General features: G+C 45.8%; 2 protein-coding genes and 1 long non-coding RNA gene across 3 annotated transcripts; 1 reads left to right on the forward strand and 2 right to left on the reverse strand.

Annotated features, from left to right (window-relative positions):
- Nucleotides 1–6,726: 6,726 nt before the first annotated feature.
- On the reverse strand, nt 6,727–10,420 carry NKX3-2 (NK3 homeobox 2). Its single transcript, XM_019962174.2, has 2 exons — nt 9,809–10,420; nt 6,727–8,300 (listed from the first exon to the last, which is right to left on the reverse strand). The coding sequence occupies exons 1-2, from the start codon at nt 10,272–10,274 to the stop codon at nt 7,774–7,776; spliced, it is 993 nt and encodes a 330-aa protein (XP_019817733.2). The 5' UTR covers nt 10,275–10,420; the 3' UTR covers nt 6,727–7,773.
- Nucleotides 10,421–30,993: 20,573 nt separating this feature from the next.
- Nucleotides 30,994–84,280, reverse strand: BOD1L1 (biorientation of chromosomes in cell division 1 like 1). The gene is made up of 26 exons (XM_070791813.1): nt 84,044–84,280; nt 80,202–80,326; nt 75,234–75,424; nt 74,133–74,747; nt 73,410–73,559; nt 71,358–71,524; nt 70,134–70,245; nt 69,341–69,479; nt 68,233–68,305; nt 60,231–66,174; nt 58,108–58,172; nt 56,972–57,056; nt 54,767–54,810; nt 53,077–53,134; nt 52,032–52,102; nt 47,138–47,210; nt 45,854–45,933; nt 44,032–44,116; nt 43,602–43,672; nt 42,517–42,592; nt 42,398–42,432; nt 41,099–41,144; nt 38,551–38,600; nt 38,368–38,452; nt 37,813–37,966; nt 30,994–32,349 (listed from the first exon to the last, which is right to left on the reverse strand). The coding sequence occupies exons 1-26, from the start codon at nt 84,278–84,280 to the stop codon at nt 32,232–32,234; spliced, it is 8,949 nt and encodes a 2,982-aa protein (XP_070647914.1). The 3' UTR covers nt 30,994–32,231.
- Nucleotides 84,281–84,398: 118 nt separating this feature from the next.
- Nucleotides 84,399–87,050, forward strand: LOC139183679 (uncharacterized). Its single transcript, XR_011567274.1, has 2 exons — nt 84,399–84,491; nt 84,803–87,050. It is a non-coding gene; the product is annotated as an uncharacterized lncRNA (long non-coding RNA).
- Nucleotides 87,051–143,876: the final 56,826 nt, after the last annotated feature.

The raw sequence follows: 143,876 nt of genomic DNA on the forward strand, positions 1-143,876 counted from the left end.
GCGCTTCGTGGAGTTTGCTGTCGGCCACGCGGGCTGCCCAAGCGCCGGGAAGAACCTTGAGCCTGAGGCGAAATAACCTGACCCCCGAGGCACGCCCGGATCTCACACTCAGCCCTTCCTCAGGGCCTGCGCCGGACCAGCCGGGAGAAAAGAATTTGCCGAAGCTCGGGAAAGCTCCGCTGACCCTATTGATCTGTGCGCGCGTGCTCCTGTGACCACGCACTCAAAGTCCGAGGTGCGAGTAGGGTGTGGGCGGGACAGGCAAGGAGAAACCCAGGATCTCGGTCCTCACTCATCGGTCCTGCCAGTTCGTACGTCCTGAACGACGAGGAGCGAGACTCCGCCCTGGGCGTTTAGTGCCACTGCGGGCCCTTCCTCCTTGGGGTCACGACACCAAGGGCCCAGTATCACTTATCCTCTCGTCCAGGGATACGGACCGGGACAGGGGGACAGATTTGGGATTTTTTTTTAATCGAAACGCGGCGGGGAGCGTTGCTAGGGAAAGGCCTGAGATCGCCTGAGACCTGGAAGGAGAGCGCTTCAGCGCCGGGGGAGGTCTTCCGTGAGCCCACCTTATCGCTCACCTGCCCTGTGTCCGCGTATCTCTTCTCCACTCTTTCTCACCACCTGTCTCTGCGTCTATAGTTTCGTTTCCCACGGTCCGCAGGGGCCAAAGACACGTCGCTCAGCTTCTCCCGGAGAGAGGAGGGACAGTGTCCCGGGCCTCCTTAAGGAGGAGGGATTCCCGGAAGTCAGTCACCCTGGTGACACCCGCACACCGAGTCCAGGATGCGCCGGCCCCCGCCAGCGGGAATACCAGCGATACCCGAGCAGGGAGGAACGCCAATCCCATCAGCACCCTTTGCAAAAACACAGCAGAAACGTGAGAAAGCAGGACCAACCCTCAGATCTGCCGGTCCTTCGAAGCTGTGGGCACAATTCAGGGTCAGAGCTAGGGTCACTCGAGCTCCCTTGCGCCCTCTGACCCTAGGCAACCCCTGTACCCTCCGATAGGCGCGGTCTTGCTAAGGGCGCGCAGCAAGGCGTGGACCAGTCGGGGACGCCCAAGTCCGGAGTTGGCACTGTGGGCCCCATCCGGCCAGCACTCCCCCCGCCCCCACCCAATCAGACCCCAGGTACCCAGAGCGGCAGCACCGGTGCGTGCTGCTATGCTTGTCCGTGCGTAAAAATCCCGACCGCCCAGCTCCGCCACGCCGCCGAGGGAGGCCTCGGAACACACAAGGGAAACCATTCAAAAATGTTAATAAGCTTATTAAAATAAGCGGCTTTACTGGCTCTTGTTTTACAGCGTGCCGCCCACCCTTGCTTTCTGGTGGACCACGGCAGAGAAAACACTTGCGCCATTAATTTTTTTTTTTTTTTCCTTAACACGTTGCGTTTTCCACCCAAGGATATGGGACTCGCTGGAGCTCAGCGCGGCCACAGAAGCGGAATGGCCGCAGATCTCCTCTCTCCCAAGCTTGGTGGGTGGGGAGAAATCTTCGCAGCAGAAAAGGCTGGACTTTTCAAAAGAGCTGACCACCCAGGCCGGGACAGCAGATAAAGGAGGCCCAAAGATAATGACCTTGGGGAGGCCCAGATTCTTCAAACTCCCTCCCCGAGGGGAAGAAACCCTGCTCCCAAAGGGGATGGCAGTTATTTACGGTAAAATATAAAAAGGCTTTGTCCTTCCTTCTACTTCTAGCTGTGGGTGAGTGTAGACCCTAAAGGCTATCCAGAAGCCTGAAGGAGCATCTCACAACTTTCTTTTCTCTATTTAATTTTTGAAATAGAGATTCAGAGAAAAGAAATTAATTTCATATGACTCAAGGGAGTGGCAGAGCTGCTTCTCACCTGTGGACTCCAGGTCGGAAGGAGAATCACTTTAAGCATCTATGAGGCGCAGGGTGGAGAGAGAAGCCCTCACCTTGTGCATCCCACACCTCCAGGACCCTGGTTGCCCTAGGTGCCGGGGCGCGGGTCCAAGTCCTAGGGAGGGTGGCTCAGCCCGAGGCCTGAAAATGTGGCTGCGGGAGGCACCCGGCCTGGATTCACCAACAAGCCCCGAGGCCTGGAGCAGCCCTTAAGCTGGATCCTCACGCCAGAATCTAAAGCTGCAATTGCAGAAACAGCAGGGAAGGCTGCAGGCGCTCGCTGGAGACGTGAGGCCTGTGCAGAGACCACGAGCTCTTGGCTCCGAGGGCGCATTAACGGCTGGGCTGCGGGCCGCACCCGGGACTGCGGGCGGGGCGCGGAACGAGAGAACCCCAGCGCCTGTAGTGGGGCGCGTGGGGCAGATCGCGGGCCTCGCCCGGGGGGAGTGTGTCACGCTCACTCACTCAGACTTGGAGGGAACGTGGAACCCAGCACCGAGCTTACCTCTCCAGAGGCTCCGGGGCGACGCCCCTATTCCCGCAGCTACCGAATGTTCCCTTTGAACTTAACATTCCAGCAGGAACAGAGAGGTGCTGTTCGCCAGTGCCGAGGTGCCGGGTCAGCTCCGGGCCGGTCCGAAGCCACGCTCCGGCCTTTCCCTGCCCGACTCCAAGCCAGAAAACTGCAACGGGAGCTGCCGCTTCGGGAGGGGTGCGGGGCCGCGGAATCAGCTGCCCAGTTCCTACGAATTGCCCTAAAAATGGGCTTTTTGATGCTTCCTTCCTTCCTAGGAAGTACAACTTCAGATACATCTAACAGGTTTGAAATAAGTTCATCGTTCTCCTTAACCTGGACTCCACACCAGACCACCTGGATTGTAATTTTAAAAACACAAATAAATACTCTAATAATTTGAACAACCCAATTTGTGTTGAATAACTTATATGTGTGACTACAGGGGGAAAAAACCCTAATTTATTACATGATGTAACCATTTACAATATAACACTTTTCTTTTTTGCAATCCTGTTTTGGCGTTTCTTCATTGCAAAAACATATTTATCAGGAGACTCCAAAACTGGAGGAGGTCCAGGGTCTCTACCCGTCTGTGGGCCCCTTCCCTGAGCACCACAGAGCACTCGGAACCCTGCGGAGGGTGCAGGAGTTCAAGTAAGATTGTTGCAGATCAGCCAACTCAGCATTGCCCAGAAGTTCATAAAAATATAATAATGGCAACAATAATAGCAGGTCCACACCAGCTGCACGGTGCTTAATGGATTTCAAAGCACACCCAGCCTCTTGTGAACCAACCACACCGGAGGCCAAACCTGGGGGATGCTGGCTCTGACTGCTGAAGGACAATTCACCCTGCTACCTTGAATCCTAAAATACACTTCTGAGCTTTGAATGACGCTGACTTGGCCTCTTGACGATCTGTGACTTTGGGAGGGTCAGTTTCCCCCTCTTTGAGCCTCAGTTTCCCCATCTGCAAAATGGGGAGGTGATGTCCACCCAGCTAAAAGGCGGCCTCGGGGAACTACTAGTGGAGGACGGGATGCAGGAAGCACTTATTCAATAATGATGCCCTGGACAAAAGGACTAGAATTAGAGGAATTGTTATGATTGTTGCTTCTGGTGTTGTGACTGTTTGGCTGCTCCTCCCAGCCGATACTCTTGCTTCCTTAGTGGCTCTGGGTGTGGCCTGACTTCTTCAGCAGCCTTGCAACACCCACAAGCGCCTGAATTTGCCCTGCCCACCCTCAGCGCTTTAAAGCTTTTGCTGTGCCCAGGCAGCTCAGTGTGGTTCCTAATGAAGCCTGTTAGCAGCGGGGAGCTGGTGGCCCGAAAGCCTGAAGCCCTGCAGTGCCTGCAGAGGCCTGAGCCCCAGCTCAGGTCTGTCTCCCTCCCTTCCTCATCCTCTGAGCCCAAGGGCTTCTCAGCCACTGCCCTGGTTGCCAGGAATGTGTGATTCTTCCAGCTTTCCCCAAGGCAAGAGACTTTCTATAAGGCAAGGTGAACTCCATGGAAAGCCAGATTCCAGCTTTCTTCTGGTGATGAAAGGCAAGTGGAGGCCATTGGAGTCCTCGCCGCGTGGACATCTGCAGGCCTGGGACGAGGTCCTGCCCCTGTGGGATGCTGGTGTGACTCTACCACGCTCGGCCAGTTTCCTGCTCCCCCAAACGCCACTCCTCCTCCGGCCCAGCCTCTTGGGGTTCAGGCATGACTACCATGACTCTCATTGATATAGACATTCGGTCGTAGCGTTTGAACTCTCCTCATCTTCTCCAGTGAAGTCAGATTCCCCGTCCTTTGCTAAAGTGGAGAAGTGGGGATTCGCCAAGGCCTGGGAACCCTTTATTTTCTGAAAAGCAATCCATCCCCAAACTCTCTCTACTGTTTGGAGATACTCTTGGGGGTCTGGGAACCCCGCGAATCAATCATTCGTCTGAGTGAGATGTTGCTTGGGACTGCCATAGTCAACAGGTCCTGGAGTTCAGGTTAAACACACATGTACACACTCACCAGTGACATCTAGTAGCCTACCATCCCAAATTTGCAGCCCTGAGCAAGATTTGTAGACCCAGCCTGATCCCTTGGGACTGATTTCAGCACAGGTCACAGAATGTTCTGCCTGCTTACCCAGCCACAGCTCCCATCTAAGTGTGTGGGTCAAACCCAGTGGTCATTTTGCCAGCTCTGAAATTCACTAAAGGCTGAAAAGGACTGAGAAAGGTGAAGTCAAAAGGCTCCCGAACTCCAGCGACAGCTCTTGACGACCAGGCCCTGGCGAGGCCCAGAGGGTTCGGCAGGGCCCAGGGTCACAGGGAGTGGATGAGGGAAGATGCACTTGGACAGGAAGTAGGGCAGGCAGAAAGCAAGACTGACTTTCTCGCCTTTAAAGAAAGGGCCAGGGTGGGAGTCGAGAAGGAAAGGAAATAAAGTAATTCCGAAAATCTCCAACAGAAAAGCCGCGTCTGCGGCCTGGGGCCCAGGTAAAGACATCCATCTTGGGTCGTGAAATGTGGTGGGAAATTGTCGGAGGGCGGGCTGGACCCGGAGGCCGCCTCCGGCTCCTGGAATCAGATCTTACGGCCTCGCGCCAACACCAGCGGCGGGGCAGCTCAGAGTGAAACTGCAACAATTCGGGTCAAACTGAATTCGTTTGAGTCAGGTTTCCCAGGCGACTCGAGCCAGCCCAGTAGAACCGGCCCAGGCCAGGAGCCCCAAGGGGCTCAAGGAAGGGAAGGGGGCGACCCCGCCTGCCTAAGAGATCCCCAGTCCTCTGGACTCCAAATTCGCCAGGATGGAGAACAAAGTACAATCTCAGGACGTGGCCACAAACTACTGAGGTTTTCAGAAGGAGGGGGAAAAAAAACCTCCCCTCCTCTCCCAAGATCTCTGGAGAGCAGAGAGGAGATTCTAGCATTATCGGAAATGTTCTAATTTTATGTAAGGAAAAGGCATTCGGGATTAATGACGCGATTAAAATGGAATTTTAAAAGGTATCAAAAAGAAACCAAATGACCGACGGAACCCTTTGGAAGGGAGCCGGACTTGGGGGCCAGGGCGTGCATATGCTGAGGCCGTTTGCTTTTTCCTTGGCGTCTCCCCATTTCCAGAAGCAGGAATTGTTTTTGTAAAACCTTCCTTGGGAATCGCTGGCACCGCCGGGAGAGGGGTGGCAGAAGCCGAGGCTTGTGGGTGCCTAGGTCAGAGGGTCAGAGGCTGGGAAAGACCGCGGGCAGGGGAGGACAGCGCGCTGGCCTACCCGCTCCGGGTGAAATTGAAAGCTAGCCTGGCCTGGGTTTCAGTGTTTTCCCAGCTGGGCCGCGGACTGAAGGCCTCGGCGCCTGCAGTGTGGCATTAACTCTTCCTGACTCGCCCCGAACCCGACGTGAGGGGCGCGTAGTGGTGAGCGGTTGGCACCGGTGAGTCCTTGGCATCTGGAGAGTTATTCTGGGGAACGCTGGCTGGGCGCAGTTCATCTCTAAAATGGGGCAATTAAATAAGCAAAGTCGCCCTGCCCATCCTCTGCTCCCACGGTGGGCTTCTTTGCACAGCAAATGAAGACGTGTCCTTGGGGGAGTGAGTGGGAACGCTTTGGGATAAGGTGCAGAGTCATTTGCACCCGGCAGGGGTCAAAGTGCAGGAGACACCTTTTTAGCTCTTCCTTCACCCCTAATCGGTTCAGAATTCCAGCGAGAGTTTTTGCTAGCCTAGTCTGGAAACGAAATAATAATAGGATCACTTGGAGCAAACTCTCAGAAAATTGAAAGCAGAGAGGATACTGGCAGGTGGACAAGTGAACAGGTGGGATTGGGGGTGGGGGCATGGAAATTGGCAGCGGGTTCAGCTCTGGAGAAGGGAATGGCAATGGCAGCCCACTCCAGTATTCTTTCCTGGAGACTTCCATGGACAGAGGAGCCTGGCGGGCTACAGTCCCTGGGGTCGCCAAGAGTTGGACAGAACTGAGCGGCTTTCATTCAACTCGGGACGCTTCCTAGACTCTGACACACTAGTGCCCATGGAGGGGGGGGGGGGGGCGGGGGAAGGGGAATCTTAGGCATTTGCTCCGGATTCACTGGGATTCCTCTGTGACTCCTGCTAAGTCCCAGAAATAGCGATTCCCTGAGCCGTGCGGGTTTAAACCCTTCCTGGAGGTGAGGAGCCAGGTGGCTTCTGTGGTGGGGGAGAGGACTCCTGGAGAGGACTGAATGGGAGACTGAGCCCACGATACCGGTTCCCCCAAAGCCAGACAGAGAGAGGCTCAGAGAACACATGGCGTCCAGGAGGGCATGTTAAACTAAAAGTTTATAAATTAAAAGGGGAAAAAAATACAACGAATAGAGCTTCCAAATTTCACAAATCTTTTTAAAGTTAATACTCTAGTTGAGTGCACAATGCCCTTAAGGAGGCGACAAGCGGCGAGGCTGACAGGGTCACCTGTCTTAGGGACAGGGATGGGAGAACCCGGGTCCGGAGGCAGGAGTCGCAGAGGGTGGAGAGGATATTCACATTGAATACAAAAATAACGGTCATTTGAATACAAACAACTGCAAAGTGCTACAAGTTTTAACCTCCTTAAAAAGAGAGAGAGAGAAAGAAAAAGAAAGGAAAGTTCTGTGAAGGACTCCTGGTTTGCTCTCTCTCCTGGTTCAGGGGCTTCCAGGAGCTGCCTGGGTTGGTCGCAGCCCCGGGACTCCGAGACGGAAGACACCGGGCCATGCCCTGCTCAGTGCCCAGAGGCTCCCTTCCATACATTCAGCACCCAATCAGGCGCCCCCACCCAAGCTGCGACAGCGGGGAGGGATGGGGCAGAGGGCGGGCAAACCAAGCACTTCACGGTTCAATGAACCCCTAGCCTGGGGCTCCTTGGGGACTGCCCGTGTTCCGTACCCCTTTGTAACAAATGCGATTTCCAAAAATAATAGATATGTAGATATACATAGATCGGTAGCATGGATACCATGAACTAGTGTGGCCTAGCGCACGAAGCTCCCGCAGGCCTGACATGCTGGGATTCAGGCTTCCGTGGTCTCCAGGAGCTCTCTCCGCTCTGGGAAACGCCATCCCCAGGCAGACACAACCCAAATCCAACAGTGCGGTGGTAATAAATAGTGTCCGAGGGCTTCCCAGCAGGTGGGGACGAGGGGACGCCGGGTCCCTAGGCCATAGGATGCCTCTGTTCCAACTAGAAAAAAAGGCGCCCCCCTCTGGGTAGACCCCATCCCTGCGGCCAGGGCGCACGTCCTAGCGAGAGCAGCCGAGCTGGATTTCATCCTCCACCTGCCGCCCCCTCGGCGGGGCGCCCCTGTACCGGGCACAACCCTGCAGGGCCATCGGCGCCCGTCCGGAGCTGGGGCACTGGGATCCTTCGCGGCCTCACCGCAGGCCGGCTCACTGGGTGCCCGCGGCGGCCGCGCACGTGGAGAGCGCCCAGCCAGGGAGGCAGTAATAAGGGTAATAGTAGGAGGGCTGCAGGGGCAACAGCGAGGGTGGTCGCAGCACCTCTCCGGGCAGGTACTGTCTCTGATCGTCGCGGACCAGCACCTTCACCGCCACCTTCTTGGCGGCGGGCGCCGAGGCCAGCAGGTCGGCAGCCATCTGCCGGCGCTTGGTCTTGTAGCGACGGTTCTGGAACCAGATCTTCACCTGCGTCTCAGTGAGCTTCAGCGACGCGGCCAGGTCTGCGCGCTCCGGCCCGGACAGGTAGCGCTGGTGGTTGAAGCGGCGCTCCAGCTCGAAGACCTGCGCGTGCGAGAAGGCGGCGCGCGAACGCTTCTTGCGGGGCTTGGGCGCAGCGGGCCCCTCCTCCTCCTCCGCGCCGCCCGCCGGCCTGCCGCCGCCACCGCCGCTGCACAGCGTGGGCACGCGTGCGCCTCCCGGGCCAACCCCGTCGTCCTCGGCCCTCGGGCTGCGGTCGCCTGCGGACCCGGTGGGAACAGAAACAAGACAGTGTCAGCGCCGCCGAGGAGTGAGGTCCGGCCTCAACCGCTGGCGTGGGGGTTGGGGGTTGGGTTGGGAGGCGGATATACACTTTGATCCCGCCGGAGTGGTGGGGTGGGCCTGGAAGCCACGGTCCGGGAGGCGAGTCTTAAAACTCTGCCCCATTCGCTTCCTGCTTCTCTCTAGGCTTGTGAGCCGGCAAGGAACTCAGCCGCTGTATCAACGCTGTGCGGCCAAGATCCAGCTCCCTGCCTTCTCTGAGCTCCTCCGGGCTCTTCTCAGCAAATGGGGACATCGGGTCTGAGCGTCCCCCAAAACCTTCTCCGCTCTCAGTCCTAGAACCCCGGGACACTCTCCCTGGGTTCACCCGCCACCTCGCGCGCGCACACGCATCACACGCGGGCTGCGGCAACAGGCTACTGTCAAGGACGTGGGTAGGTTTCTCCCTCGCCCTTCGAAAGGATATAAAAGGAAGGCTGGGGATTGAGGGGTGTCCCCGCTTCGAATCCTTAGACCCTAATCCGATGCCTGCTCCTGGGTCCCTTCCTTGCTCCCCCCGGCTGCACCCTAGCAGAGGTCCAGCACTCTGGCCTGCAGCAGATACTGTTCGATTGGAGCCAACGCTGAGGCCTACACCGTCCAACCGAAAGGGAACGCACGGGGGTCTTTCTGACCAAAGCGCGTCCCGGCTCGTGGCTGAGGAGGGCCCTCTCCCTTTTGGGTCTGGGATGACCTAAATCGAGCCCGGCTGCCTTCTGCTGGCTGCGGGGTTACTCCAGCTCTTGGGTCTTCAGCCCAGCGCAGCTCTCTCTAGCCTGGGGTCTAAGAAAGCTACATAAACCCTCTTCCCAAAGCTCTGGCTTGGTTGGGTTCCGGCCCACTTGAATGTTATCCCTTGCTACCTATCTTTGAGCTGCCCGGTCCAGGCTCTGGGACCTCAGGCTGGGAGCATCTCTGATCTCTGGGCCTTGGAGAAGGAAATGGCAACCCACTCCAGTATTCTTGCCTGGAGGATCCCATGGACAGAGGAGCCTGGCGGGCTACAGTCCGTGGGGTCATAAAGAGTCCAACAGGACTTCAAAGAATAAACAATAACTGCTCTGTGGGCCAGGCCCAGGGTACTGGCTCCCCAAGGTCTCTGGTTCGCTGCCTCTTCCCTTTCCTTGATTTTGGGGATTTGGAGACAGACTCAACCCAAGGCACTGGCGATGGACTCAAGGCTAGGATGCAGTGGTTCCCTCCCACCCGGTTCTAAAGCACACTGCCCGAGATCGTCGTCTGAAACTTCACCCCATCCGCCCTCTCTGGGGTTCAGTGGCTGGAGGGTTAGAGCAGCCCTCGCCAGCGCGCGGAGCTAAGGGTCTTGGCCAACGCGGGGGGCCCAGGGCGCGGGGTGCTCACAGCGCGCCCACCTCACTCTGCGCGGTTGCCCTCCTTGCCCAGCCCCTCAGCCCGGCCCCCTTTCCCAGCGAAGCCTTGGCCGAACCTGAGACGCTGGCCGACATCTCACTGTCGCTCCGGCCTGCGGCTTCCTCCTCCAGGTCCTTGGCGGCGGGCAGCTCGCAGACCGGCTGGCCGAGGCCCAGGGTCGCCCCTGCACGGCAGGCGCCGCTGGCCCCCGGCGGCTCCGCGCAGCGCCGGCCGCCCTCGTTCTCCTCGCTCAGCGCCGAGTCCGAGTCCCAGCCGCCCGGGCTCTCCGCGGTCCGCCCCGCAGCCGTTCTGGTCCCCGCAGGCGACGCCAGCAGAGAGTCCTCGGCGCCCCCCAGCGCGCCCGCGTCTGTCTCCCCAAAAAGTCGCCAGCAACAGACAGCGGGCGCCGAAGCCACTGCCACCGCTGTGCCCCCGGGTACCGAGCGCCCCTCGGTCGCGGGCAGCCCGCCGCGCTCCTCTTTCTTGTTGAGGATCGCCTGGATGGAGAAGGGCGTCAAGGTGTTGGCGCCGCGCACAGCCATCAGCGCCGCGGGCCGGAGCGGCCGGGCGGGCGGGCGGCTGGGGCGCGCGGGCAGCTCCGAGCTGGATGGAGCGCGCGGGGGCCTCTGCAGCGCGAGTGAGCCCGGCGCGCGCGCGCGAGGCCCCTGCAGCCCACTCCTGCGCTGCCTAGCAGCCTCCGCCCCCCACGGGCCCCGGATCAGCGCCGACCCTCACCCCCACTTCCGAGGCCCACCCCACCCGGAGACCCCCCCTCCCCCCCAATCCAGCGCCAGAAGTTCTCCTTTTCGCAGCTCGGCTGGATTAATCTCCCTTAGGGGTGGGCCGGGGTCTGGCCCTCGGAGGACTTGGAGTGGGGAGGGGAGGATCGGCGAGGCCCCCCTCCGCGGCTGCAGTCCCCTCTCCAGCGCCTCCGGGGCGCACGGCCCGAGTCACTTTTTCTTTGCGCCTCTGGTCTCTTCCTTCCCCGCCTGCAGGATTTCGCTCCTCGGATCGTCGTCTCCGAGCCCTGCTGGGCCGGCTCTTCCGGAGCCCACCCCCGGCGGCGAAGGCGGCGGCGGCGACGGCTTCAGGATTCCGAGAGGCGCGGGGCACCTTGTTACCCCCGTCCCGGTTTTATCTGTTTCTTCTCTCTTTCCTTCCCCAGCGTTCCACCGTCCACCCCCCCTCCCGCCCGGGTGTCATTCCTCACTGCTGAGTGACAGCATCAGGCCACGCCCCTTCGGGGGGCGGTCCCGGGCCTTCCCGACCGCCCATTGGTTGGGTCCTCCTGGGCGACGTTGACTTGAACCGACAAAACTGGGCACGTTGCTCAGAGAAAGTCAGGGTCTGACTTAACCCCTTTTCTCCCAAGTCTGGTCCTCGAAGCATCATACTCTAGCCGCAGGGACGCTCAGCCACCTAGACCACGGCTTCTTACCTATTCTGGCACTTTTATGGAACGCGCGATATTTAGTTGAGTCCGATCTGGGAGGGAAACCCAAGTTAACGCAGTTCCTTAAGTCGTGCGCTTATTTTCTGTTCTCTAGGGAGGTTTATAGATTCGAAGAATAAATTGCTGCTTCTTTTCCCCTTCCAGTTTCGCGGCTTCCTCACGGCTCATTCTTTTCTCTGAAATAATGAATGAACCAAAAGTCACTCTAGAAATAGTTTTCTTTCCTCACCGGATTGTATTTGATTCAGTTTCTGGAGAGGCATGAAAAAAGAAAAGATGGGACAGATAGAGCTAAAGTCAGACAAGAAATTGGAGGGCATCTTTGGGAGTTTCTGGAAATTCAGCGATCATTTCCCTGGGCGGTCAATACTGAATGTACTTGAAGTTTGTACAATTTTACACGAGGAATAAAATTGAAGCTTTCTGTTTGTTCTTGAAATATTCTGCTACTTGTGAGTTGAAAAACATTTTTATTTAAAAGAATATCTGGGAATTACCAAAGTAGAGATCCTGAACAGATGACTTTAATGCTGTTTTTAAAAATGAGTAGTGAATTGTTTTATGTAGTAGAAGCCAGGCTAAGAAACACAAATATTGTGGGTATGTCAAAACATTTGTTACTCTATTTTCATTATTAATTTTTAAATAAATACTTTACTCAAGGAACACACTTCATTGTTTTCTATAAATTTTTGCGGGAGGTTTAAAACCAAATACACAATTTGAACCATTAAATAAGCTTAAAGAGCTGTGATTTTAATTCAGTGATTTTAATTTAATTGAAATTGCTGGGATTGGTATTTTTGGTACTACTAAAACAAATAACATCCGCCCTTGTTAGCTTTCTTTTTTTGTGGTTCTTGTTCTGCACCGCAGGATGAAATCCACACACTGGTAGTTTGCAGGGCCAGTGGAGGGCTTCGAAGCATCTATACTTTCCAGCATTTCAGCCACGTGACGCTCTCTCGCATCCCAAACACACTCCAGTGCAGATCCTGTGGTGTTTGGGGAGGGAAGGGAGAAGAAAACCTTACCCTTGGAGAGGTCATTGCCCTTTAGTAGTACTATACGACTACTTCAGTTTTCTGGGAAAGGTGTTTCAATTTGGTGTCCGTTGGCGGCAAGTGTAAGGAACAGGACTCTCTTCAGGCCCCGAGGAAAACAGAACAGAAGGCACACGATGTTTCAAAAGAAAACCATTCTTTCCTTCCTCTCGCTGACCTTGATTTACCCTTTAAGTTACGCCCCCCCTCCCACCACCTTAGACAATTTGTTGTTCCTCTCTGGGGGCGAGTTGAGGAGGAGATGGACAACAGTGGCCCAGAAGCAGAGAAGCGAGCAGGTGTGAACTCTGTGTCGCAGACAACCATCCCTTTATGGGGTTAGGACTTGATGGAGACAAACACGCAGAGATGCTGGGGGGTTGAATGACCGAGTGTTAGAGTGAGTTTGGGAGCTATACAAAGACTTACTTGAATATATAACCACCTCTTGGTTCCCCCGCTCCCAATGTTTTTTTAAAGAGCCCCAAATCAAAGTAGCATATACCCCGTGCCACAGGCTTGGGTAGAGATTTTTCAAAGCTTAGAAAGTTGTAGTTCGGTGACTTTGAGCTGCCTGTTTTGTTTGTTTGTTTTTTGGTGTGTGCCCGGGGTATAAGAGTCTTCAGGAAGCGCGCAGCGAGGGACCGAGTCATCTCGGGCCACTGCGGCGGCCAGTTAACCTTTAGGTCTAGGGAATGCCTGCAGGCAGGGCCGGGAGTGTTGGCGGAGAGGAAGCTCGCGGGTCTGGAACTACAAATAGAAGCTGATGGTGGGGTTTGGTGGGAACCAGGAGGCTTTGGGGGCCGGTGAGCTGAGCTGGACGGATGCATAGAGGTTTCCCGGGTACATGCCCTGCAGAATCAAGGCCGGCGAGTGATGAGGGGTGTATGGCGAGGGCGCAGCAAGTCAGCGCTTGTCGCTGCGCTGGAGACTGGGGGACCAGTCTCACAGGGGCCCCGCTCGCAGCCCAGAGAGGGCAACTTTCTGAGCACTTGACCGTGAGCTCCGGGGAATCCACGGCTGCCCGACAGCGCCCGAGGTTCGATCAGTTCCGAGCTCCGGCCCGGGCCGACCCTGGGAATCTGTGGAGCCCAGGAGCCCCCGGCGGTCGGCCGGGCTTCGGGGAGGCGCTTGGCTCGCTCTGCGCCCTCCCGGGCCCCTCGCCCAGCTCTGTCTTCGTCTTCTCTCTCTCCTTTCCATCCTCATCCACCACCCTTCCTCCTTTGCAGTTTGGTTCCTGCACGCCGCTTGCGTGCCGTACCCTCCAACCCCGAGCCGCCGAAGCGCCGTCGGAGGGTGAGGCTTCCGCGGGACCGGGCGCCGCGCGCAATGAGGGTGGGAGAGCCGCAGGGTCGGCGATGGGGGAGAAACCCCAGCTCCCGGACAGGCGCGCGTCGCAAGCTGCCGCTCACGCCCCCGCGCTGCCCCGGGCCCGCGTCCGCCGGGATGCTCCCGCTGTGCCCCCGCGCGCCGCGCCCCTGCCGCTTTCCACCTGCGCCCGGGGCAGGATGCGGGGAGACGCGGCAGGCGCGATGGCCGGCGCGGGAGGCTGCTTCGCAGTGGGAGGCCACGCGGGTCTCTCAGACGCCAGTGGCCGTGGCTGGATTCACCTGCTGTCTCTGGTCCAGGGTTTCCAGTCCTTTAACCCGAGGGTTTGTACCCGGTTCTCTTCGAGGCCGATGCTAAGTTGCGCGGGCTGACGCGCAGGGAAAGGGCGCCGCGCAGGACTGCCTCGTTGGAGCCAGATCCAGGCAGCCTGAACCTGGGAATTACCCCCCTGTCCCCGTCCACAGGCTCTGGAGGTCACTCCACGCGACGGAGGCACCCTGGGCATCAAGCGACGGGCCACTTGCCAGCCAGCAGCCCCTGGCTCCTGGGTTCCTAAGTCATCCTCATTCAGGCCCCACAAGGATTTTTCACCCACGTGGTCCAGGTGTATCATCAGACCATTATTATAGGCCGAGGAAGTTTCATATTTAAGCAATTGCTGCCCTCCAACAATGTGCCAGGATCGCAGCTTATTGTTTAATCTACATTTCCCTGAGGGTGGAAAACATTATTATCCCTGTTTTACAGATAAGGAAACTGAGACTCATGGAGTGAGTTTAAATGACTTCACCATCACTAAGAAGTTAAGTCAAGATTCAGATCTGACTTTGTAATGCCAACCCAGTTGGGTTTTCTATTCTAACAGCTCTCCCCTCCCCGTAAACCTTCACGTTTATTCTCATTAAAGATTTTCCATCATCTTTCTTATTTATTTCTGTGCTACATTCATCAGGAAAGGAACTTCAAACTTAAGGAAATCAAAGAATTTAGGCAGTCAAATCTAACCTTTTTTTTTCTGTTTGGTACTTTTGAAAATAAAGAATGCTAAGGTCTGTGGTGAAGTGAAGTGTTAGTCGCTGGCCCAGGTGCTCAGTCATGTGCTCAGTTCTGTCCGATGCTTTGCGACTCCATGGACTGGAGCCCGCCAGGCTCCTCTGTCCATGGAATTTCCCAGGTGAAAAGGAGGGAGTGGGTTGCCATTTCCTTCTCCAGGGGATCTTCCCGACCCAGGGATTGAACCTGGGTCTCTTTCATTGCAGGCAGATCTTTACCATCTGAGCCACCAGGGAAGCCCAAGGCCTGTGGATCTGAACCTAAACCTTGTTATGAAGAAAGAAAGAAACACGCCATTATTATTCTAATCAACAGACTAAATCATGTGTTGAGGGGAGACAGCCAGGTGATGAAAGTTCACTAAGTTCAAAAATATGGGGACCTGAGTTTTGCTCGAGGCTTTGAGATGATGCGATACGGCCTCATGAAAGGCGTGTTTCCTTTGGAGCTAGTCTTCTTAACTGTAAAAAGCTAGAGTTAGAAATCACCCCTCAATTTTACAAAGAAATGTACGCACTCCCGACCCGGCCTGGGTACAGTGGAGGACGAGCGCCATCTAGCGGACACCTCTGATGGATGTGCGGGTACCAATGTAGAGAAACGTGGTCGGTGCTGCTGCTGCTGCTAAGTCGCTTCAGTCGTGTCCGACTATGTGCGACCCCATAGACTGCAGCCTACCAGGCTTCTCCGTCCCTGGAATTCTCCAGGCAAGAACACTGGAGTGGGTTACCATTGCTTTCTCCTAGAGAACTGTGGTTAAGTAGAGCCAAGAGAATGTTGGTTTCATTAACACGGAAAGTTTTTATGTTTACGCAGTCTCATGTTATCAGAGCTATAATAGCCGAGGTGCTGCAGTTTAAAACTCACCCAGACACCATCTGGCACCCCACTGAAGACTCACACCTTCACGGGCAGGGGGAAAAGATGGGGGTGGGTCGGTTGCAGTAGGAACCGGAGACCTCTTGGCGTAACATCTGGATTCTTCTCTGCTGCCTCTCTTGCGAACTGGACCCGAGCACCCGCTGTATGGCGATTTAAGGTACACACAATCTATGTGATATACCGGAGTCATAGGCAGGTTTTTCTTTTTTTCCAGAACTTAACTTCTTCATGAGACTAATGGGGGTGTTTCACCCCAAACACCAGCAAGTTCAGGCATTGCAAATAAGCCCATCTTGTCTCTCGGATTATTTTTTGCATTTGGGTTATCAGACAGTGGATGGGTGATGGTGCTGTTTGGGCGAGGGTTAAGAAGGAGAAGCAGGTGATTGAATAAGCGGGATACTGCTTTGTGCTGATAATTGTGAAATACCAGGAAAGCCTTCTGAATCTGTAGTATTTCTGTCTCTAAGTAACTATTCTGGGGGCCTTCATGGTATTGTGTCGGGTTCCCCTTACAAAATTTTCCAACCCATTTCCCTTCCTGAAGTTTCTATCATTTAGTTAAGGTTAAACGAGTGTTTCCTGATTGCTTACTGTGTCTCAGCACTGTTCCAGGTGCTGGGGCTCACCACCCTGTAAGGTGCTACTCTTAATAGGCTAACATTTGAGTGGAGAAATACCATCAAGAAAACAGTGCCTGCATAAAGCAGTGCCTGCATAAAGATATGACAGAGGGTGATTTGGGCTATTCATTAAAATCTTTCTTTTCTCCTTTTTTTCTTTCTTTTTTAAACTCATGCCTTTTCATAAGTAGAGTCGTCGGTTTCAGGTGCATAACACAGTGATTTGGTATTTGTATATACTTTATTTAAAGTGATTACGAAATATTCATTCTATTTCCTGTGCTGTACATTACATTCTTCAGTTCAGTTCCGTCGCTCAGTTGTGTCCAACTCTTTGCAACCCCATGAACCGCAGCACACCAGGCCTCCCTGTCCATCACCAACTCCTGGAGTCCACCCAAACCCATGTCCATTGAGTCGGTGATGCCATCCAACCGTCTCATCCTCTGTTGTCCCCTTCTCCTCCTGTCGCCAATCCCTCCCAGCATCAGGGTCTTTTCAAATGAATCAGCTCTTCGCATCAAGTGGCCAAAGTATTGGAATTTCAGCTTCAACATCAGTCCTACCAATGAACACCCAGGACTGATCTCCTTTAGGATGGACTGGTTGGATCTCCTTGCAGTCCAAGGGACTCTCAAGAGTCTTCTCCAACACCACAGTTCAAAACCATCAATTCTTTGGAGCTCAGCTTTCTTCACAGTCCAACTCTCACATCCATACATGACCACTGGAAAAACCATAGCCTTGACTAGATGGACCTTTGTTGACAAAGTAATGTCTCTGCTTTTTAATATGCTGTCTAGGTTGGTCATAACTTTTCTTCCAAGGAGTAAGCGTCTTTTAATTTCATGGCTGCAGTCACCATCTGCAGTGATTTTGGAGCCCAGAAAAATAAAGTCAGCCACTGTTTCCACTGTTTCCTCATCTATTTCCCATGAAGTGATGGGACCAGATGCCATGATCTTACTTTTCTGAATGTTGAGCTTGAAGCCAACTTTTCACTCTCCTCTTTCACTTTCATCAAGAGGCTCTTTAGTTTTTCTTCACTTTCTGCCATAAGGGTGGTGTCATCTGCATATCTGAGGTTATTGATATTTCTCCCAGCAATCTTGATTCCAGCTTGTGCTTCCTCCAGCCCAGCGTTTCTCATGATGTACTCTTCATAGAAGTTAAATAAGCAGGGTGACAATATACAGCCTTTTCCTATCTGGAACCAGTCTGTTGTTCCATGTCCAGTTCTAACTGTTGCTTCCTGACCTGCATACAGGTTTCTCAAGAGGCAGGTCAGGTGGTCTGGTATTCCCATCTCTTTCAGAATTTTCCACAGTTTATTGTGATCCACAGAGTCAAAGGCTTTGACATAGTCAGTAAAGCAGAATAGATGTTTTTCTGGAACTCTCTGGCTTTTTTGATGATCCGGCGATGTTGGCAATTTGATCTCTTGTTCCTCTGCCTTCTCTAAATCCAGCTTGAACATCACATTCTTCTGTCTTATTCATTCTCCACCTCGTAGTTTGTACCTCTTGATGCCCTTCCCCGTCTTGTCCTCCCCCGTCCCTCCCCCACTGGTAACCACTTCATTGTTCTCCGTATCTGTGAGTCTGTTCCTGTTCTGCTATGCTCATGCGTTTATTTTCTAGATTCCACATATAAGTGAAAACTTATAGTATTTGTCTTTCTCTATCTGACTTACTTCACTGACCATAATACTCTCCAGGTTCATCTGTGTTGTTGCAAACGGCAAAACTTCATTCTTTTTTATGACGGAGTGATATTCGTGTGTTTGTGTGCAAGTGTGTATCACGTCTTCCTTATCCATTCATCTGTTGATGGACACAGGTTGGTTACTTAGCTATTGTAAAAATGCTGCTTTGAAGATGTATCTTTTCAAATTAGGCTTTTTATGTTCTTCATTTGTATAGCCAGGAGTGGAATTACTGGATCATATGGTAACTATTTTTATTGTACTGGCCAAAAAGTTCAAGTTTTTCTATAAGATCTTATGGAAAAGATAGTTATTTGGGGATGTTTCCTGGTGGCCTAGCGGTTAAGATTCTGGGCTTTCACTTGCCATGGCCCAGGTTCAATTCCTGGTTGGATATCTGAGATCCTGCAAGCCAAAAAAAAAAAAAATCAATATATTTGAAGTTATTTGAGGAACCTCAACATAACTAATTATTTGTGCTTAGTTGCTCAGTCATGTCCAACTCTTTGTGACCCTCATGGACTGTAGCAGGTGGAGACCAGTATCTTGTTAAAATAGCACTGTCAGAATCAGTCAGTTCAGTCACTCAGTCATGTCCGACTCTTTGCGACCCCATGCACTGCAGCACGCCAGGCCTCCCTGTCCATCACCAATTCCTGGAGCTTACTCAAACTCATGTCCATCGAGTCTGTGATGCCATCCAACCGTCTCGTCCTCTGTCATCCCCCTCTCATCCCACCTTCAATCTTTCCCGGCATCAGGGTCTTTTCAAATGAGTCAGTTCTTCACATCAGGTGGCCAAAGTATTGGGAGTTTCAGAATGTCAAAATGGCCAGCACCAAAAAGACAGCAAATGACAAGTGTTGGCAGGTATGTGCAGAAAAGGAAACCCTCATACACTATTGGTGGGAATGTAAACTGGTGTAGCCACTGTGGAAAACAGTATGGAGGGTTCTCAAAAAAGCAAAAAATAGAGCTGCCATATGATCCAGCAGTCCCACTTTGGGATGTACACTCAGGCAAAACTATAATTTGAAAAGATACATGCACCCCGGTGTTCATTGCAACACTATTTATAATAGCCAGGATGTGAAGGCAACTTTGGTGTCCGCTGACAGATGAATGGATAAAGAAGATGTAGTACATATACAATAGAATATTACTCAGCCATTAAAAAGAATGAAATAATGCCATTTGCCACAACATGGATGTAGCTAGAGATGATCATACTAACTGAAGTAAGTTAGAAAAAGACAAGTGCCATATGATAGCACTTATATGTGGACTCTAAAATATAGCACAGGTGAACAAATCTACAAAACCAAACAGACTTACAGACGTGGTTGCCAAGGGGAAGGTAGGTGGGTGAGGGAAGGATTGGGAGTTTGGGATTAGTGGATGCAAACTATTATATATAAGATGGTATAGCACAGAGAACTATATTTCACGTCTTGTGATAAACCATAATGGAAAAGAATATAAAAAAAGAAGAATGTATACATGTGTATAACTGAATCACTTTTTTGTAAGCAGAAATTAACACAACATTGGAAATCGGCTAGACTTCAATAAAAAAAAATTTTTTTAATGCTTCTTTGTTTAATTCATTCAACAAAGATGAGGCAAGCTGATCACAGAGTGGGGCCAGGACGATTCAGGAGACAGAGGGAAGGTGTGAAAAGCCATTGCGACAATGGGCGGGGAAGAAATCAGGGTAGCGATGTGGAGCAGCTGAGGAGGAGCGAGGGTGTATTTGAGGTTCACGTCTGTGACCTTAAAGTGAGACTGGTCAGCGCAGGTGTGTGCATTTCTCCAGCGATGTCCCCCTGCTCAGGGAAACACAGACACACACACACAGCCCCAGCATAGGGTGGGCAGACACTTGAGCTACTCGGTGTCCAACATTATGGGACCATTAACAAGAACAGCCAGGGAGTTAAGGCTGTTGGCAGGAGAGGGTTTAGCATCATGGAATCTAAGCTGGATCAGAGCAAAAATAATGACTCAAGGAAAGTGACTGATCAATTCAGGATCAATGGGGTTAGAAGGTAGAAAGCGTACAGCACTTGCTGAATCTGTTGGGGACGTGAGTTGGAAGGAGGAGTGGTCAGCGATTTGGGCCAAGTTCCAAGAGGCCCACAGGTGAGTCTGAGGTCAAGGATGATGGCAGAGGCAGTGACTTTTGGAGGTGTCGAGTGACTCCCTGCTGTTCCTCTGAAACTTCTCAGAACCTTTGCTCCTGTTCCTCTTGCCTGCACGCTGTCCTATTCCTCATTGTCAAGACCCTACAGACCCACCAGGTCTGGCAAGGAAAATTGAAACAAGAAAATGTGCTATTTTTAACATAACACTGTTCTCCACCTGCCTGGCTCAGCTCGGACATTCCTTTTGTCCTAAGTCCTTCTGGGAGTTTCCCATTCCCTACCTGTTTTGACCTGTTCCTTCTCAAAATGAGGAAATCCACTATTTTTGTTTTGTTTTGTTTTAATTTTATATGGCCAAGAATCTGCCTGCAATGCAGGAGACCCAGGTTCGACCCCTGGGTTGGGAAGACCCCTGGAGAAGGGAATGGCAACCCACTCCAGTATTCTTGTCTGGGGAATCCCACAGACAGAGGAGCCTGGAGGGCTACAGTCCAAGGGGTCTCAAAGAGTCAGACATGACTGAGCGACTCACACACACAGATAGTTGATTAACAATGTGTTAGTTTCAGGTGTACAGAAGTGATTCAGTTATACATATATCTAATCTTTTTCAAATTCTTTTCCCATTTAGATTGTTACATAATATTGAGCAGAGAAAGAGTGGAAACCCATTATTTTAGAATGATATGTCTGTGTCCCCAACTCGAGCACTTGTCTTTAATTAAACTGACTCATCTGGGCAAGTTGCCACTCAGTGATGATAAAAAAAGGGTGTAATTCAAAAGAGTGACTTTTTTAGAGTAGCATTTCTTAAATTACAACCCTTTGCAACCTCTTTTCACGTTTTTGCCCTCTGCATGTATCCATCTATAAGCTGTATTTCTTTAGTGTGTATGCATATAAAGTTTTCTTCAGTTGTGTCCAACTCTTTGCAACCCTATGGACTGCAGCCCACCAGGCTCCTCTGTCCATGGGATTCTCCAGGCAAGAATACTGGAGTGGGTTGCCATGCCCTCCTCCAGGGGATCTTTCCAATCCAGGGACTGAACCCAAGTCTCTTACTTCTTCTGCATTGGGAGGTGGGTTCTTTACCACTATCGCCACTTGGGAAGACTTTATTTATTTAATATCTTTATTTAAATGACTACTTAAAAAAATGACTACTTTCTTTTTTAAATCATCTACAGTTGATTTACAATGTGTTAATTTCTGCTGTACAGAAAAATGATTAGTTATACATACATATGCATTTTTATATTATTTCCATTACAGCTGCTGCTGCTAAGTCACTTCAGTCATGTCTGACTCTGTGTGACCCCATAGACGGCAGCCCACCAGGCTCCCCTGTGCCTGGGATTCTCCAGGCAAGAACACTGGAGTGGGTTGCCATTTCCTTCTCCAATGCATGAAAGTGAAAAGTGAAAGTGAAGTCGTTCAGTCATGTCTGACTCTCAGCAACCCCATGGACTGCAGCCTACCAGGCTCCTCCGTCCATGGGATTTTCCAGGCAAGAGTACTGGAGTGGGGTGCCATTGCCTTCTCTGTCCATTACAGCTAATCATAGGATATTGAGTATAGATTTCAGTGCTGTATAGTAGGATCTCATTGTTTATCCATTCCATATATACTAGTTTGCACCTGCTAACACCAAACTTCCACTCCATCCTTCCCCTATCTCCCCTCCCCCTTGGCAACCACAGGTCTGTTCTGCGAGTCTGATTTTGTAGATAGGTTCATTTGGGTCCAAATGATGACTTTTTAAACTTTAAAACAACTCACAAAAAAAAAGTTTGTATAAGTAACAAATAAATATGTTTTTATATAAATAATATATACATACATGGGGAGAAGGCAATGGCACCCCACTCCAGTACTCTTGCCTGGAAAGTCCCATGGACGGAGGAGCCTGGTAGGCTGCAGTCCATGGGGTCACTAAGAGTCGGACACGACTGAGCAACTTCACTTTCACTTTTCACTTTCATGCATTGGAGAAGGAAATGGCAACCCACTCCAGTGTTCTTACCTGGAGAATCCCAGGGATGTCGGGGCCTGGTGGGCTGCCATCTATGGGGTTGCACAGAGTCGGACACAACTGAAGCGACTTAGCAGCAGCAGCAGCATACATACATACATGGTGCATTGACAATCTCTTACCAAATATCATCTTTCAAAAATATACGTATGTAATGCCAATAAAATGATGTTGGTAAACTGGCTCGAAATAATAGGATGCTGAAGGCTCTGGGCCTGGGCTCGGCAATCTGTCATAATGACGGATGGATGAGAGCTAGAGAGACATTACAGCACGCCAGCATCAGCCTGAGACTTTCTCTCTGGCACAGTTAGGAAGACGCAAAGGAAACTGACCCAACAGAAATGTGTAGGAAATTTCCCCAAAAGATGTGTGCTAAAATGCTTGTAGCCTCATTTTCTGGTTTCCAAAAACCCAGCAACTCTCCAGTGTTCATCAAGAGGCAGATAAGGCAGGTGTGGTACATTCACAGCATAGGATACGACTCAATCACGAGGATGAGCCACTCTGAGGCAGCTGTCGGGATGAACCTCTTGAACACTCACCCAAGCATTCCCAGTGCCTGGAATGGGCCTGGGATTGTGGGCTCTTCGTTGTTCAGTTGCTAAGTAGTGTCCGACTCTTTGCAACCCCATGGAATGCAGCATGCCAGGCTCCTCTGTCCTTCACTGTCTCCCAGAGTTTGTTCATTTTCACGTCCATTGTGTTTGTGATGATATCTCACCATCTTATCCCCTGCCACCCTCTTCTCCTCTTGACTTCAGTCTTTCCCAGCATCAGGGTCTTTTCCAAGGAGTCGGCTCTTCCCATTAGGTGGCCGAAGTATTGGCGCTTCAGCTTCAGCATCAGTTGTTCCAATGAATATTCAGGGTTACTTTCCTTTAGGATGGACTGCTTTGATCTTGCAGTCCAAGGAACTCTCAAGAGTCTTCTTCAGCACCACAATTTGAAAGCATTTCTTCGGCACTCAGCCTTCTTTATGGTCCAACTCTTAGCAGATATTTATTGAATGAGCAGTCTCCTTTTATCCTCACACAACCTGAGATCAGAGAGATAGGTATGAGAATTCCCATTTACAGATGAAGGCTCTGAGACACAGAGAGGCCGAGTGATTTACTCAAGGAAGTGGGCCCTGTGCTGGGATCCCTGCTAAGTCAGCCTGCTTGCCATCCTCCTCTCTTCCATAGCTGGTCCCTTAGCCTTTTAACACAAATAACATATTTCAGTTGCTTTTGTTGTTGTTAAATCATCTTCTGAGGCCTAACTTGGAGATGTTTATTTCCATCGTGGGATGTTTTGGACTGGGTTTTGAAGGGGAAAGGCCCAGAAGACTGTGCTTTCAGAGAAAGGGGGTTAGACTGGGGTGGGGGGAGATTTATGTCGAGGCATTACAGCAAGTTCTGTCATTCTGCCTAAGGGAGTGTGGCAAGAGACAGGAAGAGACGAACAGGATCCGGGGGCAGCCCTTGCGCTTAATGGAATGTCGAGTGAACAGATGGGCCCGAGCTGTCCTGGCGACTGTCAAAGGAAGAAGCAGTCCCTGAGCACATGCAGGAGAACCGGGGCTGGGGACACATGGGGACATTCAGAAAAGGGCTCCGAGTCCAGTTTCAAAAGCCCTCTCTCTAGAATCCATCCATGTTCAGCTTGGGAGGAAGTAGGAGTCCCGGAGGTGGAGGGTAGACAGATTTATTGGACTTGAATTTCACTTAAAGGCTAGATTTTCTTTTTAATTTTATATGAATGTATTTACAGAACTCACAGGAAGAGACTCACAGATTTATGAAAACAAATTGATGGTTACCAAAGGGGAAAGGTGGGGAGGGGAGAAAGGATAAATTAGGAGGTTGGATTAACATATACACACTACTATTATATATATACATATACATATAATTTATATATATACATGTATATAATTTATATTATATATACATATATAAAATTTATATTAATATATATAATTTTTTGGCCATGCTGCATGGCATGTGGAATCTTCTTTCCCTGACCAGGGATCAAATCTGTACCACCTAGAGTGGAAGAGTGGAGTTCCAACCATCGGATTACCAGGGAAGTCCCTACACTCTACTATATATAAAAGAGGTCATCAAGGACCTACTTGTAGCACAGGAAACTCTACTTAATATTCTGTAATAACATATATGGGAAAAGAATCTGAGAAAGAACAGATACATGCATGCTGCTGCTGCTGCTGATTAGTTACTAAGTCATGTCCAACTCTTTGCGACCCCATGGACTGTAGCCCTTCAGGCTCCTCTGTCCATGGGGTTTTTGTAGGCAAGACTACTGGAGTGGGTTGCCATTCCTTTATCCAAGGGATCTTCCTGACCCAGGAATGTGTATATGTCTAACTAAATCACTTTGCTATCCACTTGAAACTAACACAAAATTATAAATCAACTATACTCCAATATAAAATAAAAGTTAAAAAAAAAAGAATCTGAAATGACCACTTATATGTCCTTTTAAATTCCAAGAATGTTTACTGGGGAAAGAATCTCTTTGAAGGACCAGAGGACCCCAAAATAACAGGGATGAAATGAATAACAGTGTTTGAGGGGAAACAGGGACACATGAGCCCAAAATAGGGAAAGGCAAATTCCTGATGAATACTTACTTTGGGATGAAACAAAAATGTTATTTGACTCTTTCAAGTAAGACTTGTTGAAGACTGACAAATTGGTTTCAGCAAATAAACACAACTTTGAGCCTTGATGATACACTTATTTTGAAAAGATGACATTTGAAAAAAAAAAAAAAAAAGCAAGGCACAAATTCTGCCAGTGGTCACAGAGAGCACATTTATTAAAAGCTAATGGAGAGGCTGATCCTTCAGGAGATAAAAACTGAGTGGATGAGAACACAGATGGTTTCTGCAGAGAATCTGAAAAGTTAATATAGAGTTTCCACTTTAGAAAGTATGGCATATGAGGTATTTGTCAAGGCTCCACTGCAGCAAAGCATACCGATGTTAGATTAATTACGAACTTGAACTGCATCCTTAAACTGCAGTGCTGAGCTTGCTAGTGAATAAAGAAAATCCACAAGCCAGTTGTTCTTATATTGAAGCTGAAGTATGTGTAGAAGAGTGCTGGTTATTAAGCTATTGTCTCTTAATTCCAAATCTACCTTCTGTATTTCCCACTGTGGTGGTTGAACTGGGACTCTTGCAAACCCCACTTCTCCTTAGCCAGCTGGCCCTCTGGCTTCTTCTGGCCAACTGTGGGTACTAAGCACAGACTAGGAGGCTGAAGTAGGTGAAGGAACTTGCTTCCCCTTGTCTGGTCACTCTTGTTAGCCTCCCCCCAGCAGTGTTTCTGCACTCCAGCAGTAGCAGTCGATGGCAGCCACAGTGACTTCAGTTTCCCATTTTGTCTCCTGCTCTAGAAAGAGCCGTGATGTCCCATCTCGGGGGGCCCGGCCCCACCCTGACCACACTCCTCAGGGGTCTGCTCATCACCACTGCTTGGCTTCTCTTCAGTTTCCTACCAAACTCTACCTTTCTGTTCCCCAAGCCGAGCGGGGATAATGGTTGCTTTCTGAAGTTACTCTGCATCATATCAGTATTACCCTTTTGTTTTAGAGTTCTCTAACTAATTAAAATCAGCTGCCAGTATTAATACTAATAAATAAGTGATATGGTTTCCAATAGCTGGACCATGACTTTAACAGGTCTGAAATTCTCTCTTGTCACATCGTAGGAAGAATATGGTTTACATCAGGCCTTCAAATCCAGCACTGAGGGGCTGCTTCAGAGAAAGACAGGTGATCTGAGGTTAAAAATTCTTATAAATTTGCTAGTGATTGGACTCCAGGCAAACAGTGAATGGTGTTTCCTAGTGGGAGAGCTGGTACTTAGGAAATGCTTTCAGCAGGATGTATCTGGTCTTTGCAGGGTTGCTTATAGCCACAGCACAACCCACACACACACAACCCTCTGAAATCCATTGATTTATGGGGCTTGGCTCCTGGGAAAACATCACACAGGCTGTGTAACCATCTAGGTAGAGATGCTCCATAACCAACATGGCTTTTTGCTGTGTAAGTACTGTAGGTGCAGGTATATTTTTAGAGGCTCCATGTGTTGATCTGTGCACATCAGTGTCCCAACGAGAAAGGGAAGTACACTGGGCTGTCCTCAATCCCTATGCTTCACTGGTGCTGAACAACTACTTATGTCCTTGAAACTGCTAGTAAAGATTGGTGCTGGCTAAGATCTCTGATGGGTCTGACTTGACAGTTGGTCCTTTATGTTAATAGAAAGGCCATTTCTCAGAAGATACTGTGGCTTCATCAAAATACAGCAGCAAACAAGCAAGAGGAAGATGTGGATACAGATCTAGGAGGATCCCAAAGATGAGAGTGCAGAAGGGCATCCCTGGGTCAGTGGTGAGGAGACCCAGGGCGAGACAGCAGCCAGCCCAGGACGGAGGAGCGACTCAGACAACTGATAGGCTGAGAGCTGTTTTCAGCCAGATCCTTCCGGCCTCGGAGTATCTTTTACAATCTAGCAGTGACTGCGAGAGTTTGGCCTGAATTCTTTTGTAGACTTGGCTTGCCTGGGTCATGGGCTGATACAGCTCTTGCTTTCTTCTCTGTAATCTAAACGTGGGAGGCAAAAACATCAAAACTTTTAGGAGGATAGCTAATTGCTGTTGAATCTTAAGACATCTGTTCAGTTCAGTTCAGTTCAGTCGCTCAGTTGTGTCCGACTCTGCAACCCCATGAACCGCAGCACGCCAGGCCTCCTGTCCATCACCAACTCCCAGAGTCCACCCAAACCCATCCATTGAGTTGGTGATGCCATCCAACCGTACCATCCTCTGTCGTCCCCTTCTCCTCCTGCCCTCAATCTTCCCAGCATCAGGGTCTTTTCAAACGAGTCAGCTCTTCATATCAGGTGGCCAAAGTATTGGAGTTTCAGCTTCAATATCAGTCCTACCAATGAACACCCAGGACTGATCTCCTTTAGGATAGACTGGTTGGATCTCCTTGCAGTCCAAGGGACTCTCAAGAGTCTTCTCCAATGGCATTGAAATACGTATAATATCATATATGAAATGAGTCGCCAGTCCAGGTTCGATGCACGATACTGGATGCTTGGGGCCGGTGCACTGGGATGACCCAGAGGGATGGTATGGGGAGGGAGGAGGGAGGAGGGTTCAGGATGGGGAACACATGTATACCTGTGGCGGATTCATTTCGATATTTGACAAAACCAATACAATATTGTAAAGTTTAAAAATAAAATAAAATTTAAAAAAAGAGTCTTCTCCAACACCACAGTTCAAAAGCATCAATTCTTCGGCACTGAGCTTTCTTTATAGTCCAACTCTCACATCCACACATGACCACTGGAAAAACCATAGCCTTGACTAGATGGATCTTTGTTGACAAAGTAATGTCTCTGCTTTTTAATATGCTGTCTAGGTTGGTCATAACTTTCCTCCAAGGAGTAAGCATCTTTTAATTTCATGGCTGCAGTCACCATCTACAGTGATTTTGGAGCCCCCAAAATAAAGTCAGCCACTGTTTCCACTGTTTCCTCATCTATTTGCCATGAGGTGATGGGACCGGATGCCATGATCTTAGTAGACATAACAAGATCTAATTACAAAATGAAATTTATATTCAATTACATTAAAATTAACCAAAAAGTATCATAAAGAAAGTGGCAAGATAAACCCTTGGGGTGTGTGTGTGTGTGTGTGTGTGTGTGTGTGTGTGTGTGTATGTGTATTTGGCAGAGTGGTATTTGCAACAGGTTTACATGAAGGTTTATTGTGCAATACATAAAGACATGGGCTTCCTTGGTAACTCAGTGGTAAAGAATCCGCCTGCCAAGGTAGGAGACGTGGGTTCAATCCCTGGGTCAGGAAGATCCCCTGGAGAGCCTGGTGGGCTACAGTCCACGGGGTTGCAGAGTCAGACACAACTTAGCGACTAAACAGTAGCAACAACAATATAAAGATATATTCAATATATTTATTATTTATTTTTTATTTTTTTCTAATTTTATTTTATTTTTAAACTTTACATAATTGTATTAGTTTTGCCAAACATCAAAATGAATCCGCCACAGGTATACATGTGTTCCCCATTATAACTTTATATAAAATAGTGCATAAATATATATCTTTATATTAAATATATAAAGGGCTCCTACAAATCGGTAAGAAAAACACAAAGAACCAATTGGGAAAATGACATGAACAGGCCTATCACGAAAGAGGAAATAAGGATAGAAAAGAAACACATGAAAAGATGTTCATCCAGTGCAACTGGTTGTAAGCAATGCAAATAAAGACCACAAAGAGATATTTTATATCCACTCCATAGGCGAAAATCAGGAAGTCCGATCTCACCAAACATCAAGGGAAGGAAACACACTGCTGGTAGGAGTCCAACATAGTAAAAGCATTTGGGAAACAAACTGGCATTATCTTCTAGGAATCGGCTGTCAGACACTGAAGCAGAAAGCTGGGTGTGTCTCAGTGTGGAAAATGGGGACATATATTAACCCTTTAGCCTTTGAAGTGGCTGAGTGGCCTCTGGTTCACAGGCTAATGGTCGCCTCATGCAGCCGCCAGCCTGCTTTCTGCTTTCCTTGATGTGACAGTAAGTCATTTTCTATGTGTACAATGATTAGTTTGGGAGGTTCTGCCCACAAAATATCATAGAATATTCACAGAAGCAACCCAAAGGCCAGTGCTTAGTATATTGTGATGTAGTCTTTCAAGGAATACTATACAGCCTTGAAGATATACTAACTGGAGCTATGCACATTACTATGGATGAATTTCAAAGCACAGCAAAGAAGAAAAAAGCAACTCAAATGACCCTTAAAATAGGATTCTATTTACATAGTTTAAAAATGTATTCAAAACTTAAAATATTGCTTACAGATGTGTGTGTGTGTGTATAGATAGATAGATAGATAGATAGTAATGTGACAAGCTTGTATTTAGAATGGTGGTAACCTTGGAGGCATGCAGGAAACTGCCAAGGTGGTAGTTAATAGTAGTATTGGCCTATGTTTTCAATGTGTTAGGGGCTGTAGCTGCTGTATTAAACTGCAGATATACAGATTACAACCTGCTGAAAGAGGTGGCGTAAATTATCCCCATGGGGTTAGCAGTAGCTCCCCCGCATTGGAGCTCCCACCCTGGGGAAGTGAAAACCCTTGGGTCCCCTTGATTGAACATGTCCTGCGGGGCGGGACAGCAGCCCAGTGCCCCACAGTTGTGTGCTGCACGTCTGGCCACCCTTGGAGTTCTGGCTCACACTTGTGGCCCCAGTGCTGGGCGAGGAGCAGCACAGAGCTGGGCGAGGAGCAGCACAGAAGCGCATCTTCCCGCCCAGGGGGCCCAGTGGGAAGACGCTGCCTACACAACCATCTCCTTCCCCTGAGAAAAATGCCTCTGTTAGGGTATGGTCAAAAGTTCTTGATTTGGCTGCACACAAATAGCTCGGCAGCAGTTTTAGGAAATATAAGATGCTCTTGCATGTGGGATGAACAGGGCATAAAAAACAAATGAAAATCAAACGATTGAGGGGAACTCCCTGGTGATCCAGTGGTTGATTTTGTGCTTCCAATGCAGGGGGCATGGGTTGGTTCAATCCCTGGTTGGGGAACTAAAAACCCACATGGTGTGTGGTGCATGAAAAGAAAAAGAAAGTAAAACACACACACACAAAAAACATTACTGGGCTGGAATCAGCTCCCACCCCATCTTAGATCAGGTAGGTTTTATCAGCGTGTTGTCTGGGAAACCTCCACTGTCTCATGGTCTGACCGTCTGTCAGTGAGCTGCTGTGGAGGTAGGAAGACCTGTCTTCCCTCCCGTGGGGCTTGGCAGAAAAGAACCCAGACCTGGGGTTAGAAGACAGGAGGGCTGTCCCAGCTTGGCTGTCACCGCGAGATCACCAGATGGCGGTTTCTAATGGGTGGCCTTGGCACGCCAGAGCTGGTAGTGTCTAGTCTCGAAGGGGTCCATGTGATGGCGGTCTAGCAGAATCACCCCAAGGAAGGAGGCCTGAAGCAGGGTGGCAAGGCCCAGCTTCCGCTGCAGGGGAATTGGCCACGTCACTTTCACTCTGGGACACACTGCCCCTTTGGGACGCCTCGCCGGATGGGCCCAGCCTCATGTCAGCTCCTCAGATGGGCCACTGTTCACGTTCTTTATGGAGGAGCAGGGAGGCATGGTGGTCGTCACTAAGCTGAGACCAGGGAAACGTGAGTTTGCAGTGGTGTGCTGTGCTTCTCAGGGGGCGCTCAGGGGGCAGCCCCTGGCATCTCGGGCTGTGGGGTCGGGGGCTGTCCTGTGTCTTGCAGGACACTCGGCACTTCAGACCTCCTCCTTTCTACAAATGTGGACCAGTGCTGCCAAACATCACGATGCCAAGAACCACTTGCGTGTATCTCTAGTGCCTCTCAGGGTGACCGCTCCCCTACACGGGCTGCGGAACTGCTGGGGCTGAAGCGGCCCAGCTGAGTTCTCCAGCAGACAAGTCCTTATGCAGCGCTGATGTTTGCTTTCAGCTTTGGTAAAACAGCTGCACCCCCTTACACCCCAGCTATGCCGTCTGGTAAGGCTGTGCCCAGGGCGGGCGGTCCTAAACTGAGTAACATGTGGAGAACACCTTGGATAAGCAATTCTGGTGAACCAACCTAGGACCATCGAGTGCCAAGATGGTTCACCTAGGAGTATGGAGTCTTGCAACCTGGTCTGGCTTCTTACCCTTAACTAACTTTAAGACAGATCACTTTAGAATTTTGAGCTTTGGTTAAATTCAAACATATCATGTTCCTTGTCTCTGAAGCCCCTTCCAGATATAACATTAACTCTACTGAGAGAGGCCATCGCCAACTCAAGTCTGAATGTGAAAATGGAATAAATAAGACCAATTATTTAAAGAGATGAAACAGCTTTCACAGGGAGACATTTTAAAATCGGGAAAAAAAAAATCTTAACACTCAAGTTTTGGGAAACATTTTATAATTTATATATAAAATCTCAGTAAGAAACAATGTAAAATGACAGAAATATCCACCTTACATTAAGAGTCAAAAAAAAATTCACACACATTGAATGTAAATTTTAATTATAAAACAAGAATATGAACAAAACACTTTAAAATAATCTCAATTATTTGGCAACTCATCACATCATTGCTAGAGACAAATTTGATCTTAAGAAAAGTTTAATTTTATGAAAAACTTAAGTTGGACAGTTTGCTCATATGGGAGTTAAAACATGTTTAAAAAAGAATCTGGCAATAAAGCCAGGTTCTATCTTGAAATAACTGTGTATAAAACAACATATAATCCTGAAGCTCAACAGACAGGGGTGACCTAATCTTCAATGCGTTTCTCTTCACTGAAAAAGACACTGTGGGAAGAATGTGCAGTAACACAGAGAGACATGGGTACCGACAGGGGGGTTTCTGCTGCGGTGACGGACCCAGAACCCCCGACGCCGGAGGGGCTGGTAGTAAAGTCACAGATTCGAGCATCACCTACAAACGAGTTACATTCTTAAAAAACAGTCACAACTGTGAAAGGAAAAGCAATGGAGACCCTTTCTTGAGCTAACCTACTTTACTCGGATACATGCGAGAAGCGTCTGTATTTCCTGCCAGATGAGATTCAGATATTTACGGGGGAGGCAGAGTCCTAAAACATCTCTACTGATGACTGCATAGCATTTAAAACCCCCTTTTTTTTTTATTAAAAAAACAATAATAATAAAATAAAATAAACAGATATATAGTAAAGTTCACAGATAAGTTTCTCTGTAAAATAAATAAAGTGTTCATTGATTAGCATCATACATAGAGTAAAATACAACCTATTTTTACATGTTTATATACTGTACACAGATTACCAGTGGGCAGCCTGGTGTCTGATGGGCTGGAAGGGTTTACATGAGTGACGTGTCACATCCGGAAATCCCAATTTCGAATGTTAAAATATACAACTACTTTGTTTTGAGTTCAGATACAAAGTAAACTTATTTTCCTTTATCTGAAATTAATGTACATAATACCTCTATGAACAACAGTTTATAAAGCTGCTTAGAACGTAACACCTAGGTACTTGGCACACATGCACGGCCTTCCCCCGGTTAAATGCTGCGGCCCGTGGCCCCGAGGCGCGCCCCTCTCCTCGGCCCCGTGGCCCCTGGGGACCGGCCGGGGTGGCCGCGGCCCCGTTACCGCTTTGCCTTCTTCACCAGGATCTCCTCCACCCTCTGCTGGCCTCTGGTGCGTGCCCCGGGGGGGCTGGCTTCTCTTTTGCGCTTGGCAGAAGGGGAGAGCTGTGCCTTTGATCTGCAGGAAACAGAGGTCAAGGCTGTGATTAAGACTCGACGAAAAGGACCTGCTTCAAATTATTTGGGAGATCTTCAAACACTGGAAGGTTTTTGAACTTGAGAGCCAAGAAGAGGAAAGCTGGATAAGGGCTACACGGGAAAAGGGGACCCTGGAAGAGCCTGTGCTGACTGCTGTCTACCGACAGCCTCACTCCTAACAGGCCATGAGGAGGAGTCAGGAAGCCCCAGCTGAGGTTCTGGGTGGGTGCTGACCCAGGTCAAGTCCACTTTCTTCTCGAGCACCTAGTTCTGGTATCTATACAGAAGAGACATCAACAGCCAGTCCCACGTGAAACAATTATGAACACAGCAGGATGGCATGATCTGAGCACACGAACACCGGTGCTCGCAGGATGCTCCCAGAGGAGAGCTGGCAGTCTTAGAGAGGGTGTGGGAACTCAAGAAGAGCTCTCCATCCCGTCTCCCGGCTAGCAGCCCAGCCCAGGCTGTTCTCTGTCCTGCCTGCAGAATGACTTGTCGGAAATGTCAAGTTAATCACGTCCACGTCACGATCTCGTTTATCTCCATCCTCAGGCTCTCTGATGCCTTCAGCACAGAACCATCCGGAGCCCAACAGAGTCCCTTACCACCTGCCCGGGATGCCCTCCTGGACTGCAGCCCTGACAAAGCAGCCTTGTTTCCTAACGCACAGTGTTCTTTCACATTGTCTGCTTGGGCAGGTAATTTTTTTTGGCTTCCCCATGACTCAGTAGTAAAGAATCCACCCGCAGGGCAGGAGACACAGTAGACACAGGTTCGATCCCTGGGTCGGGAAGATCCCCTGAAGAAGGGCATGGCAATCCACTCCAGTATTCCTGCCTGGAGAATCCCCACGGACAGAGGAGCCTGGCGGGCTACAGTCCATGGGGTCACAAAGAGTCGGACACGACTGAAGCAACTGAGCACACACGCAATTTTTAAAAATACCCCACACCTCCTATCTAGCAAACTTCATTCTGGAGCCTCAGTTCAAGAACAATTCCTTCTGGGAACTCTTTCTCATCACAGAGCAACCTGCCCTTTGGGAACCCGCAGACAGCACTTTCTGTCTCCACCAGTACACTTCTGGTTGTTCGTTTGTCCACTAGGGTTTTTCAAATTACAGGTTACAGCCTTTATTTTAAAACAAAGTATTAATAGAACACAATAGAAAATACCATTGATGTCATGTCTATTCAGTTTGGGCATGAAAATTTTGTTTCAGTGACGGAGGCAGTATTGCAAAAGACAATCTTCCTGTGAGCCGCCTGCTGTAAAGAGAGTTTGAAAACCAGCTACACACACGTCCTCCCAGTTAAGACAGGATGTTTCTCCAGGGCAGCTGCGGAGGTTATTCATTTTCCTCTCTCCAAGGCCTAGTACAAAGCCCGATCTGTGTACACGAGCAATAAATGTTATACCAAAGAATGAAGATGCTTGGATAACTAAAATGACAGGAGATGGAGAAATGGGACTTCACTGATGTGAAGACCTGTCTGCTCACTGTTCCTTTGACAGCAGAGGTAAATACGCTCAAACTGACTCAGATAAAGTTGAGTCAGGTACTGTTGTATACCATGCAGTTCAAGCAGTTGCTTGTCAATATCCCATTTCAAGCCGTGTCTGGGGAGAGCCACCAGCCAGAGTGACCAGCTGTTTACCCAGGAGTGGGTGTGTTGCCAGCACAGTGCTGACGCCATGCAGTGGAGAACAGAAGCTTGGCGCAGCGGCTTCTGCCCAGGGGCGTGAGGTCAGCCAGGCAGGCCCTCTCTTCCCGCCCAGAGGGTGGCCTGTGCCCAGAAGCCCTGGCAGCACCTGGGAGCTCATCAGCAATGCAGACTCTCAGGCCTTGCCCCAACACTACAGAAGTGGAGCCTGCGTCTCAGCAAGAGCCTCTGTGACTGGCCTGCACACTTGAGTTTGAGAAATAATGAACCAGACCTTTGTGAGATTCTTCTCCTCAAATACACAATAAAGATAAATACTATGTTTTATTTACTGAGGAATAATGGGAGAGAATCCACGTGAAAGGTGCCTGGCACTCCAGTTTGCTTCTCTTTCTATCATGGGGGAATAATAGTGTGCGTGCACACACACACACACGCGTATGCTGTGAAGACCTAATGTGATTCAACGTACCTAAACAGCCATTGTATATTGGGAAGTCTTATTTTTTGATGCTATCATGTACGGAAGGTAAGTCAAGTCCCTGACCTCAAGGAAGAAGCTTACAGACCAGGGAGGAAGACAAAATGAACACCCCCAAAGCAATGGCACATGCCACTGCACACCACACACACTGGGCCGGAAGGGCAGAGGACGGGGATGTGGCCGGGCGGAAGCAGGCAGGGCGTGTGTGTGCAGGACGGAAGGATCTGGTGATGGGGGGGCTGGTGGCGAGGGTGCTCCTCAAGGAAAAACTGGCACAAACTGCAGGATGCGGGAAGGTGACTCGGGCGGCATGAAGGTGCCCGCTGGCCCACGGCTGTACCTCAGGCGGGTGTCCTTCTGCTACCTCATCGCCTCTCCAGTGGTCTGTGCAAAAGAGAGCTGGCTCTGGGCTGTAACCCACTCAACCACGCTGCACTGCTTTAATCCAGCACCCGGCGCTGTGCCCAGCTGGGGAGAAACAAGGCGTGCCTTTGGTCCTGGGGGGCAGGAGCTGATGGCAAGGAGCACAGGATAAAGCCAGTGCAGGAGTGCTGTGAGGCAGGGAGGACTGAGGCTCCCTCTGGGAGTCCTTCCCGCTCTGTCTAGAGTAGGTTTCCACTTGGCAAGCCGAGGACCCCCAAAGATAGCTGTGCGGCAAGACTCTTAAACTTAGGGAGAAAGTATCAGTGCACCACAAAAAGCTTCAGGGGGCTAGAGATGACTTCAAGTGTCAGCAGGGACTTTCCTTCCTAATGGGGGGAAATTTACTAACTTCTTCACTGGCAGATAATTTTTCTTTTGCTAAGTTTTGGTGATATCTAGTAGAAACTACTCCTGGGCTCCCAAGTTTGGATGCTGCGTGTATAGACAGCTCTCCATGCTTCTTTCTGAAACAGCTGACAGAAACCCTGGGCGATGGCAGCACTGAACGCCCCAGCCCCTGAGACTAGAAAGGGTGAGGCTCCTCGTGGGCAGGGCAGAGGTGGGGACAAAAAGTAGGAAAATGCCTGGTTCTCTGGGTCTTGGCTGATGAGCAGAACTTCATGTCACCAAGACTAACTCTGCTTCCCTGACTCCAGCTCTGCTTTTACCATGTGGATACTTGACCATGACTGAGAGAAAGATGAACCTGTGATCAACAGAAAACATACTGGCTGATAAAGTGAGATCCCAAAGTGCTCACCAGGGCAGAAGGTGGACCAGATGGATGAAAGCACAGTGTGAAGGCCCGGTGACCGGGTCTAAGCAGTGGGGCCCGCACAGGCAGCAGGTGAAAGAAGGGGTGCCTCAAAGGACAAGGGATGCGCTGAGCTGCTGTGCAGCCCAGGCTGGGGGAGCCCAGCAAGCTGGATGCAGGCTGAGCTTGGTCTCTAGGAAACAAGGCGGACAGTCCTCTTCTGGATCCGTCAGCACACACCTGGAGTCTACATTTGCTTCTTAAAGAGAATAATCAATAGATAAACTGATGAGAACAAACAGGAGGACGAGGGGGCCCAGTGCAAGAGGAGACCGGGAAGCTGCCCTCCGGTGTTTAAGCGAAAGCTGTACAGGAGGCTCTGAGAGCAGAAGCTATGGGGAGGCCAGTGCCCACTGCACACGGAAGAAAATCTTTCCCACCCAAGGTAACACGCAGAAGCAGAAAGACTCTTCCAGAGCAGCTGGGGCACCGTGATCGAGACCCTGATGGGCCCATAGAGACCCCAGGCGACCCTGAGAACCTGGGAGATGACACAGGCGCCATAGCCCTAGAGCCAAAGCACTGGCGCCGAGGCATCTGAGGTGAGAAGAGCCCACGTGGAGACCACAGGCTGCTGCAGTGCACGGAGGAGAAGCATCGATAATCCGGGTGATCACAGAACCATAACATAATTTACTTTTGAAGAATGGATTTGAAAAGGCACACGTCTCAGCTACTGCAGATGCTCACTGGAAGGTGCCTTGGCGGCCCGCATCGGGCCCGACTCCACTGGGTGATCTCCCCGTGATGCTCAGGAGGGCACGGTGGTGCTGGGGGTCGGCATCTAGACGTGCCCCCACCCTCTCGGTGCATGGTGAGCTGCACTTCTCAGTCAGCAGGTTATCTTGGTTTTCTGATTTCTAGTCATCCAAGCTGCCCTACCTGGAAAACCTTACCTTTAGCCCTGTGAGCTCCTAACGTCTTTTGGCTCTAAAAATCTGACCAGGGCACAGATAGCTAATGATGTCCAATTTTAGAGAAATTAGAAATTGGCTGATTTTAAATCTTTACATAAACACGTAAGTGTCAATGTATGGCAAAAACCACTACAATACAGTAATTAGCCTCCAATTAAATTTAAAAAAAGGCAGGCAAATAAATAAACACATCAGAACTACTATACTGCAGTGACAGATGTTAATAAGTGATACTCTTGAAATTAATATTCCTCAACTTTCTAATCTTGGATAATGAAATTATAGAAGATGATACTAAGATTAACAGCTTGTGAATCACATTAAAGATGGAAAATATTCATGCTTCAGAAGTTACAAAACTATAAAGTGATAACACATTTCTCAAACTGTGCTGTAGGAAAGGTACCCTGATTGATGCTACCAGGTATAATGACACAGGGAGGGGGCTGGCAAAGTAAAACTGACAAAGTTGGACAGGCTTCCTTCCTCAGGACCACGACTAGTGCGTTACAGTGGACACTGGCTCAGAAGGAGAGGGAACTCACGGGCACTCCCCAGACTCACGTGAGCCCGGCCTTCTTTTCTCCAGAGGCTTCCGGCTACGTGAGGGCTTGGGAGCATGCCCCGTGGGAAGCGTAGGACATCCCCAGCCATGTGCGTGGAGAATGGGGCACTCGGATGGTCTCCTGTGACGGACCCATGACATGGTGCTGGGAGGGGCACCGACGATGGGGACGGGTCCGAGCCTTCTCCCTCACCGCAGCTAAGCACGCTGCGCACGCGGATCATGCTGTATGCGTCCGTTTCCACCGACCGTGCTCAGCAGGCCTCTGAGATCTAACTGTACTTGATAAGTATTCATAAAGGAACCGAATAGGTTCCACAAAACAGGCATCGAAGCCTGGCAATGATTCTAAAGGGCTCCTGGAAAATGGTTTAAGATGGAGAACGGGTTTCCCCGGGGGGGAACTGAGATGTCAGAGGGCTGGGAACACGTGCTCTCTCTCTGCTGGGGCTTGCGTTTTGTGCAAGGAGAGGGCTCACTCTGTGGCACGAGTGAGGCAAAGAGATGGAGCCCTCGCTGTGGTCTGATGGAGAGCTGGGGGAAGGTTCTGGAAGCTCCTCGTGGCCCCATTACCTCTGAGCCTCTGATCTGGTGCTGGACCTTGTGGTGGCTCCGGATGGCTCCTCGTCCTCGTCCTCCTCCTCCTCCTCCTCAGACTCCTGGTCTTTCTTGTCCTCAGTCGCTTCAGAAACTGATTTCTGACGTTTGCGCTCTGGCTCTGAGGATTCTGTTCAGACAGAAGGGAAACATCTGGACTGTACAATTCCCAAAGACACTTCCAGAGGACAGAGTCGCAGAGTTTAGAACAAAGGATATTAGGGACTTGGAGGCAGAAGAAGTGGTTTTCCACTTCCTTTTTGTTTCAGCACTTGCAATTCACAACTGTTTAACTTAATCTCAAACACATTTGGGATAGTTTACTTAGGCGGTTCACAGCCAGCATTTGCGAAAAATTCACATGTGCTCAGAAAAGCATCTGGAATGTGCCATTTCTGACACGGGATTACAGCCATTTCACACATATTTATGTAGCATTAATACTAGCTGGACCCCACTGGATTTTTCCTCATCCAAAGAAAAAGTCTTAAAAAGGTGACTCTGACATGTAAGACCTTGCCAGTAACATACCAGCATCATCTGACAGAGTGAGCGAACGCTTGGGCTTTCTTCCTCTCCGACGCACACTTGCCACAGATTTTTCTTCACTATCATCCTAGAAGAAATAAAGTTAAAGTGGAAAGGATGGTCACTTGAGCATTTACTAAGTTTTATTTCTATAGGACATGTCTTGATCAGAAAATTAACACTTACGTTGCTTCCACTTCGTTCTTGAAGGTTAGGTGTTTCTTTATTGGTTTCATCTTTAAGAAAAGAAAGATTTCTACATTAATAGTTTATTAGTGTCAAATTAAATTTCAACAGTTTGTTGTCTGTGAATGTACCTAATTAGTGCTAATTAAGGTATCGTTACACAATTCATCATTGCTTTTTTGTATCAGCCAAACAAAGATTGAGATGGAAAACCTAAGCAGAGAACACATCAGAATCGAAGTCAGGACACCCAAGTTTGCATCTCAGACCTGGCGTGAATAAGCTATGTGATCTGGGCCAATTACTTAAATTCCTAGAGCCTTGGTTTTTTATCAGTGAGAAGGAGTTGGGTTAGAACGCCTTCATGGTCTCTCTCTTTCAGCTCAAATATCTGAATCTGGAAAGGGAGGAGGAAGAGGGTATCCAGGGAGCCCCCGACATAGCAGGAGCTGCAGTTCAGGATTACAGACTTCACTCAAATCGTAACACAGCTCTCTAAATAGTTTTTCCAGAGTCATGTACAGATGTAAGTTGGACCATTAAGAAGGCTGAGGGCCGAAGAATTGATGCTTTTGAATTGTGGTGTTGGAGAAGACTCTTGAGAGTCCCTTGGACTGCAAGGAGATCCAACCAGTCCATCCTAAAGGAAATCAACCCTGAATATTCATTAGAAGGACTGATACTGAGGCTGAAACTCCAATCCTTTGGCCACCTGATGTGAAGAGCTGACTCATTTGAAAAGACCCTGATGCTGGGAAGGATTGAGGGCAGGAGGAGAAGGGGACCACAGAGGATGAGACGGTTGGATGTTGTCACTAACACAATGGACATGACCTTGAGACGGGAAGCTTGGAGTGCTGCAGTACGTGGGGCTGCAGAGTCAGACGTGAGGTAGGGACTGAACAACAACACAGAGCACAGGCGCCGTTTGACAGGGAGGAGAACGAGGCCTGAGCAGGTTGGCAGGTGCTTTGCTCAGAGTTCCGCAAGCAGCACGTGGGGTGGGGACTGGATTCTTAGGACCATACACTTCCATGATGGGATCTAGAAAAGTATACTGGATAAGTCTATCTTAGGTTCTGTATACCTATTCTTTATGTATTGGTTTCCTGTAGACGTTACCATTTTCTGAGAATGTATCTGGTAAGAAAAGTGAAATTTATTTCAATGCACTTAGACGCCAAAATTATGAACATGTTGACTAGACAACTCAACAGCTCAGAGGCGAACTTATCAGTAACGAAGACTGTATAGCTGCCATTTCTGAAAGTTCACTATACAAACGATGCCAGAGTTAAAAACCCAGAAAAAGGCCCACAAAGAAGAATCTAGTCTTAAACTGGTCATTGTACCCAGATTCAGAAAACTACTGCTGAGCAACAGCATTAAAACAATCACGCAGCTTAAAATAGAGTCTTTAAAGGGCATTTAACTTATGGAGATTTCTCCTTGTGCGGATTTAAAAATACAATTATGGATAAAAAGATGGTTAAAAACAAAACATTCTTTTTTTTTTGTTAAAAAGAAAACCTTAACTTTCAAAGAGATAAGAAAAAGTAAAGTATGATCATAAGATCCCACACATAGCTAAATGTGGAAAAATTCTCAAATTACACATTTGCTCTTATCTTGCTGATCAGAATATATATTTCATGATATCACCATGCTATTTATTTGATCCAAAATAGCTGTCATGTTCTTTTTTTTTCCCTAATCAACACTTAAAGTCCACCAATGTCTCTTTCTGCTTGTATGTAAAAAGAAAAATTTAAACCATGAAATTAAAATATACACATGGTAAAAATTCTGGAAAATGTAGGCACTAGTGAAAACATGAAATCTTCCTATTATCTCACCAAGGTGGCTCAGACGGTAAAGAATCTGCCTGCAACGTGGGAGACCTGGGTTCAATCCCTGGGTTGGGAAGATCCCCTGGAGGAAGGCCTGGCAGCCCACTCCAGTATTCTTGCCTGGAGAATCCCCATGGAGAGAGGAGCCTGGCAGGCTACAGTTCATGGGGTCACAAACAGTCAGACATGACTGAGCGACTAAGCACAGCACAGAGCTAATCATTATCAACATTTTGGAATATTTTTTTCTCTCTGGACTGAGGACAAAAATACCTCATCGAAGCAACTTTATTATCTCTTGCATCCTAGCTCTGTAAGCAGTACCAGCTGCTTTCAAAATTCTTCTGCTGAAAACAACAGGCTCTTGGGCTGAAATCTTATCTTCCTGATAAGAGCTCTCAGTCCCCAGGTTCATCTGTTTTTCCCTTAAACAAGTCCAGGAAAGTAGGGTCTGGACGTGGCCATGCCGCCCCCCTCCTCTTTGAGGCTTCCTGGACTGACAAAGACAAGAATGACTCAGATCACAGGAAAAACCAGCTACTAGAATCTCTCATGGCTACAAGGGCAGCTGCTTTTACCAAGGAAGCCACTCACTTCATTGAGAAACAAGGACATCCTAAACCCTCCCCAGCCTGCGGTTCCCCCCGGGCCGCCCCCTTCCTTAGGTCACACACAGAGCAATGCTTTCAGGCACACACCCGTTTGCATGACTTTCAGCTTGCCGCCAGGTGGAGACTGTTCTACCTAAGTTTAAACAAGGAAAAAAGAGAAGTCACTGGTTTGTCATCATCACACAGGAAGTCAATCAACAATGTGAAGAAGGTTCAGGACCTCTGTTTATTATGTAGATAGAATATCTGTAATCTACTTCCTGAAGTGGATTAAATACACCCAGAAAATATGGATACGGCTTCCCTGGTGGCTCAGAGGTTAAAGCCTCTCTGCCTACAATGCGGGAGACCTGGGTTCGATCCCTGGGTCGGGAAGATCCCTGGAGAAGGAAATGGCAACCCACTCCAGTATTTTTGCCTGGAGAATCCCATGGAGGAGCCTGGAGGGCTACAGTCCACAGGGTCGCAAAAAGTCAAACACAACTGAGCGACTTCACTTTCACTTTTCACTTTCAAACATGGATGGCTACGAATCTGAACTCACGGGTCTTTCCACAAGGATTAGGGCTGCCACACGCCTCTTCCCGTCATGCTACTGCTGCTGTGAGCACTGGAGGTGACAGAGGGCTGCTGTTAACATCCCCCAAACCGGCAAACCATCTTCTGTGTGCTGGTAAAGGCACTCACACCTTTATATGTGGCTCTTTGGTTTAGCTGTCTTGTAAGAATTCTAGTGAGGTAATGATTTCTTCATATCCAGGGAAATGGGAATCTGGAGAGGGTCATGTGACTGGCCCCGTGTCACAGCATCTGGGAGCAAGTCGTCAGTGAAGACATGTCTGTTCTCTTAATAATGCTATCACTGAAACTCATGCATTGAAGTCTTGGTGCAATAATTTTGTTGGGTACATACTTCAGGGTCAAAGATAAAGAACGGTAAAAAAGATCAAGTATTACTACAAACTTTCCTGCACTGAAATTAGTGTCCATTCTAATAAAAAAGGAACTCCATTCAAAGTAGTAAGACAGACACTTTGGAGGGTTCCATAAAGAAGCTGTTATCTAAAAATCACATAAAACAGGTATTTTCTATGTTTTAATCAAGGATGACAAGAAAATAAGTCCCTAGATAATTTTTATACAGCTGATGTGACAGGTGAGGATAGAGTCAAACTAAATTACAATGAATATAATTATGTTTATATGACGTTATTACTAATTAAAATACTATCTGAATGGTTATTTGAGGTTTTATTTTAAAAAGTTTCTTTAAAGCTTTTCAAATATTTAAAAAAAAAAAGCTAGTTGAAAATACTAATATTGCAGTGTACTCTTTCAGGTCAAGAACAGCCAGTTGAAGAGTTCTCATCTTTCGCAGTTACTTACAGTGACAAGGCCAGCATCTGTTTTGCAGTCATCTTCTGAAAAACAGGAAATAGAAATCCCACTTAGAAAATCAGTTTGAAAATATCTTGTGTGTGAACTGAAAGCACACCAATACCTACTTGTTTTTAATGATGTTTCTACAGGGTGTTTACGAGGTCTTCCTCTTTTCCTTTTAATAATTACTGGCTGATCTTCCTAAGGGGGAAAGGGGGGAAAAAAAAGGGAATAAAAAAGTTCTATCATCTATTACACAAATAGGTTGCTTTCTCAAAATGGAATTTAGAGTTCCCTCCCAAGAGGGTTCAAATCCCAGCTCTGTCTCTTAAGAAAACACGTGACCTGGGGCTCAGTGGTTCATTTTTCTCAGTGCAGTCGCCTCACAGGAGAAACACCTGTAACTGCGGTTTGAATTCACAGAGCCCTGAGGACTATGAGATAATGAGGTACTGGGAGTGCTCAATGACGGCTTTTACTCTTGTAATAAACATGCGCGTCCACTTCGTGTGCATTTATTCCTAGTCACTTGTGATCAAATGCCATCCCTTACAAAACATAAAGGAGGCCAGTGAGGACAAACATAACTATTAAAAAGCTGTATCAAGACAGGCAAACTTGGCGACGGCTATCTAGAGGATCTGGCTGGGGCACAGCTTGTCTCCCCTGATTTATGGGCCTGCACCTCAGGTCACTGCGTCCTCTGCAAATCCCGAGGGGCCTGGAGTGGCAGAACTGGAGGTCTGCCTCTCCTGCAGCCTCTCAGGAGTCCCTGACCTCGCCCCGTCAGGCTGGGTCCTGGCTGGCACCCGCGGCCGGCGCTCCGCACAGCCTGCCGCTGCTCCCGTTTCATCCCGTGGGACCCCAGGGCTCGGCAGCCCCGTTCTCTGCGCTGAGCTGGAGCCTGGCTTGGCTGTGCGAAGCTTCCCGGTCAGGAAGGGACATGGACACTGAGGTACAGATCTGGGCTGAACCCATGGGGCTGACAGAAGGAGGTCTCATACAAATGTTGGGAGAAGATGAAGACACTGAGGACAAAATACATCAAAATGACACTGATAAAGTGCTCTGCGTGAAATGCTGTCCGCGGTACTAAAAAAAGAGCTACTTCACAAGCATTTAAGAACAACTCTGGGTAAGAGCACACTGATGCACTCTGTTTTCAGTACTTGAAAAAACCTGAACAAATAAATATGAAAAACATCTCTACCTGAGATTTTACGGTGTCATCGTCATTCTGCTCTGTCTTTTCACCGGCAGCTTCACTGCTGCTGGATTCGTCTGCAGAAAGAGCAGAGCTCGTTCACTGCCGGGGCCACACTCAGCCTCAGCGCCAGGACACCCACCAAGGTGACCTAAGTCACCCGCATGCACACAGACTCCGTTCTCAGGTGGACACACTAAAGTTCATAAGCCAGAGTCTGGTTAACCAATAAGCAGCACACTTAATGTAGAACAGGACCTTGACTAAAAACAATCTCCAAGCCCTGTTATACTCAGCACGACCACTGTGCTATATGGAGGGAAGAAAGACCAGCAAACCACAGTTTCAGCTGGCGAAGCCTGGTGAGAGAGGTGCTGACTGCTTTGAAGGATTAGTCTCTTTCAAAACAGTTTAACTGAGGAGATGTCTTACTCACCTTTTTCTTCCATGGCCCTTGAAGCAGTGCTGTCTATCTTAGAACTTGCTTTAGATAACTCTTCCAAATCTCCAGAGTTCTCTTCCTATGGAGAAGTTGAACAGGACAAGAAGCTCCCTTCTCATACCCATTTCAATATAATTACTTCAAAAGTAATTTCCTAGCCTGTTTGTTGGACTTTTTTTTTTAAAGTAACTATTTTGCTGCTTGGCAGACTATACAAAAGGATTCAAATTCTGAAGGCAGAAAAACACAAGATAAGGTTATAAAGCAACAAGGCCATTATTTTTCCTGCAAAACAGAAACTGCTCTTTTTGCTGACCCTGGACTTTTCAAGAGAAGCTCCAAAGAAAGAACTTAAAGGAATTTCCAAGAGATATTTTTCTCTTTGTTGGTCGAGGGGAGGGACCAGAAGAAAGGGATAAAGGAGAAGGAGCCAAAGAGAACTTCTGGTGTCCAACTGGGCTGGTTTAGATAAATGGTCTATCAATGGTTATATTATCTGTCCTTAGTTGCAAAAAAGTTTTGAGCATGAAATAACCAGTTGTTTATACTACAGTATTAATATAATGTATACACAAAATTATACAAACTAAATTTAAAATCAGAGGACCGTTTTATACATGGAATTTTTAAATAAAAATAATTAAGTCAGAATATATTTAAACTTAACATTAAAAACCTTACATGAAGTTAAAAGTGAAGTGAAAGTCGCTCAGTCGTGTCCGACTCTTTGCGACCCCATGGACTGTAGCCCACCAGGCTCCTCCGTCCATGGAATTCTCCAGGCAAGAATACTGAGTGGGTTGCCATTCCCTTCTCCAAGGGATCTTCCCAACCCAGGGATGGAACCCAGGTCTCCCGCATTGCAGGCAGGTCTTTTACTGTCTGAGCCACCAGGGAAGCCCTACGTGAAGTTTAAGAAAAACTTAAAAGCTACCCTTTAATCTGCCTTGCTCCAAATTAAGGAGTATTGTCTCAAGATTTTTGTTCTCAATAGGTCAGGGGAAGGAGTGGGCTTTTGAAAACCTGTTTCTCTCCTTGGCCATGACCAGCTGAAATTCCTGACAACGTATGACTTCACCTCTTCGGTTGTTAAACTTCCTTTACTGCTTTTTATTTAGTACATCAGTTACGGGGGAAAGGAGACTATAAACTGGCTTCAGTGGGCTGGCAGTCAGCTGAAGATATTTTTGGAAGCTGACTTAATACTTTTGGAACAAGCTGGAAAGAAACAGATTAGGAAAAGAGGGAGAAAGAGAAGATAGAGCAGACTGGAACAGTCAGTAAGCACTGAGTCTCAGTAATGTAAGAATGTCTAGAAGAGGAGAAACCTGGCCTAGAACAAAAGACAGGATAAGAACAGAAATAAATATTTGTGAGTTACTTCCCCAAGACACAAGACGAAAATAAGACCACAGGAAAAAGGACGATGAGTGAGCCGCACCCTCGGACAGTCTGTGTATTAGGGGCTGGAGGTGAGGCAAAGAGAAGCCCGTGTATTACAAATTTACATCACATGTATCACTGTATTTCACTGCTCTGATACAAGTATATCTGTAATAAAGCTTATTATACTTGGGAACAAAGGACCTCAAAGTCTAAAGAAGTCAATAATACCACTGAAAAAGAACCTAAGCAATGATTATACCTAAACTGTGACAGTAATAGAATCTTGCAGTTTATGATTATAAAGTGTAACATTTTTCTTTGAGAGAGTCTAAAAACTATACACCTTTTGCAATAAATACACAGAATACATACACACAGTGATGTAAACAGGCTACCCCTAAAACTTAAATTTAATATGTGGAAAAAATACCTTTGTATCTTGTGGCTCAGTTCCAGAACACTGCCTCTGTGCTGTTTCTATTTTGGAATCCAGGACATCTGGGGTATCGTCTGAAAATCAGTTTAAACAGAATCACAAAGGAATAAAAGCTAAATGAAAAATGAAATGCACAGTTCTATTTCAAGACAGTTTGAGACTTCTTTCTTAGGCTTATGATACAGTGAAGCCAAAGCGATCCTAAATGTATTTATAATGTCATGTGACACGAGCACTGGGCACTGGCCTGGGCCCTAGCAAAGCCGAAAAATAAAAAATCTACAAATGCTTAAATGACTCCAACAAAACAGCAGGTTCTGTGGAGAGGGCTTAGGGCATAGAGTTTCTAGACATACTTTTTAACTTCCTGAACAACTTACTCTCTAAGTGGTATGGCTTAGTGATGAAGACCATGATCTTGGGAATCAGATTTACTTGGTAGAGAAAAAGTCACAATTTCTCAAAATCTTTATTTCTATATTTACAAAATGGCAATAATATCTGACTCACATAGTGATTGGGAATGTGTATGAAGTACTAGAGATAGTACCTAGGTTTGGTATGAACTCAATAATTACAAAACATGTTCCCAACCAAAAAAGTAAAGTATGTAACTATCCATTTTTTCCTCACATATTATTTGTTATTTAATGAGTTTGCATTTTATGTCAGGTATTAAACTATAAAAGTCTCTGCACTGTCCAAAATGGGAGCCACTAGCCACAATGGCTCCTGAAATTTAATTAAAAATTCAAATACAATGAAAAACTCAGCCTTTCATTCACAGTGACTACATTCAAGTGCTCAACAGTCGTGCGCCTTGTAGCTGCCAGTAGACAAAACAAATACGGAACATTTCCACCTCAGTGCAAATTCTATGGGCTGGCATTGTTACAGACTGAGAGAAAATCAACAGCATGAAGCACAGAAGGGTTATTATTACAGGCATGTTACTAGAGTGCTTCACTAGCTCTGTGTGAGGCCTCTGTTTATGACATAAAATAAGGAACTCAGTGGCACCTGGAGCCCAGGTGACAGAGGGAGCCTGGGTTTCTGTGATTTCCAAGGGCTGGGTCTTCGCCGGGAACAATCTAGCTTCTAGATCAAGTCCAGAAAAGACCCTGGAGGGGTCAGGCTGGTCGGGAAACACACGAGACTCAACAGTTATAAACGATTCCTACCCTCAAGAATTTTCTATGCTACTGGCCCACTATTTGGATGTGGAAATTATATGATTTTCAGAGACATTTAAAACAGGAACATGTATATTCTAGATACCTAGTTCATCTTCTGAAGAGAGGTACTGCTTCTTTGTTTTTCTTTTAGGTATGTGCCTTTCTTCCTCTTCAACCTGGAATTAAGAGTGACTGTATTAAAGGCAGCAGAACCTGGAACCAATTCTACTTAAATGGGAGCACACTGTATTAGTTTCTAGTCCTTGAGACAAATTTTTTAAAAATCTAGAATGATACTTCTGTCATCTAGATTCAGACTAGACTCATTTCGTAAGCTTGAGTCTTTTTAAAGATTTGAATATAAACCCATAAAAAATATCCAAATCTATTTTTCATTTCATAATGTACTTCAACAATTCTAAAATATGTTAAAAATATCCTCATTTTACCACCTTTGAAGTCAATCTATGTTTTGCAATTGATGGCACGTCATAAATTAATTGGCAGCATTTTTCTGCTCTCTTGGTGGCTCATTAAAAGGCTGATGAAAGGAAGTATATAAGAAAACAGTATCACTTCAGCTCAGTTCAGTTCAGTCGCTCAGTCGGGTCCGACTCTTTGCGACCCCATGAATCGCAGCACTCCAGGCCTCCCTGTCCATCACCAGCTCCCGGAGTTCACTGAGACTCACGTCCATCGAGTCAGTGATGCCATCCAGCCATCTTATCCTCTGTCATCCCCTTCTCCTCTTGCCCCCAATCCCTTGCAGCATCACAGTCTTTTCCAATGAGTCAACTCTTCGAATGAGGTGGCCAAAGTACTGGAGTTTCAGCTTTAGCATCAGTCCTTCCAAAGAACACCTAGGACTGATCTCCTTTAGAATGGACTGCTTGAATCTCCTTGCAGTCCAAGGGACTCTCAAGAGTCTTCTCCAACACCACAGTTCAAAACCATCAATTCTTCGGCGCTCAGCTTTCTTCACAGTCGAACTATCACATCCATACATGACCACTGGAAAAATCATAGCCTTGACTAGATGGACCTTTGTTGGCAAAGTAATGTCTCTGCTTTTTAATATGCTATTTAGGTTGGTCATAACTTTCCTTCCAAGGAGTAAGCGTCTTTTAATTTCATGGCTGCAATCACCATCTGCAGTGATTTTGGAGCCCAAAAAAATAAAGTCTGACACTGTTTCCACTGTTTCCCCATCTATTTCCCATGAAGTGATGGGACCAGATGCCATGATCTTGTTTTCTGCATGTTGAGCTTTAAGCCAACTTTTTCACTCTTCTCTTTCACTTTCATCAAGAGGCTTTTGAGTTCCTCTTCACTTTCTTCCATAAGGGTGGTGGTGTCTGCATATCTGAGCTTATTGATATTTCTCCCAGCAATCTTGATTCCAGCTTGTGCTTCCTCCAGCCCAGCGTTTCTCATGATGTACTCTGCATATAAGTTAAATAAGCAGGGTGACAATATACAGCCTTAACGTACTCCCTTTCCTATTTGGAACCAATCTGTTGTTCCATGTCCAGTTCTAACTGTTGCTTCCTGACCTGCATATAGGTTTCTTGAGGCAGATCAGGTGGCCTGGTATGCCCATCTCTTTCAGAATTTTCCACAGTTTATTGTGATCTACCCAGTCAAAGGCTTTGGCAAAGTCAAAAAGGCAGAAATAGATGTTTTCCTGGAACTCTTGCTTTTTCCATGACCCAGCGGATATTGGCAATTTGCTCTCTAGTTCCTCTGCCTTTTCTAAATCAGCTTGAACATCTGGAAGTTCACAGTTCATGTATTGCTGAAGCCTGGCTTGGAGAATTTTAAGCATTACTTTACTAGCCTGTGAGATGAGTGCAATTGTATGGTAGTTTGAGCATTCTTTGGCATTGCCTTTCTTTGGGATTGGAATGAAAACTGACCTTTTCCAGTCCTGTGGCCACTGCTGAGTTTTCCAAATTTGCTGGCATATTGAGTGCAGCACTTTCACAGCATCACCTTCCAGGATTTGGAATAGCTCAACTGGAATGCCATCACCTCCACTAGCTTTGTTCGTAGTGATGCTTTCTGAGGCCCACTTGACTTCACATTCTAGGATGTCTGGCTCTAGGTCAGTGATCACACCATCAGGATTATCTGGGTCGTGAAGATCTTTTTTGTACAGTTCTTCTGTGTATTCTTGCCATCTCTTCTTAGTATCTTCTGCTTCTGTTAGGTCCATATCATTTCTGTCCTTTATTGAGCCCATCTTTGCATGAAATGTTCCTTTGGTATCTCTGATTTTCTTGAAGAGATCTCTAGTCTTTCCCATTCTGTTGCTTTCCTCTATTTCTTTGCATTGATTGCTGAGGAAGGCTTTCTTATCTCTCCTTGCTATTCTTTGGAACTCTGCATTCAGATGTTTATATCTTTCTTTTTCTCCTTTGCTTTTTGCTTCTCTTCTTTTCACAGCTATTTGTAAGGCCTCCTTAGACAGTCTTTTTGCTTTTTTGCATTTCTTTTCCATGGGGATGGTCTTGATCCCTGTCTCCTGTACAATGTCACAACCTCCATCCATAGTTCATCAGGCACTCTATCTATCATATCTAGTCCCTTAAATCTATTTCTCACTTCCACCGTATAATCATAAGGGATTTGATTTAGGTCATACCTGAACTGGACATGGAACAACAGACTGGTTTCAAATAGGAAAAGAAGTACGTCAAGGCTGTATATTGTCACCCTGGTTATTTAACTTACATGCAGAGTACATCATGAGAAATGCTGGGCTGGAAGAAGCAAAAGCTGGAATCAAGATTGCCGGGAGAAATATCAATAACCTCAGATATGCAGATGACACCACCCTTATGGAAGAAAGTGAAGAGGAACAAAAGAGCCTCTTGATGAAAGTGAAAGTGGAGAGTGAAAAAGTTAGCTTAAAGCTCAAGATTCAGAAAACGAAGATCATGGCATATGCTCCCATCACTTCATGGGAAATAGATGGGGAAACAGTGGAAACAGTGTCAGACTTTATTTTTTTGGGCTCCAAAATCACTGCAGATGGTGATTGCAGCCATGATATTAAAAGACGCTTACTCCTTGGAAGAAAAGTTATGGCCAACCTAGATAGCATATTGAAAAACAGAGACATTACTTTGCCAACAAAGGTCCATCTAGTCAAGGCTATGGTTTTTCCAGTGGTCATATATGGATGTGAGAGTTGGACTGTGAAGAAAGCTGAGGGCCAAAGAATTGATGCTTTTGAACTGTGGTGTTGGAAAAGACTCCTGAGAGTCCCTTGGACTGCAAGGAGATCCAACCAGTCCATTCTAAAGGAGATCAGTCCTGGGTGTTCCTTGGAAGGAATGATGCTAAAGCTGAAACTCCAGCACTTTGGCCACCTCTTGCGAAGAGCTGACTCACTGGAAAAACTCTGATGCTGGGAGGGATTGGCGACAGGAGGAAAAGGGGACGACAGAGGATGAGATGGCTGGATGGCATCACCGACTCGATGGACATTGAGTGTGAGTGAACTGCAGGAGTTGGTGATGGACAAGGAGGCCTGGCGTGCTGCGATTCATGGGGTCGCAAAGAGTCAGACACGACTCAGTGACTGAACTGAACTGAATGGTCTAGTGGTTTTCCCTACTTACTTCAATTTAAGTCTGAATTTGGCAATAAGGAGTTCATGATCTGAGCCACAGAGAGTTCCCGGTCTTATTTCTGCTGACTGTATAGAGCTTCTCCATCTTTGGCTGCAAAGAATATAATCAATCTGATTTTGGTGTGGACCATCTGGTGATGTCCATGGGTAGAGTCTTCTCTTGTGTTGCTGGAAGAGGGTGTTTGCTATGACCAGTGTGTTCTCTTGGCAAAACTCGATTAGCCTTTGCCCTGCTTCATTCTGTACTCCAAGGCCAAATATGCCTGTTACTCCAGGTGTTTCTTGACTTCCTACTTTTGCATTCCAGTCCCCTATAATGAAAAGGACATCTTTTTTGGGTGTTAGTTCTAAAAGGTCTTGTAGGTCTTTATAGAACCGTTCCACTTCAGCTTCTTCAGTATTACTGGTTGGGGCATAGACTTGGATTACTGTGATATTGAATGGTTTGCCTTGGAAATGAACAGAGATCATTCTGTCATTTTTGAGACTGTATCCAAGTAGTGCATTTCAGACTCTTCTGTTGACCATGATGGCTATTCCATTTCTTCTGAGGGATTCCTGCCCACAGTAGTAGATATAATGGTCATCTGAGTTAAATTCACCCATTCCAGTCCATTTTAGTTCGCTGATTCCTAGAATGTCGACGTTCACTCTTGCCATCTCCTGTTTGACCACTTCCAATTTGCCTTGATTCATGGACCTGACATTCCAGGTTCCTATGCAATATTGCTCCTTACAGCATTGGACCTTACTTCTATCACCAGTCACATCCACAACTGGGCATTATTTTTGCCCTTCATTCTTTCTGGAGTTATTTCTCCACTGATCTCCAGTAGCATATTGGGCACCTACCGACCTGGGGAGTTCCTCTTTCAGTACCCTATCATTTTGCCTTTTCATACTGTTCATGGGGTTCTCAAGGCAAGAATACTGAAGTGGTTTGCCATTCCCTTCTCCAGTGGACCACATTCTGTCAGAGCTCTCCACCATGACCCGCCTGTCTTGGGTGGCCCCACGGGCATGGCTTAGTTTCATTGAGTTAGACAAGGCTGTGGCCCGTGTGATAGATTGGCTAGTTTCCTGTGAGTATGGTTTCAGTGTGTCTGCCCCCTGATGCCCTCTTGCAACACCTACCGCCTTACTTGGGTTAGAAAACAGTATGGACATGTCCAAACAATCCTGCAACCTGCTAAATTACCTAATCTTACAAAAGCATAAACAAGTAACACAGACACAGAGAACTCTTAATACCTATTAATACATTTAATTTCTCATCTATACAGAGAGCTAAAAGCCCTTTGCACAAGAGAAAGCACTATTCGTAAAACATGAAGTGCTTGAGTTTCCTACAAAAACCCACCTCTTTAGGATTTGCTTCAGCGCTATGACATCTTATGGCTTCTGTGTTGTCTTTTCCACCATTGGATATCTCTGAGTAAGAAATACAAAAGAAAAAAGAAAAAACAAACCCCCTTAAGTATTCACTCCAATACTTACTTTAGGCACATGTGTAGAATGGGAAAGGAAAAGAGGAAGGCACTTGACAAGTGATTGTGGTGTGATCCTTACACAACTACGTCAGGTTAAGTTCCATGATTTCTATTTCTAGAATGAGTGAGCGGGGTTCAAGGAGGGGACAGACTCACTGGCATTTACACGGCAGACCTCAAGGCCACTTTCCCCCAGCTCCTGAGCAGCAGAGCATGAGCAAGTGTCCAAGGAACACAGCACACCATGCATGCAGCTCTCTCTGGAAGTCGTGGACAAGTCACACTTGCACACTAAATGTCCACTAACAGAAGAAGCAATACAAATAAAAAATAACTGTACAGGGGATTAAGACCGCTTTCCCCATTCTTGGAACAGGGAACGAACAAAATCAGTAGGAATAAATACAACTCTGTACTTTGTTCTCAGAACAGAATTATCCCTCTGGAGCTGGCAGTCTCTCCAGCTTGCATGGAGTAAGGCCTGACTCCCGGGCAATGAGCACGTTAAGTGTGAGGGCCCTGGTCTGCTATCACACTGAGGCTGCTTGTCGGAAGGCAGCACAGTTTACGCAGCACAGAACCTCCCCTATAAGCAAACCACAGAGGACTATACATTTTGTAGTCACACTGGACAAACCCATTGTGAGGTTCCTGGCAAACTGTAATTGTTATTTAAGTCCAGGGACCATTTATAAGGTTCATGACCTTGAACGAGCCACTGGCCCACTCTCTATGTCTGTTACCTCAACTACAGGTGTGATGCTGTGAACACTCACTTTACTGGATTATATGAGTTACATGATTAAAAATTTGCCAAGTAATTATAATTAGCACAGGGCCTGCCACATAAAAGGCACTTGACAAATGACAATTACAATTAATATTAAAATTATACTACGAAATTTATTAACTTACCTTCTTTGCTATAAAATTTCCCATGAATTTCAGTTGTTTCTGAGCCTGCATTTTCGACCTAAACACACAACAGAAAAGGCTATTTATAGATATTCTTAAAAATCTTGAATATCTAGAAAATACTCTGGCTGTTTGAAGAACACTTAAAGGGACTGGCGAACGTGTTCTTTTAAATTTCACCCAGTTCAAGAGCAGAGGACACCTTCTTTTTGAAGAAGTTTCAGTTTAACAAATTAGCATCCTATTGTAGTTTATTCTCCTTGTCGTTAAAGCAGTTATGGTAAGAGTAAGAAATAAAGAGAGAAAAAACTTTAGAAATTCTCTTCCCATCCAATGATCCTTCATGATTTTCTTTTTAAAAAATGTTGAGGGATTTTGTCAATCTGTTATAAGGTTTCCCTCAGGCAAGCCTTGTCAATTTTACTTTTTTTTGAGGGAAAGCCTCTGAATATCTCTCATGCACACTCAGTCACTTTAGTCGTATCCCACTCTCTGCGACCACATAGACTGTGCCCGCCGGGCTCCTCTGTCCATGGGGTTCTCCAGGCAAGGACACTAGAGTGGGTTGCCATTCCCTTCTCCAGGGATCTTCCCCATCCAGGGACTGAACCTGAGTTTCTCATGTCTCCTGCACTGGCAGTTGAGTTCTTTACCACACTAGTGCCACCTGGGAAGCCCCCAGAATATCCTACAACATTCTAAGCCCCAGCTGCAGAATTTCCTGTTTGGAAAGGACAGACACTCTCAGAAAGGAAAAAGGCAGCTGCTGGGGGCGTCAGGGAAACAAGGCAGAACGCAGCACACGGTGGGGCAGGCCTGGAGATACAGCCACATTTCGAATCCTTTGAGCTCTTGGAGGGTAAACCCGAACAGAACCAAGTGGGGCTCTTCTCCTTCACTCAGCAGACTGGGTGTGAGGGTCTAGATACAGCCTGGGATGTCTCAACAGAGGGAGGTAAGCCCCCTGACACCATGGGTGTTTGGTGGGAAGCAGGGCTCTTCTGAGTCTTCTAGTGACACTGGAAAGAATGTGACTATCTGTGATTCACAAGCATTTTACAAAATGTACACTTCTCTATGCATTAAGACAGACCAAAAAAAAAAAAAAAAAATCCTTCAAAGACAAAAGGGATTATGAGAGCCACAGCTAGGAAAAAATATGCATTTATGGCAATTGCAATTTAGTACACTCACAAACACTTTCTAAAGATACACAGTGAAGTTCTTAAAGTCAGTTTGGTCTACGGCACCAGGATAATTTAAAACACCACAGTCCAATTTGCAGTCCCATTACAGTAATAAAAAATAGAAAGCTCCCAATTCTTCAAAGAATTTCATTAAGATTACCAGGGGAGCTCCCGAGTCTGAGGGATCTGGACCTTCTTCTATTTCCTTGGTTCTGTCTCATGATATTGGCCTAAAAAGCCACTAGAACACAGGGCTGCTGAATTCAGAGTGACTCCTTTTTTCTGAGAAAAGCAACTAAGTTTCCTGACATCAGTGGATAAAGCTGAACATGAAATTAAAGATGTGAGTAGGTTGAACTTCAATGGAGCGCACACTACAAATGGCCTCATCTCCTAAAGAAACATGTGGCCAGCCCCTCCCCTAAATGTAATCACTTTCAAAACCTCAAACCAAAATAATCCCAAGTGATAACAACAAAATCCAAACAATTACGGTGACTTACATTTGGTGAGTCAATCGCCAGCGAAGGCTCCCTCTGCAGTTCAACTGTTCAAAGACAAAAATGAGAAATAAGGAAACTGAAAACTGGTTATGAACAACAGAGAAACCAATTGAGAGCTTTTTAGTTAAGTGGGGCTATGTCACTAAGGGGCCTAAGTGCCTTTGTGAATTATACATTTTGGACCAATTATTTTCTATCAATACCATCTATGTTCTGTCACACGACCAGAAAAACAACAAAATACCGTTCCCTGCATTTTTAGAGTAAAGGCAGCAATCCATTGGATCACTACAGTGATTTAACCATGTCAGCAATCTGAGGCTTGGAAGGAAGGTGGGGAAGGCCTGTGCTATAACTGTTAGGTGACAGGGTAACACTGGTTCATTTAAAAATAATCCCATCAAATGAAGAGTTAGAGCCTATCCCCTCAAACAGCAAAGGGCTATTTATATTCTTTGGAAGCCTCAAGTACAAGCCTACTGTTTCTACTCAACAATGACAGAACACACATTTTTCTTTTAAACAACTTCCTTTTACGTAAGTAGATCTCTTATTGAACTGTACCTAAACACAGTCTGAAATACAACTCTGGGAACAAAGAACTTCAGAATCCAAAAATGTTACCTTCTTGACAATTAACAAATGGGATATTAATTATGTGTACTGTAACATATACACAGGAATTTTAACTACCATCTATCCAAGTTTTGGGAAGATTATTCATCGTTAGGGTTTTAACATGTCAGGACGAGTGGCTTACCAGGTCTTGGGGTGGTCTTCCAGGAAGCCCTGGTATTTCTGCTTATAAGGTTCCTGTGGTCACGTACTTTGAAGGCTGCCCTTTCAGAAGGTTTGCTTTGGAAGGTCCCCACCCTGACAGCCCAGATAGCCCTGGTTGAGGATTTATACACACTACTCCTCACACACTGCCTTTCTCTTTGCCTGGTCCACCAAATACACACCTACTTGTTCTTCAATATTTATCTCCAAATTAGGGGGAATAGCAAGCGCTTGAAGTGAAAATTTAAACGTGTGTGTTCTTTGACCTCTCGGTTCACTTTTTCAAAAAAAATTGGAAAAGTACATGATTATACACATATGGAAGCTCCCTGCAGCGTTACTTGTAACAGTAAAAACTACACACACAGGGGGGCACTAAGAGACCCAACAACAGGGGGACCGTGTGCTGCAGACCACTACTGAAACAAATGCAGCTGATCTGCATATGCTGACAAAGAAGGACGCCCATAACATATGGCCGAGTTTAAAAAAGAATTCTAGAGAATGTAACTCAGGCACCGAAACTGAATCACAAGTCTCAGCACTTCGCCCACGAATGACAGCACAAGGTATCTTCCTAGAGGCCAAGGGTGGGAAAGCGATTACTTCTGCTGGGGATTAAGAGAGAAGGTAAGAAATTGGGCCTTTGAAAGATGTCTCTGCTCCTGGATCATGCTTTGCCTGAACTTTTCAGTGTTTTGCATGCTACAGACTGGATGTTTGTGTCCCCTTCACACTGAATATACTGCCACCCACCCCATATATTAAAAATGTAATCCCCAATGTGATGGTGTTGTAGTGAGGGTCTCTGGTGGGTGGTCAGATTTAGACGAGGTCATGTGTAAAGTGGTCCTGAGACCGAAGTGTTTGAGAGCTGCTGTCCTAACTCTGTCTGAGGCTGAGACCTTCCCTTCACACCTTTAGTGGACACTGAAGACTGGTGCAGAGAGAGACTGAGAAGAGGCTCTGCAAGTGGGGAGGAGCTTCAGTGACGCAGCAACGGCCAGAGCCCAGGGGTCAAGAGCATGAGGTTAAAAGAAGTGGGCAGACGGGCGAAGACTAGCCTTCTGGAAATGCGCTTGTGATGGCATCTGGAAGGACAGGGAGGGCCACAGAGACACGCTTGTGGGCAAGAGCAAGGGTCTGCTCCAAGGCAGCTGGTTTGGACACAGTTATTCAGAGGCATCAGATTTAAACACAACCTTACGTGATTCTGACTGATGTTAACGCTTCATGAAGAAAAAGTATAAGTTAAAAATGAAATAGCAAAGAGTTTTTTCTCTAATCTATGTTAAAAAATGATAGGTAAATCCATATAGCCTGTCAATGTTTTATTACATATTAGCTATAAATTTTAAGTGGTGATAAAAGATAAACCCACATGTAAGGAAAAAAGAATGTGAACAACCGCTAAAAGGAGTTTACCTGTTCCACTCAGCTTTCTCCCACTTGGACTTGCTGGTGGTGCTGGCATTTCATGATTTTTCTCTTCTTCTGATGGCACAAATACCTAAAAAGTCCAAGGCACCATAACAAGGTTATGAGGTTTTTGAAATAAGAAGGTAAGTTTAATTTACCTGAAGGGAATTAAACAAAACACTCAGCATCCTGTCAACCTTTAGGAACAAAAAGGTGAAACTAATCTCGTATTTCATCCATCAATGGCTCTCCTATTGCGCTAAAGTAAAATGCTGAGTACAACACACAAGCCCTTCCTGATCTGGTCTCATTTCTTCAAGAGGCTTGAGGTTTCAGCGCAGCTCACCCCTGAAACACTGCAATGCCCAGGACTCACGAATGGCTCTTCCCTTTCTGTGTCCTCGGGTACACTTCCACTGTTTGCAGAAGTCCACTCCAAAGTCCTCCTGCAAGCCGCCCCCCTCCACCCACTGGCCCTGCTGTGAGTCGAGGCTCCTCTGCACTGCGTTCACAGCCCCCATGTTTGCCACTATCTTGTCACGTGGACTCGGAGGCGCCAGGAGATCAGGCTGGAAGGGGGTACGGAGACTAAACTGTGTAGAGCACACAGGCTGTGACAGAGGAACAAGAAAACCTCCTCCCAAACTAGATTTTATTCTAAATCCAATGAGAAGTCATTGGAAATTTCAAGCAGAGCAATGACATGACCTAATTTATGTTTTTCAAGCTAACTCTCAGGGCTGAGTGAAGACTGGAGGAGGGGCTGGAGAGGAAGCAGAATGGGGACACTACCTACCGGGGTAGAGGCTTAGACTAGGTGGTAGCCGTAGAAACAGAAATAGGTGGACTCAAGGTACATTTTGGGAATGGAAACTATGAGAACCAGCAATAGATGAAACGTGGGGTGACTGAGGGTGACCCTTGGCTTTCTGGTTTGAGTGGATGGAATTGATGATGGTGCTATCAGCTGAGACTATTCAGGTTCTGAACTCTTCCCTCACACGACGTGTCAGTAACAGAACTGAAATAGCTTTGGTACAGTGAGAGCTGGGGCTGCATTCTGCTCGTGTACATGTATCTGTACATGGTGAAAAGGTACACACACCACTGACAGTTCAGCATAACTGAATGATCAGCCATACCTCAGGTTTCAAGTTGGTTTTCAGTCCCAATCTTCCCACAGCATTTGATGGAGACTCTTTTCTGCCTAAAGAAATGCAAATCATTCAATCAGTTTAAGAATTTGCTTGCAAAATACACCTTGAGTCAAAAGGTAACAGGATGTTGTCTAGCTGTCATCTAGACACGCTATGCCCTCCTCCGTCATGTTTAGTTTCCTGTCAGTAGAAAACAATAAAGGGGAATACGCCCGAAAATTCTCAGATAAAAGGCAAGGGGTCATTCACTCATTTCGGGGGGATGGGATGTGTATAAAAATGTTTCTGGCTGTTATGCTGGCTGGCCACGAAGAATGATACTCTATCATTTGTGAGGACGTCTTATTTCCAAGTATTTTTCTATAGATATCTGTATCAAGCTTGTCCCTAAAAGAAAACATTCAAGGCCACTGAGACATATTCCTAATAAAGATGGTGATTTGTGAACAGACTCATTTTACTTGCTTGTGCTAACACAGCAAAGTTGAACATAAAGTTAAAAACTGTGAAACAGATAAAAAGGGAACAGAATTTTCCCTGGTAGACTCAAACCTATCCCTTTCTTTCCTTCTCTCCTCTGTCCTGAGACTTGTTCCTCTCACTTGCCCACATGGACGCCTCCCAAGAAAACCCTTCCTTTCTCCAGGAGGCTGTGGGCTTATTCCTTGCTAAAAGTCCTTCTATTTCTGCTCCTTCAGAGGGAAGGAGAGGCAGGAGGCAGGAGGAATAACAGACTGTAGCAATGGCTGAGTCATAGAAACTTCCAGAACATTCAACTCACCCTAAGTTAAAGTCAACAGAAAAATTTTAAGTCATTTATTTCAATCCTTGGAACATCTCTTAGTGTCTCCTAAGTCCCTATAAGAAACAGGACTAAATCTACTGGCCTCAGCCTCCAGAGTAGCACTTAGGTGATATTTCAGCTTAAAAGTGCAGCTTGCTCCCATTTACACAGAGTTGCGAGGAAGACAGCATCCCTGCTCGCTTCCTGTCCAGCCCACGTACCCCCTTCGAGTTCTCATAGCATCCTGTTAAGCCTGTCCTAAGCACCTGTCACAGTGCCGTGTCACAGCCTAAACACAATATGTGGCTGGATTCACAACCATCTTCCCATCATCTCTGAATCCACAGTGGTACCTGGTATAACATGTCTGAAGTGGGTGGGTGAGTGGTAATCAATGACTGAGCTCCAAGCTTACAGCTTTGAAAAGTACCAACAAGTTTCCAATAAGACCGGCACTCTCTGGAATCTAGCAGGAGGGAACACGATTCTTCTTCAAATACTAAGCCAGAAACTAGCCCACATGAACAATAAACGCTGCTAAATAAAACATAATGTGCTTCCTCAATGAGAAGCAGCCAGCTAGACTAAACTGACACGTACCTGGAACCTGTAATAAGTCACATGAGGGCTGGGACGGGGCTTGTTTTGTGCTATCATCCCCTTCTGACACAACAGAAAGCTGAGGCTCAGATGTGATTTTTTTTTTCCTAAGAGGCATCCAAGTACCATGCAAGTTATTTAAACTCTTCGAACGTTCATTTGTAAAATGAGGTGATTAAAAAAAATGCTCATCTCATACACTGCTGTAAGGTGCCTTCATTTTGACTACTAAGAAGCCTGAAGGCCAAAGATGTTTAGTAACTTGCAACAGTCCTGTGGACTACACTTGTCCAGCCGATGAGACAGCTGGAAGCCTCCTAACTGCCCACGTCGCACATGAGAAGTGGGTCTAAGACTAACCATTTAAACGTGATTTTAGAGAAGCCTGGCTCTCAACTTGGATGACAGTGATTTTGCTATATTCTAAAACCAAAACCTCCCTGGTGGCTCAGACGGTAAAGTGTCCGCCTACAATGTGGGAGACCCAGGTTCAATCCCTGGGACAAGAAGATCTCCTGGAGATGGAAATGGCAATCCACTCCAGTGTTCTTGCCTGGAAAATCCCATGGATGGAGGAGCCTGGTGGGCTAGGGTCCATGGGGTTGCAAAGAGTAGGACACGACTGAGCGACTTCACTTTCACTTTCAGAACCAAAACCATCTTAAATATCCTCTACATACAATTATCTTTATAAAACACAAAAATTTGCACTTAAGAGTCTCACCTCGATCACGCAAATTTTCTTCAGAAGAAACAGTGACTTGAAGACCTTCTTGCTGGCAGGATTTGGTCACACTGTTATCTTCTCCTGTTTTCTTAGTGGATGCTGGGACAGTGCACTGGCCACGGTGGTCACTCCTGCTCGTCAAGTTCTGCTCCTGTTTAGCAGCTGAGAGAGCTACATTGTAGGCGGTGGGAAGGGCTGCTGTGTGGGAAGGAGCCATTTCTGACTCCTGGCCATTAATACATTCAGCGGTGGTGGTTTTCAAGTGCCCCTCAGGACCCCACTGGTCATCAGCTTTTTTAGCACCAGGATTGACTGCTGTCAAACAGCGCACACTGATGGTGCCCTCGGGAGCCTGCTCTAGTCCTTGCGGGTTGACAGGCGAGTCCCCACTCCCCCCTGCTGGGCATCTCGCTGGCGTGCTGCCCCCTGATGTCCCTGCCTCAGGCCTTTCATCTTCTCTCTGAACTCTGTCTGCACAGTCCTTGCCAAGCCTCTCGCTCTCTGCCACAATCCCGACACCTGCAGAAAGCATACTGACCGACACCCGGTCATGCTCTTCCCCAGTGCCCCCTGCCACCACAGGGCCCACTTCTTTTCCCCCTGTGGAGGGCCCAGGACACTGACACTTGTCCTCGGCCATTAGGCTGGACAGAGGGGCCTCAGGCTTGCTCATCATCGTGGCTGATGGGGCATCCTTTCCTTTGGGGCTGTCTGCACTCAAATGAACCTCTTCATGCCTGTCGAGACCAGCAGGGGCCAGCAGGCATTCGGCCGTGCTGGTGGAGATGATAGCGGCATCGCTCACGTCCTCTGTGCCAGTGCCCGCGGGCAGCTCCTCCTCCTGCGGGACGGCGCCGGCCATGACCGCCTCACAGCCTTCCGAGGTGCTGGTGGAAATCATGGCCATGTCGCTCGCCTCTTCCGCCGGCCTGACCGAGGCCTGGGCATCCTCTCGAGCGACAGCACTGGACACGGGGCCCTCGCAGTCCTCTCCTGAGCTTGTGGAGATGATAGCGCTGCCGTCCTTCTCTTCCAGGACGGGTTGCTCATGTTCCCTTTCCCTAGACACACCGCACACAGAGGCTTCGCAATCTTCTGCGATGCTGGTGGAAATGAGCGCACATTCGTCCTTCTCCTCCTTGCTGGTTGAAGCAAGGGGGCTCTCGGCTTGCGCAGGCGCACTGGGCGTGGGCCCCTCAAAGTCATCGGCGCTCACCAGGGCCAGCGCTTTGGCTCTGTCTTCCACGGCTGCCACGGGCTGCGGACTCTGGGCACCATGGAGGGCTGTCGCGCTGGAAATGGGCACTTCGAATTCCTCCCCGATGCTTGTGGAAATCATGGCACACTCGTCTTTCTCCTCGTTTCTCGCAGCCGTGAGTTGGCTCCCGTCACCTGATGCTGCGCTGGGCATGGGGGCCTCGAACTCCTCCATGTTCACTCTGGGGCCCTCCGCGCTCTCTTCAGGTCTCAAGGCGCTTGAATGGCCAGCCCTCATGTCTACCACAGTGCTGAGCTGTGGGGTGAGATCGTCTGTTGTGCTGGTGGAGATCACCAAGCCCTTCCCTTCACCTGAACCCCCAGCCACACCAGCCTGGTTGGCGACACTGTCAATGGCCGTGGCGGCCGCAAGGCCATCACAGTCTTCGTTCTCTACGGAGGTGATGTCACCCTCATCTTTTTCGCCCGGTGACGTGTGAGGAGGCTCATGTTCTGGCACAGCAGCGGACACGAGGGCCTCGTAACTGTCCCCCACCAGGCCAGTGGAGGGCGTGGTATCGTCGGCTTTTTCGTTTCTGCTGAGCTCACCGTCCCTGCGGTCTAAAGCTGCGCTGGTCATGGGCCCCTGGCGACCTTCAGAAGCGGGAGCCGCCATGCCCTCCCCTGCAGCCCCGCTGCTCACGCTGCTCTCCACGACCCCTTTGGCGCTGGAGCAGATCTCTGCGTCTTTAGTGTCCTTCTCAGCGCCGCTCACGCTGTCCACGGTACTCTCGTACGCATGCGGGACGGTGCCACCGGCCTCGGCGTCCACACGCCCTGCCACAGGGCCAAGCTGAGCGTCTCCGCCTGCGCTCTCGCAGACCGACATCCCTTCGCTCTCCTCTTCCATCCCTGTGCACGTGGACGCGTGCCCGACCTCATTCCCCCGGCCCGTGCTGGTCACCACGCCCTCCCCTTCATCCTCGTCCTCCTTGGCGCCCGTGCTGGTCACCACGCCCTCATCGTCGCAGGGGCCGGGGGCCACCACAGGCGCATCAGTGGGGTCTTTGGCTACCGTGCTATCCATGGCACTCTCTTCGTTTTCTTCGGATTCGGAACTCAGGGCGAAGCCTTCCCTGCTCTCCTCTGAACCTGTGCAGCTCGCCAGGCCTTCCCCGTCCTCCTCGGTTATCCCGGTGCTGGTGACGGCACTTTCACCCTCCGGGCCGTCCATCACAGAACCGCTTTCCTCCTGGGCGGCGCTGGCTGCCGTGGGGGTGGGGGTGTCTATGGGGCCCCCAGGGGCCCCCGTCACCCTGCGCTCCTCCTGAGGCTCCACCCCAGCTGCGGAGCACAGGACACTGCCGTCTCTTCTACCCCCTGCCCCTGTGCACGTCACCGTCCCCTCGCTTTCCTTCTTGGGCCCTGCTCTCGGTGGGCTTCTCTGGAATCCATCCAACTCTTCGTTGCTTAGGGACCCCTCCCTGATGTCCATCCCCGCACTTGTTACTGCTCCGTCGCTCTCAACCTCACTGATAAACCTGACCGTTCCTTCCACGAGTTCCGAGTCTCCACCTGAAGACCCATCGCACTTGCCCTCAGAACCCGCGCTGGTCACAGCGTCATCCTTCTCCTCGGTCGCTGCGCTCCTGGCGTCAGCCTCGGTGGTCCCCGTGGGGGCCGTCACGGGGTCAGCTGCTCTTTCTTCAGGCTCGGCCAGGGCGCATTCCCCACTTTCTCCCTCTTTGGTGCTTGTGAGGAACGTTTCGCTTTCTGCAAATCCTTCTGTGACGACACCCCCACCTTCCTCGGCTGCAGCAAAGATGGTGCCTTCTCTGGCTTCCTCCCCGACGTGAAGAGGGTGGTTTTCGGAGCACGTGCCCGTTGTGAGGCCTTCGTCTGCCTCGATGCTTGTGCAAGGCATGGCCACCCCACCCTCCACCGTCTCTGCAGATGTGGTTGTGGCAGTCCCCGCCTTCACCAGGTTTAGGGGAACACCACTGTCCTTCCCCTCAGTGCTGCTGGCGATGGAAGCCTTTTCTCCTCTACTAGGCCTGGCTGTCGGAATCTCAGCTTTCCCGCTCCTTTGATGTAGAACAGAGGACACGGCATTGCTCTCAGCACTGGTGTCCACCTCACTGTGTCCGTGCCTTCTGTCAGCATCGGCTGGTATGTTTTCAACTTCAGCTGGGCCTCTGCTCTGCTTAAGTCCAATAGTATCTGTTTTTGTACTCATGCCTACCACCTGATCAACAGCAACACCAACCTTGTGGCCATTTTCTACAGAAGCCCTAACTGTCTGCTTCGAACTTGAGTTACTTCCTTTCCCATCCACATCCATCGAGCCACCTTCTTTGTCAGTGTTCTCCTTTTCCACTGTCCTGTCCCCTGACTCACTGCCAACAGGCGTGTCTACTTTCCCTTGTCTGCTGTGCAGTATGAAGGCCTGTGCACCTTCTGGAATGTGTCTTCTGCTCTCCACGCTGGCTTCTGCTGGTGTATCTACTGTGGAAACGGCATTGCCTTTTCTGCTGTCACTTGTCCTAGGGACTTCTGATTCCTCATCAGTCCAGCTTTGCTTAGGGATTTCAGAGTGGTGGATGAGCGAGGTGCTGGCTGTGGTACCTTCTGACCCACTTCTTCTGTCAACTAAAGGAAGCACCCCTGAATCGTGGGACTGTTTCTGAGGCCCAGCAGTCATGGAGCCTAAGGACGGGGCGGGATCTACCTTTGTGGAATGTTTAAGAGTGGGGTCTCCTGGAGCAAGGCGTTCTTCGGTGGGCCTGGTGGTGTTTTTCAAATTCTTCTGTGCCCTGTCACTTTCTGATGGGGCACGGGGTAACAAACAGTGACTCATTTCGGAGTCTACATTCATTTCCTGAGTTTCTTGTTGAGCAGACTCCTTTTCCTCGGAGTTAGGTTTGGACACAGAGCTTTGGAGATGCATTTTCTTGGTCAGGGTGCTTCTGTGGTCAGCGTGCTTTTCGGAATTACCAACAGCTCCTGTTCCACGCCCCGATTTACAGGCCGGAGATGCTGGTTTTGACTCTCCCATGGGAGTCTGTAACTCCTCCTTTAGGACTGCAGCGGTAGTTTTTTGTTTTGTAACATTTTCTGAGTCAAGTTCTTGCTGAGAGCTACTGCTGCCGTCTTGGGTTTTGCGGACTTCCACTGCATTTTCCATGGCTGGCTCGGGATCAATTTCCATTGGCTCTTGTTCGGGCATCAGGGCAGGATCACCACTTTTTTTGGGTCTCTGAAGGGAGGAACTACTGGGAGCACCTGAAGGGTTTGCTGCTGGTTTTTCTTCTCCTTTAGCCATTTCTTGGGATACGCTGCCTCTTCGATTTTCACACAACCTTCTACTTAACTTCTTCTCTACGACTGAACTACTTCCTCTGGGCTTCTCATGACTGCCGTCAACTTCTTTTCCATCCTTGTCCTCTGTTTTGTTGTCTTCCTTCTTTTTCACGTCCTTACTACTGTGCTTTAAGCTCCTGCTTTTGTGCCCGTCTGACAGCTTTCTCTCGAGTCTGGTGGAGCCTGACTCTTTCTCAGCCTTGCACCTCTCCTTTGCTAGTGGCAACTTTGCTCTGTGACTAGACTCTCTCTGCACACTATGCGCTGAAGGGGCCACACTCTCTGACGTGGGCTCCACACCGCTTTCCTCAGAAGGTCTGTCTTCAACTCTGGACTTCCGCTGTCTGTCTGGCTCACCTTCTTCAGTGTTCTTCTCCTTCTCTGGTTTTGGAGTGGTTGCCAGTTTTGTGGTATTTTCTTGTGATTCTGTTTCAGATGCTTTCAACTGTTTGCCTTGGCTTCTGGACTTAGACTTCAACACAAGTTTATCTTCCAACAAGCTCTTGGTTCTTCGCCTCTCCTTGTGAATCGCCTCCTCTGGTTTTGAATTACTATCTGTGTTAGTCAAGTCATTATCACATTTATCCTCGGAGTAACTTTCGCTTCTTCTCTGTACTGTGCTTCCATGTTGCCTGGAGCTCAGAGAGTCCTTCTGAATTTTAGAATCACTTGATCTTCTTGATTTGTGCTCTGCCTTGGTTTTGTCTGCTGACCCGTGTCTCTCTTTCTTATTTTCTTTACGAACATTCTCGTCACTTTTTATAATATACTCAGAAACTGGTTTACCATCTTTGCCCAAAACTGACAACTTCCTTTCATTCCGGTGTTTACCTCTTCGTTCAGCTTTATCATCTGACGACAGTTTTGCTTGTTGACTCGTCTTCTGAACGTTTTCATCTCTCGAGCCTCTCTCGGAAGAGTGAGGCTCGGGCTCATCTCCTGCTTTATGAGCACTGTCACCTCTGTACTTGTGTTTTGTAGACGGTTTGTCTTCTGACAGAGTTTTCTCCTTTTCAGGCTTCTCCTTGGAGGATTTCGCCTCTTTCTTAGGCAGGCTTTTTAAATGTGGTGTTTCTGAATCATCTTTCTTTAGATGCTTTTCGTTTTTAAGCGTGCTCTTCTGTTTCTGGGGTTCTTCTGTGCCACTTTCTGAGCGTTCCAGTGGCCTTTTTCCGTCCCTCGTGTCAGTCTCTTCCTGCACCCCTTCCACCACAACAGGGGTAGAAGTCCGTCTTTTGTGTTCCCTTTCTATTTTGGATTCGTTTTTGTTTTCATCAGCTGGATGCAAAGACTCTGAAAGTCTTCGAGCAGGTTTACTTGGTTCACTCTTTGCATGGACATGCTTTAGATCCTTTGAAGAAGATGCTTTTTCCTTTTCACAATGCTGTAAGAAAATAAAAGTTAAAATATAAGATCTAGTTTTTATATTCAAATCTAAAATTTGGGTGCATTTAGTATGTTGAACGTTGTAACATGCTTGTTGTTGTTGTTTAAGTTCCTAAGCCATGCGACTCTTTGTGACCCCATTTACTGTAGCCTGCCAGGCTCCCCTGTCCATGGGATTTCCCAGGCAAGAATACTGGAGTGGTGTGCCATTTCCTTCTCCAGGCAATCTTCCTGACCCAGGGATCGAACCCGCGTCTCCTGCATTGCCAGGTGAATTCTTTACCACATGCTACACCTTACTTATTTCACCTCTGCCAATAGCTGGTAGGTATTATTAACTTATTTCTATGCATCAGGAACCTGAAACTCAGGATGGTTCAATAATGTGACATCTTGCAACGAGTTCAGATAATTTCATTCTGGGTCTAATACTCTTCCCACTATATAGCAGCATCTTTATAGAGAGTAGTTCTTTCTCCTGAGATGCGTCCAGGCATTTGGAGGCATTCTCAGACTTTAAATTGCTAAAGCCCACTAATGCCCAGTGGTCACTAATAAATAGAAGCTGAAAGAATGACATTAGTTCTTTTTAGTCCAAAGACTTAATACCTAATGAAGGCAATTAAAAATTTTATAATGAAATAAAGTTTTCTTACATTTTAATTTAGAAATACAAATTATCAATGGGAACTTCATGAATTTAGGTTACCTGTAAGACAGTTTATTTAGGAAGCTTCAAATGCACATAGAAACTCATGGTAACTAATAGTAATCATATCATATACATCTGATGCACATGTTCATACCCAAGGGAAGATACCAATACACCAAAGCAGCCAAACCTTCCTCCTGACCCACAGTCTGGCGCTGACTGGACTAATGTTAATGACCAATGACACTTTATAATAAGGACTCATGAACTAGTTATAATTATTCTTATTCAAACAATGGGCTGAAGTCCTCAGAAAGCCCTTTGTGTCTCTGGGTCAGTTTATCACTGCACCTTTTTTACACTTTAACATGAAGATTAATACACTATTACTATAGGGACTGGGACATAGCAAGATCTTACTTTGAAATTAAATTCCACAAATAAAGAACTAACAGGGATGCCATCAACCTAATTTTACAATAAGTTCTAACCAATTAATGTGAATACAATCTTATAAGATCATTTTCCAAAGGGATTTCTCATTAAAAAAGTTAAATATTAATAATATGACATTAGAATATCAGAATATACTAAATGACTCTAATTTCTACATAAAGACATCAAGAATATTTACAGGCTATGAATAAATAATTACTAAACTATTACTGCTTCCTTTAGAAGTGTTAAGATATTCAATAGTTCAGCTATAGAATTATAAATATAAAAGTATACAGAAAGATTAAAACCCAGTGAAAACAAGTTTATCACAAGTAAAAAGGAGAAAAAATGTACTTACTGAACATTTTGAGGGTATTTTTATCTACATATTTTTACTATTTAAAATGATCACATCTTAGAAAACAGTCCAAGTGCTCAACTATAAGAAAATGCTTAAATTACAGTATATTCATTCAATGTAAGCTATATAATTATCAGAATGTATTAATTAGGAAGTTACAGTGAAATGAGTATGGGGGGGATGTTAAAAACACTATGCAAGGTTACATTTGCTCTACAAAATTATGGACATATGTGGGTGAGAAATGGAAGACAATGATAATTTGTTAGTGGAAGGATTTTAGCTTTTTCCTCCTTTTCTTTTTCATTATTATTCCTGGCTATTTTATTATCGTCAATTTAAGAAACAAGAAGTGGGGGAGTTGGGGGAAGAGAGAGGAGAAGAAAAGTAACTATTATCCAGATAAAAGATCTTAAGAATCAACTTGCCAAAATGAAGAATTTAGGCCATAATAGGATGGGGGTGTTGGAATGTTGAATGTGACAGACTTTCTATTCAAGGTAGAAAAAAAAAAAAAACCAGACTGTATTCTAAGTTTTACTACAAATAACTGAATGGCTTAACAGAAGAGCATTTAAAGTGGGGTTTTACTAATTAAGACATACCTCACTTGTTTTGAGTGTTTCTCTGGAATCTTCTTCAGATTGCTGTTTCTTTTTAGAATTCTCATCAATGTTCCTAGGTGGGGCAAAATGTGAAATAAGAACTTTGGACCAAAAAATGTGATTTAAATTTCTCAGGAAGATTTTTTAAAAAGCTTAGCTTTTCTTCACTATAAAACACTTAATTTGTACCTAGAGACTTGTGCACTTCAAATTAAATCCTATTCTTGGTTGACAGTGAAGAGCTAAATCCCGAATGTGAAGTGGACCACTCTTGGTCCTAGAGGAAAGTATTCTTGAAACAAAAATTTGTGATTTGTCGCTTGAAGAAGAATATGACATGGGCTACAATTTCATTTTGAAAGTCTTATCTTCTGAATAAACAGAGTAGTTCTATTTATTCAGATAGAGAAGGCTGAAGTCTGTAAGAAAAATGAGAGCCTCCTTCTCTCACTTAGTTCTGCAGATTGACTCAGCTAAAATCACTGACGTAGTTACCTTCAAGTCTAAGATAAACTTACAGAACTGCATGTTGCCGGTACAGCAATGCTATAGCCCACGCCTACACAGCCACCTTCAGTCTCTTCAGCTTTGTAATTCTTACAGAATTAACCATGATCATGAGGTGCTAAAAACAATGTTTGGCTTGGAATGCTGGTTTACGGGGAGAAGCATGAGATACTAGTGAAGTGTGTGGAAAGACTAGAGAATGGAGGCAGCGCCGTCAGTAAGAGGTAACTGAATGTCCAGAAGGGGAACGGCTCCTGAGTGCTTCAGAGGGTCTACACACTCTCTGAGACTATGGACAACTGTGTGCTTATGCACTTGCATTTCTCTGGGCAAAGAGTCCAATGGTTCCATGAGATTATCAAATAAAGTCTGCTCCCACCCCCACAAAAGAAAAAGATTAGTACACACTGTTTTGAAATATCATAGATATTAACATAATGAATTATGATACTGAAAAGAAAACCCTATTCCATGTTATTTCATAAACACGGAATAATATACACACTCAAGGTCTGACTCTTTCCTGTCATTTTCAATGCCTCTCTTCTGAAAGCTTGTTGAGAGAATATTATAATGTGAATGTGGCCAAATAAATACGTACCTGGAGTCCTTTTTCCTCTTTTTGCTTAAGGCTACCTTTTTCTCTAAAACTTTCCGTTCTTTAAGGACTTCTTTAATTCTGGGGGCTTTGGGTTCCAAACCTTTTGTTGATGATTCTTCTAAGTCCACACTACTTTTGCCTGGGGAAGAAGCAATCAACAAACTATGTTTCAGAACACAGTTTTATAAACAGTGTAATCTTTATTCTTCATTAAGATTTTCTAATCACTGTAAAAATAAAAAATGGCTTCAATATCTCTAAGTTGTATTGGAATAAAAATATTTTATGTAGATGGAGAAGTCTTATATTTTTTATCTTAAGTGCTCATATATGTACATGTGTGTATTTTACATCAAACAAGATCAGTGTCCAGAGGAAGTTCAATTCTGTCCAATGAAATATTCCAGATAAATGTTCGACATTTTAGTTAACATAAAGTATAGATGAATTCCATTAATATCACTGCAAGGCTTGAGGACTCACAGGTTAACAATAAATTTTTCAGTGATAATTCATTCCATAATCACTGGAAAATAAACTGCTATTATGTGAGTTGTATAATCTGGTATGTGATAGAATGTTTAACTTAGATATAGAAATATAATAAACATGTGACTAAATACATCAGATTAAAAAGGAAATCTTAAACATCTTAAAATACATAGTTTTAAAAATCTAAGATACAATTTTTATCACTTTATTTTATAATCATACCTCACAAGCTATCTTAATATCTAGAAGTCAATGGGGTAAGTACATAGCTTAAAATATTAAATGTTAAGATCTCTTATACCTTGACTCTTAGCTTTTGAATACTTTGTCTTTTCTGCTTTCTGTTTTCGTTTTTCTTCAAGTTTTTCTCTATTAATTTGCCTTCTTAAAAGTCTCTCTTCTTTTTCTTTAGCCTAAAACCACAAAATATTCATAATTATGCTGACAGATTCTCAAGTAAGAGCAAAAACACCCTGAAAAAAAATATGCTTGCCCTTCAGATGTCCTTACAGATTAATGGGCTCTGTAAAAGTGCCTACATACCACTATAAACACATCTATGTGTGCGCATGGGTTTCAAAAGAGACAGAAGGTGACATTTTTCCCTTACTAACTTTCAGAATGCCATCAATTTCAAGGTATCATTTGGGGAAACGGTGGTTTAATAAACTGTTATTCCAATTAAAAGGCTACCTATAAAAATGTCTATGAGCATCACGTGTAGAGGTAGGTCTTTATAATTATCTGATTTTCTCAAAGAAAGATGAAATGCAGATTCCAGTGACAGGGTGGTCCTACAACAAATGTTACTTGCTGGCTATACTCTTAGGACCCAGGGTTTGGATGTGGGACTTCCTGTAGTTGTATTTTAAACCAGGGAGGATCCAGTCATTGTGTTACTCTACCATCTCTTTCCTGCCCAGAATTCAAAGCCTCAAAGTGTCAAATACTCTAAGCATGAGCATAACTCCTGATCAACTAATCTCTTAAGAGAGAGGCTACTATTAACATTTTGGTGCGCTTCCTTCAAATCATTTTTTATGAAGTAGTATTTCCTTATTCTTTGATGCACAACTTTTCATATTTTAATGTTTCTGAAATTGTAAGCCAACTTATTAAAACTGATGTATACATACAATGAGGTAGCAGTTTCTCTAAAAAGCTGTTAATAATTCAGTGGTACATCTTAGAAGTACTATTAAATGAAGGAAATATGTGGACGACTATGCTTCCCTCTTAATAATATGTTAATGGCTGATGCCATCTCTCTTTATGGCTGGATCCATACTCGGGTCAAACATTTCCATACTATGAAACACCGAGGGTGTTAGCAGTTTTTCACCAATCATGATGATATGAACAGCTCCATCACGTTTTTATCTATTCTGCCTAAATGACAAGGTTCCTGAAGGTGGAACCTATAAGTCACCGTTTCAAATGCTCACCAGTAGCCTGTGAACAGACTAGTCAAGTATGCCAACCTGATTTAATAGGTTAACATAACAAGAGCTCAAATCTGACTTACAATAGACTGCCGCCGTTGTTCCACAGTAAGTTCGTCATCAGAATCACTATAATACTTTGAGTAAAGATATGGTTTGTGAACATAAGCATGCCGCACATTTTTTGCTTTTCCTTCACTGGGATCACTGGTTTGAGTTTTTGTTTTGTTTTGCTTGTTCTTCTCTTCATCTGGAAGAAAGTCAGTAGAAAGAAGAGCATTTCTGTCAATCAGCAATTAACATCAACATCAAGTGGCAAAAGCTGTATCAAAGTAGTTTAAGGGTATTTGTAGGTCCAACAGGAGAAATATCAGTATGTGAAAATTCAGAAAATTTTAAAGGCTATCATTCATATCTTTATTTATTTAAATTTTTTTTTTTGTTTGCTTCTTTGGCCGTGCCGCATGGCATGCAGAATTTCTCAGGGCAGGGATCAAACTCATGCCCCCTGAACAGGAAGGGCAGAGTCTTAACCAATGGACCACCAGGGACATCCTCCTGATTCACATACTGTTTCTTTCTTTCAGCTTCTCACATATCAAAAAGAAAAATTAGACCTTAAGAGTTACTTATGTTTCCTGGACAAATAGTTAATCCTCATTTGTATATCAACAGACTTGGCATGAATACTTTACCAGTATCAAGTTGAACAAATTCCCTTCAAGCCACACTTTAAACTTGAGATTTTAGTGACCATTTATGGTCTTTCGTTTATGGAAGGGGCAAGAACCAATAACTGGCCCTACAGCAAGTATACAGTAAAACCCTTCTGCCCTAGGAAGGGAGAAAAGTTCCCCATGCACAGCAAGAAGCAGTGAGTGCTACTAAGTATTGCTTTGTACTCTCAAAAGAGCAGTTTTCTTACTTTGGATCCCATACACAGAAAATCTAGCCCTGTCCAGGAAAAACCTTGAACAGATCCAATACAGCATCTAGAAATAAGATTTCCGTTTGGTCAGAGAAAGTGGAATGTTCACAGGATAAGAGCATTCTCCTTCCGTCGGTGCTCAGAAACGACCTCATGAGGGTAATTATGAAGAGTGAGGAGTGCTACCCTTGCATTTCGGAGGCTGCTAATTCAGTTTTTTTAATGGATACTAAGAAAATAATGAAAAATGGGAGCAACTGAAAAATATTCATACACCTACAGCATTAAAACTTTCTACTTTTTTCTTGCCTGTGATTTTCTCTACAGATATTCTAATTCAAGTATGTGTTAAGTCGCTTCAGTTGTGTCCGACTCTGTGCAACCCCATGGACTGTAGCCCACCAGGCTCCTCTGTCCATGGGATTCTCCAGGCAAGAATACTGGAGTGGGTTACTATGCCCTCCTCCAGGGGATCTTCCTGATCCAAGGATTGAACCCATGTCTCTTACGTCTCCTGCATTGGCAGGTGGGTTCAATCCAAGAGTCAGTGGCAAATTTACCAGATGCTATCTGCAGGCAATTGCAAATAACGTTCAACATTTTTGACTTTTCAAAAAATCATAAAAAATATTTAATCACATGTTAAAGAGCAATGTAAGGTATTAGTTAGAAGCCCGGACTGGGTTTGAAATGGTGCTGTGCTCACTAGCTACGTGACTCCTGGTGACAGACTATATAGCCTACTGCCTCTTCCCTTGGCTGATTTTAATGTGTCCCTTAGCTGAAAGAAACCATAACCATGAGTTTAATAGCTTTCAATGAGTCCTTCTAGTGAATTACCAAACCTGAGAGTGGTCTTGGGATCTTGAATTTGCAATTGGTCCCAGAAATGAGGGCAGTCTTGTGGACTGTCCCTCCAAACACTACCAAAACATGGCATGTTCAAACAGGATCTCATCCAAGTCTTCTAAGAATCCTAGGGAGTGGAGGTAAGAGAAGGAGAACCTAGACTTGTTGAGGTTTAGTAACTTACCAAGCTCACTCAGATAGACAGTCTTGGAGCTGGGACTCAGAAACAAATCTTCCAACTAAGAGTCCCAAGCTCCTGCCACGGCGCCACACTGCCTTTCACGACACAGCCATCTGAACTTACAAACACTGCTCAACAGGAAGCTTCCCAGAGGCTTTACTAAGTAAAATGCTTTACCATCTGATGTAATCTCTCCTTCTTCCATGCTCTCAGACATCACAGCCTCCTCCTCAGTGTCTTCTTCAAAAGATGAAAGGTCACTGGTGTGGACGGAGCTAACTGTGATGTCTGTAAGTCCATCCACATCAGAATCTATCATAGAGATATCTACAAGAAAATGAAACACAGAAAACAAATTGTCTTGTGGTAAGAACAAAAACAGCACAAGCTTCCTAAATTACATTAACATTTTTCTGCTTTAACTGCTCAAAGAACTTCAACTTCAGAAATAATCTCTCACCATTAGTAACCAATATCAAACAAGGTAGAGCTATTTTCAGCAAACAGAAAGCACGGTTAGCCTATAAAATGAATAACACTGATAATCCATGATGTGAATGATATATAAAAAGCAAATCTTATGTAAATGAATTATTCACTAGTATTTTAAAGATTAGGATATACAACAATTAACTGGCTTGGAATAATGTACGTGAATAAATTATGAGTTAAATTTATAAGGCTTAGAGTGTCTCTGTTCATTTGCATTGTCAACTGGCACATGAGAATGAAAGGAAATATACAAATGCTTAATGCTCATCTTTTAGCAAAGAGAATATGAGTTTTCAGGATTTTAAAACACAAGTAGCAAATATAGTTATAAAACTTTGAAGGCAAGTGTGATGTGCCCTCAAGGACACCGTGTTCTTTAAACTGTTGTAGACTTTTCCAAGTTTTTACCTTCTTTTGTTCCTTCACTGGTTTTAGCTTTACTATTGGTTTTTTCCAAAGGAAGTTTTGAACATTCTACTTCTTTATCCTTTGCTTGTTTTTCATCTTTTACTCTTTGTACATCTTCGCTCCTTTTTGAGTGATCAGTTTTCTTTTCAGTCTTTTCCTTCTTCTCTTTCTTTCTTTCTGCCTTTTCATTGCTGTCTGGCTTCTTTTCACCTTTATCTGCTGATTTGCTTTTTTGGTCACTGCTTTCTTGTTGAGCATCCTTATTTAGCAGAACTGAACTAGTACTTTCTCTTGTGTGATTCTTCATTTCTTCAGCTGGACAAGGGGGATCACTAAGTTCTTCAGAGCGAGGGGCAGCTTCCTGCCCTTCCCCTGCAGAGTCGGCTGTAGGTTTTTCTTTATCAGCTGTGTCCTCTGAAGTCCTCTCTTTCTCAGCACTAGTGTCAGTGCTTGCCTGAGACGGGGTTTTTTTGGACATTCTCTCACTGGTCTTGGCATTCGACATCTCTGTTGAAGCCCTGGCAGCACTAGCTTCTTGGTTGAGAGAAGTGATGGTTTCCAAGATGGACATGGCATCACTGGCCACGTTTGCACTGGGCCCGGGGGCAGGGACACCTTGGAGGGAAAGACATGTTTTAGAATAAATTTGTGCAGAAGGTAAAGCCCTCTGCAGACTCAAGGCCGCCTGCCACTGTCAGTGTTACGTGACACACGCACATACACTTTCAGTCTTTCAGGCACTGGTGCTGAGACTCAACACACTCTAAATTCTCTACCTCTGTAACACAGACTCAGGCATTATGCAAACGTGAGAACAGTCTAGTTCCCAGAAAAAGAACATGTTCTCTAATTACTGTAATTATTGCCTCTACTGAAACACACACACACCCATCCACTACATTATTAAAGTAACTATTATTAAAAAAAAAAAAAAAAAAAAAACTGTTATGCCAGTTCAAGAATCTGGGTGATAATTAAAATAACTACAATTTCATGAGAGTGGCCAAAAAGAGAAATATTTTAATGAACTAAATACCCCTAACTTGGTAATCAGCGTAAGAAGAAAAGCAACGGGACTGACCAAGAATGAAAGCAAAGCACCTTGTGTGATGGTGGAGGAGTCTGGTTTCTCATCCTCGGGGGCTGTGCTGCCGCTCGTGTCCTCCTTATGACTGAGCGTGGCCAGAAACTCGTGCACAGCTTTCTCCACCTGAGGTCTGAATGTGTGGTTGATCTTCGGATCCACAACCTGAGAAATAATTCGGTCAATACCAGACTCCAACATTCCTGATCTGAAACACAGGATAATTTACAGAAAGGTGAAAAACAAAAACAAAAATTAATGTAGTATTAAACAAACTCCTTTTAAGTAAAGCTGTATCAATTACATATATGTTCTTCAACTGCCCCCTCTCCACTCTCCTTGGGTTACAAGAAAAATACACAATAGAAAATAAGTTTCACACTACAGTGGCATTTAACAAAGGATACTGCAAAAAAAAAAACTACATAAAATATGTCACATCTCCACTGTGTCACCAGTGGAGATACTAAAGCAGACAGAACAAGAGCAAAACAAAATACCTTTAGAACTAGACAGAGCACGTTATCTAAAGGCCAGGCTTGTAGGTGACGCTTCTCTTACCTCAATCCTGCCCATGGCAGACAGGGATAAATGACCATTAAAGCGGAATTCTGGGTACAAAATAAACCTATAGATTCTACAACTTTTTTTTTAAACAGAAAGATATAAGTCTGTTTTAAGTATTAGTGTGCCCACGAACACTGAAGAATGCACACAAAGTGCAATTTCCCCAAACTTACAAAAAAGAAAAAAAAAGGAAAACTTTAGAAGAACAAAAACAAAGCTTAAAACTTTTGGCCATCTTATTATCTTCTTGCTTTAAAGACTAAATGATTTATTCATTCTACAATCACGTTCTAAGTGCCTTATACACAACAGGCACCACACTAGCTACTGAGCCACTGCAAATCACACCTGGTCTCTGTTCTGCTGGGGGTGAGAGACACAAAATACAACGTGACAGCTGCTAGGACATACAATGCACTATGAGAAAAGAATATTATCATTATTAGCCATCCCTGAGATGATTTGCAAATGCTTTACAAAGGAGAAGACATTTAACCTGAGTCCTGATTTCCAGAGAAGAGAAGGGAACAAAGTGTTCAAAGAAATATCACACGTAAGAGACAGAGGAGCAAAGGGCCAACAAAGCCTGAAACACGAAGAAAACCGCAGAGGCCTCTGAACAAAATAGGAGGACATGCATTTATTTGAAGAATCGCACTTCAACCTTGTTTCTTTCTAACAGAGAACCTGAGCAGTCACAGTTCCCTGGACAGTGTTGGGACAGCAGTTTGAGGCCTCTGGCTGTCCCTGCACAGGGCTGAGGTGTCTCTCTCTACGCCCTGCAGGGCTATGTCTGAGTGCCGTGCTGTCTGGAGTGGAGGATGGATGCGATTCGCCTTTCCCGAGGCACCTCGCAGCCCTGAGATACTACAATTCCATTTATGTGGGCCATAGAGAAAAATGAGACACCACTGCACAAAGTAGGTAACCTGCTTTCTAAAGTTCTAAGACTATTAAAAAAAAAAAAAGCTAATCCTCTGAACACTGTTACATCTTGGAGGTGTCTTTAAAATGTGGCAGGTGGAAAAGAGGCGAGGACAAGTCATCTGAAAAACGTTCTAAGGTGCAAGCACAAAGGCACGAAATGAAACACACCCTTCAGGTGGCTGCCTCAGTCTCTTTCCCTGAGGCCCACACGCCGGCCTCCGTGTACTTAGGTCCTCGCTCTCTCAGAGGCCCGCTCTGATCTCAGAAACGGAGGCCCACGCTAACAAGCACACTGTTCCTCGTGGGTTCATTCCAGTGACGTGTGGGTGCAGCCGGGGCTGCCTCACCAGAGGAGGGGAGAGGTCATAGCTCCAGGTTCAAGGGCAAAGCCAAAATGCCAGCAGCTGGCACTGTCTTGGTTAAAGCTACTTTCTTGTCTTCCTTTAAACAGTGTACAGTTCAGGTCATCACTTCTGAGCTCCCTTGCATTTTAAGGTTCTGTTGTACAAATGAATGCATAAACAGAGTAAAACTTTTTTTAAACTACTGAGCTGGCAGATTGGTTACTGAACCATGCAAAATTGCAGATATTGAACTATCTTGTCTTATGAAAATGGCAATTGTAAACAGTTCAATCTGAGACAAGTGAGTATTTCTCAAAGTATATGCAAAAAAACGATCTGAAATTGTATTTACAGGTGCAAATACGTTCCTATACCATTGGTAGTTGTCGTCGTTTAGTTGTTAAATCGCGTCTGACTCTGTTGCAATCCCATGAACTGTAGACGCCATGCTCCTCTGTCCATGGGATTTCCTGGGAGGAATACTGAAGTGGGTTGCCATTTCCTTCTCAAGGGGATCTTCCTGACCCAGGGATCAAACCCACATCTCCTGCACTGGCAGGCGGATTCTTACACACTGAGCCACCAGGGAGGCCCTATACCATTAGTTAGACACAACTAAAAGTTACTCTTTCTTTAGAGTAACTTAGAAATGTTATTTAAGAGACATAAGTTTACTAATGTAATTTAAATGAAAGAACAGTTCAATTAAAAATAAGTAAAGTAGCTAGAAGAAAATGTCCAGATTTCCCAGTAAGAGCAATGCCTAAACTACCCAAGAGATGACAATTGGCCCACTCTAGTCCACAGAGGAGGGTCCTCGTCACCCACAGGCAGACTGCTCTAGTGTTAACTGCCGACAGTCACAAGCACCCCCTACTGCAGCGTCCAGCAATCCCTCACCAAACAAGGTTCTGTGAAAACGTCATATGTTGGTACAACAATTTTAAGTGCTTGATTTTACATGGGCAAGACTGAGTTTAGCTCTCTTTAAAGAACAGAACAAATGACCGCTTCCCGGCTGTAAAGGTTTTGCGTGCCAAGAAGTCAATTTCAAGAAATGTGCCTTCCATTTAGTCTCTTAACATATGAAGAAAAAGACAAAAAGAATCTAAGACCCTCCCCTTTCCAAACACGCTTTTAAAACAATGTTATTCTTTGTGAAAAAGGAGGCAGCTATGCACACTGTTGCGGGCTGGTGCTCTGTAACTGTGGGTAATGTCTGTAAGCCTCCTGCCCCCACCCCCCAACCCGGCCTACCCTTGGCCCCCGACCGACCCCTAGCCTCCAACTTGACCCGTAGCGCTCTACCCCCTATTTTGGTTACTGTTCTCCTGAAGGTCTGGAAATGAGGAAGCCCCTAGGCCTGCTGCCCAACAGGAAAGGCCTTGACTTCTCCCCAGAAGCTATCAGATGCAGCCCTCTAATGGCATCTTGTGATCTCACCTGGACTCTTTCACAGGTTCCTGAATATCTTTTAAAATGTAGACAACAAACCTACTGTCAAATTTCCCTCTTCCCTTCTCTTATTTTCTAGGACACGCAGTCTGAGCCCCAGGTTCCTGGTTTCTAGGATTACCTGCGGCTAAATGGGTCTTTGAATCAGAGTGTAAAGTTTTATTTGTGGGGCTTCCTGTGGGTGAACTATCAAGGGAGCAATACACTAGGTAGGTTTGCAAGGTTCCTGAGGGACAAGAGGGAATTGAGGGGCAACAGCTATAAATTATGCTTCCTGGTGGCTCAGGCGGTAAAGATCCGCCTGGAATGCAGAAGATCTGGGTTCGATCCCTGGGTTGGGAAGATCCCCTGGAGGAGGGCATGGCAACCCACTCCAGCATTCTTGCCTAGAGAATCCCCATGGACAGAGGAGCCTGGCAGGCTACAGTCCATGAGGTCTCGAAGAGTCAGACACGACTGAGGGACTAAGCACCCAGCACACAGCTATAAATCAGATTTGTTTACCTGTTTAAAAAGCCACATTTCGTCCCAGTAGATGAACTTGGACATAAATATTTGTCAAGGCAGGAAGAATAAAGCATTTTTAAAATAAAGTGGTCAGCTTTTCTAGGGTGTGAGGCAGGGAGAGAGGGTTCAAGTCTTCTAATCTTGGTGAATACTTATATTCATGAACAATATTGTAAATCTGCTCTTTGGGGGAACAAATATGATCTTTTTAGGGCCATCTAAACATTCCGGCTTTTCTCACTCTCTTCGTGTTTGCCAAGAAAAGGACCCTGACAGGCCCAAATGCACCACCACTCCCTTTCTGGTTATATTGTCACTAAAACCCACAAGCAAAATCACAGTTAAATTAAAAACAAAACCAAAACAAACACAAACCAGGAGAGCCCCTGGTGGCCCAGGGGTTAGGACGCAGCGCTTTCACGGCCAGGGCCAGGCTTAAGTGCTGACCGGGGAGCCAAGACCTGACAGCCTGCTAGGGCCAGGCTTAACTGCTGACCGGGGAGCTAAGATCCGACAGACTGCTAGGGCCAGGCTTAACTGCTGACCAGGGAGCTAAGACCTGACAGCACACTCAGCCAGGAAAAAGAAAAGGAAAAAAGCAAGCAGTTGTACCAGAACATAGAAGACATGGTCTCAAATCAGGAGAAAATGCTTCCATTTCAGTCATCTTTAATGTCTTTATTTGTAAACCAGGAATAATAAAGCCTACTCTCTCAGGGCCAAAAAGTAACTGTAAACGTAACCGTATGTGACACACTAACCAATCTGGCATTTGCCATCTATTCACGGCAGATCTAGAGGGCTTTTTTTTTGAAGTCACATAGTCATTCCTTTCACTCCAGTGTTCTTGCCTGGAGAATCCCAGGAACAGAGGAGCCTAGTGGGCTACTGTCTACGGGGTCGCACAGAGTCGGACACGACTGAAGCGACTTAGCAGCAGCAGCAGTCATTCCTTCAATATTTCCAAAGGTCTATGGGAACAATCAGACTGTCAAATTTATGAGGGAAATGTGAGGCGATTTAGAGTCTACTCTAAAATTACACTGTATCATTGTATGAAGTAGCCACACCAGACCTGACAAAATCATCACAAGGTGAACAAACTTCTGCAAATGTCTCTGCTTTCAGGCAAGGCACACTGGGACAGTCTCAAACCTTCCTAGGAACGCTGCAATTCTGACTTACTTGAGCACTTGCTGTCGAATATTGTTTCTAAGCTGGTTCTTGTTGAGGTGGGGACTCCATGTATGAGTTGCTAAGTGGTTTGCAACAAAGTTGTCAACACGCTGTCTCAGATTCTGATAGGCAGGCTAGAGAGAAAGAAAGAGATATCAATGTTAAAAACCTCACTGCTACACAATATCAACCCTATATCCATAGTCTCAGGAATCCTTGTATCTTTAGCAGTGTTAACATTTCTTAGGGCATCAATATGGCAACAAAGTTTCATAGTTTGACAACCCTGTATTATCCTCCTGCTTCAGGATAAAACAAGACTCATTCAAATACCATTTATCTAAAACAAAATGTTTATAGATGAATACAAAGACAGATATACCTAATTATAGACAAGGGACTAGAACATAAGAAGTGTTACTTTTAGATGATTTGAAGGGAAGAAATGGAGAAGAGCAGACAGGAAATGAGCCTTCATTGAGAATGCTGCTGCTAAGTCATGTCAGTCATGTCCGACTCTGTGCGACCCCATAGACGGCAGCCCACCAGGCTCTGCCGTCCCTGGGATTCTCCAGGTAAGAACACTGGAGTGGGTTGCCATTTCCTTGTCCAATGCATGAAAGTGAAAAGTGAAAGTGAAGTCGCTCAGTCGTGTCTGACTCTTAGTGACCCCATGGACTGCAGCCTACCAGGCTCCTCCGTCCATGGGATTTTCCAGGCAAGAGTACTGGAGTGGGGTGCCATTGTCTTCTCCATTAGCACTCTACTTGCCCATAAAACAACCTTCAATTTGAACTATAAAAGTTAAATCCCTTGGTTTCTAAGTTCTCGTTTAGGTAAAAAAGCCTAGTGACTACGATAATATTTTGGGCTCCATTACTCTTCCGGGAAGAGCTATGTCCTTTTCCCAGTGCTCCTGGCCAAAAGCCTTCACATCATCATGACTCCTTCTCTTCCACCCCTCACCCGAACCCGCAGGAAATCCCGCCGGCATTAGCCTCAGAATGCAGCCAGAACCTGAGCACCTCCCATGCCCTCCACTGCTACCACTCCTGTCCGGAGCATTCTCCTCTCCTGCCTAGATCACAGTTGCCGACTGGCCTGCATCTAGTCTCCCCCTGCTGCCTGAAGTCTGTTTTCCATGGTGCAGAGAGCGCCGATCTTCTAAAGTTAAGGGGACCATGTCGTTCACTGTCCAAACCACATCACGATGAAGTAAGGGGGGACTGTGAATGACTCCACGAGGTCAAGCCGTCTGAGGTGGAAGCAGATAGCATCCCTCTTCTGCTCTAACACCTGCCAGGGGCGTCTCAGCTCCAGTGAGCGCCAAACTCACCAGGGCTCCGGCAGCTCTGTAAAGGGAGGGTGGCGGGGGGCTCCTACCTCAGCTCCTAGCCCTTTCTCCCTCAGCAGGTTCTGCCTTAGGCCTCCTGCACTTGCTGTGCTCCCCAGTTGGCATGCTCAGCCCCCCACAGCTGGAGAGCTCCTTCAGCGATGGCTCAAATGTCATCTCATTCAATCTTCCCTGAATAACTTACGCAAAACACACCACCAACCCTTTCCACCTTCATCCTGCTTTCTCTCTCCCACAGAACCTCTCACGAGTGAGATTTACTTTCTCTGATGGGCTTCGAGCTTCACATCAGCAGGGACTTTCTGTTCACTGCTGTGTCCCTGGTACCTAAAACAATGCCTGGTGTGTAAGTATTTGTTGGGTGAATAAACTTACATTATTTCTGTCTCTGATTTTTCTTTTAAATCTGAAAAGAGACAATAATTATGGCAACGAGGAGCCATTTCCAGCCGAGGAAGTATCCAAAAATTGGCCTTTACGGCCTGGAGTGAAAGGGGCCACAGTCACTTGGTCAGGGAGCACCTGCCGAGTCCCTAGAGGTGAGCCTGCCTTGATTTTTCCTCCTCACGTGCTACTCGGTGCACAGGGGTCGGAATGGCTTTGAAGCCTGGCTCCCGGATCTGGAGACCACAGCAGAGGAGCCCCAGCATTAGCCGGATCTTGGGCTGCATGTTCATGTGAACCTGTGTACCTGTCCTAGTTATCATCAGATTGTCAAACCAATGGTGCTTCCTTCTTTCGCCCCAAGAAATCTTTTAGGAGTCTACTTTGAGAGGCTCTGGCAGGAACATTACAGGCACAACAACAATATTCGGAGGGAATGTGGATGCAGAAAAAGTTGAGCCTTAAATAGTATAGCTCCCCACCCCCAACTGCTGGTGTATTTGAATTTTCATCTGCATACACAAATGATGACACATGGATTTGTAGGTTTCTAAGGACAGCAAAGTGAAATCTCTACTTGCCAAAAAAAAAAACAGACCAGCTTTACTTTTTGATAGTTGGGTAACATTTACTTCCCCATGTCCTGTGGAAAAAAAAAGTATGGAAGGAAGGGAGAGAGGGAGGAAGAAAGTCAACTGGCATCATTGTCAAACAGGCTTGTGCATATTCCCTAACTTGTGCATATTCCCTAAAATGAAGTGAGCAAACTACATACTACCTACATAAATAAATATCCCCAAGAAAACTGAATTTCATGTGGTTCAGAAACTCCAACACCCCCAAAAGGCACCTTCTATTTCTGGTCTACAAGGTGGGCCAGAGTTCTTAAAAGGGAAGATGTCCCCAGACTGTCAGAAAGGTTTCCCCAGAGGAGACAAGGGAATGGTGTGTGCTTCACCTCAAAGCCCTTTCCTCAAAGAAACAAGCTTCTTTAGAAGAGCTGAACATGCTATGGAAAAACCCTGACCCCACTGAAACTCTGAACCAATGAACCAAACCAGATCTCAGTTAAAAAAAAAGTTTTCCCCCAACAGTTTCCAACCAAAGCTTCCTGCTTCACTTGCTTCTAGACCTACTAGGTTTCCATCCATCTACTAAATGCACCTTCCCGTTTTCTCTACTCAGCCTTTGCAGAACCACCCAAGCTGACCCGCTCCTGCCAAACCCTCTTCACTTTGGCACTTGGTACATACTCCCTTTTCCTTCCCAGCCCCGCTCTTTTTGTACAGGGAACCTTTCCCCATAAACCCCGTACTCTCCCAACTCATTCTTCTGTCCTGTCCTTCTTCCACTTCAGTACCTGCCGTCACCTCGCCTCCGTCTTTTCCTCAGTTTCCTCTACCTCTCCCCTCTCACCCCTCCTCCCTTCTCACTTTAGAGACAGGACTTGGCCTGAGCGATTAAATCAGAGTCCCTGGGGGGAAACAAAGCCCCATCTCCGTACCTCACCTTTCCATCGACCAGCTCTGCGCCCCTCACCAAGTCCAGCATTGCAACACTGCAAACAATTCGATTCATCACCACTTAGTCCTTTCTCCGAAGGACAAAGACCTGACCCTTACCAGCAATCTTCAAGAGAGACGGCAAAAATAACTTGGGACACGAAGTAAACCGGGGGGCGGAGGTGGGGGGCGGTGAGTGGAAATCACAGGTGAAAGCGCCGTTAGCCTTAGTACAGACGAGTCTCCAAAAGAACAGTAACTTGGTGTGGCTCACCCCTATATTCCCAGCACCTAAGCAGTGCCTGGAACGTAGGAGATGCTTGGCTAGTCTGTTAAGCCAACGAAAGGCTGAGCGAATGAATGAACACAGCGAGCCACGAACAGCGCCGGGCACGGAGCGGCCCCTCAGAGAGGAAGCGGCTGCGCAGGGAACTCCGGGGTGGGGAGGCGGAGCGCTCCAGAGCGGCCCCGGGGCTGGGGACGCCGAGGCAGCCGCCGGCCCACCGACCGATGGCGGGCCACCGATGGCCTGCCCGGCAAGGCGGCGGCCCGCGGGATCGTCCCCGGTCCCCGGTCCCCGCCCGCCCGCAGCTCCCCCGCGCGCCCCGCACCTTGGTGTCCACGTCGGCCAAGCAGTCCCTGCGGAACTGGTCGAAGAGCCCCTGGCTCTTGAGATGGTTCACGATCATGGCCACGAGCTGCGGGTCCCCGGCGCCGGCGCCCGCTCCCCCGGCCCCGCCCGCGCCTGGGCCAGTCCCTGGGCCAGGCGGCGGCGGCGGCGGCTGCGGCTGCGGCGGGGGAGGCGGCGGCGCGGGAGGAGGTGGCTGTGGCTGCGGGTTGGTGGCCATGGCGGCCTGGGCCCGGAGAGGAGCGCGGTGAGCCCCGGGCGGGCGGCGCTCCTAGGAGGCGGCGCTGCACGGGTCCCGCCGCCTGAGGGAAGCCAACGGGATGTTGTTACGGAACCAACGGATCCAGAGCGACCCCGGAAGTGAAAGGGAACTCCGGTGGGGGAGGAAGGAGGAAGGAGGGTCGGGGGAAGCGGTGACAATGGCAACAGAGGTGCGTCTACGGCGGCCGCGAGGGGCCAGTTCCGGTCTTCGCGGGGCGCGGGCACCCTCGCCAGGCTGGGCTGCGTGGGAGGCGGCGGCCTGAAGCCCGGCTTCTCCGGCAGCGAGCAGCGGGCGGCCGCCTGGGGCCTAGGTCTGGAGTCCTGGGCGGTCGGGCGTTCGACTGGCGCAACGCCCCGGGGCCCGAGGGCCGATTGGGCACCGGCACGCGGGGCCGGGCCGGCCAGGGGCGGGGAGCGAAACCTAGGACGGGTTCCAATCGCGGTGGCTTTCAGGCCTGACGCTCTTGTTCCTGTTTTCCAGAGCGGTTGAGATCCGTAGACATTCCCGTGCAAACGCGTGGGTAGAACTGCTTACTCTTAACTCTCCCAGACCTCCTCGTTCTCAGCCTGTGACCTCCCAGCTGCCCGCCCCATCCCCTTTTTCCCTGGAGCATCCTCCGTTGGATCTGTGGCCAAGAAACCGATCCCTCCAGCGCCTCCCTGCTACGCGGGAAGACAGACCCCTTCCCCTCCGGGTGTTACTTTTGATTAGTTTGATCATTTGGTAATACTTATAAAGCACGCTCGCTAGGTGCCAGGCGTGGCATTTACTTTAGATGCATGAATTCACCCAGTCTTCGGAACAGCGGTAAACTAGCTCTCAGTTCTGTTCAGTCGCTCAGTCGTGTCCGACTCTTTGTGACCCCATGGACCGCAGCACGCCAGGCCTCCCTGTCCATCATCAACTCCCGGAGTTTACTGAAACTCATGTCCGTCAAGTCGGTGATGCCATCCAACCATCTCATCCACTGTCGTCCGCTTCTCCCGCCTTCAATCTTTCCCAGCACCAGGGTCTTTTCAAATGAGTCACTTTTTCTCATCAAAGTGAAAGTGAAGTTGCTCCGTCGTGCCGACTCTTTGCGACCCCATGGACTGTAGCCTACCACGCTCCTCCGTCCACGGGATTTTCCAGGCAAGAGTACTGGAGTGGGTTGCCATTTCCTCCTCATCAAGTGGCCAAAGTATTGGAGTTGCAGCTTCACCATCAGTCCTTCCAATGAACACCCAGGACTGATCTTTAGGATGGACTGGTTGTATCTCCTTGCAGTCCAAGGGACTCTCAAGAGTCTTCTCCAACACCCCGGTTCAAAAGCATCAATTCTTCAGCACCCAGCTTTCTTTATAGTCCAATTCTCATATCTATACATGACTACTGGAAAAACCATAGCCTTGACGGACCTTTGTTGACAAAGTAATGTCTCTGCTTTTTAGTATGCTGTCTATGTTGGTCATTACTTTCCTTCCAAGGAGTAAGTGTCTTATACTTTCATGGCTGTAGGCACCATCTGCAGTGATTTTGGAGCCCCCCAAAATAAACTAGCTCTAAACTAGCACGAAACTACTATCACTCATTTGCACATCAGGAAACTGAGATCCGAGAAAGATTAATAGTCCAAGGTTACATAGCAAACCAACTGATTCTGGACTGAGTCTTTTAATCTTTAAAATAATTATTAGTATGTGATGGAGTGCAGAAGGAGAAAAGGACGACAGAGGATGTGATGGTTGGATGGCATCACCGACTCAGTGGATGAGACACATGGGTTTGGGTGAACTCCGGGAGTTGGTGATGGACAGGGAGGCCTGGTGTGCTGCGGTTCATGGGGTCGCAAAGAGTCGGACATGACTGAGCGACTGAACTGAAAGCAAAGTGAATATTGTACATGTTTATAATTAGTTGATAAAATGTTAAAGTTATGGGAAAGTACATCTTTTGGTGAAATGGATATTGTTGCTTTTTAAAACCCATAAGTCTATGGATGAATATGTCTTACTGCTAGAATGGGAAGGACTGAGCAACAGTTTTCTTCATATTTCTAGTTTCTGTAGCTGTGTGACCTGAGAAATTGAGTTCATATAAACATGTACTGTACCTGGAAACAAAGTTTTATTATAGTGGTATCACTCAGTTCTTGATCTCAACAAATTAAATTTGATGATCTTTGCGAGCTTTTTCAGTTAGGCCCTATTTCAATTTTGCTGAAAGTCAAGACTTGAAAACCACCCAACTTGCCAAAGGGTTACCTAGTCCTTATTTTGTCCATTTTTTCAGTTTCTGGAAAATATACCAGATAGGCTTTATCAATACATCAAATGACAAGCAGTTTAAAAAGCAGCAAGCAGTTAAAAAAAACAAAAAACAAAAAGTGACATGAAGTGACTATGAATTAGACATTTTTAAGAAATGAGATGTATGTGCCTTGTTTAACCTGATAATAGTCAAACTGGGAAATATCTAAACATGGCTCATTTGCATAAGTAGTTCTGGATAAAATGCTTTTTTTTTTGGTTACAGGTGGTTCAGTTTTGTTTTTGTCAGAACTTTGCAGCTAATAAAACAGTTCATTAAAGTTGAAACTGTCAAATATAGGAAATATTTGTTATTATAACCTAGTAACTGTTTTCATCATCAGACTAGCCAAATCAGCCCCATTGGATTTACTTTCTGTCAGAAACAGTTTGACTTCATTGTTTCAATTCAAATAAAATGTTCATTTTGAGGAGTATAATGAAGACTTGTTGTTTAATGGCTAAGTCTGTCTGACTCTTGTAACCCCATGTACTGTAGCCAGCCAGTCTCCTGTGTCCATGGGATTCTCCAGGCAAGAATACTGAAGTGGGTTGCCATTCTCTTTTCCAGGAGATCTTCCTGACCCAGGGATCAAATCCATATCTCCTGCTTAGCAGGCAGATTCTTTACCCCTGAGCTACCAGGGAAGCCCATACAGAGTATGCTGCTGCTGCTGCTAAGTTGCTTCAGTCGTGTCCGACTCTGTGCGACCCCAGATACGGCAGCCCACCAGGCTCCCCCATCCCTGGGATTCTCCAGGCAAGAACACTGGAGTGGGTTGCCATTTCCTTGTCCAGTGCATGAAAGTAAAAAGTGAAAGTGAAGTCGCTCAGTCATGTCCAACTCTTAGCGACCCCATAGACTGCAGCCCACCAGGCTCCTCTGTCCATGGGATTTTCCAGGCAAGAGTACTGGAGTGGGTTGCCATTGCCTTCTCCGCATACAGAGTATAGAAAATGCTAAATATTCTATAATATAATAAAGTGAGAATTAACTATAGTTTAAATAGATAATTCACATTTGGTCTTATAAAATGTATGTTAGCTATCTTATTGAGTAACACACTTAATCTAAAAGAAATAAGAATATTTGTATTGCACTGGGTACACACATACTGGATACAGCGTAACTTTGAACAATTTTTTAGCCTTGGAAAACATTCTAGTTACATTGGAAAGAATCAGGGTCACTGACTGTACTGTCTTAGCTGTTCCAGCCTGCTTTTCTTTCCACTTGAAGATAGGTCCTAGGGATGAGTACTGTGAATACATGAAGTGGAAGTGGAGTGACATGTAAATCTTAAAAAAAAAAAAGATTTTAAAAATCTTAAAAAGATCTTAAAATCTTTAAAAAAAAAAAAAAAGATCATTTCTTACCAATGGCCTTGTTGTTTTGTTCTCTACTATTACAATTTCTTTAGAAACAGTAATATAATTTTTGATAATAGTGGGGGGTATATGACCTCTTGGTGAGGTCTTCAGAATAATTTGCAATTGCTCTCCTACCCCACTGTATGTATGTCTGAATTCAGAGCATCTCAACTAGAATCAAATCCCTGAGTATGACTGAGCTTTCGTTTGGTTTCCCATGTCTGATGCTCAGGTGACAGTTAAACAGATTTTGCAAACACTTTGGGAAAGAGAGGAACCATGGTGGGTTATTGGGCAGTCCTTTGTATCCTTGGGCACCAGATGGCTGCCTACTATCCAACACCTGTGGTTTCTTCTCTTTTTTACAGTTTAGCCGGCCCCGCTACATACCCCTACCCAATCCCCCAAACCCTGTTTCTAGGGGCTAATCCTGTGAAAGTCAGACATTGCTTACAGTGGTGATCTCCTAACCCCACGGAGTCTACCTACTTATTCGGCAGACTGGCTTGTTCCCTTGCCCTCACATCCCCAGGCCCCACTCCCAGCTAGGCCCCAGGTCTTGCCTTCTTCCATGATCAAAAGGCCAGTGAATATCATTTCCTAAATGACTTTCCATCAGCTCAAAGTTCAGTTGAAATCTTGAAAGCTTGAGAACTTTCACCTGATCTGGGATGAGCCTCCCAGTGCCGTGGGACAAACAAACTCTCAAATATTGGTCAAATTTCGGGCCATGGAGAGGGGCTGTGAAACGGACTATTTCCTGCCATATCAGTAAACAAGGGTGTCACAGTTGTCAGTGAGTGCAGCCCTAAGGGAATTCAGGAAAGAGAAGAATACCTGCTATGTAACAGTCACCACACTGTAGCCACTCCCTATGGTGAGCCCTGAGGTAAGGAAACTCAGGATGTGAAGACAGGATACTGGTCCCAGACAGGTGAGGTACACATGAAAGGAATGATTTCAGTGAGCCCAGACTCTTGCCTCTACACATACACAGAAAAGCACTAAATTCCTTAACTTGAAATACCTGGTTTTCCTTAATTAGAATATTTTGATGTTCAGACTACCTACCCCTGATTGCAAACTTTCACATAAGCTATCTGCTCCCCCTACCTCCTCAGAACAGTTCCCTCAGGGTCACTTAAGATGCTATCTCCCAGGCCTGAAGCCCTAAAAATTCCCACCAAATAAGACGTAACCCTCAACTTCTAGGTCATGACTAGTTTTTAAGGCAACACCTTTTTCAATGATAACAAAACACATTTTAAGGTGGGATTCAAAACACTCCCATTGATGGTTTTTGTAAAAGGAAGCAGAGAGGATGATATGTATCATTAATATTTGTCTTTCCAGAGTGAACCCTGTGGTCACAGCTAATCTTTTATTTCTGTTGCAGTATATAATACTCAGTGAAGGTGGAGTAACATTAATAGTTGGGAAGAGCATTATCAAGTGTTAATTTGATGGAGAATTCTTTTTTTTTTTTCTTCTGAAAGAACTTGAATTGTCATGACTTGTGAAACAGGAGGGAAGGAGGCAGGGCACACTCTTTAATAGAATGATATAGCCTTAGGACTTGAAAAATCTTGGTTAGAGGGAATTCTCTTGTCCAGCAGTTAAGAATCCCTACTGCAATGAAGGGGGCACATTGATCCCTGGTCAGGCAACTAAGATCCCACATACTGGGGAACAACTGGGTGCCTATGCCACAGCTGGAGAGTCCATGTACCTGCAGTGAAAGATTGGGCATGATGCAATGAGGATCCTGTGTGCTGCAAGTAAGACTTGATCAAGCAAAAAAAAAAAAAAAAATTGGTTAGAACCAATCAGATCCAGGATGGTGGACTATTCACCTTCCAGTGGGCCATGAACCAAATCAAATGCCCCTTGTAATACACTGACATAAGCTAAGTGACACATCCACCAGGGCCAGGACAGTTCTGAGACTAACAGCAAAATGCCCCAAAGTGGGTGGTGGCCCAATCTTTGCCTATTCCTCCAAATAATTGGAATAACCCACTCATTAGCCTATGAAATCACCTAGCCTGTAAAAACTAACCACACCATATTTTGAGGCTGCTCTTACCTTTTGAGATGGCCCAAACTTTGTTTGTGGATTTGTGTGTGTGTGTGTTTGGGTGTGTATCTGTGTTCAGTCATTTCTGACTCTTTGCGACCCCGTGGACAGTAGCCCTCCAGGCTCCTTTTTCCATGAAATTTTCCAGGCAAGAATACTGGAGTGGGTTGCCATTTTCTCCTCCAGGGGATCTTCCTGACCTAGGGATTGAACTCGTGTCTCTTGTGTCCCCTGCATCTGACAGGTGGACTCTTTACCACTCACACCACCTGGGAAGTCTGTGGAGTGTGTGTCTCTCTAAATAAATCCACGTCTTACCTATCACTTTGTCTCTGACTGAATCCTCTGCAACAAGACACCAGGAACCTCAAATTCACCAGAAACACTTGGAAGTGAGAGTGGCACAGGTGGATGGCAAGGTGGAGAGGAGGAAGGACAGTTTGGGGGCATCATTCAGCAGAGGTTGGAAAGCCCCTCATTCCCTGCCAGGCTAGGAGTGGCCAGGAGTACCTGGATGAGCTGCAGGATTAAGAGGGCAACTGAGTTCTAGCAGGTGGGAGGACAGGAGATGGGTTTGGGACAGCAAGATAGCAATAATGACAACAAAGAATGAGGATTGGATTACAGAAGCCTCTGGGACTTTGGAGCAGGAAACCCAGAGGAGCAGAAAATTCACGATTTGGGGGTAGAGTGTGAGTGATTTGGGGGAAGAGGGGGAGAGAAATTTTCTGGTGAAATGGGACATACTGATCACCTTAGTTATTCATACTCGGTGTGGGAGAGTCCTGTATGAATCATCAGGACGGTTAGCAGTGGCTCTCAAACTTTCAGTTCAGTTGCTCAGTCATGTCCAACTCTTTGCGACAGCATGCCAGGCTTCCCTGTCCATCACCAACTCCCAGAGCTTACTCAAACTCATGTCCATCAAGTCAAGATGCCATCCAACCATCTCATCCTCTGTCGTCCCCTTCTTCTCCTGCCTTCAATCTTTCCCATCATCAGGCTCTTTTCAAATGAGTCAGTTCTTCACATCAGGTGGCCGAAGTATTGAAGTTTCAGCCTTAGCATCAGTCCTTCCAATGAACATTCAAGACTGATTTCCTTTAGGATTGACTGGTTTGATCTCCTTGCAGTCCAACGGACTCTCAAGAATTTTCTCCAACACCACAGTTCAAACTTTAGTGAGCATTAATGTCTCTCTGGGAGGACTTTTAAAACTGCTGCCCCGACCCTCAGAACCTCACTTTTGATAGGTGTAGGCCAGGGCCTGTTGTTCAGTTGCTAAGTCATGTCCCCATGGACTGCAGCACACCAGGCTTCCCTGTACTTCACTCTCTTGGAGTTTGCTCAAATACATGCCCGATGAGTTGGTGATGCCATCCAACCATCTTACCCTCTGCTGCCCCTTCTTTTTTGCCATCAATCTTTGCCAGCATCAGGGTCTTTTCCAATGAGTCGGCTCCTCGCATCAGGAGGTCAAAGTATTGGAGCTTCAGCTTCAGCAACAGTGCTTGCAGTGAATATTCAGTGTTGATTTCCTTAAAGATTGACTGGTTTGATCTCTTCAATAGTTAACAAATGCCCATGGATCACCATTTGAAAAACAAGGAACTAGACTATGTCCCACAGGCCTTTATCTGTTTTACCTGTTTTTAGAAATAAAGTTTTATTTAAACCCCATTCAGTTTGCTCCCCCCCACCCCCCACCCCCCGACTCCCCCACCCCCCACCCCCTCACTCCTCCCCCCACCCCCCGCCCCGGCCCATGGTCTGTGTCTGCTTTTGCTGCAAGGCCAGGGCTGAGACAACAACTGCATGGCTTGCAGCACTGAGAAGATTTACCATCTGGCTTTTTATAGAAAAGGTTTGCCAACTCCTGGAATAAAAGGAGGCAGCAAAGGTGTGATTGTGACCCTTCAGAGTTGGGAAGCCTGTATTCAAGAACTTCTGCCTGTCACTAGATAACAAGTTGCTTCTCTGAACAATGGAGATAATGCCTAGTTCACAGGGCTGTTGTACGGCCAAGCCAACTCACACAAATACAAGGACATATATCATTTTGTCACAGGACAGTTCGTCATATGCTGCCCAGATGAAACGGATTATTGAGAATGAGTGGAGAGACTTCCCTGGTGGGCCAGTGGCTAAAACTCTGTGCTCCCAATGCAGGGGGCCTGGGTTCAGTCTTTGGCCAGGGGACTAGACCCCATGTGCTGCAACTAAGATCCAGCACAGCCAATCAGATACTAAATAAATAAATAAAAAGAGCAGGTGGAATTTGGACAAAGAGAGGGGAAATTCTGCATACTGAGGAAGGAGCATGTTAAAGAAAAGTGTCCAAGTTTGCCTTTATTATATGGTACTGGGTGCACATGGAGAAGGCAATGGCACCCCACTCCAGTACTCGTGCCTGGAAAATCCCATGGACAGAGGAGCCTGGTGGGCTGCAGACCATGGGGTCGCTGAGGGTCGGACAGGACTGAGCGACTTCACTTTCACTTTTCCCTTTCATGCATTGGAGAAGGAAATGGCAACCCACTCCAGTGTTCTTGCCTGGAGAATCCCAGGGTAGCCTGGTGGGCCGCCGTCTATGGGGTCGCACAGAGTCGGACACGACTGAAGAGACTTAGCAGCAGCAGCAGGGTGCACAAGATGTGCTCACTAAATGCTCATTGAGTTAGTATCATATATTTATTTCATTTTTGTCAGAAATGTTCTGTGACGTAGCCCAGTCAGTCAGTGCTCAGTTGCTCAGTTGTGTCTGACTCTTTGAGACCCTGTGGACTGTAGCCTGCCAGACTCCTCTGTCCATGGGGGTTTTCCAGGCAAGAATACTGCAGTGGGATCTTTTCGACCCAGGGATCGAATCTGTGTCTCCTATATTAAAAGGCGGATTCTTTACTGCTGAGCGACCAGGGATGGAGCCCATCAATTATCTGAACTGTCTGTGAATGTACAGGCAGATTTGCTACAGCGTGAAGAAACTGCTTATCTCTTTGGGGGAGGAGGTATGGCAGGAATGTGTACGAGCAGGCTCAGTTGCTCGGTCGTGTCTGACTCTTTTCGACCTCAAGGACTGTAGCCCACCAGGCTCCTCTGTCCATGGGATTCTCCAGGCAAGAGTACTGTAGTGGGTTGCCATTTTCTTCTCCATGACAGGTATACTTAGACAAAATTCTAAAATACAAATTTTCTCATCAAGGTTTGGGAAACTCTGAAGGCCATTTGTAGCCCCCTTATGTGATTGTTGACCTTTTTGTCCCATTTTTATTCCATGTTTTCTAGTTTTAATGTGTTTTTGTTTTCAGAAGGTAACATTACTTTTTATGCAGGTAACATTACTTTTTTCGTATTTCTTTGCTTTCAAGATTTAAACTTCTAGCAGCTATAGCAACAAAATATATAAAAGTAAGATTTATTATGAAGTTAAGCAGCCGTTGTCTATTAAAGTTACTGAATTGCTAGCTGTTTTGACAACTGGAATGGCAGTTTATCAAATGGCTTGAAATAAAAGGTACTCCTTTACATGCTTATAAAAATGGAAAGGAATTTTGCATTTAGAAGAGTTAGTCTTCAATATTGTTGTTTTAATTTAAATAATAGCCTTAAGGGGTTTGTGTGTGCATTTCATGAATATTCTAAATAATAGTTGGCTCCCTGAACACTGAAAGTCACACCTCCTGGAATGAAATTAGAAAAAAGTACAAATGAAATAAGATCTGTAGAAACGATGTAATATTATCTGAATCACCTAATTCCAATCTAGGTCTTCTGGGTAGAAATTCTGAGAGGAATGAGAAAACAGTGATTATAACCAAAAAATTGTATACCTAAGTGATGAAAGCACTCTACCTCTGAATAAAGAATCTTTTCAGAGGGGAAATGGCTGGAATATCATCTATGAAAGTGACGGATCCAAAGTGTCTAGAACTGACCTTGTTTCTACAGAAAGCATGCATTTGCTAAAGGGTACTCGCCATTGAGATCATCTAATTCATTCCTCTTCTGACTCTGTGATCATTAGACAACCTTTGAGTCAAATCTGGCTTTATATTTAACTTTGCCTCTAGGAAGAAAAATTGCTGATCAGCAAATATAGTAAGCTCTTCACTTTGTGCTTATAACACTTCCCAGGAATATTTTTTTTTAATTTATTTTTAATTGGAAGATAGTTGCTTTACTATGTTGTGTTGGTTTCTGCCATACAACAAGATGATTCAGCCATAAGTATACACATATTCCCTCCCTCTTGAACCTCTCTCTTAGCTGCCCCATCCCACCTCTCTTGGTTGTCACAGAGCGTGAGGTTGAGCTCCCTGTGTTATATAACACAGTAGCTGTCTATTTCACACACAGTGATGTTTCAATTCTACTCTCTCGATTCATCCCACCCTCTCCTTCCTCTGCTGTGTCCACAAGTCTGTTCTGTGTGTCTCTGTCTCTCTTCCTGCTCTGTAAACAAGGTTCATCAGTACCGTCTTTCTGGATTCCATATATATGTGTTAATAGATGCATTTGTTTTTCTCTTTCTGACTTACTTCACTCTGAAAAGGCTCTAGGTTCATCCAACTCAGTTCAGCTGACTCATATCTGTCCCTTTCTTTGGCTGAGTAATATTCCGTTGTATATGTGTACCACAACTTCTTTATCCATTCATCTGTTGATTCATGAATGACTTTTATGCATAAAACTCTAAGAGCTTGGTTAATGGTGAAACTATGTGGGATTCAGGTCCATTCTTCGTGTACTGAGAGCCAACTTCTGACCCTGCAGAACAGAAGACAGGACCCCACACTGTGGTGAACAAATTGAGGTGTTGCTGAGGAACCGTTCTGGATGTGCCTGTCTCAGAGGTTACTCAAATTTTCTTGGCTACATTTTAAGTTTAAACTCCACAGGTTCCTTGTAGAAAATGAGGGCAACACAGTTTACTGACAACAGGTAATCGTCTAGAAATAAACCCTTGATATTAGCTGCGTCAATTAGAATGTTGACTAAAAGAAGATGCACAACACTGAGAGTGTGAGTTAAGTTTTATTTGGGGCAAAATGAGGACTGTAGCCCGGAAGACAGCACCTCAGAGAGCTCGGAGAGACTGCTCCAAAGAGGTAGAGGGGGAAGGTCGATATATGTGATTTTGGTGAAGGGGGAGTTCACGCAATCAAACACTCATCTTAACCAAAGGTTTTCTGCTAGCCACAAGGAACTGGTGTCACCATGAAGGGATTTAGTGCTTTTCTGGACGGGGGATAATGCAAGGATTGGGGTCAAGAAATCAGTTTCTGAAAATATCTAACTATCTAAAGACCTGTTCCACCAGTTTTCTTGGAGCAGAGTGTCTCACTCTCCATGCTGAACTCCCTTCGGGGTGTGTCGAAGGTCAACAGCTGCAGCAGAACAGGGCTCAATCTCTGGAAGAGGCAGATGGCAAATGCCCTTGGCAAGTGCCCATTTGTAGTTGACTAGACCTATGCCTGAAGTTTTTGAGGTCTCCTTCTCGGTGGCCACATCGTAAGCAGATGTCTGGAGCCGTCAACCACCAGGCACTCTGCCGTATGGATAGAGCCAGTCTGCAGAAGAAAAAAAAAAAAAAATCTGACGACCTGCAGAGCAAAGCATGGGTAAGAGATGCTCTGTCCTCCTGAAGGGGAAAGGTTAAAATTTTACATAACCTCCTGCTCCTTCTGCCTCCGTAACTCAGCTTGCTCTTCGTAAGGTCTGGATCACGTAGATCGCGTAGTCTCAGAAAGTGGAAATTCATAATACTCTGAACTGGAGTTTATCTCACTCACCCTTGTCCTGCTCTTTGCAATCGCCCAGCCCCTGCAAACTCACAAACCCGCTTAATCATGGCTGTCCGTGTATATAAACTCTGTAACCCCTTTGTTCAGGGCTCAGAGCTTGGAGAGTTAACTCCTCTGGACCCACTAGTGTAATAAACCTGAGTTCTCCAACTCTCCGGGTGTGGTGCTTGGTTTCTCGAGGACTGGTTTCTGCAATACTCCACTTGTTCCTGAGGCCCAGCTGTACTTATTCTTATCCATTGTTCGATTGTGTGAAACAAATACCACAAATTCAAAGTCCTATAGCTTAATATGGAATATACCTTGTTGCGATGATGAGGAGGGACCCAAATGGAAAGGGATTGTGAAAAATGATGGCATGTGCTTGGAAGCCTGGTGAATACCAGTATTTGTCATCATGTGCCCCCTTGGTGCACTTCCTACGTGGCTCAGTGGTAAAGAATATGCCTGCCAATGAAGGAGGTGCAAGAGACGTGGGTTTGATTCCTGGGTCAGGAAGATCCCCTAGAGAAGGAAATGGCAACCCACTGCAGTGCTCTTGCATGGAAAATCCCATGGACAGAGGAGCCTGGCAGGTGCAGTCTATGCGGTTGCAAAGAGTTGGACCCAACTGAGCACGCACACCCTCTTCGTAAACTGATTGGCTTGACCCTTACTACTAATCCACGCTGGCCTACATCAAAACATCAATACAAATCTGATATTCTTCAAGCCAAATGGCTTGCTTTTTTTCATATTCATGTCTCGTTACATCAGGGAGACCATGGATCCGGTGGGGACAATTCTTTAAAAGTGTTGCCAAATGCCAAGTTCATGTGCCCAATGCAAGGTGAGGCCAGACAAATGGAAACATCAGACTGTGGAGCAAAGAAAGGTTTATTGCAAGGGCCAAGCAAGAAGGATGAGTGGCTTGAGTTCAAAAAACCTAAACTCCCTGATGGTTTTCAGGGAAGAGGTTTATAGGCAAAATTTGGGGTGAGGGGGCTTCCCTGGTTGTCCTGCCAGTGCAGGGGACGTGGGTTTGATCCCTGGTCCAGGACGATCCCGCATGCCATGAAGCAACTGAGCCTGTGCACCACAAGTACTGAGCCCCCGGCTACAACCACTGAAGCCCCCGTGCCTAGAGCCCATGCTCTACAACAAGAGAAGCCACTGCAATGAGAGGCCCACACACCACAACTAGAGAAAGCCCTGGCATATCAGTGAAGACCCAGCACAGCCCGTAAATAAATAAATGGAAATGTTGTTTAAAAGACTTTCTACTGATTGGCTGGTGCTGAGGTTAACAGGGTGTTGTTCCAGGAATCTTGGGCTTAGCCTATAGCTATCATCCTCCATTTGGGGTCGGGGTGGGGGGCTTAGTTCCTGCGAGAGAACTCAAGGGTATATTTTATGTATACTCCTTGGAGAGGAGCCAGGACCCAGCTTTATCGCTACACCATTGTTTCTTGACTGCTCCTCCGTTGTTTCGGCATTCTGTCCAGTCCCTAGTTGGTTACCATTTGAATCTGCCCTTTGGAACTCAGGGAAGGTCTAGGAGGCCTAGACCTTTTCTCTACAAAAAAGAAACAAGACATGGAAAGAGAGCCCCTGCAGAGTCCTCCTTGATTTCAAAAGTGGGAGCTTTTTTATTAGAAAGATCTGACTCAAGAATGATGCCCACGACTTCCCTGGTGGTCCAGTGATTAAAAATCTGCCTTGCAAGGCAAGGGACGCAGGTTAGACTCCTGGTGAGGGAATCCTATGTGCTACGGGGTGAATCCAGAAAAAGAAAAACAGGAAGGGTGAGGGAAGAAGCTTGTGTTTGCAGGCATGATGATCAAGAGATAGAATGTGGGGCATTTGGAGCCACAGCTGGGTTTGTATTCCAGCTTTGCTGTTTTCTCGCTTCAGGATTCTGGACAAATCCATCAGCTTCTCTGTGCCTTGTTGTTTTATTTGTAAAATACAAAGAGTAATAGACCTGCCGTAGGGTTTTAGGGAAGATTGATAGAGAACATTCATTCATTCACTGCAAGGAGATCCAACCAGTTCATCTTAAAGGAAATCAGTGCTGAATATTCATTGGAAGGACTGAGACTGAAGCTGAAACTCCAATACTTTGGCCACCTGATGCGAAGACTGACTCACTGGAAAAGACACTGATGCCGGGAAAGATTGAAGGCGGGAGGAGAAGGGGATGACAGAGGAGAGATGGTTGGATGACATCACTGACTCTATGGACATGAATTTGAGTAAACTCTGGGAGTTGGTGATGGACAGGGAAGCCTGGTGTGCTGCAGTTCATGGGGTTGCAAAGAGTTCGACACGACTGAGTGACTGAACTAAACTCATTCCTTAACCAGATATTCAAAGGGACAGTGCTCTTTAAGCCACGTGATTTCCCAATGACTTTTAAACCAGGCATTCCTCTTCTAAAACTTTAGTTGAGTGGTGTTTAAGTCACTTTTGGTTTCTCCTCCAAAGAAAGTCTTTGAATTAGCTTCTCTTTCTAAAAATCTTTCCTACTGGCAACAAGCTTGGGCTCCTACTCGGTTCAGTTCAGTTCAGTCTCTCAGTCGTGTCCGACTCTTTGCGACCCCATGAACTGCAGCATGCCAGGCATCCCTGTCCATCACCAACTCCTGGAGTTCACCCAAACCATGCCCATTGAGTCAGTGATGCCATCCAACCATCTCATCCTCTGTCATCCCCTTCTCCTCCTGCCCTCAATCTTTCCCAGCATGAGGGTCTTTTCAAATGAGTCAACTGTTTGTATCAGGTGGCTGAAGTATTGGAGTTGCAGCTTCAGCATTAGTCCTTCCAATGAACACCCAGGGCTGATCTCCTTCAGAATGGACTGGTTGGATCTCCTTACAGTCCAAGGGACTCTCAAGACTCTTCTCCAACACCACGGCTCAAAAGCATCAATTCTTCAGCACTCAGCTTTCCTTATAGTCCACTCACATCCATACATGACCACTGGAAAAACCATAGCCTTAACTAGATAGACCTTTGTTGACAAAATAATGTCTCTGCTTTTCAATATACTGTCTAGGTTGGTCATAACTTTCCTTCCAAGAAGTAAGCGTCTTTTAATTTCATGGCTGTAGTCACCATCTGCAGTGATTTTGGAGCCCAGAAAAAGAAAGTCTGACACTGTTTCTACTGTTTCCCCATCTATTTGCTATGAAGTGATGGGAGTGGATGCCGTGATCTTAGATTTCTGAATGTTAAGTTTTAAGCCAACTTTTTCACTCTTTTCTTGCACCTTCATCAAGAAGCTCTTTAGTTCTTCTTCCCTTTCTTCCATAAGGGTGGTGTCATCTGCATATCTGAGGTTTTTGATATTTCTCTCAGCAATCTTGATTCCAGCCTGTGCTTCCTCCAGCCCAGCGTTTTTCACAATGTACTCTGCATAGAAGTTAAATAAGCAGAGTGACAATATACAGCCTCGACGAACTCCTTTTCCTATTTGGATCCAGTCTGTTGTTCCATGTCCAGTTCTAACTCTTGCTTCCTGACCTGCATACAGCTTTCTCAAGAGGCAGGTCAGGTGGTCTGGTGTTCCCATCTCTTTCAGAATTGTCCACAATTATTGTGATCCACACAGTCAAAGGCTTTGGCATAGTCAATAAAGCAGAAATAGATGTTTTTTTCTGGAACTCTCTTGCTTTTTCCATGATCCAGCGGATGTTGGCAATTTGATCTCTGGTTCCTCTGCCTTTTCTAAAACCAGCTTGAACATCAGCTAGTTCACAGTTCATGTATTGCTGAAGCTTGGCTTGGAGAATTTTGAGCATTACTTTACTAGTGTATGAGATAGAAGTGCAATTGTGTGGTAGTTTGAGCATTCTTTGGCATTGCCTTTCTTTGGGATTGGAATGAAAACTGACCTTTTCCAGTCCTGTGGCCACTGCTGAGTTTTCCAATGTGCCAGGAAATGTTCTGGGTGTGGGAAAGGATGCAGGTGAGCTGGATAGATGAAACCTTGCCATCAGCTCTTCCATTCTAGTGGAACTAGGTGATCAACAAACAAATGCATGACTAACATATCAAGCAAAGATAAGTATTCTGCCTAAGATGAAGTAGAGGGATAGAGTGAGGTTGACTGGACAGCAGCTCACAGGTTAGGGAAGGTCATTCTCAGATCTGAATGTCACAGTGAAGCCAGCCATGAGGAAATAAGGAGTAGCTGGTGCAGGGAGAACAGCTAATGCTGGAGTCCTCAGGCAGGAATCAGTGTGATGCATTTGAGGAACAGAAATATGGTCATTGGAGCTGGAGGATATTGGGAGAGAGTAGTCAAGAAACACCTGGAGTAGCAGGCAAATTTGGCATTGAAGTATGGAATGAAGCAGGGCAAAGACTAATAGAGTTTTGCCAAGAAAATGCACCAGTCATAACAAACACCCTCTTCCAACAACACAAGAGAAGACTCTATACATGGACATCACCAGATGGTCAACACCAAAATCAGATTGATTATATTCTTTGCAGCCAAAGATGGAGAAGCTCTATACAGTTAGCAAAAACAAGACCAGGATCTGATTGTGGCTCAGACCATGAACTCCTTATTGCCAAATTCAGACTTAAATTGAAGAAAATAGGGAAAACCACTAGACCATTCAGGTATGACCTAAATCAAATCCCTTATGATTATACAGTGGAAGTGAGAAATAGATTTAAGGGCCTCGATCTGATAGATAGAGTGCCTGATGAACTATGGAATGAGGTTCGTGACATTGTACAGGAGACAGGGATCAAGACCATCCCCATGGAAAAGAAATGCAAAAAAGCAAAAAGACTGTCTAAGGAGGCCTTACAAATAGCTGTGAAAAGAAGAGAAGCAAAAAGCAAAGGAGAAAAGGAAAGATATAAACATCTGAATGCAGAGTGCCAAAGAATAGCAAGAAGAGATAAGAAAGCCTTCGTCAGCGATCAGTGCAAAGAAATAGAGGAAAACAACAGAATGGGAAAGACTACAGATCTCTTCAAGAAAATCAGAGATACCAAAGGAACATTTCAGGCAAAGATGAGCTTGATAAAGGACAGAAATGGTATGGACCTAACAGAAGCAGAAGATATTAAGAAGAGATGGCAAGAATACACAGAAGAACTGTACAAAAAAGATCTTCACGACCCAGATAATCACGATGGTGTGATCACTGACCTAGAGCCAGACATCTTGGAATGTGAAGTCAAGTGGGCCTTAGAAAGCATCACTACGAACAAAGCTAGTGGAGGTGATGGAATTCCAGTTGAACTATTCCAAATCCTGAAAGATGATGTGAAAGTGCTGCACTCAATATGCCAGCAAGTGTGGAAAACTCAGCAGTGGCCACAGGACTGGAAAAGGTCAGTTTTCATTCCAATCCCAAAGAAAGGCAATGCCAAAGAATGCTCAAACTACTGCACAATTGCACTCATCTCACATGCTAGTAAAGTAATGCTCAAAATTCTCCAAGCCAGGCTTCAGCAATATGTGAACCATGAACTTCCAGATGTTCAAGCTGGTTTTAGAAAAGGCAGAGGAACCAGAGATCAAATTGCCAACATCTGCTGGATCATGGAAAAAGCAAGAGAGCTCCAGAAAAACATCTATTTCTGCTTTACTGACTATGCCAAAGCCTTTGACTGTGTGGATCACAATAAACTGTGGACAATTCTGAAAGAGATGGGAATACCAGACCACCTGATCTGCCTCTTGAGAAATTTGTATGCAGGTCAGGAAGCAAGAGTTAGAACTGGACATGGAACAACAGACTGCTTCCAAATAGGAAAAGGAGTTCGTCAAGGCTGTATATTGTCACCCTGTTTATTTAACTTACATGCAGAGTACATCATGAGAAACGCTGGGCTGGAAGAAACACAAACTGGAATCAAGATTGCTGGGAGAAATATCAATAACCTCAGATATGCAGATGACACCACCCTTATGGCAGAAAGTGAAGAGGAACTCAAAAGCCTCTTGATGAAAGTGAAAGTGGAGAGTGACAAAGTTGGCTTAAAGCTCAACGTTCAGAAAACAAAGATCATGGCATCCGGTCCCATCACTTCATGGGAAATAGATGGGGAAACAGTGGAAACAGTGTCAGACTTTCTTTTTCTGGGCTCCAAAATCACTGCAGATGGTGACTACAGCCATGAAATTAAAAGACGCTTACTCCTTGGAAGGAAAGTTATGACCAACCTAGATAGCATATTCAAAAGCAGAGACATTACTTTGCCAACAAAGGTTCGTCTAGTCAAGGCTATGGTTTTTCCTGTGGTCATGTATGGATGTGGGAGTTGGACTGTGAAGAAGGCTGAGCGCCGAAGAATTGATGCTTTTGAACACGTGTTTGAGAAGACTCTTGAGAGTCCCTTGGACTGCAAGGAGATCCAACCAGTCCATTCTGAAGGAGATCAGCCCTGGGATTTCTTTGGAAGGAATGATGCTAAAGCTGAAACTCCAGTACTCTGGCCACCTCATGAGAAGAGTTGACTCATTGGAAAAGACTCTGATGCTGGGAGGGATTGGGGGCAGGAGGAGAAGGGGACGACAGAGGATGAGATGGCTGGATGGCATCTCTAACTCAATGGACGTGAGTCTCAGTGAACTCCGGGAGTTGGTGATGGACAGGAAGGCCTGGCGTGCTGCGATTCATGGGGTCGCAAAGAGTCAGACAAGACTGAATGACTGATATGATCTGAGTCACAGATGGAATCAGATCATGTGGGGCTTTGACCAGGAAGAGAGGAAATGTGTTTTGTCCTAAGTGCAATCAAAAGCTTGTGGAAAATTTTGAATTGGCAGATAACATGATTTCATAAGGGATGTAATATGTTTACCACTGGTTCTGGCACGGGAAAAACACTGAGTGTGTTAGCTGCTGTTACTGTTTTATTTAATCCTCACACCACCCTAGGTGATGGTCACTGTGACAGGAAATCATTCCAAACCTCAACCGGGGCAGAATTTTGTGGGCTGGTGTGATTTTCAGCCTCTTTGGGAAGGATCTAGGATTCCTAATAGAGCTCCGGACTATTTTTCTGATGGACTTGAAAGAAATTAAGCTTCCTTCTGGGAAGTTAGATCGACTCCACTCTGCTCTTGCTGTTTAGGTGGGCCCGGTAACCCTTGATCAGATACTCAAAGGTGCATGGTTCTTCAAGTTGCATGACTTCCTAATAACCTTCAAATGACATTCCTCTTCTAAAACTTTAGTTGAGTGGTGTTTAAGTCACTTTAGTTTTTCCCCCAAAGAAAAATCTTTGAATTAGCTTTTTTTTTTTTTTTTAAAGTCTTTCCTGTTGGCAACAAGCTTGAAATGAAATGTGGATAAATGTTTATACTCAGTTCATCCCCAAAACTGCTTTGACAGTATCATTAGTATCATCATTCCATAGACAAGGAAACTGAGCCTGAGAAATGTTAAGTAACTTGGCCAATGCCACAGATTTCCACCCAAATGTTAGGCATTTAAGCACTCTACCGTGCTCCTCACAAGGAAGACCAAACTCCACTTAAGCAATTCTGAACCTGAAGGGCGATCTGGTCCCCAGTCATCATATTTTCTTTTATTGCAATTCCATTGCTATCTGTTTTATTTTATATTAATTTTTAAAGGTATTCTGTGATTCATTGTGACCTCTCTTTACTCCCCCAAGATATATATGTGTAGTTCATCTCCATTCCCACTCTGCTTTGCTTTTTAATTTTTAAGTTTTAATTTGCTACTTTTTTTGTCTGTTCCATGTGGCATGTGAGATCTTGGTTCCCTAACCAGGGATCAAACCCATGACCCTTGCAGTGGAAGCATGGAGTCTTAACCACTGGACCACTCGGGAAGTCCTAATTTGTTCTTTCCCTAATTGAACCCAATCCTAACCAGAATGGAAACTTTTCTCCTGTTTGTCAAGATTCACAAAATCTGTTATTCTGGTTTAGGATGTCTCTTATTAGAGTCTTCTGTTTATCCAAGCCCAGAGGTGCAAATCATTAGTGTCTATGATTCACGCCAAACATACAACCTGATTGTATGTCTGCCAAGCTGAAGTAAACAATGCAGTAGCCCTGGAGAGAAAAATCCTGAATGAGATCACTGAAGGATGCTGAAACCCTCCAGATCATTTTGGGCTGGAGGACGGGGGAAGTCCTGATGTCTAGCCAATGAGCCTCATTCTCTTAGAATGAAATTGATTCCATGGATGTACTGGAACCAGTCTAAATAAGCTCATGTTAAATTTTCAGGAAATTTGTGGAGTAGTTGGTGCCAAGTTGGTAGCTTGAAATTGGCCACAGAGGGAGTGTTTATACCAGAGAAATTGGCAAAAGCCACAAATCAGGGCTTTCATACCCCATATAGCCAGTTTTTAAACACTCAGCTGTACACCACTGCAAGCGCCCTTCTGGCTCCTGTTTTGTCCTGCCTAGTTACAGAACAAGAGGATGTGGAGAAACAGTGGGACAGTTTCCAGGACAGGTTTGTGCTGGCATCTGTGTTCCTGCCTGCATGTTTCCTTCTCATACTACTGGCAAGAGATCTGTAGTCAAACAGACCCCTAGCAGAAACGCAGTCCACTGTTATTTCCCGTCAGTTCAATCCCGGATCCCTTACTACTTGCTCTGTGACTTGGGCTGGTCAGTTATCCACAACTCTGGACCCCTTTCCTCATGGCTATAACAAGGATAATATCTCAACCTCATAGTGTGCAAGTTATACCTGATGGACAAGAGTACTGAGGAAAGGCTCTGCTTAGAACTTGGTGCATTCTAAGCCTTCAATAAACAATGCTGCTGCTGCTGCTAAGTCGTGTCCAACTCTGTGTGACCCCATAGACAGCAGCCCACCAGGCTCCTCCGTCCCTGGGATTCTCCAGGCAAGAACACTGGGGTGGGTTGCCATTTCCTTCTCCAATGCTTGCATACATGCTAAGTCTCTTTGGTCATGTCCAACTCTGTGCGACCCTATGGACAGCAGCCCACCAGGCTCCTCTGTCCACGGGATTCTCTAAGCAAGAATGCTGGAGTGGGTTGCCATTTCCTTCTCCCCAATAAACAATAGCTCTAATTAAGAGTGTTATTACTTACTAGGTATTCACAGACACTCAAAGGACTCCTGCCCCCTTTGCTGTTATTGCTGTTGTTCAGTTGCTCAGTTGTGTCTGACTCTTTGTGACCCCATCGACAGCAGCATCCCAGGCTCCTATATCTTCCACCATCTCCTGAAGCTTGCTCAAATTCATGTCCATTGAATTGGTGATGCTATCCAACCATCTGATCCTCTGTCTCCCCCTTCTCCTCCTGCCCTCAATCTTTTCCAGCATCAGGGGCTTTTCCTGAGTTGGCCAACGTACTGGAGCTTCAACTTCTAGAGTCTAGACCTCACATCTCTGGTCCAGAGCCCTTAACCAGCCTGGCTTCCACCAACTCCCCCCACAAGGTGGCGCTCTCCTCCTGCCTGTGCTAGATAAGGCTGGGAGCCCCTCAGAGCTGAGATTCCCTTGTCATCCAAGCCACACCAGCTACACACATTTTCTCCTTTTCATTCAGTGCCTGCCTCCCAGTGATGCCTCAAGTGCATCGAACTTGACAAGTTTCTTGGCCAGAAAGAAGTGGGAGAGAGAAACCTCTCTTGAAACATGTTGATTTGGCCTGGATGGCTTTTCATTGACATAAAGAAGAAATTTTGTGACTCTGTGCAAAATCTTTTGATTCACTGCAAGGGTGTTTTTACCTGGTAAGAAGCTGAAGTCTTTGGGGGATTCTTTGTTATTTTTTTGGCTGTGCTGGGTCTTTACTGCAGCACACGGCTTTTCTCTTCACCGCTGCGCACTGCTAACGTGCAGCGATGCATTAGTCTCGTTGAGGTGAGCAGGGGCTCCTCCCCAGTTGTGGTGTGTGGTTTCTTGTTGTGGAGCAGGATCGAGGGCCCCAGCGTGCGGCCTCAGGAGTTGGGGCGCATGGGCTTAGTTGCTCCAGGGCATGTGGGATCTTCCCATACCAGGGATTGAACCGGTGTCCCCTGCATTGCAAGGCGGATTCTTAACCCCTGGTGGAAACCCAGGGATTCTTTCTGCCCTCTTTTGTCTGTCTTGGTTCCCTTATCCTCATTCTCCAGAATCCTTAAGGCCACAAGATACAGTGGCGTCAATATGGCTTCAGCAATATTGCGTCAGCAATCAGACAGACTTAGATTTGACATATGTTTCTGATATATGTTTGGAGAAGGAAATGGCAACCCACTCCAGTATTCTTGCCTGGAGAATCCCATGGATGGAGGAGCCTGGTGGGCTACAGTCCACAGGGTCGCAAAGAGTCGGACACGACTGAGCGACTTCACTCACTTCTGAGGCTTATCCGTTGAATGACCTTGGGGTACTTACTTGAATTTCTAACCTTCAGCTTCCTCATCCACAAAATGGGGATATCTATCTATCTTATCTACTATCTATCTATCTTATCTCTCTCTCTCTCTCTGTCTTTCTATCATCCATCTGTCTTGGGCTAGTCCTGTACTTTACAACTGCTAACACATTAGATTCACCTACAGAACTTCTCAAAAATAGTTGCTTCCTTGGCTCTAATCCAAAAGACCAATTCAACCGGGCTGTTTTGGAACTTCCTGGGGGATTCTATGTGCAGTGAGGAGGGTTCAGAAGGGTCGAGATCCTGTTATGAAAACTCTCTAAGCCTCAGCGGGCTCACATGCTCAGAACCTGCAAGTCCCAGACCTCAACAGCTCACACAAACACAAAATGAGTCTCTTGGCCAACAGCCACTTTGTGCATGCTGTCCTTCACCTGTTCAGATTAGCAGGCAGTGCAGTCTCTTTGACACCCACCCTTTGTCTTCAGCAGCCTTTCCTGGGAAGCCTAAGAACCTTTGTCGCTGCTCTTCAGGTGAGAAGAACAATACTTGGGGTCCTTGGCCCCCACTGAAGCTGGGCAGAACCTGTAGTCAGGATAAATGTCAGCTCTTGCTGTGGTTCGACAGAGAACAGTGGGCGATGCCTCTTCTCCTGGGCTACCCTTGGTCACGAATACTCTTCTCTCCAATTGGCCCGGGTAGCTGGGGATGTGGCCAATCAGAGGTCTACTCTTTCATTTCATATCAAAAGCAACCATAAGGCACAGCCCATCACCCAAGAGCAGTATCATGAATTGAACAGCATCCACTCACTGCCCAGAACAAGCTGCTCTGTCAAAGTTTGCCCAGTTGCCTGGTCATACTCCTCCTTCTTGATGAATTTCCTCTTGGAGGTCCTTCTTTTTCTTCCCACCATCTGGCCGCAGGTAGGTCCACAGACATGTTCTAATAAATACAAGAAGTAGATAAATACGGACTCCTTTCTCCCAGAAGGCTCCTTGGCCCACCATGTAGGTTCACATATGTAAGCAGTCCATGAGAAAGGATTCGCTATCGATTTCCTTATCAGCCTCTTTTAAACTCAGGCCCTTTCAAAGCCCATCTCTACTAAAAAAAAAAGTCCCTTTCCCCAAACCAGTGGGTGGGAATGCACTTACTTTGCACATGTGTAACTCAAGGGAACTATTGAAACAATTGTTTCCAAGATAAAGGACAACTTGCCTCAAAAGTAAATTCAGATTTTCACCCTGGAGCCCACAAAATAACCAAGATGGTAGTTTTCTTTTCTTTTCTTTTTTAAATAAATATTTATTTGTTTACTTTTGGCTGTGCTGGGTCTTCATTGCTGAGCAGGCTTTTTCTCTAGTTGTGGCAAGTGGGGATCACTCCATAGTGGTGGTGAACGGGCTTCTCATTGCGGTGTCTTCTCTCGTTATGGAGCACAGGCTCTAGGGCCCCATGGGCTCAGTAGCTGTGACTCCCAGGCTCTAGAGTGCAGGCTCAGTAGCTGTGGCTCCCAGGCTCTAGAGCGCAGGCTTAGTAGCTGTGGCTCATGGGCTTAGTTACTCTGTGGCACGTGGGATCTTCCCTGATCAGGGATCAAACCCATGTCTCCTGAGTTGGCAGATGGATTCTTTACCACTGAGCCACCAGGGAAGCCCCAAGATAGTAGCCTTCTTAGTTTCAGCTAATTCTAGAATTTAAACTCCTCTGGGAAGCCCATGGCATGGACAGATAGTAGATATGAATGGCAACCTTGCAGGGTGGCTGAGAATGACAAGTGAGATGAAATGTAGAAAAAGCTATTAATAATGGGTTATTATTACCCCTGTTTCTGTTACGCTCATCAGCATCTAAGCAGAGTTGCCCCTTAATGGTGGGTACCCCAGGACCAAGTTATCCCTGCTCTTCTTCCTGTCTTCTTACAGTAGTCAGTGTAGGGTTCCAGAGCCCTGACCAATACAACTCAGGCGTCCCAGGTTCTCACCCCTATCGCCAGTTTGCCAGTAAGATAATTTCAGTAATACAGCCTGTCCTCTTTTTTTTTTTTTAAGCCTGTCCTCTTAAATGCAGAGCTGTGGGCCCAAGTGTTACTTGCTGTCTTTCCCTTCTATTGCAAGAATTCAAGAAAGCAACTTTTGGTCAGAAGTTGGTTTGAGTTGGTTTTTGAGCTTTCCTTCTCAATGGCAACCCACTTCAGTATTCTTGCCTGGAGAATCCCATGGACAGAGGAGCTTTGTGGGCTACAGTCCACGGGTCGCAAAGAGTCGGACACGACTGAGCGACTTCACTTTCACTTCTGCTCCAAATAGACCCAAATGTCTGCAAGGGGTTAGGAGAAAATTGAGGAAGGCCTGGTTTGAGCCATGTTATCCAACGTGGCAAATCCAATGCCCTAAATATGGAAGTTTCCCTGATAGCTCAGTTGATAAAGAATCCACCTGCAATGCAAGAGAGACCAGTTTGATTCCTGGGTTGGGAAGATCCCCTGGAGAAGGGATAGGCTACCCACTCCAGTATTCTTGGGCTTCCCTTGTGGCTTAGCTGGTAACGAATCCACTTGCAATGTGGGAGACCTGGGTTCAATCCCTGGGTTGGGAAGATCCCCTGGAAAAGGGAAAGGCTACCCACTCCAGTATTCTGGCCTGGAGAAATCCATGGACTTGGGGTCGCAAAGAGTTGGACACGACTGAGCAACTTTCACTTGCAAATATGGAAGCTATCTGGTACTTACCTGACCTTTTAGGAGAGTACAGTCCTGGATCTTGAGTCTCATGTGGTTCCTTGGGTCTGCTGCCCATTTCTCAGGAATCTGCAAGTGAGGAGGCTTGCAATGAGCTCCCGTAAACCTACAAGAATTCTCTTGTTTGGAAGGCTAAACACTTCTACCCCAGGGTTTTAGTGCCTGCTGACGTTTTAAGAAATGTATGCTTGTCTGTCAAAGGAAGGTCGATTTGGGGTCTTGCTGCAGTTGCTTGCTATGGCTGATGTGGGCTTGGTTACCTAAGAGGCTGGCCTTGCCTCTCTTGTGGATGGTCATGAGACGTATTCTGGGAATGGTGCTGACTTGGCTCAGTGGTTGACTGGATGAAGCAGGAAGGGAGAGGAGGTTCAGGTGGATAAGTTTCCTCTAGAATAAGTATTAGCCAACTATAGCCCAAGTGGCAGTACTGGTAAAGAATCTGCTTGTCAATTCAGGAGATGTGGGCTTGATTCCAGGGTCAGGAAGATCCCCTGGAGTAGGAAATAACCCACTCCAGTATTCTTGCCTAGAAAATCCCATGGACAGAGGAGCCTGGTGGGCTACAGTCCACGGGGTCCCAAAGAGTTGGACACGATTGAGTATGAACATGCAGCTATAGGCAATAGGTCAAATCTAGCCTGCTGCCAATTTCTGTTTTTACCTTTTTATTTTGAAATAAGCTAAGACTTAATGGCCACCTATTTTGTAAATGAAGTCTTGTTGGAATGTTACCACACTCATTTGTTTACAGACCATCTATGGATGCTTTCCTGATATTGCAGAATTGAGTCATCTCAATAAACAACATAGGACTTGGAAAGCCTAAAGCCTGTGCCAGCCAGCTCTTTGCACAGAGAGCTTGATGATCTCTGTGCTGGAGTCAAAGATGCTTCTCACAGAACTGCCTCGAATTTCCTCCTTGCCACCAAAGGCCTCAAGAACTGCCTCGAATTTCCTCCTTGCCACCAAAGGCCTCAAGATCCCTGTCGAATCAGAGAACTCTAGAGTAGGCAGGGGGCATTAGTGGGCAGCCAGTGCAATTTCTCCTCTGAGACTGGAATCTCCCAAGGATATCTTCTCAAGAGATCCCTTGGGGATCAGACACACCATTGCCTGAAGGGGTTAACTCACCCTCTTTGGGAAGTTGTGGTGGTGGGAAAATGATTCCTTATATTGAGCTAAAATCTGGAGGAAAGAAAAGTTGTTGAAGCTGTATTATTTATGATGCCATCTGCTGCTTTGGAGGAAGAAGGAAGACTATTTTCAGCAAGATGGGCTGCAATGCCTGTCTTGTGTGGAGTGGTCTGATGGGTGTGGAGGAGATGTGTGGAAGTTGGGGTGCTCTGACCGGGAAAAGATGCTGGCAGCTTCTATTAATAGAGAGAAGGATCGGAGAACGGATGCTGGAGGGGCATGGCTGGACAGTGGCGGTTCCGCCTGGTTCTCCAGGAAGACTTCTGTTTTGTCAGAGGACAGCTCTGTTTTCCCGCTTCTGGTCTCTGATGAGATACACGAAACCAGCAGGAAAGCAGACCAAACTGAAAGCAAGAGAACAAGCAGGACTGCAGAGAGTGGGCTGCTGCTCCTCATGGGATTAGCGAAGGCGATCTGTTCCATTCGTGGAGTACCTAACGGGCCCATGCTTGAAAAAAGCACATCTGCAGAATTAGCAGCCAGTAAATTGTTAGTCTTGCACACTGTAGGTTCTGTCTTGCTGCTTTTAAACCATCTGACTTCACTTATTTTTATTTACTTTTTGACATGAGATCACTTTTTTATATTCTCTTTTTAACTCACTCCTAACAGTATAACGCGTTCTTCTTTCGCGTTCTGGATTCTGGATAATTCATCCACAGTTATCTGTTTTCTGATGTTAGATGTGCATTGCATGTCCAAGTTGATGAAGTATGGCGTGCTATGGTAGACAGACCTTGGGCATTAGATGGGCAGACCTGGGTTTGAACCTAGTTTAGCCACCTCTGATCTGTGGGTTGGTATTCCTTGCCTAAATTAGTTTGGTTCTTAATCTCTTTGATTACTCAAGAATTGTGGTTCTTTCATGTAGGAGTTTAAGAGGTACTATTAAAACACCAGACCAGAGACTTCCCTGGTGGTCCAGTGGTTAAGATTCTGCATTTACAATGCAGGAGGCATGGGTTCGATCCCTGGTGGGGGAACTAAAATCCCACATGCTGCTGCTGCTGCTAAGTCGCTTCAGTCATGCCCGACTCTGTGCGACCCCATAGACAGCAGCCCACCAGGCTCCCCCGTCCCTGGGATTCTCCAGGCAAGAGCACTGGAGCGGGTTGCCATTTCCTTCTCCAATGCATGAAAGTGAAAAGTGAAAGTGAAGTCACTCAGTCATGCCCGACTCTTAGCAACCCCATAGACTGCAGCCCACCAGGCTCCTCCATCCATAGGATTTGCCAGGCAAGAGTACTGGAGTGGAACATACCTGTGGTCAAAAAACAGAAAACAAACAACACATAATAATAAAGTGTTGCTTAAAAAAAATCAAACAAAACACCTGGTTGAGTGTGTTCAGTTTTAGAAGCTATAATAACTAAATATCGATTCTTTTCCCATTTTTTACAAGCTTGACCAGTCTTTGTACAAGATGCTCCAGACAAGGCAAAGATGAATGTGATGCCGGTCAGGTTAGCAACTAGGTTTTATTTCATACGCTAGCTCTCACGGAGAGCACTGCTTCAGGCAGAGCTGTGTGGAGATGGATTTTAAGGGTCAGTAGGAAGAGTGTCATAGTTGATTAGCCATGTCCTTGGGCTCGGGAGGGGGCAGAAGGGGACATGAACGTCGCTGACACAAGCCCTGCTTTGGGGAAGTCAGAGCTAATGGAGTGTGAAATTCCTGGAGAAGCCTAAGAGCAATGCTAGCACTTCTACATATGTTATGTCTGGAGCCCTCTCGTGAATTATTATTCTCATTTTACACGTGAGAACATGGAGGCTCAGATAGGCTGAGTAATTTTCTTACTATATAGAAAATGCTGGCAATGAGATCTAAACTCAAATCTGTCTGACCTCAGCGGCTTTTGTTTGCAGCTACTAACTTTTTAAACTGGGGTGTTAAAATTGAACTTCTTTCTGAAAAATGAGGTCAACTTTGGATACTTTAAGATTTGTCAAAGTGTGGTCATCTTGTGCCCAGCTTGATGAATTTTGATTACACCTGGATCATCTAAATACCCGAGTGAAACCATCAATTAGTGTATTTGGCTCTGTCTGGTCTCAGTTGCGACATGTGGGATCTTTTGTGGTGGTGCACTGAAAAATTTAGTGTATATTAAAAGTGAGTAAGAATGACTTATTTTTGTATATGAAATGGTGTTGGGGTCTAGGTTGAGATAACCTTTTCAACAAGAAGAATCTTTTGTGGGATAGACAGGACATGAAGCCTATTCTTCATTGGACAGGATTCTCTCAAGCATCGTTTAGGATGTCTGCTCTTCTTGGTGCTCAACCCTGAAATCCCTTTGTGCATCCTCTCACCATAGTGCCAACTAGTCCGGTAAATTTCCACGATATCCTTGAGGATGGTATCACTCCCATGAGAATCACGGGTCTAACTCGACTCCCTCATTTTACAGATGAGCGAATCCCTTTCTTGAAAAAGGAGGAACTTCTTCCCAATTCTCACAGGGACTTAATCATGAAGTGCAATCTCCTGACTCTTTAGTCTAAATCAGGAACCCATCCATCCACAGCAGGTACAGCTTGAGCTTCGAGTCAAACAGATTTGGGTTCAAATTCTGGCTCTGCTTTTAGGCAAATGGCTTCATCTTTCTGAGCCTCTGTTTCATCTTTTGCAAAAATTGGGATTAAAAATAGCATTTCCCTTAGAGACTTGGTGTGAGGATTCAGCAGGGTTATTTCTATACATTCCTGGCACATAGTGAGATCTCAATATATGTAGCTATTATTTGTTGTTATTCAGCTGCTAAGTCATGTCCAACTCTTTGCAACTCCATAGACTGTAGCCCCAGGCTCCTCTGTCCGTGGGGTTCTCCAGGTGACAATGCTGGAGGGGGTTGCAATTTCCTTCTCCAGGGGATTGTCCTGGATGAAGCATCAAACCTGTGTCTTCTGCATTGACAGGCAGATTCTTAACTACTGAGCCATCAGGGAAGCCCAGTAGAGAGTATATTACTCCTTTAAAGCTCATTTATCTAAGTGCCCGCAGAAAATGGTGTATTGTATTCTGGGAGAATTTCTCCATTTGAACTTTCCTCTGCAGAGAAACATTTGTCTTTATCCTTTGTTTCCAAAGCTTCAAATCATCCTTTTCCAGAGCAAAGCATCCTTCTAATCACCTCCTACCACAGCTTAAGACACAGTTAAGGACAAAGTATCTTGGCCTAAGTAGCTCAGAGCATTCTGACAACTTAGCCCCATACTTCAAGAGTGAAAGAAGGAACTTTGGAGCTGCAGCTGATGTGAAAAGAATGAAGAAAGAGAATGAAATTTGTGACGGGTGCACAGTGAAAGGTCGAGTTTTCTCATTTTACCAACACCCCATGAGGCGGGAATTGTTTATTATCACCTCCACTTTCAGTTCAATTCAGTCGCTCAGTCGTGTCCGACTCTTTGCGACCCCATGTACTGCAGCACACCAGGCTTCCCTGTCCATCACTAGCTCCTGGAGCTTTCTCAAACTCATGTCCATCGAGTCGGTGATGCCATCCCACCATCTCATCCTCTGTCGTCCCCTTCTCCACTTTACACCTGAGAAAATGAGGACTTGAGCTGTTAGGGCCCTTTGTTGAAGTCACACAGAGACAAGACAGAATCAGGTTTGCTCTTCGTTCTCTTGATGCCGATGCTTTCAAAAGCAGATCCTGAAATAAAGATTTGGTTGCAAACATTCTCTTTGGGAGAGGTTTTTGTGATCGACTTATTGCCTCTCAGTCCTGATGCACCCTTCAATATGTGGGGGAAGATCCCCTGGAGAAGGAAATGGCAACCCACTCCAGTACTCTTGCCTGGAAAATTCCATGGATGGAGGAGGAGCCTGGTAGGCTACAGTCCATGGGATCACAAAGAGTCGGACACGACTGAACAACTTCACTGCTGATAAAGGAATTTTCTTTTAACTATTTCTTCTTTAACAGGAACTTGTTGCCGAGCTTTCTCAGACAAGGAGGCTGGAGGGTTGTTGCTGGAGGGGGAGGGTCTCCTGCCATTTTTGTGCTGTGTGGGGCTCAGTTATGGGTGCGGGGGCATTCAGCGGAATCTGCCCATGGGTCAAAATGTGGTCCTTCTGCAACTTTGCAGCCTCGGTGTGTGGATAACCTTTGTGCAACCCTCTCGGTCTGGAAACTAGAGTCAGAAGCACAGCTCACGTGCTCTGAAGGACTCGTGTCCCCACTGACCCGCAGGCTCCACATCCCCACAGATCAGGTGGTGCTTGACTCCTCCCCCAAAAGGACTCTGGAGGGTGTTTTCTTGCTTGCAGCCCCTCCAGACCAGCTCCAGCCTAGCCAGAGCCACAGCCTTCTCTACTATCCTGTGGGCTTTCCCAAAGACGCCTGAATGCCCCCCATCTTTGCCTGTGGGTGCTCAGCCTAAGCCATAGGGTGCCTTATACAGTTACCCTTTATCACAGATAATGGTTCTTTGTGTTACACTTCCTCTGGTTAAGTCACGGTGTATTCTGTCTCCTGGTCACTGTCATAGCAAGTGATCACTGGAAGAAGGCGAAAAGAGTAGGGAAGGGAAAAAAGCCAACAAGGAAAGTGTTAATGAGTGGATCACTGTTATCGGTACTTGGGATACAATCACACTTGTGTCCTTTGAGACTCTAAGTGCCCCTGCAAGAGGCAAGAGGACTGCATATTTATCTACCAACTCCTGTCTCTCATTGATCGAGGGTTGCTTTTGGGAACTTTAATTCCCTGGCACTTTGGTCCTGCCCCGCATGCCTGAACTTCTGAAGGCCTGTTTTACTTGTGTAGTTAGAAAAACCCCTCAGGCAGAGAGAAACAGAAACAGGTCCTTGATGGTAATATCCCTGTGAGCGTGGGAACTTCCTGTGATGCTACAGGTGACCTGTAGGGTGGGCCAAGGTGATGGGGCAGCCATGATGTAGCTATTACAGACTTGTTGGGGGAGGCTGGGTGGCAGATGAATGGCTCAGACTGATTCAGGGTGAAGTTTCTGGAAAAGTCCAGTGGTAGAAGATCAAATGGTTTCCTGACTGGTATAATTTAATTGTATGGTCAGTGTTTGCTCCGGATAATTGGGTTTTCCTTTGACAATCTCACTGGCTTGCTAGCTGCCGTGGAAGACACTGTTTTCTAACCATTTCGCATACAAAAAGCCGGACCTGGCTTCCATCAAGAGCTGGCAGCCCTGCCATTTTCAGGAGGTGCTGATGGTTGTGGCATCCAGGAGGAAAAAGGCAGTGGTGTTTGTATTTTCCATTTTGCCCTTTACAAGAACATTTCAGCTGAAGCGGAAGGCTTTTTTTTTTCCCCTTCACCCTGGGTGTTTTAATAGAATTCTTGGTGACATTAAGCCCTTTTAATTCTGAGTACCAGCTTCTAAAGTTCAGTGATGACGGAGGTCTGTTCAGCTGTGGAATGCAGTGGATACCAAGGTGAGAGATTTTAATCACCAGGAGGGCCAGAGTGAAAAATACGGCCAGGAGGCAAGGTTATTACAAAAGGCCACAGATAGTGTTTGTCTGTGGCAAAGTGTGGGCTGAAGGAGGCTACTTTTATATTGAGAATTTTAAATTATTCACATTTTGCAAGAAGGTAATCAATGTAGAGGGTTTCAAAACTGGCAATGTGTTCTTTCTACATGTAAAATAGTCAGTGAAGAAAAAAACAAGGAAACTTACTCTATCCTGAAATGAAAAGATCTCTGAGACATGTGACAAAAGCAGGAAAATACTGAATAGTTAATTACTGCATGAGAAAGAAAGGGGAATAATTATACAGTCACGTTTGCTTGTATTTATACGAAAATCTAATAAAAGTAGGTATGGTTTAGGAGGGCAAAACAAAGTGAATTTTTTTCGGTTTATAACTTTTATATCATTTTCTTTTAAAAATCACATCAAAGTATTTTCTGTCCAGATAAATGAAACCAAAGCCCAGTGAAGAACACGATCATTGGAGAACATGTCTCTGTTCTTTGATCATTTGTAAAAACTTTGAAGGCAACTTTGCATGGGCAAATGCATTCCACAAAGTCAAATATCTGTGCATCAGTTCGGTTCAGTTGCTCAGTCATGGCCGACTCTTTGAGACCCTATGGACTGCAGCACCCCAGGCTTCCCTGTCCATCACCAACTCCTGGAGCCTACTCAAACTCATGTCCATCGCATCACTGATGCCATCCAACCATCTCATCCTCTGTCGCCCCCTTTTCCTCCTGCCTTCAATCTTTCCCAGCATCAGGGTATTTTCCAATGAGTCAGCTCTTCGCCACTGGTGGGCGAAGTATTGGAGTTTCAGTTTCAGTATCAGTCCTTCCAATGAATATTCAGGACTGATTTCCTTTAGGATGGACTGGTTGGATCTCCTTGCAGTCCAAGGGACTCTCAAGAGTCTTCTCCAACACCACAGTTCAAAAGCATCAGTTCTTCGGCGCTCAGCTTTCTTTATAGTCCAAGTCTCACATCCATACATGACTACTGGAAAAACTGTAGCTTTGACTAGACGGACCATTGTTGGTAAAGTAATGTCTCAGCTTTTTAATATGCTGTCTAGGTTGGTCATAGTGATTCCTTTGCAAACATTGTGGGCGTGTGTGTTTTTACTTGATCTTGGAAATTTTTTTGCGTCTATGCTGCGATTTACCACAAAGGCAGCAGGGGGCAGTGTTTCCCTGTTTTCCTTTGTGCTTTTCCCCATTTCCACAGCCTGAGGCAAAAGCAACCAAGATTTATCTAATGCAAATCTACGATAAAATGTACCACATTTTCTAGGTTTGTGTTGTTACTCTCTCAGCCCCCACATCTTTCGGGGACTTGAAGCTTCCAATAGGCTGCTTAATGATTATTCAAAAGGGGCTGGTGATTGGGTTTGCTGGGGTGGTTTTTCTTCTCTCTTGTCTTTCTCCCCTTCTGTCATTGCACTCAGCTCCCATCCATCACTTTCCATAATCAAGTCATAGAAAAAGACCCTTAGATTGTGAAAATTCGCAGCCGTCTCTCTCTCCCTCTCTCTTTTACTTTGCAGATAAGACTCGGAATTTGGAAGGCAAAACAAACAAATAAAAAGAGAGAATTTTGGACTTCCATAAATAGTGCTGACGTTGTGGGGAAACAAGAAAGCTAAAAGGGGACGAGCCTAAGCCCTGGCTGAGTGGTTACCTGTGTGCCTGGCTGGGAGTGTTCCTGGGGTGAGTTCTCACATTCACTACAACGAGAATGTGCATGAGCCATTTTGAAAAGGAAATGAAAGCTCATAGGTGATGAACAACTTGCCCAAATTCATGTTGCTGTAAAAAGATAGAATTGGGAGGCAGATTGCATCCAAAGCTGGGCAACTGACATGTTTTTTCCCTGCACCATCCTAAGCAGACCGAAGGTGTTGTAGCCACGCGTTCTGGCAAACAAACTCACTCAGAAGGACAGTGCAGATAGTGGAGTACTGTTTATTACAATGGCAGGCCCAGGGCAGAGTCTCCTCTTAGCCAAGGACTCCGACCAGTTTTTGTGAAAACCTTATATACCCTAAGTGTATGTGCTCAAACCCATCTCCCCAAATTCTCTGAAGCTAGTCTGAACATAGGAAAAGAAAGATACAATCAAAGTTAACCCGTGATTCGTCTGCCTTGAGCCTAGGTAGTTAACAGTGGACAATTATCAGAAGGCCTGTGGTCATACCATGATTTATGACCATAATGCATGATTGATTCTATGCGGTTACAGAGATAATTAGGGTATTCTTTTAGGCGATGGGAGAGTCTAGGTACGAGCCCTGGGGCTCTCCCTTCTGGGGGCCTGGTTTTCCTGTTGGTATGTCGTTTCCATAGATACTGAGTATAGAGCTCAAAGTCCACAGTCCAGCCCAAGATGGAGTCCTGATTTCAAGATGGAGTTTGTTCTGTTTCCTTCTTCAAAGGCAGTGCTGGCCCTTCGGCTCTCTCTCTGCTCCCCCCACCCCCCACCGTCTTCCCTAGGGCTCTGTACTTGACTCTGACATGAGCGTGCACCATCCCTTCCACACAGTGTCTGGAAGGAGACAAAAGGGAGAAGGGGAAACCTCAGGAGCTCCCCTGTTTTCAGCGGACAATGGTCTTTGTTGTACCCGGGCAGAGGTTCCTTCGGCAAAGGCAGCAACATTAGACAGCCCAAGGCCGGAGATTCCTTGAGCTGTGTGATGCTGTGAACTTGGGGAAGTCTTGTGTTGAGTAACACCAGCTCCCCTGGAGACTGGTGGCCCTTGCCCATGCCGAGTGGGACAAGGAGAAGGTCTCCCTGGGGGTAAGCATGGCTTTTGCAGGTTTTTTATTTATTTTTTATTGTTTTGGCATGCTGCTGTGGCATGCGGGGGGTCTTAGTTCCCTGACCAGGGACTGTACCTGCGCCCCTTACAGTGGGGGTGAGGGTAACTGCAGTGTTTCCAAATTGTTCTGGAATAGTTTGTGTGTGTGTGTGTGTGTTTGTAATGAAAACCATGGTAGCAGGACCCTTTGGGGCCTTCCTCCATATCCTTCGATTTAACTTCTCTCCTAAGCACTAGATAATAGTATTCGATGCAAATTTCCTAAGTTGTTTTGCAGGTGTGACAACTGGAAGAGGTTAACTACTTGATGACTTTGAGCACAGGTCAAGCCCTGGGGCTCGTGGAGCCTAAGGACTGATAAAGTTAACCCCTGTGACACCACCTGTTCCCTTACCATCTGTCAATCAGAGAACTGTGCACGGACTGATCTCTTACTCTGCGACCCTCTTCCCTCACCCAGCTTTTAGAAATGCTTTGCTAAACACCTGCAGGGAGCTCGAGGCTCTCTAGGGCCTGAGTCACCCGCTCTACTTGCTCGCCCTGCAGTGAAGCATTCTCGACTCTGAACTCTAATGTTGCAGTTTGGCCTCACTGTGAGAGGGGTACACGATCCCGGTTAACACGGTTTCTAAGTGCTCCTGCTTTGTCATCCTAACTTCCTGGAAAATGCCTGCAGTTGAAGATGATGGTGAAGATGCAGAAATGGACGGTTTGGAGCAGTTGTTGTTGTTGCTGTTCAGTCGCTCAGTCGTGCACCTCTGCGGCCCCATGGACTGCAGCAAGCCAGGCCTCCCTGTCCTTCACTAACTCCCAGAGTTTGCTCAAACTCGCATCTGTTGATTGAGTCAGCTTTGGATGGACTAATTACAATAGCAAACAAAGGACAGTGGTGAAGCGCATTTTACCCGTAGTGAAGGTCTTTGGAATAGTCTTGGGTGGCGTCCATCCCCTGTTTTAGTAACACCAGCTCTCCTGGAGACTTGTGACCAGTGCTAAGTAGAATAAGGAGAAGGCCTCCTTGGGGGTAAGCATGGCTTCTGCATGGTTTATTTTATTTTTTTTGGCCTCACTGCTGTTGCATGTGGGGTCTTAGTTCCATGAGCAGGGATTGAACCTGCACTCCCTACAGTGGACGTGTGGAGTCTTAACCACTGGACAGCCAGGGAAGTCCCCTCTTTCCAATGTTTTAACACTTGCTATGTTGCGTTTCAACAGAGAGGAGCAAACAGCAGACTGAGGTCCCTGTGGCGACAACAGCAGGCAGCTAGAATATTTTTAGGTTGACTTCTTAGTTATAATTCTGTTTATGGCAAATGATTATGATTTTCTGTTTACAGAAGTAAAACGTATCCTTTGAAATACATTTTGATTAAAAAGTTAACCTAAAAATAGTTGAGCCCATATAGAGTACCTGGCATGTACATGTAGCAAAAGTGATGAAAGGGTTTGAAAGTAAAATATGGAGATGTTGGACAGATTATTTCTAAAGTGTCTTCGATCTTAGGCTACCGATGACTTTGCATCATTAGAGAATCATGGGAAAATCGGAATTGGGCAATTTCAGAACAGAAAGGGATCATCTAACCCAGTTTTCTTGTTTTATAGTTGATGAGAAGGAAGCTCAGAGGGACGGGACTGGCTCAAGGTCACCCGGCGCTCTGTTGGCTGATAATCTGTGTGCAGGGTGTGTGTGTAGGGTTGGGGGCGGCTGGATGATAGTATAGACAAAGGGCTGCTGTAAGTAACTCAGGTTGTCTTGGTACCAGGGCAGGAAAAAGGGTAGAGGAAGGGGAGGCAAAACCGCTAGATAACAAGCAGGAAGATCCTTAACATCTCTGTTTTTTCAACTTGCTGCAGGAGCAGCAACAAAAGCTGGCTGGTTTCCCCTCAGTAGACGCAGCAGTAGTTTTTTTTTTTTTTTTTTGCTGCGGAATGTGGTGTTAAACGCAATAGGTCAGCACTAAGCTTGAACAAAATGTGATGACCGATTAGGAAATGAACGGTAAGTCATGGCCGGCGAGTCCTGATTACGATATTGCTTATCAACACGCTCCCCCACCTCACCCCCCCTGCCCCGGAACCAAAAAAACTGCGGCTTGCAGGAGAAACTGAACCCAGAGGTCCTTGTCCTGGGGACACGTTAATTCTCACTACGACAGTCATGTGTGAGGAAATCCGGTGTTGCAGGAGAACAGCTTCAAGCGAGCTGTGGGCGCTCTGTCGGGTGGGCCTCAGGGTCCCCTGCGCCCTCCTTGCTGTGCATCTTGCTTTCCTGCAGATGCATTGAGATGATCAATGCATCAAGAGGGATGTAGTCAAGGATTAAAGACAGCTCTCCCTCGTGGATGGGCCTGGGAAGCGCAGGACATGGTCCAGAGCAGGCATTGAGCATATATTCGCTCTGAATGTTCCAGAAGGCTGGATCAACAGGCCTTGCATGGTGCCTGGCTTGGAGCCAACTTGCTCCTCACCCACATTCCTGGGTGGACAAATCACTCTATTTTTTCCCTCTGTCACTATTTCTTCATGCCTCATGTTTAGATAAGGCACTGTGTCCTACAAATATGTGCTTGAGATATGAAGTGATGAGTCGAATGAACGTGGTGGTTGCCTTTTGACCGATTCACTCACTAAATCGTTTATTCATTAAGCACTTAGAGGGAGGATAACTCAGGCCTCACCTTGTAGATTAAGATCTAACTGGGGACTTCCCTGGTAGTCCAGTGGTTAAGAATCCGCTTGCCAATAAGGGGACACAGGGTCCATTCCTGGTCAGGGAAGATTCCACATACCACAACTAAGGGGCAGCTAAGCCTGTGCCCCACAACTACTGAAGCCTGTGGGCCTTACAGCCCACGCTCTGCAGCAAAAGAAGCCACCGCAATGAGAGACCTGAACACTGCAGCTAGAATTAGCCCCTGCTCGATGCAACTAGAGAAAGTCTGTGTGCAGCAAAGAAGACCCAGTACAGGCACAAATATAAATTAAATTAAAAAAAAAAAGATCTATTGGGGAGGCCAGACAACAATTTTGTAAATAAGTAGGTTACCAAAAGAATGCTTTCTAGAATATCACACATGCTAGCAGGCACTGGCAGAGAAGGCAATGGCACCCCACTCCAGTACTCTTGCCTGGAAAATCCCATGGACAGAGGAGCCTGGTAGGCTGCAGTCCATGGGGTCGCTAAGCGTCGGGCACGACTGAGCAACTTCACTTTCACTTTTTACTTTCATGCATTGGAGAAGGAAATGGTAACCCATTCCAGTGTTTTTGTCTGGAGAATCCCAGGAATGGGGAGCCTGGTGGGCTGCTGTCTATAAGGTTGCACAGAGTTGGACACGACTGAAGCGACTTAGCAGCAGCAACAGCAGGCACTAGTGGTAAAGAGCCTGCCTGCAATGCAGAAGACCCCTGGGTTTGATCCCTGGGTCAGGAAGATCCCCTGGAGAAGAGAATGGCCATCCACTCTTGTCTAGGAAATCCCATGGACAGAGGAGCCTGGTGGGCTACAGTCCATGTGGTCGCAAAGAGTCAGACATGACTGAGCGAGTAACACTTAACACTATATGATTGTGTTTCTGAGTAAAGGTAAACTGAAGTCCAGATAGGTTAAATAACTTGTCCCAATCACCTGTCAGCAAACACTGGGGCTGCGATTTGAAGGCAGACCCCGTGGTCTTGGGGTTTCTCTCGTCATCCATAATGCAGGCGCGTAACTGCCTCATGGATGGGTCCCCAGTGCCCTGGTGTGTGTTGTGGGCAGTGCATAGACTCCTGCAACTTGTCTCTGACAACACATACAGTTTGTGCCATTTTTCATTGCATTACCATCCAAAGCCATTTCGGCCTTAGGACCTCAGCACTGTGAGCCTGTGGGCTCCCCGCACCCCCAGCTGACTCCCGGTCCCTCCTCGACAGCCCCCTCCTCCCGCTCCTCCCTCCAGTCACTCCCCCACCCCTCCAGGGTTCTCCTCTAGAACCCATTAACCCCTCTTTTCCCTCAAGAGGTACTGGGGGATGAGGTTTTTTTTTTTTCCTTTTCTTGCCTTAGGGGTATGTGTTTCTTAGAGGGTAGGCTCTCATTTCTATGAATACAGTTGGATTTGAAATTCAAGTTGTAAAGGTTTCCTGTTTTGTATTTTGCCAAATGTTCATACATAAAGCTCTTTCCTAAGGAGACAAAGTCTTGGCCCTCCCCCATCTCTGTGCCAAGCTGTAGCTTTTCGTTCACTTTGCTTCAGTGCAAAAAGAATTTGTATGTGTGTGGCCTTGTGCTTAGCGACAGGGAAAAGGCAGGTTGAGAGGGATTCAGGTTCTGTTTCCAGGTCACTGGGATGTGACAGAGGAGGGACAAATGATGCTTAGTGGAAGTTTTCATCAAGGAGGTAGAATTTTGGCCAACCTTTGAAAGATGTTTGGATTTTGATAGATGAAGAAGAAAGGCAAGTGCATGAATCTGATAAGCGGTTAAGCCACAAAATATATAAGGAACTCAAATAACTTCCCTGATGGCTCAGTGGATAAAGAATCCACCTGCATTGCAGGAGACACAGGAGACTCAGCTTTGATCCCTCGGTTGGGAAGATCCCCTGGAGTAGGAAATGGCAACCCACTCCAGTATTCTTGCCAAGAAAATCCCATGGACAGAGGAGCCTGGCAGGCTACTGTCTAAAGGGATGCAAAGAGTCAGACATGACTGAATGACTAAGCATGTGCACAAACAACTCAGCAGCAGAAAAGCACATAACCTGGTTAAAAAATGGATGAAGGATATGGATAAACATTTCTCCAAAGAAGACATACAAATGGCCAACAAGTATATGGAAAGGTGCTCAGCATGACTAGTCATCAAGGAAGTACATATCAAGACCACAATGAACTATCACCTCACACCTGTTACAATGGCCATTATCAAAAAGACAAGAGATAACAAGAACTGGCAAGGATGTGGAGAAAAGGGAGCCCGCTGCACTGTTGGTGGGAATGTAAATTGGTAGAGTCCCTCTGGAAAACAGTGGGAAGATGTCTCAAAAAATTAAAAATAGAGAGAAAAAGAATCTGAGTTTAATTAAGAGTTAGAAGAAACTTTGTTATATGGATGACAAATACAGTCTTAGCCCTGAGCTTTAGGCACCAACTCCAGTTTGTTTCACATTATTTAATATAAATACACATAATATACAATCTCATGAAGTAAAACAAAAGAGAAATATTAAAAGAATACCTATAGGTTAATAGAAGCATTGGGGCTTCCCTGGTGGCTCAGAGGGTAAAGAATCTGCCTGCAAGAGGGGAGACATGGGTTCAATTCCTGGGTCGGGAAGATCCCCTGGAGAAGGAAATGACAACCCATTCCAGTATTCTTGCCTGGAGAATTCCATGAACAGAGGTGCCCTGTGGGCAAAAGTCCATGGAGTTTCCAAGAGTCGGACATGATTGAGCAACTAACATTTTCACTTTCAAACAATATATAAAATTTCCTTTTTGTGAACATAATGGTTGTCTGAATTGAATATTGCATTGTGATTACAAAAAAAAAAGTAGAACTACCATGTATAATCCAGCAATTTCATTTCTAGGTTAATATATTAAAAGAAAATGAAATTAGTATCTTGAGTAAAGACCTGTCCCTCCATGTTCATTGTGGCAGTGCAATAGTCAAGATAGGAAAATAATCTAAGCGTCTGTTGATGGATGAATGGATAAAGAAAATGTGACACACACACACACACACACACGTATATATATGTCACATATCATTGTGTGTGTGTATATATATATATGTATATGTGTATGTATATATATTTCAAGTATAAAAGCAAGAGAGTTGCAGAAAAACATCTACTTCTATTTTATTGACTACTCCAAAGCCTTTGTGTGGATCACAGCAAACTGGAAAATTCTTCAAGAGAAAGGAATACCAGACCACCTGATATGCCTCCTGAGAAATCTGTATGCAGATCAGGAAGCAACAGTTAGAACTGGACATGGAACAACAGGGTGGTTCCAAATCAGAAAAGGAGTATGTCAAGACTGTATATTGTCACCCTGCTTATTTAACTTATATGCAGAGTACATCATGAGAAATGCTGGGCTGGATGAAGCACAAGCTGGAATCAAGATCACCGGGAAAATTTCAATAACCTCGGATATGCAGATGACACCATCCTTATGGCAGAAAGCGAAGAACTAAAGAGCCTCTTGATGAAAGTGAAAGAGGAGAGTGAAAAAGTTGACTTAAAACTCAACATTCAGAAAATTGAGATCATGGCATCTGGTCTCATCACTTCATGGCAAACAGATGGGGAAACAATGGAAGCAGTGAGAGACTTTATTTTCTTGGGCTCCAAAATCACTTCAGATTGTGACTGCAGGCATGAGATTAAAAGACATTTGCTCCTTGGAAGAAAAGGTATTATCAACCTAGACAGCATATTAAAAAGCAGAGACATTACTTTGCCTACAGAAGTCCATCTAGTCAAAGCTATGGTTTTTTCAGTAGTTATATATGAATGTGAGAGTTGGACTATAAAGAAAGCTGAGCACCAAAGAATTGATGCTTTTGAACTGTGGTGTTGGAGAAGACTCTTGAAAGTCCACTGGACTGCAAGGAGATCCAACCAGTCCATCCTAAAGGAAATCAGTCCTGAATATTCACTGGAAGGACTGCTACTGAATCTGAAACTCCAATACTTTGGCCACCTAACGCAAAGAACTGAGCCATTGGAAAAGACCCTGATGCTGGGAAAGATTGAAGACAGGAGGAGAAGGGGATGACAGAGGTTGAGATGGTTAGATAACATCACTGACTCGATGATCATGAGTTTGAGCAAGCTCTGGGAGTTGGTAATGGACAGGGAAGCCTGGCCTGCTGCAGTCCATGGGGACACAAAAGAGTTGGACACAACTAAGCAACTGAATTGATACATTCTCATGTTACATATATACACACACACATTGGAATATTATTCAACCTTAAACAAGAAAGAAATCTTGATATTAGTGATAATATGGATGAATCTGGAGAACATTATGCTAAGTGAAATAAGCCAGTAACAGAAAGACAAATAGTACATGATCTCACTAATATGTGGAAACTAAAACTGTTAAATTTATAGAGGCAGAGAATAAAATGGGTTGTTGCCAGGGTCTAGGATATGGGAGAAAAAGGGAGATACTCCTCAATGGATACAAAGTGTCAGTTATGCAGGATAAATTCTGGAGATCTAATGTATAGTGAACTCTGGGAGTTGGTGATAGACAGGGAAGCCTGGCGTGCTGCGATTCATGGGGTTGCACAGAGTCGGACACGACTGAGCGACTGAACTGAACTGAACTGAATATATAGTATAAATCCCTGATGGTTCAGTTGGTAAAGAATCCACCTGCAATGCAGGAGACACAGGTTCAGTCTCTGGGTGGGGAAGATCCCCTGGAGGAAGAAAGGGTAACTCACCCCAGTATTCTTGTCTGGAAAAATCCCATGGACAGAGGAGCCTGGCAGCCTACATTCCATGGGCCACAAAGAGTCTAGACATGACTGAGCAACTAAACTGCACCATCACATCGTGCGGTGTGGTGTCCACAGTTAATGACATGGTTCTGTATACATGAAATTTTCTAAGAGAATAAATCTTGAGTATTCTCATCACACATACACAAGAATAACTCTGAGCATAACTGGCTTGAGTGCGAAAATCATTTCACAGTGTATACATATATAAACACATCACATTATACACTTTATATACAATTGAAAAAATTTAACTTCAATAAAGGTAGATGGGAAAGAAAAACCCCAAAATACCTTAGACTGAGTGGCTTAAACAATAGAAATTTATTTTCTCACCATTCTGGAGGCTGGATATTCAAGATGAAAGTGTGGTCCGTTTGGGTCCTGGTTTGTGGATGCCCGTCTTCTCTCTGTGTTCTCATGTAGCCTTTTCTCTGTGTGCCTGCAACCTTTGTGTCTCTTTGTGCCTCCAAATTTCCTCTTCTTATAAGAACTGTAGTCAAATTTGTTGGGGGTCCATTCAAGAACCTTGTTTTAACTTAATCACTTCTTTAAAGGCCCTTTAAAGGCATATTAAAAAGCAGAGACATTACTTTGTCAACGAAGGTCCGTCTAGTCAAGGCTATGGTTTTTCCAGTAGTCATGTATGGATGTGAGAGTTGGACTATAAAGAAAGCTGAGTGCTGAAGAATTGATGTTTTTGAACTGTGGTGTTGGAAAAGACTCTTGAGAGTCCCTTGGACTGCAAGAATATCCAACCAGTCCATTCTAAAGGAGATCAGTCCTGGGTGCTCATTGGTAGGACTGATTTTGAAGCTGAAACTCCAATTCTTTGGCCACCCAATGTGAAGAACTGACTCATTTGAAAAGACCCTGATTCTGGAAAAGATTGAGGGCAGGAGGAGAAGGGGATGACAGAGGATGAGATGGTTGGATGGCATCACCGACTCAATGGATATGGGTTTGGGTGGACTCTGGGAGTTGGTGATGGACAGGGAGGCCTGGCATGCTGCGGTTCATGGATCACAAACAGTCAGACACGACTGAGTGACTGAACTGAACTGAAAGGCCCTTTCTCCAAATACAGTCTCATACTGAAGTCCTGGGGGGCAAGTTAGTGCTTCAGTGTATGACTTTGCAAAAGACACCATGCAGTTCATCACACAGATATCAAGCTAGATTTTTTCCCCCATCTTGAACACTGCTAAAGCTTTTATTTTAAACTTAAAAAAAATTTTTTTTTTAATTTTATATTGGGGCATAGTTGACAAACATTTTAAACACTTTGATATCCATGATAATTCGATGACTAGTCTTACCACCCTGGCCACACAGAACAGGACTGCCTTCATGATGGGTATATTTGGTGCATGGCCAAGGACCCTTGCTGTCAATTCCTCCTGGTTATGTGTGGAAGAATAACATCATCAGGGCATCAGGGAAAGGTCTCCATAAAGATGGAGAGCCTGAGAGCATGAGCAAGGTTTCATTGTTTCCAGAGAGACATTTCTTAAAATTTCATTTTTAATTGGACGATAATTGCTTTACAGTATTGTGTTGACTTCTGCCACACAACAGCCTGAGTCAGCCATTAAGTACACATATGTCCCCTTGCTCTTGAATCTGCCCCCCTCACCCTTCACCCCAGAGCAACCCTCTAGATTGTCACAGAGTACTGCTGCTGCTGCTGTCGCTTCATTCGTGTCCGACTCTGTGCAACCCCATAGACTGCAGCCCACCAGGCTCCCCCGTCCCTGGGATTCTCCAGGCAAGAACAGTGGAGTGGGTTGTCATTTCCTTCTCCAATGCATGAAAGTGAAAAGTGAAAGTGAAGTTGCTCAGTTGTGTCTGACTCCTAGCAACCCCATGGACTGCAGCCTACCAGCCTCTTCCATCCATGAGATTTTCCAGGCAAGAGTACTGGAGTGGGTTGCCATTGCCTTCTCTGGTCACAGAGTACTACTCAGCCACAAAAAGGAATGCATTTGAGTCAGTTCTGGTGAGGTGGATGAACTTACAGCCTGTTATACAGAGTGGAGTCAGTCTAGATACACATTTTGCTCTTGGGAGGGAGTAGCAGATTAGGGAGAGGTCAGGTCAGCTGTATAGATTGGGTTGAATAATGAGAAAGGCATCCTGAGCTAAAGAGGCGACAAGGATGGTTATTTTTTTTTAGAGTTGCCAAGCCTTTTATTTACTTCCTGATGGCTACAGATAACATATGTGCTCTATCGTGTCCAACTCTTTTGCGACCCCATGGGCTGTAGCCCACCAGGTTCCTCTTTCCATGGGATTTCCTAGGCAAGAATACTGGAGTGGGTTGCCTTTCCTTCTCCAGGGGATCTTCCCAACCCAGGGAGTGAACCCAAGTCTCCTGCATTGGTAGGCAGATTCTTTACCATAGAGCCACCTGGGAAGCCTACATTTTGTTATTATTCTGTCACTAAGTCTAGTCTGACTCTTTGCAGCCCCATGGACTGCAGTGTGACAGTCTCCTCTGTCTTTCACTATCTCTCAGAGTTTGCTCAAATTCATGTCCATTGAATGAAAATGAAAGTGAAAGTCACTCCGCGTGTCTGACTCTTTGTGACCTTATGGACTTTACAGTTCTTGGAATTCTCTGGGCCAGAATACTGGAGTGGGTAGCCTTTTCCTTCTCCAGGGCATCTTCCCAACCCAGGGATCAAACCCAGGCCTCCCGCATTGCAGGCAGATTCTTTACCAGCTGAGCCACAAGGGAAGCCCAAGAATACTGGAGTGGGTAACCTATCTTTTTTCCAGGGGATCTTCCTGACTCAGGAATTGAACCCAAGTCTCCTGCATTGTAGGTAGATTCTTTACCAACTGAGCTGTGAGGGAAGCCAATTGAGTGGGTGATGCTGTTTAACCATCTCATCCTCTGTCATCCCCTTCTCCTTCTGCCCTCAGTCTTTCCCAGCATCAGGATCTTTGTCAATGAGTCAGCTCTTCACATTGGGAGGCCAAAGATTTGGAGCCTCAGCTTCAGTCCTTGCAGTGAACAGTCAGAGTTGATTTCCTTGAGAATTGACTGGTTTGATCTTCTTGTAGTCCAAGGGAATCAAGAGTCTTCTCCAGCACCACAATTTGAAAGCATCAATTTCTTGGTGCTCAGCCTTCTTTATGGTTCAACTCTTGCATCTGTACATGACTACTGGAAAAACCATAGCTTTGAATACGTGGAATGAAGCCTACAATGCCTACCCTAAATGCTGCCCACCATATGCAGCTCACTGAGCAAACTCAGCTACTCTTTTTCCCCAGGTGTAGTTTTTGTTTTCATCCTTAATTGTCCTTCTTGCTATCCTGGTTGGCCTGGGAGACAGGGAGTCCACGGTATTTTAAAAAATTATCCATTTGAGAACATTTATATTTTATACTTACATTATTTTGTTTTCATCAACAGGAAATAATTTCTTGTGGAGTCGACTTGTTGACAATTTAGTCACTCAGTTTTAGTCTGAGGAAGTTTTTATTTCTCTTTCATTTTTGTCTGTGCAACTCCAGGTCATCAGTCCATTGTCTTGGCTTATTGTTGTTATTTTTGTTATAACAACAAAATTGTTGTTGTTATTTTTGTTATAAGCCACTCATTTTCCCTAATGATAGATTATGTCTTATTCCAAATTACATGTGTGTGTGTGCACGAGAGAGAGAGAAATGGCTGAAAAGTTTCTAAAGTATTGACAAATGTCAAAACATATGATGAAAAAGCTCAGACAGAGAAAACAAGCATGGGGAAAAATTATTTATTTATTTTGGCCATGGCTTGTGGCTTGTGGGGTCTTAGTTCTCCAACCAAGGATTGAACCTTGGCCATGGCAGTGAAAGCACCAAGTCCTAGCCACTGGACTGCCAAAGACTGCCAAGGGATTCTTTGGGTTGGCTTTATTCTTGAGCATGAAGAACAGGTTATTTGTTCCCAAGTGCAATTCCATGGAAGGAACCTAGCAGAACCTGGCAGGCTACAGTCCATGTGATCACAAAGAGTCAAGCTTGACTGAGTGACTCTTTCCTTTTGGTCTCCCCAGATGTCGCAGTGGTGAAGAATCTGCCTGCCAATGCAGGAGACACAAGAGACCCAGGTTCAATCCCTGGGTTGGGGAGATCTCCTGGAGGAGGAAAAGCAACCCACTTCAGTATTCTTGACTGGAAAATTCCACGGACAGAGGAGCCTGGTGGGTTACAGTCACTGGGGTCACAAAGAGTTAGACTGCGTGCTTTGCAATACCCTAGCAGCTGACTGAAGCTCAGGATGCAAAGTGAATATCAATTGTGTTGTGGGGTTGAATTGTATCTCCTCAAAAAGGCATGTGGAAGTCTTAACCCTGGTACCTGTGAGTGTTACTTTACTTGGAAATAGTATGGTTGCAGATGTATTTAGTTAAGGTGAGGCCATACTGAGAAGCTTCCCTGGTGGCTCAGATGGTAAAGAAACTGCCTGCAACGCTGGAGACCTGGGTTTGATCCCTGAGTCAGGAAGATCCCCTGCAGCAGGAAATGGCAACCCACTCCAGTATTCTTGCCTGGAGGATTCCAAGGGAGAGGAGCCTGGCTGGCTACAGTCCGTGGGATCAAAAGAGTTGGACATGAGTAAGTGAATAACACATACTGAGTTATTCATACATCTAACGAACCATAACCTTAGAGGAAGGCCATTTGTAGACACAGAGAGACACAGAGGGAAAAGGTGGCTATGTGAAGATGGAGACAGAGACTGGAGTGATGCTTCTGCAAGCCAAGGAATGCTGGTAGTACCAGAAGCCAGGAGAGAGGCACGGGACAGACTCTGCTCCATAGCCTGCCAAGGAACCAGCCTTACAGACCTCCTGACTGTGTACTTCTCACCTCCAGAACCATGAGACAATACACTTCTGTTATATAAAGCTGCTGGGTTTGTGAAACTCTGTTAAGGCAGCCCTAGAACACTATCATAGAAGCGGAGGGAGAACCATTCATGAAAATAACTGCTTTGGAGGATAATAAGTGTGACTCAGAGAGAATGGGAGGTGCAGGATGTGTCTGGGGACTTGGAGGAAAGAATAAGTTTCAAGGAGGCTGAGGATTATGGTTTCAGGATCTCCATACAAATGGGAAGATTATGAGAAATAAAAGAAACTAATGACAAAAGGTGGTAGGTGTGATGTTTTAGAGTCACCAAGACTTGGGATGGGGTTTAATACTGACACATGCTGAAATGAAAGGTATAAAGTATTGTGCATCTGCGCTCAGTTGATTCGGTCTTGTCCAACTCTTTGTGACCCCATGAACTGTAGCCTGCCAGGCTCTTCTGTCCTTGGGATTTTTCCAGCAAGAATGCTGGAATGGCTTGCCATTTCCTTCTCCAATAACCTATTGAGTCAGGACATAATTTGTATTAAAAAAAAAAAGACAGGGGACTTCCCTGGTGGTCCAATGGTTAAGACTCTGTGCTTGCCATGTGGGAGACTCGGATTCGATCCCTGGTTAGGGAACTAAGATCCCAATGTTTCACAAGCACACACCCCCCAAAAATTCTTAAAAATAAAAAAAAAAGACAGATATGCTTATGGAAATCTGAGGGCCTGAGAGGGAAAACAGGCCAGCAGAACATAGGGTAAGGAGATAAGTAAAGATGCACGGAAGTTCTGTCCTTAAAGGTGTCATAAGATGTCAGGAAGCACTTAACAGGAGGCTTCCTGTGTGCTGTTTTGGATCTGTCAGGAATTCTCTGTTCCTTATTAATTCCTGAATACTCAGGAATTAAGAGGAGAGACAAGCGTCTCCCGGGGGCTGAGGAATCCAGGCATTTCCTTCATTAGTTTTTCTATACGGCGATAAGTACCCTCTTCCTTCTTGTGAACCATATGGTAAAAGTGATTGTTTACAACTCTCTCTGTAATATGGATTGGCTAAGTCTTGTAAGTATGGAATTTTAATCTTTATCTTTGCTGAGAATAACTACCTTGTAAGACAGTATATATGCCCACACCATGTTAATTAAAACACCTTTGCTCCATCAGAGCTCTGGTCCCCGTGTCTTTCTCTCTCTCTCTCTCCCTCTCTCTCTTTTTCAGGCTGATCCCCTGGAGCGCAGAGGCTCTCAGAGTTCACTTTCCTGCCCGGGCTTCTAAGACTCTCTCAAGAAGGCATTCTTTGTCTTCACCCCATCAAGAGGGTGCCTGAGGCCTTTGTGAACAGAGCAAGACCCGTGCAGGGGCTTTATTGGCTTTCTGCATAAACCAAGGGATATCAGCCTCTTTCTCTCTCCTTTACTTTCTTATCATTTGACTCCAGACCACCAGGTTCCGGTCCATTAAAGGACCTCAACAATAAGAGCCATGTGAATTTTCAAGTACAGTGGCTGGATGTCTTTCTTGCCCAGGTTATGAAGTTACTCAGAGCTAGGATATCCCCAGATATCTGCCACAAGCTTTATTTGGCTGAAAGTGGGAAAGCTTGATCCATTTTTGTCTTGCTTTACTGATCATTTAAAGGGCTCGATAAAGGACAGAAATGGTATGGACCTAACAGAAGCAGAAGATATTAAGAAGAGGTGGCAAGGATACACAGAAGAACTGTACAAAAAAGCTCTTCATGACCCAGGTAATCACGATGGTGTGATCACTCACCTAGAGCCAGACATCCTAGAATGTGAAGTCAAGTGGGCCTTAGAAAGCATCACTACGAACAAAGCTAGTGGAGGTGATGGGATTTAAGTTGAGCTATTTCAAATTCTGAAAGATGATGCTGTGAAAGTGTTTCACTCAATATGTCAGTAAATTTGGAAAACTCAGCAGTGGCCACAGGACTGGAAAAGGTCAGTTTTCATTCCAATCCCAAAGAAAGGCAATGCCAAAGAATGCTCAAACTACCGCACAGTTGCACTCATCTCACATGCTAGTAAAGTAATGCTCAAAATTCTCCAAGCCAGGCTTCAGCAATATGTGAACCGCGAACTTCCAGATGTTCAAGCTGGTTTTAGAAAAGGCAGAGGAACCAGAGATCAAATTGCCAACATCCACTGGATCATGGAAAAAGCAAGAGAGTTCCAGAAAAACATCTATTTCTTCTTTATTGACTATGCCAAAGCCTTTGACTGTGTGGATCACAATAAACTGGAAAATTCTGAAAGAGATGGGAATAGCAGACCACCTGACCTGCCTCTTGAAAAACCTATATGCAGGTAGAAAGCAACTAGACAGGTAGAAAGAACTGGACATGGAACAACAGACTGGTTCTAAATAGGAAAAGGAGTACGTCAAGGCTGTATATTGTCACCCTGCTTATTTAACTTCTATGCAGAGTACATCATGAGAAACGCTGGGCTGGAAGAAGCACAAGCTGGAATCAAGATTGCCAGGAGAAATATCAATAACCTCAGATATGCAGATGACACCACCCTTATGGCAGAAAGTGAAGAGGATCTATAGAGCTTCTTGATGAAAGTGAAAGAGGAGAGTGAAAAAGTTGGCTTAAAGCTCAACATTCAAAAAACGAAGATCATGGCATCTGGTCCCACCACTTCATGGGAAATAGATGGGGAAACAGTGAAACAATGCCAGATTTAATTTTTTTGGGCTCCAAAATCACTACAGATGGTGACTGCAGCCATGAAATTAAAAGACGCTTACTCCTTGTAAGGAAAGTTATGACCAACCGAGATAGCATATTAAAAAGCAGAGACATTACTTTGCCAACAAATGTCCATCTAATCAAGGCTATGGTTTTTCCAGTGGTCATGTATGGATGTGAGAGTTGGACTGTGAAGAAAGTTGAGCACCGAAGAATTGATGCTTTTGAACTGTGGTGTTGGAGAAGACTCTTGAGAGTCCCTTGGACTGCAAGGAGATCCAACCAGTCCATCCTAAAGGAGATCAGTCCTGGGTGTTCATTGGAAGGACTGATGCTGAAGCTGAGACTCCAGTACTTTGACCACCTCATGCGAAGAGTTGACTCATTGGAAAAGACCCTGATGCTGGGAGGGATTGGGGGCAGGTGGAGAAGGGGATGACAGAGGATGAGATGATTGGATGGCATCACTGACTCTATGGACATGAGTTTGGGTAAACTCTGGGTGTTGGTGATGGACAGGGAGGCCTGGTGTGCTGCCATTCATGAGGTCACAAAGAGTCGGACACGACTGAGCGACTGAAATGAACTGAACTGATCATATTGTCTCACACTGCCGGCGACTAAATAATTTCCACTTTGGTTTTAATAATGAATTGCTACTTGGTTAGGGAAGTTGAAGTGACAGGATCTTAAGACAAAGTCAGATGGAATTTCTCTTTTAGGGGTGACCATGGCCTCATAGAGTTTATGAGCTCCAACGAGAAGGAAAAAAACAAACTTGATCAGAATTGTACCCTATATTTCGGGCACAATTATTTATTTATTTATTTTAATTGAAGAAATAGTTGATTTGCAATGTGGTATTAGTTTCAGGTGTACAGAAAGGTGATTTTGTTATACATAAGAGAATATGCATGCATATTCTTTGTTAGATTCTTTTCTCATATAGGTTATTACAAAAAACTGAGTATAGTTTCCTGTGTTATATGCTGCTGCTGCTGCTGCTGCTGCTAAGTCGGTTCAGTCATGTCTGACTCTGTGTGACCCCATAGACAGCAGCCCACCAGGCTCCCCCGTCCCTGGGATTCTCCAGGCAAGAACACCTAGTAGGTCCTTATTGTTTATCTATTTTATATGGTACTGCGTATATGTTACTCCCAATATATATTTCTTAATTTATCATTCCTTCCCAAGATTTTATTCAATGGTTTTTTTTTTTTTTTTTTTTTTTGGCTGTGCTGCACAGGTGATTCCAGTTCCCCAATCAGGGATTGAACCTGTGCTATGGCAGTGAAAGAACTGAATCCTAACCACTAGACCATCAGTGAACTCCCCCTAACCTAATTCCCACTGCACCAGATTTTTTAAAAGTTTGGAGAAATCCTTCAGTTCTTGTTGGGGGAATAGTGCAAAATTCCTTGTTTTTTTTTTTTTTTTTCATTCTTCCCCTTCCTTTCCTTTGCACAATTAGCACCATGTACTTCTGTCTTTTAAGTGAGTCTTTAAGGGGTATTGAGAATCCCATGGACAAAGGGGCCTGGCAGGCTACAGTCCATGGGGTCCCAAAGAGTTAGACGTGACTGAGCGACCAACACTTTAAGGGGTGTTACATTTTAACCTTTAGAAGTTGAAACTAGCCAGTCCTGGAGTTTGGGGGAGGCTGGAATTGGTATTCAGCAGGAAGTCAGACAGCCTCATCACAAAGCTCCCATGCATGGCTGCGTCCAGGCAGCTGGCACACCCCCGATATTCTGGAAGGACGACTAGTCATTATGTATCAGCAGGGCAGTCTGTTGGTTGTGCTTTTCACCTGCTGCTATTCATACATGTTAAATAGAAATGGCAGCTTGTTTTGTTTCATTGTTATTAATTTAGATCACTGTACACTACTAGACAATCCTTACACTGTTTTGTTGGCGTCTTGTGGGGAATGAAAATGTCTGCATCCCTTGTGGTTTAAAGCTATAATTCTCTATTAACTGTATATTACGATGTATATGACTATGAATTTTAATGTGAACTAGGCTGTTACGGTTAAAGCAGGGGTATACATCACCTCTATCACCCGCAAATGTTGTACAGAATACAGTTTAGTGCTAACAGTAGAGTCGGGCTGCTTAGTTTGAATCATGGTCTCATGCAAACTGTTTAAGCTTCGTGCTGTGTGCTAAGTCACTTTAGTTGTGTCCAACTCTTTGTGACCCTATGGACTGCAACTCACCTGGCTCCTTTGTCCGTGGGATTCTCCAGGCAAGAATACTGGAGTGGGCAGCCATTTCCTTACTCCAGGGGATCTTCCTGACCCAGGGATCAAACCTGGGTCTCCCACACTGAGGGCAGATTCTTTACCATCTGAGTCACCAGGGGCCACAATAACAAGAATACACCCATTTATTTTCCAAATGGGTGGTAAAATGAGATCAAGGACAAATGAATGGTCTCTATTCATTTGCAAACAATTTTTCTTCTCACTTTTTGTGGGCATCTGGAGGGGCTATGTTTGGAAAGTGTGAAAGTGTTAGTTGCTCAGCTGTGTCAGCTTCTTTGGGACCCCATAGATTGTAGCCTACCAGGCTCCTCTGTCCATGGGATTCTCCAGGCAAGAATACTGGAGTGGATGGCCATCCCCTTACTCCAGGGGATCTTCCTGACTCAGGGATCGAACCCAGGTCTCCCACATTGCAGGGGAATTCTTTATTGTCTGAGCCACCAGGGCCTGTGTCTTACTCATCCCCAAATCCCCATAATCTAAGTTAGCCTTTGATGTATGAATGGTGGAGTCAAGACCTTCTCACTGGTATTTTCAGTTACCCTGGTCTCTGCTGATAATGCTAACAATGTATTGTTCTGCTTGGGATTACCACCTGGATAGAATCTTTCTAGATTCCACTTTGAATCCAGTGCTACTTGAGTGAAAGTTACTGAAACTTCACAAGCTGCGGCCTCTTCCAGCATGGAAGCCACCCAGTTGAACATCTGGGAAGTGTCATTTTCCACTAATACTTCTTAAAATTCTTGGAGCTCACCGATGATAGCTTTCTAGTCTTGAAATGAACCTTAGTAATAGCCTACAGGTCAGGAACTGATCCAAAGATGTGATGTTATTTTCCGGAGCTTACTCAGACAGTCAGGGGTAGATTCCAGACTGGACACCAGGTCCCCCACACTGTCCTGTGTACCTTTCAATTGCATATAAAAGAATTTGGTACATCACAGATTTTACAATATGGGCTTTGCTTATATGTCCCATAACATTCAGGTTAAAGCTGAAAAATTCAAATAAATATTCATATATTGCTTAAAAAATTTTTTTTTTAATTTAGTTTTAACGGGAGGATAATTGCTTTACAATATTGTGTTGGTTTCTGCCATACAGCAACATGAATCAGACATAGGTATACATAAGTCCCCTCCGTCCTCAAGCTCCCTCCCCGCTCCCACCCCATCCCGCCCCTCTAGATTGTCACTGAGCTTGAGCTCCCTGCATAAAACAGCGCATCCCCACTGGCTGGCTATTCTACGGATGGCAGTGACTATGTCTCAGTGCCACCCTCTCCATTGTGCCACCCTCTCCTCCCCCCACTCTGTCCCCATTGCTGCCTTACAAATAGCTTTATCAGGACCATTTTTCCAGATTCCATATTGTATACTGCCTTTTTAACAAATGAAAACTTTAAAAGGCTTTTTTAAACAACGAACATTTTCAGACTTACAAAGACATTTGTAGAATGCTCATAGACAAGAAAACTGATAGTATTGGTTGGCCAAAAAGTTGGTTTGTGTTTTTCTATAAAATGATACTTTTTGGCCACCCCAGTATCACTTAAGGCACTCAGTGAAATCTCAGTGAAAGTTCTGTACAATTAATTTTTTTTGCATACCACAAATCAAGTAAGTATTCTACAGAAAACACTGAAGGGTATCATTTGTGGACATTTCTAAGCATGCGTAAAACAAACTAGACAAACTCAAATGATTCTACTAATGGAAACCTTAGATAAAAACGGTTTGAATCAAGGTTTGAATCAAGATCCATTAAAAAATTACTTTAGCAGATAAGCCATTTGTGAAATTGGATTTTCAAACAAATGACTAATCTGTATTTTGAAGTGAGTGGCTTACAGTTCTGCTTGAAAAGGGAGAAATTTGTGAATTTAGGGGAAGGATAATTTCCTAATGACTATATTAATAGTGTTCAAATATAACAGTGATTATCAATTAATCAATGTCAGACAATTACTCAATAAATGACCCAGATACAGTCTGTCACTCCTTAGAACTACTGCAGTCTTTTCCACCTATTTCTATTAATAGTGTAGCAGTAATCACCCTGAAAGAGTAGGTAGCCTGTGGGTTACTATGGGCAGGCACTGCGCCACTTTCTTTCTTTCTCCCTTCCTTCTTTCATTTTACTGTCTTTCTTTTTCTCTCCCTTTCTCTCTTTCTTTTTCTTCCTTTCTTATTTTTTCCTCTATTTCTTTCTTATAGGTGAGTTGAGTTATTCAATATTGTTTTTTAGTTGCAAAGTAGTGTCTGACTCTTTTACAACCCCATGGACTGTAGCCCACCAGGCTCCTCTGTCCATGGGATTTCCCAGGCAAGAATTCTCCAGGGGGTTGCCCTTTCCTGCTCCAGGGGATCTTCCCAACCCAGGGATTGAACCCAAGTGCCCTGCATTGGCAGGCGGATTCTTTACCACGCAGCCACCATCCAATATCATGTATGAAATGAATGGCGGATCCAGAATCAGCACTCATGCTCTCCAAATTCTGTGGAAACAAATGGAGATCAAACAAAAATGAGAAAAACAAAGGCTATTTTTTCTGAACTTACTCTAGCAAAGGGATCTATGTCTTGCATTTAGGCAGAGACTGAAAGCAGGCAGGGGAGTATACAAAGTTTATTTTGGAAAAAGGGAAGGCTTCATACACACCTAATTGGAGGCTGAAGCATGAGTAAGTTGTTGTCAGGGTAACTGGAAGTGGTACATCCTGTGTGATTAGTTAGAGGTGAAGATTTAACTGTCTCTGATTCATCCTAAGTTGGAAACAGGAACAAAATTTAGGCAAGCTGTCAATTATTATTTGTTGAGTCCTGTCCCAAGTCCACAGGTGTGAGACCTTGTACCAAGGCCACAGAAGCGGAGCCCAGAGCCAAGGTCTCCTCTGAAACTGACTGCGTCTCTCTGTGATGGTTGCCAAAAGCTCCTGTGATCATCACCAGAAAGTTTCATGACTTCAAATTAGGCAAAAATGCCCCACCCCTGTACTCACCCAATAGCACCCTAACCAATCACCTAATGCCAATCTTCCAGCAGGAATTTATAGTTTTGAGGCTATAAACATTGGCTACTAATGCATGAAAATGGTCCACTCTGCCCGGCCTGTCAGGAGGTGTCAGCCCACAATGCTTGCAGTGCCCACATTATCTCTGCTCTTTGTTCTTAATAAACTTGCTCCCTTCTCAACTGCTCTGTGTCTGGAAGTTCTTTTCCAACTCATGCTCAGACTGTCTCAATATTAATCAAGTCCTAGCTGTTTGGGACTGAGAATCACAGAACTTCTTGTTTGATTTCTTGCACAAGTTGCTTGAAGTTGTGGATTGACATCCAGTAAGTCTGACTTACAATTAACAGGTGGCTTCCTGAGCTGGTTACTGTTGGTAACAGGTTGGCTTCCTAGGCTGATTGCTATAGATGGTGTGTCAGAATTCACATGAGTTCGTGTGGTCATTTTTATATGTGGTCAGGCCAGTGTTTCTTTGTATACTCAGCCCATCAGGTCAGTTCTCTTTCTTCTAGATCAGGCGTAGCAAACTTTCTGTAAAGAACCAGATAGAAAGTTATTTTCGGTTCTGTGAGCCCTGCAGCCTCTGTCGCAATTACTCAGCTCTGACATTTTAGCACAAAATCAGCCACAGACAGTATGTAAACAAATGGATTTGGCTGGGTTCCAACAAAACTTTATTTACAAAATCAGGCAGCATGCTTGATTTGGCCCTAGGGTTGTTGTTTGCCAATCCTTGTTCTAGGGGGAAGAGTTTGCACAAAATCAACAAATGTTCGAATAATAGCTGCCTCCTGGGTCATGACTCATTTCCTTTAGGCTGGCTTTTGTATTAATTGAAATTATGATCATTGTGGTCTAGTTTCTGAGTGCTGTTATAATCAAGAAGTGTAGTTCAACAACCAAAAGATATTTAAAAATTCTGTTATTTTTTCCTTCTTGTCAAAGGACATTATATGGTACCCATTTAAAAGCTAAAGTGATCCTTCTTTTCTTTCTGTCCCATTCCTCCATGGCCCAAATGCCATTTTTAGAACCTCTTATTTGTCAAAACCCCCAAGAAACCCAAATACTCTGTCATGCACACAGTGAATCAGCACTGTGAACTATCATTTTATTTTGTAAAATGTATTTATTTTTAATTGGAGGATAATTGCTTTACAATACAGTATTGCTCTCTGCCATGCATCAACATGAATCAGCGGTAGGAATAGGTATGTCTCTTCACTCTTGAATCTCCTTCCCACCTCTCACCCCATCCCACCGCTCTAGGTTGTCACCGAGCACCTGATTTGAGTTCCCTGAGTCGTACAGCCAATGCCCACTGGCTGTCTAATTTTACATATGGTAATGCGTATGTTTCAATGCTCCTCTCAGTCCATCCCACCCTCTCTTTCCCACTGTGTCCACAAGTCTGTTCTCCATGTCTGCGTCTCCACTGCTGCCCTGAGTCAGGCCCATCAGTCCCATCTTTCTAGATTCCATATGTATGAGTTAATATAGGAGATTCGTCTTTCTCTTTCTGAGTTAATTCACCCTGTATAATAGACTCTCTGTTCATTCATTTTATTTTTTAAAAAATATTTATTTGTATTTTTCTGTGCCAGGTCATAGCTGTGGCACACATGATCTTTAGTCATGGTGTGTGAAGTCTTAGTTGCAGGATGTAGGATCCACTTCCCTGACCCAGATCCCTTGCATTGGGAGAGTGAGGTCTTAGCCCCTAGACAACCAGGGAAGTGACTCTTCTTCTGTATATACATGTCACCTGACAAACAAAAGCAGGTGAGAGGAATACTGTTAAATTGGTGAAGATGGCCTGTCCTGAGTCTGGCCCCCTCGTGTTTGCAATGTGGCTGCCACAGTTCCAGGCATCACAGACAGAAAAGTATCTGGAGGAAGTAAAGCCCATTTCTTTCTGCATCCACTTATGAGTAAAAGCCTCCCGACCAAGCTTGTTAGTAAACTCATCCTCATGTCTCAGTCACCCTATCACATTACATGCTCATGCCCAAGTCCACACTGGTAAGGAAAATGGGACCACGAGGACCAGCTTTGACTCAGCAGTAGTCACCTGCTGAGGTTGGGGGTACATCCTGCCTGCTCTGCTGCACATGGCCTTCAATGGCGGGTGAATGTGAATGAGTGCTGTTGAGGTTCTGTGGGAAAGATAAGGGAGAGGGGGGTCCATATTGAGAAGCCAATGAGTTGTATCTTCAGCAAGAGGCAAAAGGGCAGGCACAGAACAATGGCTGTAGAGAAAATGCCACTGAGAAGAGAGGACTGTGACCAATTCGAGGTTTTCAACATCTCCCAACATAGCTAGCTTCTCTGGTGTCTTAGATGGTAAAGAATTTGTGTGCAATGTGGAAGACCCTGGTTCAATCTCTGGGTTGGGAAGATCACCTGGAGAAGGGCATGGCAACCCACGCCAGTATTCTTGCCTGGAGAATCCCATGGACAGAGGAGGCTGGTGGGCTACAAGCAGTCCATGGTGTTGTAAAGAGCTGGACAAGACTGAGCGACTACACTTTCACTTTCAAAGTAGAAACAGTCCAGGCTTCCTTTTCGTGGCAGACAAAAGGCTTGAATTCCTTGACAAAGGGTTGTCTTTCATCGTCCCCTGGATACATCATGTATGAGGCAAGAGCAGGTAACAACAAGAGTGGCAAGCTCTTAAAGGCAGTTTTTCTTCTCTGCAGCCCAATCTTGATGTCTGTTTTCATGCTTTCTAAAAATCGTACCCTCCTGTGTGTTGACTCTCTGGCACACTTGAGCAGAAGGGACTCTGTTTGGATATGGAGATGGAAAGACCTGGGCGTGAACCTGGCTCTGCTGCTTCCTTGTCTGTGACCTTAGGTGAATTGCCCAACATGATGAGTATCAGTTACCCTGTCCGTACCATGGGAAGATGCTGTCCCAATGCCATCCTTCCTTATTCAGTCAGATGTCGTGAGGGTTAAATGAAATTTTTCAGTGCCTGTGGCACATAGGTGCTAAATAGATATTTTCCTTTTTCTTTGGATTAACCAAACCCATTTACTCATTGCTCCCTAAAGCCATGTTTGTTTTATGATTTTCTACCTTCACACGCCATTTCTTCTTACTCTTTCTCCCACCTCCCTCCAGTGCAATGCTGTTCCCTTTCTTCTCCACCTTGGATCTGACCTGCTGTCTGAAGTCTGGCTCACCACCATGCTGCTTGTGAAGTCCTAATTCTCCATTCCAGACCCAGGGCTCCATCCTCTGAAGGACCCATCAGAGGCATCCTGAGGAATCCCTCATAGGGTCAGATGGGATCCCAGAAGGTCAGCACCGTCCAGAGGACACGTGGGCCTCAGGAGCATCACAGAAGTGAATCCAGGAAGATGCCTAGTTCTGAGATCAAGGGGCTATGTAAAATAATGGAGCAGGATTCCAGGGCTCAACGGAGAGAAAAGTTTACTGGGAACTTTCAGTTGCAGTCCTGGTCCTTCCGCATGTTCTTTTTTTCTTTTCCCAGGATAAGTTTTATATTGTTATTTGAGCATCAACTACTCTGGTGGCTCAGATGATAAAGAATCTACCTGCAATGTAGGAGACTGGGGTTTAATCCCTGGATTGAGAAAATCCCCTGAAGGGAATAGTAACCCACTCCAGTATTCTTGCCTGGAGAATCCCAGGGACAGAGGAGCCTGATGGACTCTAAGTCCATCAGGTCACAAAGAGCTGGACATGACTGAGTGACTAACACATGCTTTTTCATCTTCAAAATGGAGTCTATACCTACCTTTTCATCTGTCTTATCCTCCATGAGACTATAAACCCCAAGAGGCAAGGAATGTGTGTTATTATTTATTTATTTTGGAAGCACCACACAGCTTGTGGGATCTTAGATCCCTGACCAGGAATTGAACTTGGAGTCACTACAATTAGAGGGTCCTAATCATTGGACTGCCAGAGACTGTATTTTATTTTCAACTTACCAATTCCATCCAGCTCATAGTATGTTAACTGGCACCCAGTAGGTGCAATACATGCTCATTGAAAACTGAGTGTAAAATAAGAAAGTATAGATGTGAAGGTTTGTAAACTGAAGGTGTGATGCACATGGAATACATTTTGTTCTCACCACCTTAAGGTTAGCATCCATCTCTATTCCCAGTATGAATGCAGTTTGTGTTGGCTGATACATCTCTATGCAGTATAGAGCATACTATAGCTGTGAAAAGAAGAGAAGCAAAAACCAAAGGAGAAAAGGAAAGATATAAACATCTGAATGCAGAGTTCCAAAGAATAGCAAGAAGAGATAAGAAAGCCTTCTTCAGCGATCAGTGCAAAGAAATAGAGGAAAACAACAGAATGGGAAAGACTACAGATCTCTTCAAGAAAATCAGAGATACCAAAGGGACATTTCATGCAAAGATGGGCTTGATAAAGGACAGAAATGGTATGGACCTAACAGAAGCAGAAGATATTAAGAAGAGGTGGCAAGAATACACAGAAGAACTGTACAAAAAAGATCTTCCCAACCCAGATAATCACGATGGTGTGATCACTGACCTAGAGCCAGACATCCTGGAATGTGAAGTCAGGTGGGCCTTAGAAAGCATCACTATGAACAAAGCTAGTGGAGGTGATGGAATTCCAGTTGAGCTATTCCAAATCCTGAAAGATGATGCTGTGAAAGTGCTGCACTCAATATGCCAGCAAATTTGGAAAACTCAGCAGTGGCCACAGGACTGGAAGAGGTCAGTTTTCATTCCAATCCCAAAGAAAGGCAATGCCAAAGAATGCTCAAACTACCATACAATTGCACTCATCTCACACGCTAGTAAAGTAATGCTCAAAATTCTCCAAGCCAGGCTTCAGCAATATGTGAACCGTGAACTTCCTGATGTTCAAGCTGGTTTTAGAAAAGGCAGAGGAACCAGAGATCAAATTGCCAACATCTGCTGGATCATGGAAAAAGCAAGAGAGTTCCAGAAAAACATCTATTTCTTCTTTACTGACTATGCCAAAGCCTTTGACTGTGTGGATCACAATAAACTGTGGACAATTCTGAAAGAGATGGGAATACCAGACCACCTGACCTGCCTCTTGAGAAATTT

This window comes from Bos indicus, chromosome 6 (assembly GCF_029378745.1).
Source record: "Bos indicus isolate NIAB-ARS_2022 breed Sahiwal x Tharparkar chromosome 6, NIAB-ARS_B.indTharparkar_mat_pri_1.0, whole genome shotgun sequence".
NCBI lineage: Eukaryota > Metazoa > Chordata > Mammalia > Artiodactyla > Bovidae > Bos > Bos indicus.

Bases quoted from the DNA above. Each gene is read 5' to 3' on its own strand.
- NKX3-2 (XM_019962174.2), bottom strand. From the start codon at position 10,274: ATGGCTGTGCGCGGCGCCAACACCTTGACGCCCTTCTCCATCCAGGCG. The intron at 8,301-9,808 runs GTTCGGCCAAGG...CCGGGTCCGCAG, and splicing joins GATGTCGGCCAGCGTCTCAG to GCGACCGCAGCCCGAGGGCC.
- BOD1L1 (XM_070791813.1), bottom strand. From the start codon at position 84,280: ATGGCCACCAACCCGCAGCCACAGCCACCTCCTCCCGCGCCGCCGCCT. The intron at 53,135-54,766 runs GTAAGTCACCGT...TTGTGTGTTTAG, and splicing joins TGGCGATTGACTCACCAAAT to GTCGAAAATGCAGGCTCAGA. The intron at 42,593-43,601 runs GTAGAGATGTTT...TTTCCCCCTTAG, and splicing joins ATGACACCGTAAAATCTCAG to GAAGATCAGCCAGTAATTAT.